Source organism: Magallana gigas, chromosome 9, assembly GCF_963853765.1.
Source record: "Magallana gigas chromosome 9, xbMagGiga1.1, whole genome shotgun sequence".
Lineage (NCBI taxonomy): Eukaryota > Metazoa > Mollusca > Bivalvia > Ostreida > Ostreidae > Magallana > Magallana gigas.
The window spans coordinates 27,792,366-27,907,456 of NC_088861.1; the positions used below are offsets into that span (position 1 = coordinate 27,792,366).

Sequence of the window (115,091 nt, forward strand, 5' to 3'; positions counted from 1 at the left end):
GAAATACGGGAGATCAATCTTAGTGCATTTAATATGAAAAATCCTGAGAGTCCCTAATGTCAACATGGTGTGTAAAGCGAGTAAAAAAAGTTGGTGAAAAAGTGTTGAATTCTTCATTAATTTAGATGAAAGGTATTTACAGCCTCAAAATGGTTTGTTATGAATAATTTGACTGTTATCATCAATGCACTTCATTAATTTTCTCCAAAATCATTTCGGAGCGATTCTGAAATTATTTGCTACATTACGGGTATATGGGAGGCATTTCAACTGTGGTGAAGGCCTGTCCTGAGCCACATTTAGATTATTCTAACTAAGCAGAGTGTAGTGAAATTAATAGCATTTTTTGTAGGCTTAAAGCTTGTATATGTAAATGTCAACAATACGGTGTGTCAATGTATCGATTTCGTATAAGTCCGATATCATATGCAACGTCGCATCAACCGGTGCACGCACGGGTCAAAGACTAGTTACAATAATAAAATTAAGATACATGCACGAAAATAACTGTTGTGCCATCGTCTTTACATTATATCGAAATATTTATATATCACATTATATTTGTTACAATGAAGAACCGTCGATACATGATTTCACATATGTATAGCTTATCAAACAAGAAATGCAGTCAGTTGTAGCGATAGGTGACATCATTCAAATTAATTTTATTTCATACAATGCAGTTATGAGTGTATTGTAAGATTCCTCAAAGTTTAGATACCTTGTGAAACAGCAATAACATATCATATGAATGTAAAATAGTTCTAAGGCAAGTAGGTTCTCAGGCAACATGTGAAACATTTGTTTCAAAAGTGAACATTCTAGCGCAAACAGCCTACCCAAATTATCAAAAACACTCATAAAAGTTAATATATCTAGAAATAAAAGATAAGTTTTTGGTATTGTATTGAAATCTTTTGGATATGTAACTCATTGGTTAATTGATAACTAACCTTACGGTTTCCTAATTTATACAAATAGCACATTGCATGAATATAGACACCTAGAGTTGAATTCAAAACAAAAGATTAAATTTCATATTTTTTTTTCACAAGCTTTCTAAATTACATTTGGTATTTAAATATATTTGACCACTTCCAATAGAAAGCAATGATGTACAAATGAATTGTGACAAAAATAGACTAAAGGCTTATTAACATTTTAATATTTTGTTCGAAAACATTGAATGTTAATGATTGAATAAATTAAATGAAAAATTATTTGACTGTAGGAGGGATTCGGAATGTTTATTAGATTCTATTGATATGCATAATAAAAGGATTTTTTTCAAAAACTGTTGAAAAAAAAACTCCAGCACATCCATACATTTTGACAAATGGAGGATCTCAAGTCAATGAATCTTTGGTCAAACAGTTTGTACAAAAAGTTCACATAGTTTCCAATTTTTTGATACATTGTTGCTGGCAATATACAAAAATGCTTCCAAACATTGGGGCCCTACACAGGGACACTGGAAAGAACAACGAGTGAGAGGCTCCAGAGGGGCCACCGATTTGTCAGAGAGAAAGCAGTACGTTACGTCTCCACCAAAATCTCCATATAAAATTGATGATGGATAAAATACCTGAAATGTACGTATAAAAATTCAGCAAAATTCAAAGTTATTGACAAATGCTAATATTAATCAGCGATTGAGCAAGTGCAATTCTTCACTTGCAACAGTAGCGAATATCAATGTTATATTACATTATTGAGTTATTAAGATAATAAACAAACATAAATGAGAATAAGCAATGGTCACAAGGACCACATTGCTCACCAAAACAACCCAAAAACAAATCCGAGCTGTTACCCACGTTTTGTAAATTGTACTATAATAACTTTAATACAAATCTTAAAGAGGATATTGTTTGCCCTAATATCTAGACCTATCGCTTATGTAAGCTAACTTTAAAAAATAACTCGTCTGGAAAAAATCCTTTCAAAATAATATTAGATATTGAAACACCTTATATGGCACCTTTCAGCTTTTTTCTTATTTTGAAAAAAAGGAATGTTAAGAAAAACGACAACAGCCGCCAGACAAAAGTTTAAATTGAAAATATCAATGATATGAAAGGATAAAAGTTACACCTTAAAATTCCGATAGTTGTAATTTAATATCTTTATTATTTATAGAATCACTTTAGTTTTTTTTTATAGATAATATTACCTTAAATACAGAACCATCATTTTGATTATCACAGTTTATATTCTTTCCAATAATGTGTAAACGGAAACTTGAAGAAAATAGTCCCCATATTCCTGATATATTCATACGCATCCAAAGAATAGGCGGAATCTGTCCGAGCACAGGAAGGTCTAAACACGTATCATTCGAACCGTCAACCACTAAGAGAATTTGAGACCGCAATGTATCATTGACGTCGTTGAAAATCATAAAGTTGTCTCCAACTAAAAAAAAAATGCAATATGAATGAGATAATCAAAAAAAAAACATGTCTTTTACATAATATATTTCTTTCTTTGTTCTTATAAATATTTCTCCATCTTGTAAAACGATATTAATTTTCACATTAAATATACATATGTTCACTCTTAAAATAATATGGACTTTATTTAAAATTATTAGGACGATACAGTAAAGCTTGTACCATTTGACGTTATAAACTGATGCATCACACAACAGGACGATGTGTTCCCGGGAATGGAATCCTCGAGAACAACAACTGAAGCCATGCATCTACTTTCAAATGCGTAAGCAACGTGGGTGTCGTTTTCTCGTTCATATTTTAGCTAAGTGTGCAGAATGAACCAATGGTAGATGAAACAGGCATCTAGTCATTTCAAAACAGCTTAAAGGGGTATGGTCACGATTTTGGTCGAATTCTATTTTCTGTTTTTATTATTTATAGTGCTTATGGAATGCATTTGTAATGATTAACCAACATTTTTAGAGTCAATCGTAAAGTCATAAGCAAGATTCAGGGCCCACAATTCTTTTTCACGTAAACAAGGCTCGTGCCCTGTTTTTGTTTTAATAAGTTCAATATACCAGAAAAAAATCTTTTTCATCCTGGTTTATATATCTTCTCATTCATTTTAAGCATAAATAAACAGTTCCTGACATTTAACACATTCAGTTTAGTTCTAAAACTGGAATGTTCACTTCAGCTTTCAAAATGTAAACAAAAGCTTTGTTTACATAACAATAAATTGTAAACTTTCTTATAACTCAAAAAATGACACTCAAATTTTGTTTGCTTTTTTAAAATGCCTTACGGAAGCATTATAAACAATAAAATCGAAAAAAAATTGTTTGACCAAAATCGTGACCCTGCAACTTTAATTTAAGATCAAAACAACATTTGAATGCAATGAATTGCAAAAAAATAAAAAATAAAAATAAAAACAAATTATCTTTCAAAAGTGTTATAATTAACATTCAAATGCACACGTTGTCATTTCAGTATAGAAATCTCTTATGTCAAAAGTGAATATAATCCATATCAAAATTGCTGGTATACATGTTTATTGTTTTAAGAAATGATTAGTTTGAAAATCAGGAAAAGGCATGGAAAGAACTTACACTTGTTGTAAAGAATGACTGCTCATTATCTGTACGACACTTGATGTGACAAACTAAAGGCAACAATGTTATATTCAGGCTATTCTTCGATATTTCCACTCCAGTAACAAAATCAATCTTTGGCAAAATTGTCTGAAAGAGCAAAGCGTTTTTAAATTATTTTGATGAAGACTCACCATAGCATAAAATTGCTCTAAAACGTACGGATTTTATCTGCAAAGTCAACTGATCAAAAATGCATTGTTGGTAAAAACAAATTTGTTCTAAGACTAACCATGCTTTTAACTATTAAACCAAGTGATGACGTCACGTCTGAAAAAAGTCCAATGGACCTGACGATAACGGTGAAACTGTTTAAGGAGGATCCCTCGGTACGTATGTCATTCCGGATACGGGCCACAACTCTGATCGTCATTTGGTCATCGCCAGCATCGGTGCTGAGTCCTTGGTTACAAAAGACAGGGAACTCAAGGGTGATGTTTCCTAAACTTCCATCGCTATATGCTCTACGTCAATACAGAAGGTATGTTCTATTAATTAATATCTCTCGTTTGTTTTAATTTAAAAAAAAACAAATAGTTATGAAATTTCAACAAAGAATATTTTAGAAATGTCTGCAAACATGCATACACACATGGATATTTGTTACGGTTATCTTGTTTTATAACCCAAAACTTTTTTCTTTCTTAGAAATCCATGTATGTGATATACACTTACAAATACTGATCAAGGGACCCGTCCAATTGCATCGATTGAAAACACGGTCGAAGATTTTCTCCAACATGAATTATTTTGTATTCGTTGACAGAAAACACGGTATCGCCGAACGGAAAGTGAACGTACAGTGGTCCCGGGGTTTTACTCCTTTCTGTAGTTATATTCACAAACAATTCGAATGTCTGGTTTTCAGACAAGCATGTTCCAGTGTTAAAATGGTATATGTCTGCCGTGTACACTAAGTTTTGCTAAAAAAAGGAGAAAAAAATCAGTTCATAGATATTGTATGAAACAAAGGGAAAAAAGATACACATGACCTCTAACGAAATCGTTGAAGTCGCTGAAAAGATATGTATTCATATTTGGTTGTACTGAAATCGATCTTTTTACAAATTAACAATTTTTAGTTGACAATGAGTCCATGACTAAGTCATAGACTCATTAACATATTGGTCTTAACAATTTCAACTTACATCAAACGTTGCAGTTCCTGTAACGTTAAAGACGTATGCAACACTCAGTGCGCCACTGGTAACCTCAATAGTGTGAACATCGCCAATATCAGTATACCCCGGAGCAGCCACCGCAGTAAACCGTAGAACAAGCCAACTAATGTTCTCTACTGATACATTGGTTGATCCATAGTTTGTTACGCTGAGGAAAACGTCTGCTTCATTTTGTAACTTTGAACTCTCTGTTCTATTGGAAGACACAGTCAGAGAGGAACACACAACACTACTTCCTGTTTCACCAATCGCAGCCGAAAGTAGAATAAGGCCGGCTCTTCCTTGTCCTTCTACGACCAGTGACGTCAGAGACAGGCTGAATTTGAACACGCCCATGTCAGGTAACGTCAAGTTGACGTCAGTAGAAAAAACGTGTCCTAATGTTAATTGACCGACGGATATTTGTTTACCAATACTCGTTGGAACCTTCATGTTTGAAGAAACAGTGACATATTGGAAGTTAGATATACAGATGAACAGTATCTGCATAAAAATCCGTTTTAACTTGATACAATCATGTACAGACTTTCATGTTGATTATCTAGATACGATGACATATTTGCTTAACCTATCTTAGAAAGCATTTTTATTACAAGACGAATAAAATAGAAATACTTGTAATCCTGTTGGTTCAGTCGACGTCAGACTGAACGAAGAATTCCACAAAATAGCCCCGTCAACGTAAATAACGAGATCTAGAGGGTACGTGGTTCCAACTTCAGAATCCAGTCCCATATACAGGAGAGTCTCAAACTGAATGAGGTCTTTGAGGGATGTGGGGCCAGGAACGAAGGCCTCTAACAAATCAATATCAATAAGAATTAGATGTACTTTATAAAAAAGCAAAGAATAAAACGATATTTTACGGTATAAGTTGGCACAATGAATAATTGTTTGGACATAAGAAGAAAACATATTTCAATATGATTGATATTTCTGGGAAGTGTACAAATTCAACATATTGAGAGTTGCCTCAGACATATTATTTCTCAAAATTACACACACTATTTTTCTTTGATTGTAAAGGAACAAACCTTTATTTGCAAAATGTGTTGGAAAGACCAAGGAAAGAGAAGCGTTTCCTATGACATCGTAACAACCTGCTCCGTCAATCTTAAGACGCTCCACTACTGCCTAGATTCTCAAATATAGAAAAAAATGTATAATTATGATAACTTTTATAACGTAAATACTATATACAATGTATACTATCAATGAACAAGATCAGACATATGAAAACAATATATAATAAATTACTGTTTTCTAGAAATAAATGTTAGTAATTATATTTGGGCAAAAATACATTTTCACGCAATTTTTAGAGAAGACTATTGATTAAACTGAAAAAAATCTTCTCACAGGCAGCCGGTAGTTTTCCCCAACTTGTGTTACAGAGAGACGAACAACTCGGAGAGCTGAACCAGAGTCATCTGCTGTATGGCTTCTGGCTTCTATCACGATATCAGGATTGGCCAATGGCATCCAAAGGTCAACGGACATCCGGGTCATAGAACCACGGTCAAGGTCAGAAGCGGCGAGAAATGAAGTGAAAATTTCAGGTGTTTTGATTGGGACCTGCCATGAATTAAACATAACAAAATTGGGGTAACATTGCGAAATGAAATGAAATTAAAATAAGATTGAGCAAAATCATAGCAATATTTGATGAATGTTTTCGAACCAAGATGGTCGTGTTGATAGTATACATAATGTCTTTGTTCCAAACAACAATTCCGCCTATTAGAACTTGGATCTTTACGGCGTGTAAACTTCCGTCCGTGACGTTATCAACAGACTGGACGTAAACCTCAGTCTCTATGGCAACCATATTGTCTACATACAAACTGGAGTGTCCAGTGTTGACTACATCTCCAAGGGACAACGAAGCAGATGTAACGACATGGAATCCAGTCTAAAAATGTTTTTAAAATATATAAATAGTGTTCATCAATGAAAGGAAACTAATGGTAAAAATCCCTATTGGTGAGTTAAACATGTTTTTTTCTTCAAAATATTGGGAAGTACATATTAAGCATTTTTGTCACATATGATTCACATATAGTATCCTTTTTTATGATATCATATGAACCAATTCATATCTGTGGATCATATGTAGCGAAGCTGCCTGTGTACTAGAGTCTTTCTTCTTTAAATGTGTCAAGTAAGTTGTCAAGTCCTTTTTCACAACTAGATTCCTTATCAAAAAAAACCGCAGAAGCAAAAGCAGATAATATGTTTAAGCTTAATGATAATCATCTTCCACGAATTTCAATGATTTACATTTTGTTATTTCTTGTATATAAAATCTTTACTTCATGGCAACATTTGATATTTATTATTTGCCTCTGAAATCACTCAAACATAACAATACATTTTCCCTGCTTATAAGTTTGCATTCAGGACACATTTTTTGTCTTTTCTAAACACTTACGAGATTTGTTGTCGTCGAAGCTTTGTAACTAAATGAACTTGTCAAAGGTTGGATGTTGTTTCCCGTATCTTTAAGCACCAGACTTCCAATCGCCATGACTTCTCTAGTGCCCGAAGCTTTCACAGATACGACAATGTCCGGACTGGTTCCCAAAGGAAACATGAGTTTTATGGTCAAGTTTCTTTTACTTCCGAGATGTACGCTAGGATCTTCATTGTCTTGGGCGCCTGCTTGGAGAGAACTAGTAGGAGGGCCATCAGCTTTAACCAATAATGATTATTTACATTTTCCAGCGTCTTTGTCTATGTAACACTACCAATCGATCTTGTAATGTATGGCCCAAAATAATCAATCAATGACTTTTTAAATATTAATTCATTAATGAATTAAATACAATCGCTGAAAATTATGAATTCCTTCTATACATTATTACATGTATATCCTAGTTTAACTAGTACAGTGATTGTGAGTTAAAAATACTCTTACTGTAAATTGTATTAACCATAGTTAAAATTACACACACAAGTACAGTGTTTGCAAATATGTTACAATAACAAAGTTTTCATATTGTATAATTGTCTTTCCACAGGAGTTTTAAAATAAATAAATATCAATTGACTTAAAATATCAAAGGTCCATATGCTGCATCTATGTGTGTAAAAAAAACTATGAATAAATTGTATTGCTAGATAGAATAAGAAGCAGTGTGTTTTGTTTGAGTTTTTGTTTGTTTACCTGTTGTACAGTATTGTCCAGTAAGACCTGTACCAAAACAGTCACACACGACGACAATCTGGCTCCAGTTACCAACGCATTTTCCTGGTCCACAACTCTCTTCTGTAATATTTAACATAGAATTTGATTATTTTTTAAGAGTAACACATGAAAAAAAAAATCCAAGCTTCATTGTATGAATCATATACTGCACCCACATGTTACTATCAGGAATACCTATTATTTAAGGACGTTGTTTACTCAGGGTTTGAGTTCTCAAATTCGGATTGTAAAAAAGATCAAAGTCATGAGTAAAATTTGTTCTAAACACAAAAAGTATTCAAAGAATGAATTATTATTGACATAAGATTCAGTATATTTACTATATTATAGAATTATGTTCAAACAAATTTGGGCTTTAAGCAAAACAGAGGAAATTCGGACTCAGATTTCAGATTTTGTTTTTCACTGAAATATTTTTGGTAGTACTGTATTCTTTAAAGTTAAGATTTTATTTGTTACTCAACGTGATTTTGCATATTTTCGGTTTGTTTTATCTCAATTTAACATTTAGATAATTGTATGGCACACACTACAAAAATATTGAAGAATGTTTAAAAACGAAAAAGGACACCATATCTCAAAATTTTGATCATTGACCTTTTATAAATTTTATGCCAGCAGAGTAAGGTAAAAATACATAGTTTAATAGTACAAATGTTTTAGTATTATCATTATTCAGTTTTTTGTTAAATTGAATCAAAAATGGGTAGGGGTTTTAAAACTGATAGAGGAAATTCGGACTGGAATATTTATAGAAATTGTGAATGATAACGTAATGCTTTGTATCTTTTTCGTGTTTCTGCCATTCATAAACTGTATTTTAATTTGAAAAGAGTTGAGCCATTTGTATTATTTTCACAATTAAGAAATCTCAATCAAAGTATAAATTTTTAAAGGATTTTTCTTATATTTTCAAAAAATATTCTGTGGCCATTAACTCAAAAAGTAGGTCATTGACCTACATGTACTTTTTTGAAAGTGAAAAAGACCTTGCTACCAAAAAAATTACGTCCCCATGAACCAGGAAAACTATGGCTACCCAGGAACATTGACACCACGAATAAAAATGACTCCACGGTATTGCTTATAACCAAATATATCACATGTAAAAGTTTTTAGCAGATCTTATGGTTAAATTTGTTGACCACAGAGCCTCTTAAATGTAAGGGTAACTTGTAATGGGACAAATTAGAACAAAGAGAATTACCTGTGGACGTGACGGTCCGTAGAATATCTACTGTCACTTCCGCTGTAGTAGATGTCTGAGGGTAGTCCCCACCACCAAGATCCCCGCCTCTGTACCAAATATAACCGTTAGTGTTTGAATCAGCTGGTCGCCATAACAGCACCTCTGATTCGTTGTAACCGAATATGACTCCGCCGTAATTTGTCAAAGAGCCGTCAGTTAAGGAAGTTCCTGCGCTATGAAATAAATATCCGTTATTGTTCCCCTCGGTGGCTTTTACCTGAAAGAAGTCCGTCCTTATGCTTAGATATTCATTTTTTAAAAGATCATTAAGGATACTGTTTTAAAGTTTAAAGGCATTTCGCTTTAAATTAATATGGTATAACAGTCTGTCGGTGTACTGTCTGAAAAAGATTTGTGACGACATTCATGTACCTGAAAAAAATGTATGAAAGATGTTTTGAATTTCTTATAATTTATTTTAAGCTTTTTTTACCTCGCAGAAATGTAATTATTATACAATATTTCTTGAAGCGAGACAAAATTCTGATGAAGACAGCTGAGATTGATTTTACATAAATTCATCAAACTGGTACTGAACAACTGAAGGACTTACTTTAACAATAAACAAATGACTATCAATGGAAACAGAAGGCGACAGGGGAACTGTGTCGGGATGAGCTGTATTTTTGGCAATGGTTGTACTAAAGCTGACCACTTTGTCTTCTGACGGTAGAATCCAGGCACTGATTATCAAAAGGGCCAAATCGGCCAAATACGGTGTCCCCCATCCCCTGTAGGCACATCCAACTAGGCCAGCTGTGTTAAAAATAGAAATTTGACCTTGTTATATTGAAAATCTTTTAAAAACTGGGAATAGAAATTTACAATGTAGACTAAGGTGTGTTCTTTAGTTTAACAGTAATTTGATTTTTTTTTCTTATCAATGATAAAAACTGAATTTGTACTTTTCTCTGCTTTGAACAACAGTTATTCATGACTTGCTTTTCATATAAAGAGAAATCAGCATAGCACGTGTACTTGAATAGAGCATGTATAGCATACTACCAGTAAACGCCTCGTCACTCTCATCAATTTTGAACATTGTTTAACCTGTCTCCAAGACACAGAACTTTAAACTAAGAGCACGATTATTGTCCCCTAATTTTTCATTTTTCATTTTTACACCGCATGCCCTTGCCGCATGTATTACTAATTCATTAACTTTTCAAAGCAAACTGCATGTGACAATGAATGCCAGTCTTTCCTCATGCAGTTTGTGACCTTGGATCCGGCTCAGTCAGGAAATACAGGCGGTTTCTTTGTTTCTTACAATGCAATATACATTTGCAATTTGATCGTACCGATCCCTTGTCTCTTGGCCATCCCCCATATCCGTATATACATGTCGTCATAGGCCACAACCGTACCACACGCCCGGTCTGATGACGACATTCGTCTGTCTTTGAATACAGCTCCTGCAAGTACAAAATATATAAAGTAAGATACGCGTTAAGTAGGTATACGGTGTTCATCCAGTGTGTTTGCTCAGAACTATATTTTGTTTCATTTTATTGAGTACCACAAGATGGAAGCTCGTAACATCGTTTGCAAAGTGGAAGCAAACATCCAAAATCCAAATGATGAAAAAAAGCTCCTTCAAAATTAAATTTTTTCTTATTTATGTAAAATTTAAAAAAAATGTTTGTTATGAGGGGGCTGAGATAATGAAGTACAGTTCTTTGATTTTTATTATGTTTGAACTCCAATACATGTACTGTTAAAACGCAAATTAGGAATGTTCAGCGCCGCCTGTGCAATGATATTTGTTCGTTAGCTTAATTACAGTATCCTACCCCAGCGTGACAAATGTTACCGATCAAATGCCCTTGCAATATTACGAAATGCAGCCAAAAAAATAGAATTTCGATCGATATACAGGAAGTCAGAATCATATTATATCATCAAATAATTATTGCTTGATCTCTTAGTCTTACCAGACTACTTCCAGAGACTCCTTTGCTTTTATTATGGGGTCCCGAATTTTAAAGGCAGAGGGTAAAACTAATATTAGAAGGTTGTTTCAGCATAGATACATGTATATTTGTTGTTCTCTGTCATGTTCTTCATTTAATTTCAAAAGTTCATGTTTTGCAATTATGGCATTAACTATTAATGTGACACATTGTATTCAAAGATGTTAGCTGTCACGCAATCTTATTGCTACTTCTTATTTAAATTGAAAAATCGCTTTCTCATCAAATATTTACATTTTCAATGTGCTACATGAAAAAAATACTGGTTTCAAAATGTTGTTTAAAAGTATAGAAAACGGAAACAATATCTTAAGCTATAAGGAATCCTTCTTTGAATATTATGAGGTGATAATTTCGGTCGGAGTGTGGTCAAATCTATCACATAGCCCTTCGACTAAAACTGTCACCTCATAATACTCAAAGAATGATTTCTTATTCCTAATTAATGAGAGGGGGTTCTTAGGGGATGCTATTTTGTGAATTTATACTTGTACCTTAAGTTTTTAGAATAAAGACTGCGTTTCATAATTTACTGGGGATATTACTTGTAATACCTTGGTGAGGGCTACCTTCGGAATCAACAAAAACTGAGCTTCCCTGAATTTAAATGATATCATAGTTTTTTACAAGTATATTTACATTTTCCAGTGTCTTTGCCTGTGATAACACTACGTATCGATTTTGTACTATAAAACCCATAATAGAAATGACGCCAAATTGAGGCGCCAGCGGGTTTGCTTATTTATATTTTTAAAATATTAAATCGTACGATGGCTTAAAATTATATAAATATAAGTAATAAGGAATCATTCTTTGAATATTATGAGGTGATAATTTCGGTCGGGGCGTGATCAAATCTATCATAAAGTCCTTCGGGCTTTATTGGATTTGATCACGCCCCGACCAAAATTATAACCTCATAATACTCAAAGAATGATTCCTTATTCCTTATATATACCGTCTGCTTCGTAAACAAATCCGTCCCACATTTTCAGTTGTACAATGACAAGATCGGGTGTTACTCCGAGGTTGTGAGGAATATTGCCTCCCGGGCTGTAGGCTGAAAGCAAAAACAAATACTTTTTTCAAGGGACTATTTAAGATACTTGGTGTAATGGATTCTAAAGAATATTAACTAATCATAAATTAATCCATATCTCCTCTTATTGATTTTCAAAATTCAAAAAAAAAGCCGTCATGATGATCAATATAATCATTGTAAGTAGATTTGATAGCTACGATTTTATGTCAATTCAAGAAGTGGCTGGTTTAGACTTACGCGGTCCGCCAACTCCGTATATATTTGTGCTATAATTAGCTGGTGGAAAATCACAGATCCGCCATGCTCTCACTCTGACGTCGGCAGTTGAGTAGTACGCATCAAATGGACCTACAAATCCAGCTGTAAATGCGAGAATACAATGTAAGGAAAAATTCTAAACTAAAATTATTTATATTTTCTAGATTTTGAAATGTTAGGATTATTTCGTGCAAGTAGACCTGTTGACTTCCATTTAGAGAACCTTTTGTAAGATAATGCTAGTATATACTATTTACAGAAGTAGCAACACTTACATTATATATAACGTTATCATACAATATCAGCAGGCCGTTACGCCGCGTTAGAAACCTGATTACAACTAATATATAATTGTGTATTACAGTATTGCCGCGATCGACAGAAAGTATTATTTTAGATACCGCGGTGGGATGCGCGATTTAAAAGTAAATATGTTTTGACTGTACTGTATTCGTTATATAATCATTTTTGTTCTGGGCACTGAAGTCAAGATAATACACAATAGATATTGCTGACAACACGATTAAGCACTTGTAATATACGTTCGGTCGCATATATATATATATATATATATATATATATATATATATATATATATATATATATATATATATATATATATATATATATATATAAAGCACAGGGAAATTCACTTTTGTTGGAGCTCCACCTCCGCCCCGACCAAGGCTTGAATTCACGACCTCTGAAACCCAATTTTCTTGCAGTGAGCGGCCACCGCGCTACCCACTCGGCCATCTAGGCAAAACAAAATATTGCTTTCGATGACGAACGGAACCTAGCGCGCTGGTCGCGCACTACACAGTCGCTTGAGATACAGGTGGAATATAGTTAAACGACAATTTGAGAGGATCGGAACGATACACATTGCATAGATACACACAAATATAATAAGCACAAACATTGCAATGTCACCTAGTATTGAAATGAAAGAGAAAAAAAAATCATATTGCTGGGATTAACGTTTACAATGATGCGCACTGAAGTGGTAAAAATGTTCGTTTGAATGGAATATTCTAAACTTTTATCGAACGTCAATTGTTACATGAGACACGCCCATTTCTTTTATAACGAGGAAAACAGTATTCGTAACAATGCTTTCGGAACCGCGCTCATCTTCTAAACAACACAAGCAGGGCTGCGGACCGAAATTTGTACACAAGCTGAATCCCGATATATTCTCCGTTTATGTTTTTCATGCCCCGCGCATATCCCAGTCCTCTCAACACGCTGCGAACACAGTAACAAATGCAAAAGATCGAAGAAGGCGAAGAACCTAGCTTACCCCTCTAAAACGAAAAACTTAAACATGTGCAACATATGTTGTCAAAAAAACCCTTTTCTTTATTTGTAAAAGGAAGTTCAAAACACAAATTTGTTACTAAATTTTTTTTTATTTTAAACAATATCACTGTTTCTGAACATAGTTGAAAGAAAGAAAGAAAGAAAAGAAAGAAAGTTTGTGTTTTTGTTTTTGTGTATAATGTACGTGTGTGAAATTCCTGCTTGCGTAGTTTAGAAGAGGGCGGTTCCGAAAGCATTGTGACGATTACTATTTTCCTCGTTTCAAAAGAAATGGGTGTGTCTTATGTAACAATTGACGTTCGATACACAGTTTAGAATATTCCATTCAAACGAACATTTTTACCACTTCAATGCGCTTCATTGTAAGTTCGTTTTGTTAGGTTATTTAACTGACTCCTTCGTACTTACCGGTATGTCTATTCAGCATACAAATGGGGACGAACTTTACAGGCTTTTACTTAGTCTGTTTTTAATCTTTTTTCATTAGCATTAGATGGTTTGATGGGACAATTATTGGCAGTTATTTAAAATACATACTTAATTTATCTCACAAAAATACCTGGTTTAATAAGAACAACTTTCGGCAGCTTCAATGAGTTTTTTATTTTTTCATCAGGTTAATATGTTTTACGGTGTTACCATTGTGGCGAGCACATCAGGAACCACAAATATTTAAGGAATTAGGAATCATTCTTTAAGCATTATGAGGTGATAATTTCGGTCGGGGCGTGGTTAAATCCAATAAAGCACGAAAAGCTTTATGATAGATTTGACCATGCTCACCTCATAATATTCAAAGAATAATTCCTTATTACTTATATTTATATTATTTTCAATTTGTACACTTTAAAACAACATTATTTTAAAACCACTATTTTTAATGTAGCACATGCTATGTATTGCTACACGGCGCAGCCAATATACCTATTTTCGGTTATGCTATAAGACACGCCCATTTTGTGTCACTCATGTTTTACAAAGTTATTGGGTTTTAGGTTAAAAATTGATTTGTAATGTTATCACAGAAAAGGACGGTTGAAAATGTAAATATATCGTATTACTGTCAAAAATAGACTCGCCCGACTCTAAAACAGCATCGTTTCCTCTCCCAGACCCAGAACCCGAAATTGGTAACTTTAATCTTCATTCCAAATTATATAATTACAAAATGATGTGGCTGTTATTCTAACAAAAATAATAATCTTTAAATAAACTCTAATCATGTTTTTAAATTTTACGGAGCTGTAAACTGATCAGCCATTTCGGTATTGCACCGCGGGGGCTCGAAGAAATGCTGGGATGCTGCATTCCGGCAGAGCTCGGAAAAACACCTCGAGGTGAAGTGTTGTTCCGAGCTTTTCTGCAAAGGCCTGAGATGTTGCGATTGTATTCTAAGCTCGTTCTTCTTTTTTTCCCAAACTGGTTTTTGAGCTCGCTTTGATCGCCCGAGATGCGCGCCGGCGAGCTTATTAATAATTATTGTATTCATAAGGATTTCTTTTTGTTTGCATGGAGGTAGAAAATTGATAGCATGATGAAACATTTACATGCACGACCAACCTTCCAATGCATCCTTGTTAAATGAATCCAACGCTTTCCAAAATAGAAAAACTCTACCCATGAACAATATTTCATACAGTGAGAAACAAACTTTGAAGAACAACGGAGTCATACCTGTGCTGACTAGGCCTCCTTTCGTCGTTATGGTGCTGACAGGAACATGGAGGCGCACGTGCGACTCGTTGTAGGAGCACAGTACGGCGCCATATTGGGAGTCGCCATCTTCGTCACTTCTCTGCCCCGCCCCGAAGCCCGGGAAGATGTGTTGACTGCCCTCCCTCACAACCCTGACTTGTACGTCCACTTTGATGGGCATCTCGCCCAGCGAGTGTCGGATGTAGATAGGACTTTGACCCTGGGCCACGATCGTCTGCCATTCACTTATGAAAGGGGGTTGAATTCCAAGGGAGGATCCCACTATTACTGACCAAACAAAAATAGAAGTTACGTTTGGGGATTTTTCTGGGAGTTTATTCATGTACATGTATTATCGAATGATAGAACATTGAACTTGTTATATCGATCTGAGATGTTGAGTCCAGGCTATTTCTATTTGAAATGAATGAGAGAGAGAGAGAGAGAGAGAGAGAGAGAGAGATGGAGAGAGAGAGAGAGCACACAAAATTTTAGAACCCTCTATTTACGAAACCAGGAGCTAAGCTAGTAATAAATCCAATAAATGCTTTAATCTTTGTATGAAATGTTGAATCTTTAATCAAATACATAACTATTTTTTTACCTTTCTCTTTTTAAACCTGCGAAAAAACTTCTCACATTATTACCGGAGTGAAATCGATTTTTAATTATCCAGTGTGAGACAGCAGTGTGAGATTTTTCTGTCTCAATGTGTGTTTTACAACGCCGCTGTAAAATCTAATCAGACACAGTATATATATGCTGTAAGGATAAAATAAGTAATGGAATAATCTAATTATAACCCCATGCACGTGGCATCGTTTTTTAAAAGTGTGTCCCGGAGGGGGGGGGGGGGGGGGGTATAATCATCCAAAAAATCTTGACAGGCAAAACAAAAAACCAAAAACAATTTTGCAAATCATGCAAATCGTAATCTGTTGTAAGGGGGGGGGGGTGCGTTGCGTATACCTTTAACTACTTCATTACCTTCAATTCTTTTTTTCACTTACATTTGTTACATTCAGTCCATAAAACACGGGAAGGGGTGGCAACTCCATGGTGATTCAATATACATAAATGTATGTAGATTTAAGAAAAGTGTTTGCTGCGAAAAAAGTGCCCGAACCCTCACCCACAATCCCCGCGATGCTACGTGCCTTAATCCAATATGGATTTTTTTTTTTTTTGTTATGCTTAATTTATTACAATTTATCACGCGGAGTACTATAACCCGGAAGTAAATTACTTTTAAACGTGTTAACAAAAAGTTTTTTTAATGTAAAATAACGTGACAAAAATAATACTCGTGTGGGACAGTAGTGAAATTTCACCTCGGGACCGTGAATCTTGTCCAGTCGGCGGAATTTCACTACCCCACACTCGTAATAATAAATAATTCTATTAAACCCAAAGCATTAACGAGTACAAAAGAATTCAATACAATAAAATAAGACTAATCTATAAATCCACGAGGAAAAAATGTGAATACAATTTGTTTAGGTTGGATTACTTTGATTTCGAATACCACCCCGGATTTTTGAATAACTAATTGTTCATTTTGTTGGGTTGGTTTTTTTTTGGTTTTTTTTTTGGGGGGGGGGGTGTTTGTGTGTATTTTTTGTTATTGTTTTGTTTTGTTTTTTGTCATGGTAATTTTATTTTTGATTTGAATGATCATCAATCTGTTCATATGTTTTTCTGATTATAAATGCAGATTTATCGGAAATCTATAATCCCTTTCCTGTAAACACAAGTTTCTAATCAGTGCATTTTTTGACGCCAGATGCTTCAAAAGTTTTAATAGTCATATCAAATATTATACCGACAAGAATTAATTCCGATAAATTGTTGATTGATTGTATTTTCATCTTTAACTTACAATAATAAAAGTTTATGTTTATTCTATTAACGTTAGGTTTTCATTCTCTCATTTCTGAATCAATGCAATGGCTCCTTTTACAGTTTATATATTTGTTTCGGTACCTGTCCATTGCCCAGGCATACTAGCGCGCGCGAGAATCACGCATTTCACTCGAAACAAAACGTTTAAGGACCACATTGCTTAATATAGATTTTAGGTATCTCACTCTTCATGGTGGTTGTATCAAGATTCAAATAACACATGATTTTAAACAATTTTCTCTAGAAAAATCTTCCGCAAGAAAATAAAGTGGCTGACAAAATTTTTCTAGTAATCAGTTAAGAACGGTCTTAAATTCCGGTCTGGAAAAAAATCGGGTGGACGCCCCACACAATCAATCCAAATTATTTTTCAAACCGGGGGCGATACAAACCTGTAACTATATATCGCACAATTGCAATTGTGCTTTTTGTGCTATTTCGTTTTAAAAATTTGTTTTTTAAAGTTAACGTCATGGATATTTTGTGCCATCATGCCTTTCATTTTTTTTTTCTATTTTAAGCATTGATATCAGTAGGCTCCTGAAAGATTTCTTTGCTGAAAATTTTATTAATATACACCCCTCTTGGGGATATCCGGTTGAAAGCACGTACTAGGGACGTATTTACATATTACATTATGTACATACAGAAACAATGTCTCACAGACTGATATAATTCACCAACTGCAAAACGCTGAATCTTCAATTATTGCTCTTAAGAGGCAGTAGTGTTTAGATAACCTTCACGTTTTGCATGCAGACATACACACAGGGGATTAACTTTTTTTTCAAAAAGAAAAGGCTTTTCAATAATTCATTTTCAAGCATTAACTACAGTTCGTACACACTTGTTCGTTTGTTGGAAACGTCTCTCTTCAGCTTGTCATGTCGTTTGATATTTGTCAAACACGTCAACCATTCCTTGAATTATCAATAGTATGTTTGATATTATATAAATAGTGCCTGTTTGGGAGGATAATGACACCCCGAGAAAACCATTGTCAACCGATGCGAAGCGGAGGTTGACAATGGTTTTCGAGCGGTGTTAATTTCAACTCTTACCCTCCCAAACAGGCACTATTCATTTTATTATACTGAATGTCTAATTTCAAAGAAAACTTTACTGTTTTTATATAGAAATAACGTGATTTTTATGGCGAACCGTACGCGTATAATTTACGCGCATGTAACAATTCGTTGTGTTACCCGTTGCCAAGGTTGTTGCTAACGCTGAGGGTAATAGAATGAATTATTAACTGCGTCTTAACCAATCAGATTTCAGTATTTAACATGAAAGTATAATAAAACAAATTGGTGGATTTACAAAGATTGACAGATAAAAAGTCAGATATGAGGATTTCAAATATGGTTTACATCATCTAATTGAATAATAAGTCATGAAGTGAAAACACGAACGGTTTCATTATGATTATTATCAATAGCTAATTGTTTTTATTCATATATTTTTTTTTACCCAACAGTGTGCATTCCTTATTCTACGCGAGTACTTATTTTTTGCAATTCCACAAAATTTGATTAGATTGCGAAACTATAAAATCGCGATCACTAAACATTGTTGTAATTCATATACTTTGCAAAACGTATTTTTCGCGATTTTACCGGATTTTGTCAGTTCCTCATGTTTAATTGTGAATCTATATACAGTAATATTATTTAAATTTTAAGTTCATTGAATATTAACCCTTAATTCAATGATCGTAAAATAAAATTATATTAGAATAATTGATAGTAAATTCCATCGGATATATGTAAGGTCTGAAATTCAATTTGAAAAGACTATTCACTTATTAATTTAACTTTTAAGAATTCAATGAATGTAATTCGATTTATATTTAGTATGTAATACTTGAGTTAAGCTGACTAGGACGTCATGGGAAATATTTCATAAAAGCATTTGATGAGATGAGTTATTTGTTATAATATTATCCTCAATGCATGTTCATGCAGATTACTTTATCATTATACATGTGCACAAAAGATTTCAAAAGAACTAATTAAATCCACAAAGTGCCAAAATCAGTCCTGTCACCAAAATAAGTCAAACCCCCTCAAATAATGCGTTAAGATGAATAGGTTATAAAACGTCTTATTCTTTTAAAATATATTTTCTAATCATTCAAACTTGGTATTGTTTCTACATGCTAACTATGATGTTATAACGTTGAAGTATTTACTATAACGTCATAAGGAAAATGTAATGTTTATGAAAGTAACATATATGTCAAGACCCTAAGGTCATACACTAATAAAATGATTTTTTATGGACTGCGAGAAAATTACACATTAGCGTAAAGAAATACAAGTAATAATGTGATAATTACTTGTAACTATAACCCTGTAAGCAGAGGTCACTTAGATTTTTGCCAATTTGAATTTGTAATAAAGCAAGCTCATTCGATTTCCAATGCAATCAGGATCTTGGTAATGTTTCAAAAAAATCTATGAATCGTACGGACTTCATGTAAGAAATTAGAGATATTTCGAACTGCCGTATAAAGAGGCTGGGTGGTGAACAAATAAATCTTCCTAAGATACATTTATTTAAAAATTGTAAAAATCAATATGATTTGTTTAGCTATAAATCTCTGTACTAAGGAAAAAAATCCTTATATTTTACTTTTTAAATTTTGGGTATTTTTCTATAATTTTTTTTAATATAGAGCTCTTCTTTTTATGGAAATCAATATAGTCTAAAATGGGCTACATCATCGAGCCCTCTTAAGGCAACATAATGGTACATTACTCCTGGTTTGATAGAACAAAACGCCTTTATGATCAGAGTTAAACATTTTTTTAGAAAAGAAAAAGAAATATGTCAACGAAAAAAAAGGTAAAACTTTCCAAAAAATGAAAGTAAATCTCAAATTCTTACCTAAAATATGAATAACAGTCACTGTAGCAGAAAACATGGCACCATGCACTTAACGATAAATGGTCCAAAGCTCGCGCCAACACGACATTTATCTGATCAAATATATGTGGGGGGAAAACTTCCAACAACGCTAAGATAGTATCGACAGTCGGAAAGCATGTCACATATCTCTGAGACGGCGCGCTGATTTGACTACTCTATCATTAATTATCGGACGTTTATTCCGGGATACAGCAGAGAGCTAGCTATGAGAGCTTTTAACGTTCCACATATAGATTTTAACCACAACAAAAAAGAATGATGACAAATTGAAAACCAAAAAAAAAAATTAAAAAAAATTAATAGGTCCAAGAATGTGTTCATCAAATATTTGTATACCACCCTTTCTATATGTAAATTAAATGTGTTTCTACTTTTTTAAAAGTCCGTGCTCTGTTTTTTTCGGTTTATTTTTTTGCGCGCTCTCTCTCTCTCTCTCTCTCTCTCTCTCTCTCTCTCTCTCATTCACTGTATAGAAAGTCTGAAACAGAATAATGCAATACATGTTTATTCAAATTTAAACCTTTTTGTCCGACCTTCAGAGTTTCCTATATGCAAAATTTACAATCTTACTTCTAAATAATGAGATTTTTTGGAATAATATTTGAAGGTTAAGCGTAAGCATTGATACACCTGCAGAAAACGATCTCATTTTATGCAAAAATACGGTTAGCAATAAGGATTAGCAAGGTCGTTCGGCTTCTTCCACGTAAAATGGTCATATTTTCCAATCAATCAATTAATCAATGGTGGTTGAAAAGTTTTAATTTCTATATGATCATAGGCATTGGGAATTATTTTCTTTTAATGTTAATGAGGCTGGATGGTCAAGAAATTGATAATCAAATATTCCCTAAATTTTCAAATACTAGTATAATTTGCTTAAATACAAACTACATCATTTAGTAAAAATAAAATACCAAATAGCCCTATTGTAGATGAAAATTTCGCTACATTTTTGAACAGAGCTCTTTAAATTCCGTCTAACATTCAAAGTATTTTCCATGTACGTCTTTGATACTCCTAAGTACGGTAACGTTATAACCGGAATACATCGAAGTTCATCCTGAGTCTAGACGGAAAACAGCCAACATTTACGTACGTTTTATTTACGAGATTGAAAATTAAATGTACTTGTGTAGTCTAGTCCGAAAATAGCAACGGCCGACAAATCCTCTTGATATCACTTGATATCGCTTGATATCACTAACGTGACGTCTATAGATATCATTAAAATCTTATACAATTTCTTCAATAACAAACAATTTTCGAATGGGTGGTAAAGATAAAGAACAGATAAAGCGTACAGGTACACAACAAAGTATCACGTGACTGAGGCCATAGGTGTCCCTCGTGATAACCTGATAAAACCATAAACATTGTATCCCCACTCATTACCTGTGTATTGTCTTCCAAAAAATGAAATCGATTTTCATATTCGTTTTATTTTGTGCGTCTGGCTGGCAGTGTGTGACGTCACACCTATGTCTGGTCACCCCTATGCAACGAGGAGAAATGGACATCACACATGTGAGTACGAAAAAAACAATGAAAACTAGGGAAAATCTTGAACATCGTTACATGGTTCTTTGTAAATGTAGATTTGAACGAAGAAGTGTTATTCCATTATTTTTGATAGACCCCCCAACATTTAGAAGAAAAAGACCCAAAATTATCATGATTCATATTCATAGTCAATTGTAAATTGTATAGGGCATTTCCGACGGAGCACAGAAAAACGCCTCGAATGTATTTCATAGGTGTCCATGACAATTTAAAAAAAACCCAGCAACTTGATTTAAATACAAGCTTTTATATTACTACTTATAGTTTATGTGTCGTAAAATTTATATAGAGTGGAAGTGCGACCTGTTTCCGGCACGGTGCCCCCTGTGGGGGTCAGAATGCAAGCAGTGGTCCATATGAAACATACACCGGGGGTCAGCAGGTTTTCATCAAGTGGCTACAAAATTTCAACCACTACGAAATCGGGTTTCCAGGTACATTAATTGTAACGTGTCTAATTACTTCACGATATGCCAAAATGCACGATATGCAAACTTGCACGATATGAAGAACCTTTAAAAATGTTCATAAGCACGCGGTTTGAAATAAAAATCAGTTCACCCTTTTCTTGTTTTAACATGTTTTATTACTAAAGAAATTTCTATAAAAGACAACTTTTTAAATACAGGGTACATGGACGTATCCTTGGCCCCTTACAACTCCGATGATTGGCAGGTGTTGGCCTTTGCTCCGGATGAGTATGTATATAATCAAGATCACCAGCAAAACTATACAGCATTTGTGGTGAGTTGACAAAAATACGCTTCAATATCTTTCAAAACAAATGCAGAATTTTTGTAAAAGATAAACATTTGGCTCATAACTCAATGAAGTTTTCTTAAACATCTTTCAAACTAGTCTTTGCAGTTGTATATCCCTTTCAAATTCGACCTCATGATCTGCAGGCATGTAGTCAGAGGCCTGTTCAACAGAGCGAGCGCGAGCCAAAATTCCCTATACCCGCAACACAAATTTTGGCGAGCGATCGCAAGCGCTCGCTCTGTTGAACTCGCCTCTGATGTCATATCCACTGCACTACGAAGAAAGACAAATGGATGATTTATTGTTAGAAACAGTTCATATGTAGTCATTAATGTTAATGACGATTTAACAATTTTTTGTTGACCAGGTCTTGCCTAACAAAGAATGCGAGCACTGCGTCCTACGGGCACGATACGAGTCTCACAAAGCAGGAGAGCAGACATTCTATCAGTGCGCCGACATCACCATAAAGAAATCGGAGGATGACGTCAGCAGATCACGTGACCCAGACACCGCTCTTTTACAGCACGCGGAGTATGAGAAGGCCTACAAAAAGTACAACGTCATCACTCAAGGCACCGGAAATGACGTTAATTATGACGTGTCACTGAGAGGGTTCGCTTACTCTCCGTTTGACCAGGACGTGATGTTCATTGTGAATGTAACTCTAGATGGACGAATCCACCCGTTTGGAAAGTTTAACTTCCGCGTCGACTCGGCCAAAAAATATAGGTCATGGCACGAAAAAGAGGCTACAAGAAAACCACCGGCGTCAGGCTTTGTTCTTGATTCTTTAGTGACTGTGAATTACTGGAATAACTTAGTTGTTATGTACAACTCTGAGGGGGACTATGATAAGCCTACCCCCATGCTTGCCGAATTTGACACCCACCAGGGAACAATGCAGACATCTGAGATTGCAGATTTTGACGGAAGTCCGATCAATGCTTTGCTGTCCAATCTTAACGACACTTACTATACCTTCAGCATTGAAAATGCGGGCTCAAAAGGTCATCCTCAAATTAACCCCCTCCCCCCTTAATTGAAAAAAAAATCACTGAAAAGTATATTTTTAAAAAAATTCGATGTTCTTACTTGGCATTTTAATGTTTGCGTTTTCATTCGTATTCAGGTTATAATTTCGTTGTTGGGCAGCTTTATTTGATCAAAAACACTCTACCGTATCGGTTCCGGAAGTTGATTTCCAGCGGACCGGAACCACTGTATGTCAACTACCAATGGGCGGAGCTGGATGTGGAGCGACAGCAATTATTTGTCCTGATGGGCAACGAAAACACCCCGAACAAATTGCTCGCAAAGCTCTACACCTACGACCTTAAAAAGATGTAAACTTATACAAAGATAATATCTTTATATTGATCTAAACGTTCATATTTTTAATGTTTTCTGTTAACTGTTGTTTTTTAATGACACCGTTTTGTTAGCGTGGTCATGCAAATAATTTTTTATTTCTTCTCTAACGGATATTTCGATTTTTTCGCTTTTTTCACCAGGGTTCTTTCCAGCGTCGTAGATCTCTCCGTTGAGATGAACGCATACATGAGTTTCCACTATTACAGAAAAACTGGTAAACTTCACGCAATTAGACACACAATTTATAGATGCGAAGACCTTCAGATAATTTTTTGAAAAGACATTTATAATAAAATGAAAAATTCTCCCTCCGAGTATTATATAAATTGTAATTCATATTTTTAGAAATTCTTGTAAAATAGAAATGATATCCTTTCTAGAACGACATCAATTTCATGCGCGGATCTAGAGGGGGGGTCGGGGGGGGGTCCCGACCCCCCTGGAAAATGAAAATTTATTAAATTTACATAGTAAAATTATCGCGAAAATATGCCTCGGACCCCCCCCCCCCCCCCCTGGCAAACACAATTATCCTTCGGACCCCCCCCCCCCCCCTGGAAAAATTTTCTGGATCCGCGCATGAATTTTGAAATGTAAAACCTTTTAAAACGTATTTTACCAAGCCAAACAAGGATACAAAAAAAACAAGTCACCAGGCATAGTACAAGTAACCTCCCTTGAATTTATGTTAAGGTAGCTCACGTAAACCTTTAAGACAGAACGTCACAAGATGGCAATTCAATTTGGTTGAAGATCTTCAAACATGTAGCTCAGTGGTTAAAGTAATGGGCTGGGCTTGTGAAACAAAGATCACTAGTTCGAATCATCCCTATAGCTAGCGCTTTTGTTCATATTTATACTGAATTACATTTTTGAAATTTTAGATCAATTTTTAAATTCAAAATTGCATACTTTTTGCCAATTTGACCTAAAATAATTATATACTTCTTAAACATCATGCTATCTTTCAAAATTAAGTAATTTTCTGCTGATTTGAGAAACTATTTCAAGGTGTAGTGAGCCATGCATCTTATTGTTTTATGTATAGTTTTTCGAGGCGGTATGTATGATTGTATACATGTACATTATGTTGATTTGTAAGAGTGACAATTATATTGTAGGTATGATATACGCGGTGTCCCCTGGGATTTTCTACACACTCCGGTACCCTCGCTACGATCTTATTGAGGTCAACCCAACAACAGGAAAAGTAACTCGATCAACTAAAATCTCCGATTGGGGTAAATGATGTCATACATTTAATAAATTTATATACATAACGCATGCGGAATGAATATTTTTTCTTAATTACGAAAAACATGCGTTTGCTTTTTACACCCTTCAACATCAATTTATGTTTGTCATTACTTTCCGAGCAGAAACAATTCCCTTTGAAATTAAAGCAAATCAATCGTGTGTAAATTGCCATCCATCATGCGAAGGACATCTTTCTACTTACTGAATGTCAATCACATTAAAAAAAAAATTGAAACACTTTTGTCATAGTTCCGAAACAGAAACGTAAATAATGTTTTAACTGAACTACATTTGTTCTTTATGTTTAGTTTGACACGACTGAGCAAATTTGTTATCATTATAAAAAAAAACCAGTTCAAACATTGTCTAACAAAAATCAGAGTATAACGAATTGCTGAAGCACGGCACATAATAGCCAGCCCATGGTATAAAAGCTTATAGTGTTTTAATTAAAAAATTCAATAATTAATACGCAGAAGTAGTTTATTTTTGGAAACAGTGATGGCGCACATTTTATTTAAGCTGTGGTCCAATATCCTATGTGTACAAAGGAAACTGACACACTTTTTAAAGTAACGCATACATTTATTATTAAAATATATATTAATATTGTAATTAATATACATACAAGATTTGAACGTTGACACCAAAATTACTAAATTTTCGGAAACAAAATCCCTGTGTATATTTTTCAAAAGTCTTATAATACTGTTGACAATTTATTTATTCAAGCATTGAATCATTATTATTTGAAAGATATAGTCTCATAACTGCAGCGATGTGTGCATACAAATTGAGTAACGCGCGCTAGCAGTTATGAGACTATATTTACATTCTGCTGTGTTTTTCCATTAAATTCTGTGATCTTCAAATGCCTCTAAATGCAACAAGTAGTCAAAGGTCAAATTGACGAGTTTTATTATGACGTCACAAACGTTGAACGCTGTAAACTGCAACGTCACAAGCGAAAATCAAAGTGCACGCTTGTGGCTGTTACTGTGGCTCTTCCATTAATATTAACTTACCCTTAGGATAAGACGGGAATTTTAAGGTATGAATCACCTTTGCAGACAAGGCAAGAAGTTAAAAAATGTAAATATAAGCATTAAATCATGATTTTTTGAAGTATACACTCTCATAACTGCAGCGGTGTGTGCATACAAATTTTCATAACGCGCTAACGCGCGTTACTCAATTTGTATGCACACACCGCTGCAGTTATGAGAGTGTATACTTCAAAAAATCATGATTCAATGCTATAATATCTTTCAAATAATAATGATTTAATGCTTATATTTACATTTTTTTAAGTTCTTTCCTTGTCTGCAAATGTTATTTATTGGTCAAATTTTCTGTTTTATCCTAAGGGTAAGTTCAAATTAATGGAAGAGCCACTGTAACAGCCGCAAGCGTGAACTTTGATTCTCGCTTGTGACGTTGCGTTTTACAGCGTTCAACGTTTGTGACGTCATAATGAAACTCGTCATTTTAACCTTTTAGTACCTTGTGTGTGTTACAGTCTTATAACTGCAGTATTTTTTCACACACTTAACATGCAAAAATATTTGGAATGTAAATATATGCCTCTAAATGCAACAAGTAGTCAAAGGTCAAATTGACGAGTTTTATTATGACGTCACAAACGTTGAACGCTGTAAACTGCAACGTCACAAGCAAAAATCAGAGTTCACGCTTGTGGCTGTTACTGTGGCTCTTCCATTAATATTAACTTACCCTTAGGATAAGATAGGAATTTTAAGGTATGAATCACATTTGCAGACAAGGCAAGAAGTTAAAAAATGTAAATATAAGCATTAAATCATGATTTTTTGAAGTATTATACACTCTCATAACTGCAGCGGTGTGTGCATACAAATTTTCATAACGCGCTAAAGCGCGTTACTCAATTTGTGTCACTATACACACACCGCTGCAGTTATGAGAGTGTATACTTCAAAAAATCATAATTCAATGCTATTATGACCATCGCATACAATGTACATGTATAATGTATTGTCCATAAAAATCATTTAAAAACATTTACTTTTTATTGAAAAAGGTTATTTTCGGGGGTACTTTGGAGGAGCCGTGTTTGATGGTCTGGACCAAGATACGGGCATTCTGTACCACGTGATGAGTATGCAGGACACTAATGCTGATGTCATCGCTAGTATTGACGTCACCAGCGGGAAAGTGACATTTTCACAGATGATGAATCTTAAGCACGTGCATAACCTTGCACTCACAAACAATAAATTCTTGAAGTCTCGAACTTGAATATGTTCAATAATTTAATTCCAAAAAGGGACGATTTACTCACAAATCCATTATATTAATTGCAAATCTACTGTATGAGTATTCTAAAAGTAAAGTGCTATCTATTTGCTTTGTTTGTTTTCTGGAAAATGTGTTTGCCGTATATGAAACAATTTGAACTCAGTGATCCACTTATTAATGAAAGTATTTTAATACAAGACCTACCATTTTTAAATTTACAATTTATCAAAAATGATTATCAAAGTTTAAACGAAACATCAATCCAATGTATGGATTTCCGTATTATTTCTACGAGAGTTTTTAATCTTTCTATAAATATCTATTTCAAAACAAATCGGAATACTCACACAAATATTAATAAAATCGTGGATATAACAATAGTTTCGGATGTTATTATCCCTCCCTGGAATATCAGAATTACTGAAAATAGCTTAAGACCCCCACCCCAACCCCGACAAACAAAATTATCCTTAGGACCCCCCCCCCCCCCCCTTTGAAAAATATATGGGAAAACTCGTTTATATATTGCAAAGTTCTACATGCGTCACTATAGTGATTTATTTTGATTTATGATAAAGAAATGGTACGTTTTGAATATAATATTTTCATAGAGAAAAACAATTTTTTTCAATATAAATGACGGAGATTTTTTTTTCATTGCAATTCTATGTTGTTGTTTTTTTGTTTTTTGTTTTGTTTTTTTTTTATTTTTTTTTTTTAAATTGAGGTTTCTACATCATTTGTGATTTATTTTAGTTCATGTTTACTATAGGTGGAAAATTTGGAAATTAATATTTTATTAATTGGGATTATTTTTATAAAAAAAAAATCCGAGAATTCTTTGATTGCAATTATTTGAATCATTAGTGAATAATTTTGATTAATGTACATGCCCGGAATGGCCATTTTGTAAATGAATTATTATATGAATCGATACAAATCATTATCATACATTTCTACTATACTGTTATTGCTGAGATCAAAGAGATGCCGCAGCCATTATTATCCAATATACGTGTAGCATGAACGACCCATAGATTATCAGTCAGAAATACATATTACCCTCGCACTGATCATGAAATTATAACTTTAAAACTTATTAAAGTTTTAAATCCATGTCAATTTCATGTCTTAGTTCCATTCAAAACGATGTGTATTGCCTTACATGTTTATTTTGATTAATAAGAGCTCTATGCGACTGTTCGAAGGTCCTCCAATACCACACTTTTTGTAATGCGTGTTTTTACATATTAAACTATTCAAATAAGGTGTAGTTTTAATTAATAACTGTATTAAATTACCCTTAAAATTAAGAAATATGGTCCAAAGATTTTTCATGATGTATTAAACATCCAACGAAAAACATTTTGTCGTCTGCATGTCAGCATGCGATCGATAAATATATAAACTTTCAACTAGTCTTAACAAAATCATTGAGGTTACATGGAACGCATCGGCCTCTTCATTGCAAAACAACATTTCTCGACCTTGGAAGTTATTCTGCAACATTCACGAAAGCTCGTACTTTATTTCTTTTAAAAAAATGATTAAATAGACATTTAAAGTATATGTAGATAAATAATCTAAAAATATATAATGGTTTCATAAGTTCAATTCAAGAAAAACAAATGCTGTGTATTTTAGCACAAAAGAGTTAAAGATTATCCCTCTCTGAGTTTCCAAAATTGGCCCCATTGACTTTGAGTCTAGCTATGAATACTCGGGAATAACCATCTCATAAAACTTCAACATTGATAATGTATTTACATTCATTAAGTGTTTGTTAATTTTTAAGATAATCGATCGTATTTGCATATACATGACAAGACAGATATAGATCTACATTGTATACAAGCCAGTGAAATAAACTACCTGTCAGCATAAAAATATACACATCCTAATCTGTTTTTAGATTCATTGTTTAGCTTTTTAAATTATAACTTTAATTCTGGTAGGTATGACAAATGAGTTTTTCAGCGTCCATTGATGTCCCCTTTGTACTTTTGATGTTGACTTTGCGTGGATTATTTCTTGATCGATAGACGCTAAAGCTGCAATGAGAGCACGAACTCCGCGGATTTGCAGGGACTGACCTTGGACGTCCAAGTAGTGGTAGTTACCATGGTAACCTTCACATATATGGACAATTGGCTGATCCTTATTTGTTGTGTTAACATTTTAATCGACGAAAATTGTAATTATTTACGTATACTTTAACTCACTTTTCATGGATTAAAAGTTTTGAAGATAGATGAAAATATGTACAGAAAAATGCTTTCTTTGAGGGACTATGAGGGTAGCTATAGCATTGCAGAAAAAAAATTCTGCAATGCAAGCTACCTTAATTCATTCCCGCACAAAGCACCAAAAAAAGTATTTGAATGTTCAAATAATTAAAGAAAAATCACATACAAAATTATTTAAATCACTTTACCTTCTTTTCACATCTTTATTAGGACACACTTGGAATATACGTCAACAGGTCAGTAGAATGGAACATGTAAAACCATCAAATATATAGTTTATCCGTGTTTGTATTTGTATTTTTGTATCTGTTTAGAGACATGTTAGAGTACATCAGCTTCAAAACGAAAAAGTGATAGACTTTAAACAATGTTTAAAGTTGAAAAATACCATGCCTTGAAGTTCTTGTGTCCAGAACACTTTTCCGTAACGTTATAAACGGTACAGTACCTATAACCACAGGTCACGGCCCGGCCTACCGACCCCCCCCCCCCCCTCCATTCCCCCACCCCCAAGTATCAAATGAGTAAAGTCCATGGGTCAAGATACTTGGGGTGGAAAGGGGGGAGGGGGGGTAGGTCCTGTCCTCAAGCACCTGTGTAACTTGCCAAGAGAGTTCACGCTCGCGCATTTCCGTGATCGATTACGGAAATGACCGAGTAGTTTGCCGTGAATAAACCGAAAGTCCTATATACTGTACTTTCACTTTGTCGATCATTGAACATCATGGCTTCGGGTTTGGGAAATTTAAGTGGCAAAGTTGCCCTTATAACAGGTAAGCATCGATTGATGTTCAATTGTTTTTAATATACTGTTTACAAAGTCCAATATGAACTTTTGAATGTCATTGTCAACCGAAGTTCACCTATACAAATTTCAGCTGACAGCTGGCTGAAAAGCTGCAACTTGTGCAATCTTTGATCACAGGGGCTTGTTGAGAAAAAAAGTGGGTACCTCGGAGGAAAATTAAATTTTTCCGCCGAGGTGCCCACTTTTTTAACGATTTTTTTTGCTACACAACATGCACAAGCCTCTGTGATTTGATAAGCCGTTGATTTTTAGTTGATACACTTTTAAATCAGTATATATAAACATCGAATTCTTTTTTTTCCAGGGAAAATTCTTCATTTTGATGCTTTATTGTGACACTAAGTGGGATTTATCAAGTTTGTTAACCACAGTTTGGTAGAACTTCATATGATGCATGTAACCTCATTGAGTGACTTTATTTTAATTATGTTAATTATCATTATCATTACTGGTACTACTATATAAATAGTGCCTGTTTGGGAGGGTAACAGTTGAAATTGACACCCCGAGAAAACCATTGTCAACCGACGCGAAGCGGAGGTTGACAATGGTTTTCGAGGGGTGTCAATTTCAACTGTTATCCTCCCAAACAGGCACTATTCATTTTGTTATACTGAATGTCTTTTTTAAAATTTTTAAGAAAATTTTACTGCTTTTATATAGGAATAACGTGAATTCTACAGCGAACCGTACGCGCATAATTTTCGCGCATGTAACATTTTTTAATGTTACCCGTTGCCAAGTGCGTTGCTAACGCTGAGGGTAATAGTAAATATTATTAACTGCGTCTTAACCAATCAGATTTCAGTATTTAACATGAAAGTATAACAAATATAAATATGTACTCTGTTTCATTTAAAATTTTAAAGAAATATTCTGAAAACATTATAAAATTTTCTTTAGAATTTTAAAGTGCAGTTGCGATTAAACTTTCAAGTTTGTTATAAGCATTATTTTAATGACGTCATGAATTATCGGCAATAGCTGTAGCTCTGTAACGTCAGAAAAAAACCCAGAGCTAGAGTTTTAAGATTATTGCATCCCGCTAGCCAAATTAGGGTTTTCAGTCCACTTCACTCTATTTATGGGGAGTGGAATGGACCAAAACCCTTGGCTAGCAAAGGTGCATTATTGCTGCAAGGCATGAACTACTAACAATAAAAAATGTTTCCAGAATATGGTAAATTTTACACACAGTAAACATGTGTTTCATGCAATCAACTACTAACTTAATATGAAGTTTGGATATTGAATTTTTTCACCTAATACTGTGGAATCATTAGATTTCGTGGTGGCTCAATTTTCGTGGAATTCGTGGGTACCTTTCATCCACGAATTAACATCCTCTATGAATTAATAAATTAGGGTAATAAAGTCATATTTCCTCTGTAGGTTTAAGAGAATGCACGAAATTACGTCCCCACGAACCTGTAAAACTTTAGCATTCCATGAAAATTTGCCCCCACGAAAATTAATGATTCCACAGTACATATTTTTAGTTAATACATGTACATGAAGTTAAACCTCACTCGGCCATCCATTTCCATAACATCAAAGAGGCAAGGCTGTTAAATTGACCTATTTAATCTCTTTGGAAAGGTGCCAGTTCCGGAATCGGAGCAGCTACTGCGGTGTTGATGTCCAAGCTAGGAGCGAGTTTGGCGCTGACTGGTAGGAAAGAGGAAAATCTGAAGAAAGTCGGAGAGCAGTGTGGCAATAAGGTAAATAATGTGACTTAGAAGCAGTAACTGCAGGCCTGGGGCCATAAAACTAAAATGTCAGAGCTCACTTTTGATCTCACAAACATTACAAAAGGAATATTTGGTAAAAAAGTGAAATTGAGATCAAAAGTGAGCTTTTCTAAGTTTTATGGCCCTGGGGCCAGATGTTGAAAGCAGAGAAACATACATGTAATATAGGGTCATGGTCCTCTGAAGTTTTCAGTCAGTTTTAAAGGGCAAAATCTACTGACAGGTTTAATTCTTCATTAAAAAAACCCATCTTATTGGTTTAAACAGTTAAAATAGAACATGGCCAGAGCAACTGTGCCTCTGAAAGTTGTAACCTTACTTTTATCAGATCTTCAATTATTTTAAAATCACTCTTTTTTATGTCAACATACATGTAATTATCTTGCATGCATGTAGACATAATTATCTTGCATACAAAATGAACATACTTTTCTTGCATGTTGACATAGTCTTGCATGATATATGGAGCAGAAATTCTCCATGTACCATACTATCTTCACATGCAAAAATTTAAAAAAAAAGCGAAGCGGATGAAAAAAAAATTGATTAAAGATAAAGCTGGAGATAAAAATATTTGATTGTTGTTATACATGTACAGTACCGATTAGACCCAACTTAACAATTGAGCAGACCCTAACTAAACCTCAGCTTTACTTTTGGGGTTTACTCGGGGTCTACTTTTTAAAATATTGCATCCACCTGATGTTTGATTTGGGTCCTCTCAAGGTTTTCTTTGGGTTTACTCAGGGTTTGCAATGGGTTTATTCGGGATGTGCTTTTTGCTTTAAACACTGAAGTGTGAAGCAGACCCATTTTTTATCTAACTATCTTACCGCCTGTAATTTCCACTCCTTTTATATTCCAAATACACATGTAGGGTTTGCTTTCAGGGATCTACACTTCTGATTGGGGTTTACTCTAGATCTCTGTATCCACTCTGGGTTGACTTTGGGTTTACTTCTAGTTTTACTTTGGGTTTACTTGGGGTAAACTCTGGGTCTAGATCTGCTCTAGTTAACCCTGAGTAAACCCCAAAAGTAAACCCAGGGTTTAGTTAGGGTCTGCTTTCTGTTAGGTTGGGTCTGATCCGTACTAATTTTGATACATTTTATGAAGAACTTATACTTTTGAGCATCTTCGCATCTCGGCACCGCTTCTCACAAACTATCTTCGTGCGGATCAGAAACCCTTGGCTAGCGAAGATGACTTTTGAGAGTTGTCTCTCTTTTGATGTGTTGAATCCATTGTTTGTAATTTTGCACTACAGCTTCAATACACTGTGATAGTAAAATCTACAGTATATAATTTGATAATTTTCAAAAGACCAAAGACTTTTAATTGGTAGAATTTGTCAAAAGGCAATTTGATGTAGGCCTGTCCATTTCATTGCCAGTAATTCAAGCAGTCATTAGCTTTAAGAAATCAAGAACATTTCTCTGACTCTAAGCTGCGTGCAGCTATGAAATCAGCTTGTGCAGAAATTATTAGTGGGGACAAGTTTTGACAACACACTATCGGTCTATTTTAGCCGTTATTGATTCCTGGGGACCTCGTCAAGGAAGATGACACCAAACGAATTTTGGAGACGGCCGTACAACATTTTGGAAAACTCAACATTTTGGTAATTTTTATAAATATTATGTAATATAGAGTAAACTTAGTAAGTTTTTGCAGAGTACAGTAGATTCCTAACAAAGTGAGGAATTAGTTTCGGATTAAAAATCACATGATCAATAAACTCTTGCAAATTTTAAAATCGAGGCTTTATTTTTCAGACAGTTGTGATATAATATAAACTGGTATTGTAACATTAGTTTTTGTGCCCATAATTTTATATTTCTTACAAAGCAGCGAAATTAAGTACATGTACTCGAGTAAAATAAGGAATCTACCATATTTACCATTTTAGTCGAAACTTAACTTCAAGGTAAAATAAAATCATAATTGAACATTCTATTTTTAGGTGAATTGTGCTGGCATCATAGAGTTGGGTAGTATAGAAAACACCTCCTTAGACCAGTACGATCGACTCTTCAACGTCAACGTCAGGTATGGTAAAGCTGTATTCTTACAGTACATATGCACTTTATTAACATTGAATTATAACAAAAGTTATGATATGAACAGACTTAGTCAGTTCACAAATGAGAACTTATTATAAAATTTTATGTACATTCTTCTTGCGTATCTTTATTTATGTAGTGTAATACCTGAATGTACTTCATTCGATCCTTATAAAAATCTTCATGTTTTCAGTAACATAACTTTTTGTTTGTTTAAAAGACATCACTGTGTATTTTACCTGGAGAAATTTGAACAAATCCAGATGGGCTAATCCAGATGGTACATGTAAACATGTATTTTACTTTTTAGGAGCATTTACTACCTGACTATGCTGGCAGTTCCTCACCTGATCCAGACCAAAGGCAGCATTGTAAATGTATCCAGTGTCAATGGCATCAGATCCGTAAGTCTATCCGGATCTACCTGGATCTCAATCAGAACAGCTTCATCCATAGACCCTAAATATTAAAAAGTCAAGAATATTTGATATAAATTATGATATACCTGTAAATGAATTTTTTTAGTTTAACTTGTTGTGTACTCATTTTTTTTCAGTTTCCCAATGTCTTAGCGTACAACATGTCCAAAAGTGCCCTTGATCAGTTTACTCGCTGCACAGCTCTTGGTTTGTGTGGATTATTTTACGATTTTTTGTAATAACTTTATTATTTTTAATTTTATTTTTTTTTGGAGGGGGGGGGGGGGGGGGGGGAGGGGAGGGGAGATTTACTGTTTACAATTAATTTGTTCTAAACAATCAATTTCATACTTATAAAACATACTTTACTGATCACAACTTACATTTTTGCAAGTAAAAAACTGTTTAAATACTTAATATTTGATTCCACATCATATTTAGTCTTAAAATCAATCAACGCTCTCATTTGTATGGAGGAAAAAAAGCTTTAAATTTTCAAATTGTTATGACCTATGAAGATTGATATACTAGAATATTGTTTTGTAACCACCATTTCTTGGTATAAAAGAAAAACTTTATTAATTTATAAAAAAATTTTTTTAGTTTGTTAACAAAACCATATGCTTTTCTTTTAATACAGAACTTGCACCAAAACAAGTCAGGGTCAACAGTGTAAAGTAAGTTTTTATAGATATATGTAAAAACATATACATGTACAAATTGTTTAAAATTGACTGTACCACAGTAAAAAAAATAAATTAGGAAACAACTTGAAGGAATTCTTTCTATGGAAGTTTAACAACAGGATTTTAGTATGGATTGTTTCTGAAAGTGGGGGGAGCCAGACTCTTCCAAAAATTCTTTACAATCAAAAGAAAAGGGAAAAAAGAAAAAGCGACTCTTGAATTTGTGAAAATCCTAATTCTTAGGGGAAAATCCTTATACTGTAACTTTGATTTTACTGTGAATTTCCTATTTTTCACTTTAATTTTTTTTTTCATGCTGCCCCCAAAAAGTCAGAAATAAAATCCAAGATAATTAAATTCAATTTTTTATATGTAAATTTAAGAAAAATGTTTTCTGCAAGAAAAAGGTAGGGGGCACAAGGCCCCCATGCCCCCCTTAATGCTACATGCCTGATCAAACTTGTTTTTTTGCGTTTCATTATATTAAGTACTTGATATTTGACTCTATACAAAGCACTGTTAAAATTTCAGTCCAGGTGTAACGGTCACTGAGCTACAGAAGAGGGGTGGTCTTGATGAGGAGGCATATGCTAAGGTATGTTACCATAAGTAGACATAGAAAATGATGAGGACTCCGAGGCATATACATGATATATGCTAAAGTACACAACATTGGAAACACATTGTGCTACATGTATCACATGTACATGTAATGACAACTGTCCTTGACAAGATATGGGTCACTTACATTTTATGATATCTTTTTTTTCTTACCTTAACAGTTTAACATTACCCTGCCCCCCCCCCCTTATTTATACATTGCATACATATAAGGTACTCCACTTTATGGGGGTGTAGAATGTATAACTAATTTCAGGCAACCTTACTTTTCTATAGACTTGACTATGAATTTTATTTCACATTTCCTATCAATTAAATGATCTAAAAGCCAGTGAATTACATTGCGCAATTGATAGCAGTGGAACTAAAAGTCTGATTTTGGTCTGTTACCTTCATGGAATGCATGTACATGTACCATGATATTGCAGAGTGGTGTACATAATGTGGTGATGAAAAAAATCTCAATGGAACGAAATAATGGAAAATTCCAACTCATTAATCCTTATATCGGAATTGTGATTGTTAAAATATTTGACCCAAGGAAGTTTTATTTCATTGGTCAAGTGAAAAAAGTTAACTGTCACTTGTGAAAATACATGTTTTCAAAATGATATATATTTTTAGCTAACCTGAACCATAAAGATAATTACCAAACCTATAATGGCATTTATCTGTCTGTCAATCTGTCTGCAAACTTTTCACGTTTTTAAATTCTTCTCTAGAACCATAGGACCAATTTCAACCAAACTTGGCATAAAGCATCCTATGATGACCAGGAATCTAAATTGTTAGATAAAAGACCACTCTTTACTCAAAGGGGAGATGATAAATCAAAAATTGAAAGATTTTTTGGAAGTCTTAAATTGCGCTTTTCAAGAACCACTGCTCCAGAATGGCAAACATTTACAACCAATCCTCTGTGTATAGTGTACATTCTAATTGGCTATTGTTCAAGCTGGGTCCCTTTAAAAACAACAGGATCCTAGCAGGCTGTGGTGCAATATTTAAGACAATATCTTGATAAAAAAGTAATAAATTATCCCCAAAACAAAAAGGAAATATTCCTCTTTAGGACAAATGCTATAATTTGTAATTATGTTACATGTATTATGCAACCATCCTGAAATATAGCTGTCTATCTACCTAAGGCAAAGCTTGTTTCAAAGGCAATGCGACTAAACATAATACTAGTTCTAAAACTCCCAGATAAGACTGTAAAACATACAGTACTATATTTGGCTGTGCATTCTATTTAGCGCTTTTGGCGGAATGTGGCTTCCGCTAAATCAAGTACATCGCTAAATGCCATACATATATGTATATGAATAGTCACATTCAGAAATACGCTAATTCAAATTCACGCTAACGTGTTCAAAGACTTATTTTCGCTAAAATATCGGACACGCCAAATATAATACGTTTACAGTATTTTAATGACTATTTCCAGTGGTGAAGGGCCACAGCTCTCCACTCTCCAATTTACAGTAGAGGCAATCCTTTTGCAGTTACCACCAATGTAGCACTCTGCAATACAGGTGTTGTCTTTGACTTCATGTTAGTCTATACTTTAACAAGAATAAAGAAATATACACACCTGCATGGATTAAGAAATAGGGCCCAAAGAAGGTTACAAAGTTCTTTTTGTATATTACATGTTTATGATGCCATTGCCAACATGTCAAGAAATTCAATGCTGAAATTTGTGATATCAGAGCATCCTAGTATAGAATACAGTCATGCTTGTACATATATGTACATGTACATGTATATGGCATATATAAATTTTGCACACCTCAAACCGTCTTGAGTTTAAACGAAGAATCTTATCCCACCGCCACGAATTATGAGGGTTTTATTAGAATGAAATGAAGCGTGCATACAGGAATTGATTCGAAACCTTCAATTAAAAAAAAAAAAATTCATGTGAGCGATGTAGCCCACGGGCCTTCAGAGGGTTGGGTGGTCGATTGCTATTTCTCACATTTAATCAGTTAGTCTGTTAATACATGTGAATAGCTCTGTATAAAAATAAAGAAAAACACTAAAAGTTTTAATTTAAAATATTTGAATAGCATCATTTCGAAAATTTTAAAGCAAATCTGTTTAATAATTAAACCCCCTTAATATGGAAATAGCTGTTAAAAATCTTCAACTAAAGACATGTTTACTTACTTGTAACTTACGCATATTTCTTTGTCAAAATAACTTGGTTATTATGATCACAATTTACTTACTTTCAATGGATATAGAACATTGGTTAATTTAAATAAGTAATTTTGGGCTCCCTAGACAGACAGGCAACACCACAACACGGAGATATCATAAGATAGACATATTGTGCCTCTGGTGATTATTTATCTGATAATTAATTAGGAATGTAGGGTAGTATTCGTCTGTTCCCTCAATTTAGTCAACACATGTATCTACTTCTTTTGCTTTTCTGCGTTTCTCGTTGCACTCCCGAATACGAAGAGAGCGTATAATACTAAGGAAATATTATAATAGAGAATATAGAGCAAACGTCCCTGCGGATGTTAACTTGCTGCAGTATTATTATTTTTTTTTGTGTTATATAGAAGAGGCTGTATGTAAATTAAGTGTAAGATATATATATATATACTGTAAGTTTTGATTTGCAATCATTTTTTTTTTGTTTTATTCTTCAGTTCTTGGAGCGGTCTAAAGAAACGCACGCACTTGGTCGGCCCGGGCAACCGGAAGAGGTAGCCAGGGCAATCGCCTTCCTTGCCTCCGACGATTCGTCGTACATAACTGGAGCGTCACTTCCGGTTGATGGTGGTCGCCATGCAATGTGTCCAAGATAATCTTTTGATCACCTCGAACAAAAAGAGAACTGTTACAGTAACAGATAAAGCATTTTGTTTTCTTAGTATTTCATATCGATTTATGAATGATGATACAGTATTAGTTATATATTGTGATTTGATATTTGATTAATGCATGTACATTAATATGCAAACTTTTTTGAAACAAATCATTTTGATGATATACATTGCTGTTTACTGTATATACATAAATGGCAAGTGCAGAAATTGGTATACAATTATACATGATATTGAAATGCAAATTAACCCATATTAGGGTAAATGATATAATACATGTTAAATGGGGATAAAATAAAATAGTATATTCATTATGAGTATGTAGTTTTGTAACGGGGACCAGAATTTTCAGAGAATAGCAGTTAAATCAACAGTAGAAAGTACTTTTTGGTCATTTTTTGAGTAATTTTAAAAAGACCATAGACTTTAAGTTACAGTGCTAATTCGGGTATTATTATATTTTTCTGCAAATGTTGATACCTTCATATCTGGCATGAATCTCTCTTAAGCCCGTTACAAATGATACGTTAAGGGTAATCCAAGCTTGAGGTGATTGCTTCATGTTCAGGTAGCTGTTAATTTTGCTTAATTCACGGAAGTACATGTACCCCTATGACGTAACGATGTCGATCTAAAGGCTTGGTATGCCAACTCAACCACGTCGGAGCGAGCGACCCCAATATGACGTCGTATCCAGTCCTGTCTTAACGAAGCGCTGGTCGCTTTGTGGGGAAAAGTTTTTAAATGTTCTTTAATTCATCCATATTTTTTTTCTAATTATTGGATGTAGAAAGCAGAGATTTTGTGACTTCTGAGAGAGCGACCGAAGAGGGTAAGATTTAGTGTATTTACACGCAAACTGTCTGTAGATTTCTGCGGTGAATGTGTTTATTTGTTAGCCGTAGGAGAGAAAGAAAAATATCCAATGTGTCGGGGTTTTTTTTTTGTCATAAGGAAAATATCTTCAAATATAGCCTATTGTAATAATTTAATTTATGTATGGAATTCTAAAAATTCCTGTCTCGAATTGCTTACATGATTGTATATAAAAAATATAAAATAATTAGATAAGGCCAACCACGTTTTTTTTAACATAGCGAGTAACTGAATCAAGTTCAATTTAAAGAAAAAAATCGGTTCTCAAACATAAAATTGTTTTTAGATTTGCAACATACAAGTTATTACCAAATAACGGATAGCCGCAGGGGTCACACTTAAAGACAACCTTATTCAGTGTATTGGTTAAGCTGACGTAAGCCCTCAGCACGGGCAGGGAATTTCATAATCGTACACAGTATATCATGACAAAAACCAATTGCAAGGGGTGAACAACATTTTAGTGTGTTACAAGAGTATCGCATCGGCACCTCAAAGTGTTAAAAAATGACCAGAAGTCATAACTTTCCGCCATTGCGCATCGGAGAGATTAGATTACCTATACAGTCGGATACATTAATGCGTGTTCGAAGGCTATAGATTTAGAAACACTCGATACGAATTGAGTTTTAAAAAAGAATTAAAAATATCAATTTATGGAACAGGTTGAATTGATTTATTTTTCGAAGATTGTTCAATATTAATTTTTGATGTATCATTTTATCTAAAAAGAAAAAAATCAAAAACAAAAACAAAACAAATCGCGTGTACATAAATGTATTTCAACTAATATTAAAACTTTTTGTACAATGTGTTTCATTATATATTTACATTTTCCAGTGTCTTTGCCTGTGAAAACACTACGTATCGATTTTGTACTATAAAACCCATAATACAAAAACGCCAAATTGAGGCATGAGCTTGGTTTGCTTATTTACATTTTTATATTTAATCGTACGAAGGCTTAAAATTATATAAATATAAGTAATAAGGAATCATTCTTTGAGTATTATGAGGTGATAATTTCGGCCGGGGTGTGATCAAATCCAATATGTCCCCATTACAAACTGGTATAAAAGTAAAAAAGATTAATTTATTCAAAAGGTTTTCTAACATTTTTCTCTTGGTATTATTTTTGGGTCACGCTTTTTTTTTTATTTAGCCACTCAAAAAAATGTATTTTGAGTCAACCTATATCATTGCAGCTTAAATAACGGAGAATTAAATTCTTTTCATATCTTGCTTAATTAATCTATTGTGTTTTGGAATCAGATTATAGCTCACACGATCCTTCAGATAAACTCTGTTTTAAAGACATAAAATCTTTAGGGCTCAAATTTGAAAATGTTTTTAGCAACAATATATATTTTGGCCCATCTTTTATACATTCATCCCGTGAACTGTAGCCAGATTGCAATGTCCAATTGTTTTAGATGCTTCGAAATACATATATAAGGCCAAAATAAAATTATTCTTTGTTTGGATTGCCTCCCTCCTTATTGAAATACCCCCTACTGTTAAAATCTTATTAGCAAAAAATAAAAAAAACTTTTTTGGGAGTTGATTTTAATCAACTCTCCTATGCAGTTACTCAGACAAACTGAAAGTGAAACAGTGTTTGGACCTCAGCACAAATCATTGCTGCTGACAAGACTTAGTTCTTGAAAATAATTGATGAATTCGATGTAATGTATGCTAAAGCATTGTTTTTCAAGGAAACATATCATTGATTTTAAAATAAATAAACATCGACAAAATCAAATCCCATCAGTTCTTCAGTACTTTGATTTTATATGGAGAATTTTATTTTTTTATCTATTTTTAATTAGTTTAACTTAGAGTTTGAAAAAAAACAATCCCTCACTCCCTCCTGTGTCTAAAACCCCCAAGCGGCAATTCTTTTAAGGCGACATTTTCCATTCAAAATTAATCACACTTTAAATAGTTGTTTTTGTAGAAAAAAAAAATATGTACCCAAAGTCATAGGTCATGTCCCGACTGACCCTTGTGGGGTTTTCATCAATCACCCACTTAACTTAAGAGGGATCGATGGTGGTGGCCATTTTTACACTGCACTGATCTCCTTTCGATAAAGAGCCCTATACATAAAACTTATCTTAACGCAATAGAAACAGATTAACAAATACCCCCCCCCCCCCCCCCCCCCGTTAAATGTAGTTTTCGTTTAATCTTTTCCGTTTTTCTGTTGGAGTTCACTCAATCTTTACGAAGTTTTCCTCATTTGAATACTTTCCAAAAAAAAAAAATCAAGAGGGGGGGGGGGGGGGGGGGGTGGTGGTCCGAGGAATAATTGTTTGCATGGGGGTCTGAGGCCTATTTTGGGTATAAGGTTACTATGTGAATTTGATTAATTTAAATTTTCCAGGGGGATGGGTCCGGACTCCTCCAACCCCCATTAGATCCGCGCATGCTTTCTCTGTAATTTTTTAAAATAATTATTATAGCAAATGATACTTATGATATAGCTTCAAGACTTCAATACTTAGTTCCCTGGACAGATCGAGATTTATTACAATTTCAGCATAATATGCCATCATACATGTAGCAGGAAAATAAGCTTATATTCTGATAAAATGAATAGCTTAATTTCTTTTCTAGACCGAGTACCGGTTTATTTTTCAGAATTTGATAAGAATTAAAGATTTTATATGCAGATGATTTGAAGTTTGATGAAACATCCGGTATATACTGCGAAGGAAAATCTGTAGTTGAAAGCGAATAGGCAAAGAGGAAAAGATATACATATCTTTAAAATTGATTTATTTTCAATTCAAATCTAAACAAACCCTTAATCATTATAATTGTAAATGTGTACATAAATATAGCAAAATATTGTATACTTGTATTAAACAAAAGTTGATTTCTTTTCAATAAAAGTAGACGAGGGTGTTGCAATATATAGTAATGTGCAGGCATCGACTATATATAGTCAAAAATGATTTGTACATGTCAACGTAAAAATCTATAGTATAAGTAGTATACTTATGCTGTAATCGTACTATTTAAGTTTTAGATTTTTTTTCTCTTTCTCTTTCTTGCAAACCGGTTTCTGCCAACCGCCCCTTTTTTGTCCATCTGAATATATATTTTTATGCATATATCTTTATGCTTCATCATACAATTCCTTATATGTATTACCTTGCACCTTATGGAGAAGGCTAATATAGGCATTGCCTGCTGCCTAATCCTTTTATGTAAATGTATATTTGCATAATAAAATATGTTCAAATCAAATCAACGTAAAAATCTATAATATATAATGTGTAAATTATATATTATATAATTTACACATTATATATTATAGATTTATCATGTGTAAATTAGCTAGGGTGTATACATCCTGCGGCAATTAGTGTTTATTAACGAGTGACTATTACACGCACATTAATTTAACACATTGTACTTAAAAGCTCATTAACACCTCTCTCTCTCTCTCTCTCTCTCTCTCTCTCTCTCTCTCTCTCTCTCTCTCTCTCTCTCTCTCTCTCAGACCTCAGGTTGTTTTGTTACAAGTACATGTATATCTAACATAAATGTAATTTACAAAAAATTAAAAAATTGAATTCGTACATGTCAATTCACAGATTTTTATTTTAACTTTTTTCAAATTCACATTTGACTATTATAATTACTATTTTCCAGTCTTAAATCTTTTACATACGTGTGACAATTAAATATTCAAAAACCATCAAAGGTACATGTACGAGCGATTGGTAAAAACAAAAAGGTCTTATAGAAGTTGTTAAGGTATTCCACTCTCTATCAATTTTTCTTTGTACAAGGATGCAAATCCAGTGCATTTAATACATGTAATAGTGAATCTAATAAAGTCTTAATCCCCCACCGGTCTAAATCTACTCCTATAGGTCTTTTGATGCCCCATAGTTTACATAAGAAGATTAAAGGATATGATGGTTTGATAACCGATTTTCTTATTTTCATTTTTTTAATATGGCAGGGATTTTTTGGCAGCTGTAGTAATAATGTTCTTTGCCAATCAGATATACCGTACGAAGCATGTTTATGAACTGAGAGATGAGTCGTATACCCCCCTCCCCTCCCCCTTAGATCCGCGCATGTGACTCACGTTGAAATCTGTGTGAAGACGTGACTACGTTCACTTAATCCGCTCCCACAGGCTTTTGTCACGTGTACCACAGTTACGTGAGTGTGGCGTCACACAGGTGGTTTCCGACAGCATGCAAGAGCAATGATGACATCGGGTACAAACAGAGGTCACTCGGTGTTCCTCAAAGGGTGCAGCTCTTTGATAATGTAGTCACACTCAGGTAGATGTAATACGAAGCGACTGTGTAAGTCAATGTAAGAACTCTGCCGACTAACTTCTTGTTCCAGATCAAGTATATATAGATATCATAATTTCACCGTTTTTTTTCCCTGTAGGTTTATATGAGGGAAAATAGAATTTATTTAAGGACACACGAGACGTTCCTCAATTTTATATAATTTTCCTAATTTTTAATATTCAAACCTCTTAATTCCTAAAAATTCAGGGTTCATTACCAGGCTCTCTTCGGAACTAGAATATTTAGAATTTTTCCGTAAGTTAGGGTGGAATAACACACTTGGAAAAAGTCACTCAAATTAACTGTAAATTATTTGATTATGAAAGATATAATGATAAATAAACTATACATATGTCAAATAAGCGAAAAATTTGCAAATTTGGGATAAAAAATGAATATCTAAAAAAATCAATTCACAAAGTAACAACAAAAAACCCCTGCGGGATTCGAACTCGGTATGTACGGTTCACAAGCCCAACACTTTATCCACTTGGCTATGAAGTATGTTATATGTTGCCGTCGATAAAATCTTTTTAATATAAGAAAATGTCGTTTCGATCCGAGGTCAGCCATTTTATGACGATGCGTTATTCCACCTTAATAAAGCATGCAACATGCATTTGAATGCTTATCAATAAAGTCATATTATATATCTTCAATTGAACACTTTCTATAAAAATAAAAATAGTATCATAAAACATGAAATATAATTATGGAATTACTTAGTGGAAGTTTTCACATTGTGGAGATTGGGAAAAATAGAAGAACAAAATGGAAGACAGGTTAATACGTACATGTATGTTGCCGACATGACAAAAAAATGCATAAGTTCTACAAAATTTGTATATTTTACTCAATTCTCTCTCTCTCTCTCTCTCTCTCTCTCTCTCTCCAACCCAAAATTTGTATATTTTATATTAAGGGGGCTGGATGGTCGTGGCCATTTTTACGCTATATACACTATATTAATCTCCTTTAAATAAAGAGCTCCTTATAAAGATATATATTTAAAATGATATTCAAATTGTTGGATCTTCTCTTTCCTAATGAGTACTAGTAGTTTATGGCCAAAATTTATCATGTGTGAAATTTTATGAGATGCAGATCTGATTGTTTAATATGTTGACCACCATAGCTATAGCCTACTTAAGGAAGAACTCATGATAATGTCGTTTGCTATCATGAAGACATGAACTGAATTAAAATAAAAAGTATTTATATAATCACAATATCAAGAGTACACAAACACATCAAACTTAGAATCATTTCAACAAGAGCTTGGACTTTGGGTGGTTGTGTCAAACAGCATTGTGACGTATGTCTGTCTATTTCATCGCTGGTCATTCAGTTAACATTCAGCCATGACTCTTTGAAATCAACAAAATGTTTCTGACTTTTGAGCTAAGACAACGCAATTTGTGCGTATTTCACTCAAATCAGCGTCGTTTTAAACTTGTTTTGATGCAAGAAATAGATGATTACGTCCTACCGAAAGCCCAAAGTCTTGCTCAAACGGTTCTATGTTTATCGCCAAAGCTCATGGTACAGTGTATATGAGCTATCATTACCATTAAACCCATCTTATTTCATCTGTATAAATGCTAAGAAGGCCGCGGATAGCAACTAAACTACCCAACAGATCTGAATAAAATTTTGTTGATATGATTTGCTTAGATATGAACTATTATTTAGCGAGGAAAGAAGTCCTTTATCTTAAATTTGGGTATTTAGCTTTATTTCTAAGCAGAGCTCTTCTTATAAAGAAGATCAATACAGTCTACAAATGGCCATCGAGACCTCTTAAAAAAAACGAAGTGAACGTTTGCAATTTTGAGGTAGATCGGTGTGCATAAGCAATATTATTTCGCAATTAGTTAAAAATTTAGCAATTTAGCAATATCAATATCAATATCAGTATATAAATAGTGCCTGTTTGGGAGGGTAACAGTTGAAATTGACACCCCGAGAAAACCATTGTCAACCGACGCGAAGCGGAGGTTGACAATGGTTTTCGAGGGGTGTCAATTTCAACTGTTATCCTCCCAAACAGGCACTATTTATTTTGTTATACTGAATGTCTTTTTTAAAATTTTTAAGAAAATTTTACTGCTTTTATATAGGAATAACGTGAATTCTACAGCGAACCGTACGCGCATAATTTTCGCGCATGTAATATTTTTTAATGGTACCCGTTGCCAAGTGCGTTGCTAACGCTGAGGGTAATAGTAAATATTATTAACTGCGTCTTAACCAATCAGATTTCAGTATTTAACATGAAAGTATAACAATATATAATATACAATCTTTTATTTGTACATCCGCCATCGCATGTCTGGAAGGTAATTGTTTTTCTCATTACTGTGATTATCATTAAGCGATTCGGTACGACTTGTTTTGACTGTTACAGAAATGAAAAACAATAATTATTTAATAGCTTCTTACTTGGATAATGGGACTCGAAAACAAGAAATTTGAACAACAACAGGAAACAGGAAATTAAAATTAAGAAATATGTAAGTTATTAACTTAATATTGGTACGGTAGGGGGTAACATCAAAATACAATTAATATGCTCGCCAGTTTAATTATTTCACGAGTTCACTGACGCTAAAAGAAATTTTCACAATTCAATTCAATTCAATTTATTTCACTCAAACCGTCAACATGACGGTACATGAGGTACATATATATATAAATATTTACAAATGTATGTATAGAGTCAGAGGTACATGTACAGTACAAATTAGAGAGAAAAAAATATGAGAAAAAAGTACAAATGTTCAAGGAGGACAGACTGATTCAAAAATTTCATTTATAAATAAACAGAGTTTTTTGAGTTTTTTAAGTTTTAATGTAGACAATAATTTACAAAATTTAAAAGTGTTTAGCAATATTCCATTCCCTACCTAAGTTCCTCTATCGAAAAGGCGAAACACAAACGCCAAGATAGATGGATGAAATTGCAATTGAACAGAATTGCACATAAAAAATTATTGTAATTAATAAATGAAATATTCATATACCAGTATTAATAAAAATATAAGCACACTTGATAAGATAAATTTAAAATAGCCATTATGAATCTATAATATATTATTTTCATATATTTAGATTGGCATTCTAAATATAAAAGTCAACGTAAACATATGAGGTATATATGCATTCGCAAATCAACTTTATTCTGTTTTTGATATCATTCAGTTTATTTTATTTAAGGAATATTTCTTTCTCTCTCTACTCTGGTGTACGTGCCGAATAGCAACGATCTAGCTCATTCTTAAACATCTACATTAATCGCTCATGTACCTCGATTTCATCAAAAAAATATCTACCTTTGGCAATTTGTACTTAATATTCCCTTTACGTGTATATATAGAACCGATGAATTCAGCTACAATATTGTAGTACCGGCGAGGTTTAGAAGGTATGTGCGACTTCCAACGTCTACATGAATTAATCAGTTAATTGATTAATCAATGAATCAATTATTCAATGAATCAATTATTCATTGTTTGTAATCCGTAAATATTACCACGTAAGCTTACTATTAACAATTAAAATGTAAGAACTCTTGTAATAACATTCTTTCTTTCACTCCCAACACTCTTCCCCTCCTTTATTGTCTTTCTTTCTTTCTTTTTTTTTTTTTTAAAGAAATAGCAGCAGTGGGTGTGGGGGTAGGAGGGGAGGGGATGTTAACGTTGTTCATATATGCCGGTATGTACAATATATTATCTGCGCGTCGAAAAATACTTGTGACACAGGAAAGTTACGGACGTACATGTACGTATATGTAAGTATAGAGTACAAATTAAGGTCACCGTGATATCCCGGTAATTACATGTGTAACCAGTTACAGAGTTCGCAACAGTTTCGTGTTCTTTACACGACTAACTGGAGCCACGCTCTGACAAACACGGAGTTCATACGATAATATTGTCCCATTCTACGTAAAGGTCACGTGACCAATGGGTACATACCGCGGTATATAAAAGTCCTTTGGCGAACAGAAATGTTGTACACAAAATGTTATGAATTGACTGTCACGGGTCCGCAAATAGAGCTAGGGTTTTTTTTTTCGATATTTCGGTTGGATTTTGTGATGACCTTAGATGTTCAATCATTTTGTTGCCATAGGTATTGACATATCTATTTAGCAATTTTGATGCATGTTCATGTACATTTGTAATTGTGGAAAAAAATTACCAATTTTAACTCAGATGATGTTTTGGAATTCTAAATTTGAAATCTTTTTGAACAAGTTGAATAAAAAAGGAAATTTGCATAATCATCAAAGTCCTTCATGAAAAAAGTCACCATTGTATATCTGTTGTCATAAATTGAATGCTTTGAAATACGCTGTTCATTGGATATGTACAATTGTGTATTGGAAGATGTACTTTACAAATTATTAAGTTTTTTTCTTTATTTGTTTTAGATGAAGAAGCACTTATGCATCGTCTTTACTTTCATAGTACTAGTGGGGGCCTACATAGAGGAGATTGATTTACCCGAGTCCTTTACGGAATGTCTCGAAAAGCAGCGAATCAAGAACCTGGGCGCTGCCAGTGGCGAGGCCATGAGCAAATGGTGTATGAATAGTCACCGCATGAAGCTCACTGGGGATAAATTCAAATACTCCAATGTGTCGGAGGACACCGTCAGTTGGATCAACGAATTGTTGAGGATGTCAAACGTGGACATGAAGCTGGATCTTTCGTCCACGAACAAACTCAGCCATTCCGTGAAGAAACGCCAAGCGTCATTGGACACCCCTTCCCTGTATCCCAATGTTCAATTTCCTCCCCAACCAATCATTGATAGCGATAGTTCAGACTCATCGAATATCCAAAACTCACAAGGACCGGAGTATATGTCGGAGACCCTGCAGTCGTTTTCTAATCAACATACGGGTTCTGGTCAGGCGCAGAGGTTTCAGCCCGGACAAGCACGACCTTTCCCGATCATTGGCGGAGAAAACCAGGCCCCAGCAGCACAACAACCAGGGGTTCAGACACAGCAGCTTGGCGCGGCCATTCCACAGACACAGCAGTTTGGAGCGGCCATTCCACAGACACAGCAATTTGGCGCGGCCGTTCCACAACAAACTTTTTCAAGCAGTTCTAACCAGCCAATTCCAGCTCAGGTTCCCCAGACCCAGATTAATCCGGTTCAGACTCAATTTTCTCAACAACAGCAGACGGTGTTCCAACAACCATCACAGCAAATCAACAACTTCGTTGCCGCTCAACAGCAGCCGACATTTGCCCAAGGACAACAGCAGAATTTTCAGTCTATGAATGCATTTCAACCTCAACTTCAACCGCAACCGACGGTAATGTCTCCCAACATGAACACTGCACAGCCTGTCTCTGGCATCCCCGTAGTGCAGCGTCCTCAGCTGAGGATCAGGAAGGAATACAGGACAATGACGGAGCAGGAAAGGGCCAATTTCCACAGGGCTATCCTTCTACTGAAACAAGATACAGTAAGTACCTTAAAGAGTTTCGACCCCCTCCCCTACGAAAAACAAAATCACTTTTTGAATGAAATAAATGTTTTGTAATAGATGGCTGATTTAGTTGATTTTCAAACCATTCCTTTTCATCGATTAGAAGTTTCGATCTCATTTATTGTAATTTAAAATGGTTTTTTCTTTCCAGACAATTCGACCTAATCGTTATGATGCTCTTGGGCTGGTTCACTTCCGGATGGTAGACAACATACATCATGGAGGGGCTTTCTTAGCTTGGCATAGACTATTCATTACCATGTAAGATTCGTTTACAAATTGATTCTTTAAAAAGAAATTTCCTTACCAGTTCATTTTTTTTTATCTTAATGCATTTCAAAATACACTGTAGTTGCTTTAGCAACAATGAAAGACGATGTCATATAAGTTTACTTTGAATTCAATAGATTTGAGAACGCCTTACGACAAAAGGTACCCGATGTCACATTGCCGTATTGGGACTCCACCATGGATGAGGCCATGATCGACCCCACCCAATCCGTGACCTGGTCCCCTCAATTCCTTGGTAACGGAGATGGTCTCGTGACAACAGGGCCTTTCGCTTTCTGGCAGACCCCTAACGGGCCTCTCATCAGAAATGTAGGTCAGGATGGTCAACTACTCTCCAGGCAGGCCATCATGAGGGTATTATCTAGAACCAGAATGGCGGAAATCACTGAGCCAGGTGCCCCGGATCAGTACAACATTGAAAATTACCATGGCGACGCGCACACGTGGATCGGTGGTCAAATGGAGCCCATGGAAACCTCGGCCTTTGATCCTGTTTTCTACCTACACCATGCCTTTGTTGATTACGTCTGGGAAATATTTCGTCAACAGCAGCGAGCCATGGGAATAGACCCCACCCAGGACTACCCTCAGAACTTCGGCCCCCAGTCTCACGCTCCCTTCACCCCTACAGGGTTTGGAAACCTGCCCAATGTGTTTGGAATAAGTGATATGTTTACGACGCAAGTTTACACATACCAACCCCACCCAACTTGTTCCTTTCAGAATTCCAACTGTGGCTCTCCTTTCTTGACCTGCGATATTTCCGCCGGGGTCCCGCAGTGTATTCCCATTGGCGCGGGCCCCCCGGCACCTCCACGTGCAGCAGCAATGAGAGGCGTCCCCGGGGTCATGGGCGCTGGCGGCCCCGGACCACTTTTAGGTGGAATGCCGCGACTTCCTTTCGGTCGTAAGAAGAGAGCTACGACTGCGAACAAAGCAAGCGACAAGTCTACGACAGCCGATTCCTACCACCAGGTTATGGTAAAGCAGCTTCAATGCTCCAACGCGTGGGTCTCTTTCTCCAGTCAAAACACGTTTGAAATCAACAATGAAGGGGACACTCGTAATTGGGTGTTTATTCCAGTTCGTGTCGTCAACAAAAGGTCGCCTGAGCATCGTAAGTTCAAAGCGTACGCAATCATCAATGGTAAGCCTTCCGTAAAAGCCGATATCTACGACCCAGAACAGTACGAAGAAATTAAACCATATTTCTCTGAAGAGTTGATGCCATCCTCAGCAAAATGTGACGCAGTTTCCGGAGATCGAACGATAGGACGTATCCACATCCGGTCCGACGGGCTTAATTACCAAGGCAACTACGACGAGTACGTCATCGTTGATTTGAGACAAGCGTTCACCGAGTCTACCACGTATATAGGACTGAGAAGACCCGGCAAAAACGATACGGAAGTCCTGCTGACAGCCTACGATTCCTGTGGAAGGAAGTGCAAAGCCTTCTGTAGGAGCAGGAATGCCAAATCCCACGACTACCATCCATGTTCGGGCGCGCTTCGGGTCAACAGCAATTCCCCGTGGGAGTATGGGAAAAATTACGGCGATGCAGTGCGAATGTCCTGGGATCTTAATGACTTGTATACAATTCCGAAACTACAAGACCAGTCTGTTTTTATCCAGTTTTTCTGTGACCATCGGTGATCATCGAGAATAAAATTGGTGTGGGAGATATTTTTTTCACTTCATTTTTTGGTGTATAAAAATACTAAACAAATAACGACCAATATCTATAGATATTTTTTTCAAATATGATTTCATACAAATTCATCGTTAAGGTATCGTTTTTTAGAAATTTATACTTGATTTTTAAAACACAAACAACTTTATTCTATGGTATATTTTGTATGCACAAATGTTTAATTTGTTCTTCTGTAATGGCAAATAATGCTGAAATTTTATATTCTTTGCACCGTTTCGTTTGACAGTTGAATGTATAAGCTGAAATTCTTAATCTTGAATAAATATCTGTCAAAAACTGTATGCTGTTTTTCGACTGAATTTATTACAGGTTGGCAAATTTTTCAAAATAACACTTTTACACAATAAAGCTTTTCATGCATTCAAAAGGCAGTAGGTTGTCTCTCCGATTTTTTGTATTGCCTGCTACACCTTTGCCCTTTTTTAGAAAGAGTATACTGTGGAATTATTAGATTTCGTGGTGGCTCAATTTTCGTGGAATTCGTGGGTACCTCTCATCCACGAAATAACATCCTCCACGAATTGATAAATTAGGGTAATAAAGTCATATTCCCTTTTGTAGATATATAAGAATACACGAAATGACGTCACCACGAACCTGTAAAATTTAAGTCAACCACGAAATTTCATGATTCCACAGTAATACACAAACGAGATTCGTGTTGCGTTATTCTCATTAAAGTGTAAAAGGAAAGGGTCTTACGGATTATTTATTTGTCTGCTACCCCCCCCCCCCCCCCCCTCTTTTAAACAGAAAAATATAAAATAAAAATGCGTGTGAAGGAACGCACGTGTTATAAATGAAGTCACGTTTCTTTTTCTCTTTTGTACATGCCTATTTTACACATTTCTCTTTAAGTCAACAACACGGTTTTTACATTGATTATAACATCCTGCACGGTGATCTCGGTAACTATGGCAATGTAAGAAAAACAGTTAATAATCTAACGCACATTGACAGATTTTTTTTTCCAGAAATGTTGACATTGTTTTGTTATTTTGTTTACATAAAATATATTTTCCATCATTCTATTTGTCTTTTATTTGCATTTATTTTTAGTCAACAATATATGACGTGAAAAGATGGCGTTAATTTTGCAATCACATCAAGAAAACTATTGCATTCCATCCCTGAGTCGACATTGATTGAGTCTTTGGACAAGCAAACCTTTTTTTTTTTTTGGCTTGTTGTTTCTTTGTTAGATTCATCTTTTTAATTGCTTAAATGGCAATAAAATGGTGTTTCTGTGATGAAAAACAAGGCATACTTCTTAATTTTATAATTATTCAACTTAATTTATCTGATTATTTTGTATATATTTTAAGAAATCATTCATATCCCTTGTGAAAAAAATTCTCAGAGGGATTAGCCGCAATTTCAGCTCAATTTTTTTTCTTCAAAACTTATGTTTTCATTTCAAATGTCTAGAATTGTCTCTATGGATATTTTTAATTAATGCCTTGTCAAACTTTGAAAGTCAAATATCGAGTAACAAGTTTTGTAAACAAAGTTCGAGTCCTGTTATTGTCTACCTATGTGTTGTATTGCAAATGGTTTAAGTTTCAAATACGCTACAATCTACCAGTTATGTTGCTTTTTTTTGCTCATAACAATTATTTATGAACACATTGAATCAGCATGATCAGTTTATCTTGTTTACAACAAGATACTTTGTCAAAAGGAAGGTATTTTCTTTACTTTACATTATATGTCAACAAATAAAAACTCGATATTTGTTTACATAACAACTTCTGGCTTGTAACTTGACCTTAAATATTCAAGGTGTGCTTAATCATTCACAATACACAAACAATTTTATACATATACATTGAAAATAAACTTTTTATCTCAAATCGTGTCCAAGTCCCGTTAACATCTTAAATAAGGATTTTTTTAAGGCCCAACGAGATTATCTAATATTAAAAATTCATTTTTGATTTCAATAAAGAAGTGCAAGCCAGAGTATACATTCCTACACGCTTCCAAAAATAATTTCCGGGGGAAAGGGGGTGGGGGTTGAATCTGAGGGATATTATGTCTGTGCTGGGACGGGGAGAGGGGTCCGAAGCCTTTTTCACTTTTATAATGAAATGAATTTCTTAGGTGTGAATTTCCCAGGGGGAGTTTGGACCCCCCTCCCTAGATCTGCACATGGCACGTATCAAAGTTTTTACAGAATATTGAATAGAAATAAAAAAAAAACTGCTCAAACATGTATCAAATTAGATTTTTTAATTCAACACCAAATATAACAAAAATACATATGTATACCAACTTCAAAAATAATCACTGAAGAACAATGTTTTCTGGTTTTTTTTAAATGTTCAATGCAGAAAACAACAATAATTGTTATTCAGTAGATGCAGCACTGTATGCTTGCTAAATATATACAGTATCATCCCAATAATGAGCCAAGAGCTTTCACCTTTGTTTGAAAAAAAAACTCGCTTATACAGTCTTCTATTTTAATTTTTTCTTCAAAAAACCATTTAAAAAATTGCACTACTTCCGAATTTTTAGGGTTCACAACTTTCAATTTAATCATATGAATGTTGTATTTAATAATTTGGGTTTTTTTTCCACTGGAGAGACTTTTGTGAATTTGTATGTCATTGACATAAAGGCTACTATTTGTAATTGTTCATATAATTAACTTAATTATAACCACCCATTATACTTTATCATAAAAAAGAATACTATGATCATAGTGAAGCAATATTACTTTCTTAGACAAAATTCAACAGCAAAATTTCATTACATCCTCTAAACTGCAAAATTTGAAACATATATGAAACTTACATATCTATCTTGTACAAGATTATCAAACTGCAGACCTGGGCAGTTAATGGTCTTTGTCTAACATGTAATCTATCCTGCTTAATGTAAAAACTTGTGCAAGCATATTAATCACTTTGTTACACAACACACCTTATTGAACTTCAAGGAGATACTTTTTCATTGAATTGGGAATAGGCAAAAGAGGCACTTTCAAAGCAAGTTGTCGGTCAATAGATTTGTAAATCGCAACGCGGGAAATGTCAGATAAACTCCTCGGACTCTCCGTCATGGAACTTAAAATCTGCAACAGTTTCTTTCCGACTGCTCCCATTGGATGAAATCTTGTCATGGAGCGCGTGGAATTTAGACAGTCGTACAGTTCCTTGTGACTCATGGTTCGATAAAACAACATCAGTAGTTCCTCCGCGTAACCGTCCCTATAGAGTGTCTCTTCGTCCTTCATTTCGTGAATGTAATGTCCCACGGGCTGAGTGCCCTGATGACGGAGAAATATGGAACTCTGGGAATGGCAAATGATGGGCTCCGATTGGTAAGGTTCGACATCGGGATCCCCGCCCCATTGTAGCATCACCGTTAACCAGCGACGTATCGTGACAAAGTCCGCCGGATTTTTGGCAAGCTTTGACAGATGAACAAATTCGATCATGGCATTTCCGGTTCCCCCTTTCAAATACTGACTCTTAGCACTAGTAAATACATTGGGATTAAGTCCATGCATAAAGTGGGCCTTTAGAACTTCACAAACGAGATCCGAGAACTGGTCTCGTAGAATTTGAGAGTCTTCGGATAATGGTATCGTAAAGTACCTGGCTGCAAATTTGGCCAGAATAGAGGAACATGTGGATCCATTATTCATCTGGAAATTGACTTTGGAACCATGTTTTAACAGGGTGAGTAATGAGGAGATGACCCCTTGGGCCTGGTTGCACAGCTCCACAATATTGTTTTCCAATAAACACTGGAGATACATGAGATATGAGGAATGACCCTCAGAGCAAAGACTGTTGGGGTCCGATCCATGCTTCAGGAGAACTTTAAGAGCACTATTCAGATGTCGGTAGTCATTTTTGTACAGATATTTGGAGTCGATAGAAAACTGAACACAGTCGGGCACCATGTCGCCAAGCGATCCACAGGATTTCAGAGTCACATGCATTAATTTGTTCATGGGCTGGAGACCAAATCGGTTTTCCCTCAGCGGGTCGGCGTTGAACTTCAGCAGGAGTTCCAGCGACTGAATAACCTGGTCTTGGTAGTCAGGCTGTAACTGTAATCGAGTGACGTGGTTCTGAGCTTGGTTAGGATGGAGAAGATTTCCTCCAATGAACGACACATGCGTCACCAGGTAATGCAGGGGTGTTTCCATTGAAGTGTTCACTTCGTTGACCAACTGTTCAATACCAGTTGTCAGCAAGTACTTGGTAGTGTCGTAGATGGTGAACAAGCCATCAATGTCGTTACAGTAGAGTCGGTGAAGGGCCGTTTCACCTGTCTTAGAGACGCTTTTCACGTCAGCACCATTATCAATGAGACATTTAGCACACTCTCTTCCCCACACCACAGCCTGAAGAAGAGGAGTCTCCTTCTTGGAATTCAGAGAGTTCACTTCGTTTGGGTACTTCTCGACGAAGTAGCGAAGACAGTCGATAGTTCCTTTACAGCACGCGAAGTGAAGAAGGCGAGAGGGAGAGGGCAAGTTGACTCCTTCAGTCTGCATGTGGGTCAGAAGAAGCTTCACACAGCTCACATTGTCCCGGGAGATTGCGTAGAAAACCGGCAAGTCCACATTAAGATGACACTTGTAATAGGAGTAATCCAGAAGGCCAAGAATCTTGTGCACTTCAACAGGGGAGTGGGGCCCTGGGTAACACATCCCTGCGATCTGACCACTCCCTCCCCCTCCCCCTCCCCTCTCCAGCAGCACTTCCAGAATACCGTAATGCCCCAGGTAAGCGGCCAGGTGTTCTGGGGTGTTGCACTTCAGATTAAGATGTCCGTAGCTGTGTTGCACTAACTTGTTCACCAACTCCTTGCTGTTGTTGATCACCGCCAACTGCAGGAGGTTGTATTTGGTGTGCTGGTCGAACACACTGTGGATGTCCTCGTCCTTGGGGAGAGAACTCGCTATCTCCAATACCGCCTCCAAATTGTCCTGGTGTCTCAGGAGATAGATGGCTCGCAGGATTCTGAGCTCCGTCTTGGTAGATGGAGGTCGCAAAGTCGGGCCAAACAAAATCTTGATTGGCCAAAATGCCCGGAAGTATTGGTTCAAGTAGAAGAAGCAACTGGAGGTGAACTCAATGATGTTAGCCATGGCGGATGGTCGACCTTTGTTTTACTGAGCAACTCTCACTGTTCCTTTATCTGAAACGAAACAATGAGATGCAAAAGATTATCATCAACCAGCTGTGCTTCAAGGTTTAAAATTCTTGTACATTGTTCATATAAAAAGATAAGATCATAACTGTATATAAAATTGATGTTTTAACATGCATGTATGATAAAAACAATTTTTTGGGGGGCTGGCTTTTACCATACAGTACTTCTAATGAATATGGTTTAATTCAGTTTTTACACATTTTACAAATTTATCTTTTCCCAGTAAAATGCATTTCATATTAAAAAAAAAAAAAAAAAATAGTCCAATAGCCTAAACTGACTCTTGGGTGTATTTGAACCTTGTAAAATATCAATAATTTTCAAAATATCAAATTTTTCAGATAAACATTTCTGCTCTTAGTGCAGTTGTGTGAATGTGCATACAGCTGCCCACCTGTATTTCAGTATAAACACATAACTCATCTTGCTGGTATACTTAGGTCATTTACACTATAAATTTAAAGTTACTGTAGTATATTTGAGACTCTCTCAAAACTTTCCAATACGAAATTTGTTTTAAAGTCAATCCACGCATCCACGCTCCATGCAAAGTCCTGAAGCGAGAGTCCGCATAGCTCAGTCGTTAGAGTGGTAGACTTGTGCCCAGGCGACCCGGGTTCAGTCCCCAAGTGCCGAATATTTTTTCGTCCTTAATTGCGTTAAGGTTTATGATTTTATATTTGAAATGATAGATTTTACTTATTTCCAATTTAATTTTATTAAAAAATCACAATTATAGTGACTTTTTAAAGTATAATTCATTAATAAGTATATATGTCTATTGAAATTTTTATAGAGGGTTAAATGGAATTTGATGACGTGTTTAGAAATGATAGAAAAGAACAACTATCCCTAAAGTCTGCTTTATGGTGCACTAAAACGGAAGACCTTTAGTTGCTCGCAACGAGCATCAATTTGTTTTGATTATTATTCATAGCGTGGTAACAGAAAACATGTTTTTCCTCAATTAACACATTTTAGATGTAAGTTAAAACAATTAACAACTCTAAATGTCGAACATAACGGAGGATGGGAGGGATATCTGGGGTGTGAATTTCTGAAAGTCAAAAGTTTAACTACCTACAAAATATAATCAGTGCTTATTCACAAATAAGTTTTATGTGTAAATATCAAAGCAACTTGATAATTTGGTGATCTCATGGTGACAGTTCTGAAGTAAATAATGATCAAAGTAAATAAGAAGCAACTCGATCAAGGTAAATTTAGATCGTATTGAACAGATGTGACAAATTGGTAGATTTATTTAAAATAATTTTTAGCACTGGCTCTTGCTGTTCCTAAACATTTGAATCAGAAATGAATTAAGCTACGACAAGATGCAAATAATTTCATCTACCGGTAGTTTTAAAAGGCTTTCCGATTCTCAGCCTCAAAGAATTTTTTTATCATAAAAATGTTATTTATCCATCATATTTTATAAATGAAATAAAATAAAAAGAAATTTATTGATGGTATCCATGCAATTTACGAAGATATTGCAATTTTGGCCACGATGAATACGATGGAATAAATAATGTGTACAAGTTGAGATCAATTTAGAAAAAAAACCAAAAAACGATTGTACTGGAGCATTGATGGCTCGAACCCCTTTACCTCTAGTTAGTATCAGTCTCTGTGGAGCCACTAAACCAAGCAGTTTGTTGCACGGCTTTGTGTAATATTGACTCTTCAAGACTAACTAAATTTGTCTATATAATAGGCAGATTTATGGTATGAATAAAAGAATTCCCGATAATTTAGATTTAACAAACATTGTTGGGTATCAGAGAACGTAAAGAATAGTAAAACAAGCTTATAACGAAGAACCAGGGACCGATGATTTTTACTTCGTTATAAGCGCAATTTGTTATATCTGTCAAGTTTACAACATAATTATGTAATAAAGTCATGGGGAACGAAAAATCACTTCGCTGTAAGCGTCAATTCATTATAAGCATGTTTGCTATAATCATGTTATACTGTATATGTGAAGCAGCAGCTATATTATCCAAACGTTTCCCTTACTAATCATAACAGCTACATGTAGTATTATGTGCAAATATAAAACAGGGTATAAATCCAATATATATAGGATCCCTCATGCATTGATTTCCGATGGTATATGATTTTTATCCAACAAGTTGTGTGTTTTCCATCCCCAAGCCTTGTAATTGGTAAATAATTCAGATATAGAAAGACACACAACAAGTTGGATAAAAAATCCTATACCATCGCAAATCATGAAAGATTCTTTTTATGATATGTTTTCACATGTCTCGGGTAAACCTCAATTTTTTCTGTGAAAATGATAATTTAATATGAGCCGCACAACGCATTTACTGCAAAACATCAACAACTCCACGAATGGAAAAAACAGTTCCTTGAACATGCTGAAGATTGCAATAATGTTCAATCTTTATTAAAGTCAAGCGTTTTAGTGACTTGTGTATCCAATATAACTATTTTAACAAGAGCTTGGACTTTGGGTAGTTGTGTCAAACAGCAATGTGATGTAGGCCTGTCTATTTCAATGCTAGCCACTCAGCCATGGCTCTTTGAAATTAACAAGATTTGTCTGGCTTTTGAGCTAAGACTACGCAATCGGTGCATATTTCACTTGAATTCCCTTCATTTTTAACTTGTTTTGACACAAGGAATAGATAGCTAAGACCTTCCGAAAGTCCAAGGTCTTCTTAAAATGATTCTATGTGGTCCTAAATCCAATGTTTTTCCAGAATTCGCAAGCGCTTCACAGAAATTTTATGTTATTCATTGTTAAGTAATGAAAATGGGCAATGTCCAAAGTTTAATCAGATGCGTCTGGGCCTGAGAACCAAGGAATTAATATTTGATGGCCTTATTTTGCTAAAATACATACAGCTAAAGTGACTGTTAGTTAATATACATAACTGCATGAGCTAGCTGGTCCCATCAATTCATTTTCTTCAAACTGCAGAAACACATAGGATACAATATGGGATTTATATATATCACATCTACTTGAACTTTCCAATGTAGACATCCTGATAGCATTTATCTATTAATATATAGTGTGGTGGGTAATAACTAGGTGTTTATACAGATTCATATGATGCAACAGTACCAGTAAATCAAGATGATAGAAAGTCCAAGATCGAGTTTTATATATAATTATATATATAGGTCACAGATTATTCTGCCTGAAGTTGCATATAACAAGGGAGCTATCATTAAAAATTATACTGTTAATTAAAGTGAATCCTTTGCATGTATATAAATATTATAATCATATTACTACAAGTATATATTAATTTATGATTTATATCATTAAAATTTAATTCTGGTTGTAACTTTTCCTGATATTGGCTAGAAAAATCATTTTTTATTCTACACAGAATGTTACTTATGTCACAGAAAGACTATATATAACATCAATAACGTATCATTATGTCATTACGACTGAGCTACTTAGAAAAACATTTTTGTCTTCTTTCTCTACACAATCATGTAATTAAAATCAGTTGGTTTTGGTTTATAGACATGTATGTAGCCGCACCCACCTCAATTCCAAAGACAGCATTCAGAAACCGCCACCAACTTACAATAATTATGTAATTCAAGACGAAATGGGGGACCAATAAAAAAGAGACCTGAAGGAAATCAGTGGAGAAAGAAATGAAGAATAACAAGTACCGTACTGCATGGATGTAGGGACAGATTCGAAATCAACAAAAGACAGTTAGACCAACTTGGATTTAAGGATCCTCAATGTCCCGTGACTTCTACTTTTTATGACAGTATGTCACAACATGGCAAATTGAACACATTGTGAAACAGCTTTTATAGCCAAATTTTGTTGTTTACCTCCGTGGCGTAATGGGTGTAGCTTAATTCAATCTACTGATCTGCAGGTCCCAAGTTCAAATACTCCAGGGACTTTTATTTTCATGAATAATAGTATACCATTTAAAAAATTGATTTTTTCCCCAAAAATTGAATTTTTTTTTCTGTCATTTTCAAGTCAAACACATGCTAGATTCCATATCTTTAAGTAATTGGGAAGTTTGGGTTTTATAAGCAGAACTTTTCCCAGGTGTGTGGAGGACCCTTAAGTCTTTAACTAGCAATACATGCATCATCAATCTCTTTTTATGACAACATTGTGTGACAGTGTTCTAATCACCTTCGTACTATTCAACTAACTCTGAGCATGCATGTCGAGTTATAAACAGAAAATCAAAAAATCATTCTAAAGCCATACAGGTTGTTGTGGTTCCCCATTAGCATAAATCAATTACTGAAACTCTTTAGGGAAAAGAATTTGCATGGGTTCATAATTTTTACATATATACATGTGTATGAGTGAGAGAGAGAGAGGAGAGAGAAAGTGTGTGTGTGCTATTTTCCAAAATTTAATATTGAGAAAAATAATAAAATGTACATACAATGTATGCCCATCACACATTTATACAGTCAGGTTCAGTACAATCACTAGATTTAGCTATGTAGCTTAGTTTAACTATATATGTAGTAGTTGGGGCTACATGTATATGGATCGTGGATATTGGCCTAGGTAGTTCAATGGTAGAGCTCCTGACTAGAGTTACAGGGGTCCCGGGGTTCTATTCCCGGTCCAAGCAGCCATATGTTTTCATAAAAATGATTGTATATATATACTCATTCCTCCTTTCTTACTACACATAGCTTTATTTACCTACTTCAAGTACAAAAAGCTGCACTTAGTTGCAACGATAATTTTCAACTTTGAACTGATCTGAAAAGTTTACAATACATGTAAAAAAATCACTCTTGAAAATGTTGCTCTTTCGGCACAATTGCAGCCAATTCTAAATGTTTTGAGGCTAATTAGTATATGTACTTCTTAAATGGAATAACAAAGAAGAACAGTTCTCGTTAACATGATGATTGATTGGTAATAATTCAGCACAATGTGAAGTAATCACACTTATTCATGCCTCATCATACACACAAGTGACTCAAACAATAGAAATGCACGTTTTGCTTAAAACTGCTCAAAAGCAATGATGTTTCGACTATATTTGCTCTGGGTTGCTTTTCTAAAACTACACAGTACAAATAAAGGTTGGCAGTTCCATCATGCCCATGGGACATTTTGTGTGTTTTACAAAAAAAGCAAATTTTCATAATGGTAGCCAAACAAACCTACTTCAGGTAGATAAATAATCTATGTAGGTTATCAAGCTATATAGCTAAATCTAGTGATTGTACTGCACCTGACCTGACAGTACCGCTAATTGGATCTACACACATGTATACGATTTAAATTTTCAGTGTGTTACGTAAAAAAAAAATAAAAACACTATTATGACTATGTTCTCGACAGCAACAGAGGAAATATGACAGACAAATCAATATAAATAATCCATCTGCGACGTATGATTAGACCTACTTACAAAAAATTTGCAGCTCACCTGTTCGATGCAAATGCCAATATTATTATAATGCCAACAGTCAATCCCTCTGTTTCGCCTAAACTTTGGTCACCAATTTACACATTCAAATCTTGAAAATTCATTTTGTAACATACCATAATCGATGTGCACTCATAGTTTGTCGTGCCAGTGACCCTGCGTGATATCTAACACGTCCTCGTATTTTGATCATCCCGTGCGTTTGTGTTTTGATGACCTTCACCTTCTGAACGCTTACACCGTTTCTTGTTTTCTTTACTGAAGAGTTTATTTGGAAAAGGGGGGGGGGGGTGTGCCGAGCTCAAGACATTTCATTATTCTCGGTTGTCAATTGTGTTTTTATTTAAAAAAAAAAATATTCTTCCATTTTAAACTGCATTTGATGAAAATGGCAGGAAAACTCTTCATTCATGCAGTTTTCAAAATAGGAAGTTGTTGTCTTGCAGATCAACTGACATGGCATGTACAGCTTTCATCTGCATAACCTTCAGAGTCATTATAACCTGTAAACTATACAACTGTCAACTGCATAACTGTCCAGTCTGCACAGCTGTCAACTGTACAACTGCCAGACTTTCTAACTATAGTACAATACTCAGCTGTCAGACTGTCAACTTTATAGCTGTCATGATGTCAACTGCACTGTCTACTGCAAGACTGTCATTTCATAGTGCTGTCAGACTGTAAACTGCATTGCTGTCATACTTTCAACAGCACAGGCTGCAAATCATTCAGGATCGAGATGAAATAACACACCCTTATACAAGAATTATGGATACATTTATTCATACATATTTTGATACAACTCTTGTCCCAGTCTGATGTAGTCCTCTTTCTCCTCGGGAGACATTTTGGATACCATCTCGTCCGTGACTTCGTTGAGTGGAACCATCTTTCCGGCAACTGATACCATGGTCTCCTCTTCCTCACTCTCCATTTCTTCAACTACAACATTGTTCATAGTTTTACATTTAAAATAATGCTACCAGTACCTAAATTTACTGTTCAATTAATCAAAAATTTCTATTCCACATTCACACTTGACCAATATATTAAGAAAAGATTTTGAAAAAAAAATCAAAGGCCAGAACGGCCACAAAGGCGTCGAACTGCCATTTAATTCTTTTATATAGAATGATATCAATAATTTGAATTTCTGTTAATTTAATAGTCGTATATCAAACAATTTTAGACATAGAATAGAGAAGTATATGAATTATGTTTTGTGCTGCTTTAAAAACAAAAATAAGTTTATTTTCTTATAAAATAGGTATTGGTGCTTTTACAATTCAATAACTCATTATGGTTACAAAATTCGAAGAAATTTCAAAGATCAAATAAATTATTTTCTTTAAACAATTTTCACAGGTTCATGATTTGAATACTTTAACAGTATGTCCCCAATTATAATAATAAAACATACTTTTATTTATTTCAATTCCCGTTTGAAACAAGATTCCCTATGGTACGGTTGTTTACAAACAAATCCACAACATGTGCTATCTAAAATGCTCGACCAGACCAACTATATTATCGTGTTTATTTTTAGCAACAAAATCACTAGATACGTTTATTGCTGACATTTATTTTGGAGACCGTGCCCGATAACAAATAAATTTACATCGCAAATTTTATTTCTACCGGGCACGCTCTCCAATTAAAATGTAAGCGATAAACTAAAATGATATTTAGTGAATTTTTACACCTGATTGTATTCATCCGCCATTTCTTGATTAAGCAAATTTATACTTATGCAATAAGTTGTCAATAACCAGGTAGGCAATGGTTTTTTTGTATAAATATGTTTAATACTTTAAGGAACTTGTTTCTTATGCGCATTTAAAAGGCGGTGCAGTGCATGAATTTGGACGATTGCCAATCCAGACGATCGCTAGAAGGCTGTCGAGCATTAGCTTGACGCCTTAAAAACTGGCATGGAGGGCTTTGCTCCTTAAAAAACACACTAACAAATTAAATCTAAATTTTCTGGTCTTAGACCATTGAGCCATGATTTATTTTAGGCCCTGGTTACCTCCTTCTTCACTCGCCAAGGGTGACTATCCACGATGTTATTGAGTAGAGAAACACTACGGATTGTCACCCTTCGCTTTTGAAGATTGTATTATGTAGAGGGTCTGATTTTTAAAAAAATATTTGTTTTAGGTAATTTTGGGCATTGAATGTATAAATTAGATTAGAAATATGTCATAAAAGGATAATTTAATAAAAAAGAGAAAAATAAAGTCCCTGGGGTCTATATACTGGGGGGTGGGTGCAGGGGAGGGGGGTCGATCCTGTCCTCAAGCACCTGTGAAAATACATTCTTTTGATACCTGTAATAATCTGGCTGTAAATTGAAGAATTTCTGTGAAAGTAAATTCATTCAAGCTATTATGTAAAATGGTAGCGCAAACTTTTTAAACTGTAAAGAAATTTGTTATAAAAACGTTAAGGTAAATTTCGTCATTATTCACCTCTACGGGACTGGAAATCAGTTCGCTATCTCCTTAAATTCGCTTTATCCGAATTCGTTGTCACCGTAAAATTTTGCAACAATTTGTTAAGAATCTCACTGGGGACTCCAAAAAGACTTAACTACATGTATAAGATTTCACTATATCAGTGTATATGAGTTTTACTGTACACTATTTCAACTTGCAAATGTTACTGCTGAAGCAAGATTCATCAGAGTACAAGTACAAGAATACATTGAAACTTTCTTGATATGTTAAATTTTATACCCAGTTAAACACCTCTACTTTGTTTGAGGATAACATTCTAAAACTATAATTAATAACAAAAAATATTTTGATCTCAGAATGATTTTGCCTGAAATTTGCAAAATCACCCAAGAACACAAGTTTAACAAAAAAACTGATATTTTGACAAATTAACAGAATTAGTATACTTGAATATATTTATTCTATTTCTAAAGTGATATCAACAAGATATTTCAGGCAATCATATATGATAAACAATCAAGTTTGTCATACATTTACATGTAATTATTTAGTTTTTTTCAACTATTGTAACCATGAGTTTAATGAGGCCGAGTACAGAGCGAGTACGCATGCTTTCGCGCACCGTTTCATTTGTATTGTGACGTCATCTATTTAATTGGTTGTCGCAATGGCGTGATAGTTTCAACTGCAGATATTCAGCGAAATTTGTTGAAAATAGCTCATTTGATGCGTAAAATTGGTATTATATTGTGGAATAAACATAAATGTCTCGAAGTATAAGCTATATTTGGGCTCGGGTTGAAAACGTGAAGAGGGTTCAGCACGCCTAGCCCTCTGTCACGTTTTCTTAACCCGCCAAAATATAGCTTAATTTATTTATTTCAAGACAGTAACCATGTATTTCATATTATGACCCTTTTAAAATATGTGATGTTATATATTTATTTATTACTTAAATATGTCTGAATGTTTTAATAATACTATAAAGATCACTATTTCCGTCTTTGTCAGATAAAAAAAATAGCCCTTATCTGACAAACTGGGAAATTGTGCATACAAAAAAATAACTTTGATAAGACCCCTGGAACAGACCAGGAGGTAAAGGGTTTATTTTATTTGACCATTTGATGCCTTTTAGCAATAACTTTAATATGTAGAACAGAAAAAGAAATCCCTAGGGCAGAAATTTAAAAAATGTGCAAAATTGATACATTTCAAGCAAAATCCCATAGGGTCCTATGTTAAAAATTAACAAACTTTGAGATGACCCCTAAAACAAACGGTGTGGTAAATGTCTTATTTTTTTATCTTAAAATAATAATTATATCAAATAATCATTAGAAAGTCCTGTAAAAAATTTCATTCAAAAATCTAGGGCAGAACAAATTAGACCCAGCCTCATTAATACATAAAATGAAACATGCATGCATGTATCTCAGCTTACCAGTATTTTGTGAAGGAGCGGAATATTTTGGCGTTTCGTCCTCTGAATCACTGCTGGAACTCTCATTCCTCTGTCCTGGGATTGGCCCAGTGGGCGCACCTCCTTTCTTCTCATGTATAATCAGGAGAGTTTCTATTTCATTACTGACTGCTGTACGATTAGCTGCTTCCATATGAGTGGGCCGTGAGTCTTCATTGACATAGGAGCTCTGTTCGAATAAAAGAAATATCTCTTAATCCACTCTCTAAAAAAAAAATAATTGAAAAATCTGGCTGGTTGTGTATCAACCTTCTGGACTTTATCACAATGAAATATCTTTTTTTTAAAATTGGCTGTCAGATATGATAAGGGAGATAACCTATGTTTGATACCATTTTATCCCCATTTCTTCAAATCAACCTATCTTACTGTTCCCCTTCTTTTACAACTCATTCAGCTGACTTATCTAACTCTTCCTCTCTTCTCTCTTCCTTTTTCTCATTATCTTTATCCCATTTCTTTCTCATTTTTTCTCTCTCTCTCTCTCTCTCTCTCTCTCTCTCTCTCTCTCTCTCTCTCTCTCTGAGAGACACCCACTGTTTATATTTTTTTAACCACCTTACATCAACACTTAATTATCTTCCTTCATCCTTTTTCTACCCTCAGGATGACTCTTGATATCTTTCTGCTATCCTGGCTCTTCTCTTCTTTTTTCAAGAGATTCAACATCCCCTATCTACTCAATTTATCTTTCTTTTCTCTTTTTCTCTAGCTCTCTCCCTATCTAACCTCCTGGTTCTCTCTCTCTCTCTCTCTCTCTCTCTCTCTCTCTCTCTCTCTCTCTCTCTCTCTCTCTCTCTCTCTCTCTCTCTCTCTCTCTCTCTCTCTCCAACCCAATCCCATCTATATCTACTAACCATATCATACACTAACCCTATCATCTTCCTTACCCCTTTTCTCCCTATCCTTACCCCCTCCCCCCGGTTTACTCTCTCTGCTGCCACCTTCTCCTCCCCTTCCCCCTTATGTCTACTTACCCTGCTATCCTCCTGACCCCCTTCTACCGTACTCTGTGACATCCAGACAGGCACTTCTTTGGCAGCCTCCTGTTTCTTTCCATCATTCTCCGCACCCATACTAATGGTGACCGTGGAGTCTGACCCTAAGTTGTAGTTGGTGGTTCTGTTCTTGTCACCACTCCAAACATCCCTCTCCATATTGGATGACTTAGAGGTATGTGATCTGTAAACCCCAACATATACATTATCATTACTATAGTTAAACATTGTGTAACAAGTTGCATAATTATCTATTTCCAGACCAATGGAAGAGTTCTTGAACTGCAAGATTTCTCAAAGTTGGATATCGACAAAATCAACAGGTACAAAATGAAAACATTATGAAGTTTTTTTCTGGAAATATTTCAAAATGTTTGAGGAAAGTTTCATTGTACGGTAGACTATGAACACAGCTGAAAAGATTTGTGCCAGTAGACCAGTGTAGTGTTTTTTGTTTCAACAAGTTTACAAGGAAGTTTGTTTATCAAAAATTAAACAAAAACAACAAAAAACTGATAGACACTATTCCAAAAGCATAATATACATGTAGTTCTAATGCCATAAATACATGTACAAACCTGTTGTGAATTTTGCTGAGGTCAGTTGGTTCTGGCTCTAAAAGTTCTGGTGCCAGTTTGATGTCATCACACTTCTGTAGCAAGTCGTAGACCGGTTGTATCTGCTCGTTGAATTTGGCTAGCAAAGTTCGCGAGTCCTGGACCGACGAAGCATCTGCATCTTCCTCCACTTCGTTATTACAAAACGTACATCGAAACGTCCCACTCATCATATCAAACAACTCATTAACCTCCAGGTCTGTGAAAGTTTTCTCGCATGTTGGACACCTGAAAGATGCTCTGCTAGTGTTGTGCATTTCCTCCATTTCAATCTTTCTGCGTATGTGGTCCAGCTTGTACTTGACAATGTTGACGAACACTTGATAATTGATGAAATAATAAGTCTGTCGGGTGGATTTGTTCTCTGCGTCAGTTTCCATTTTTAAACGAGTCTTCACAAATTTTTCTGTTTTGAGCGTGTTTATGAGAGCTCGAAGCTGCTTCCTTTCGAACCGAAGTATTTCAACGATGTCATCTTCTTTCATGCAAGGATTGCGTACCAGGAGATCGATAATCATTGCGTGTTCTAGACTGTAAAATCCACGAACCACCAATCGGATCAATCGTTTAAGATTCGATGGAACCTCTGTCAGAATTTCTGGCTCAATCATATTGTAAAATTATTCTACAAAAAATGGATAAATGAATATTATACAATTATAGCCTTTTGATGAGGTCAATACATGGTTTTATCAGTCTAGTCAGGACTTCGAAAAGGAGTTAACTCCCAAAACAGAGTCTTTGGCTCCATCATGCATTGCGGTAAAATGGCGTTTCTAATGTAATCAATGTGTGAGTTATGCCCCTTAGTTCTAAATAAATTTCTAAAATTGCCCCAAAACACACCAATAATTAATTAAAACTTTCAAAAAATTTCTGAACGTGTACGTTCATATCATACGTTCATGTCACATTTATGTCATATGTTCATAACCGTTTACTTTTATTGTGTAAAATTAATTTTTAAAATGAAAAGTTCACCCATAACAAAGCATTACTTCAATCGCGCACGACTATAACTGTTTTGAAATAAATTAAATGCTTGGATATGTTTATTTATCATTATTTGTAAAAGTTTAGTCTCATTTCAATCATTTTCAGGCAAAATTATTCAATTATCTTGATAAATTAACACGAGTTCCTAACATCGGAAACGCCCTAAGCAATTATAATTGTTTTGATAATAATTATCTGTTAAATTTAAAGAGTTTTTGTATCTAGAGTGACAATTTATTTAATTTTTTAGGCTTTGAAACAATCAGTCCTATTTTTCAATATAAATAAGACGTTTTTAATCAACGCTAGAGCAGCCAGTTTTTGTTAGTAATCATAGCTCTTTTCGTTTACCAAATTGTATATTTGGTGATTTTAAATTGTAACACAATACAAAAAAAGTAAAATTGAATGCAATTTTCCTTTTAATAACGATAAAATTCCATTAAAAACACAAAAATATCACTTTTTTACATCATCCAAACATCCAACTTCGAAGATAATAACTTTTTAAAATGCAAATAAAACTCTATTTCATGCTAATACGATTGATAGTAAATTATATCCTGCATCTTTTTAAACATGTTAGAAGTCTGCTAACCCATGCAGCACTTTGCAAGATGATTTCTTGTGAACCACACATTTTCATCGAAAAATCGCCACACTTTGTACAAGTGCGCATGCGTAGACTCCCAAAACGGAGTCCAAAATGCTTACAGAAATTCACTTCCGTTGACTCCGGTTCAGGAGTCCGTCTAGACTGTTTATAGACCTGATGAGAGTCTAATTATTTGAATACAAAAGTTTATCAAAAATCTCATTCGGTTTGATTAAAGCTATCCATTCTTCGTACGGTTGCATAAAAGATGAGTCATTAAGTGGGTTGATTTGTGCTTGACTTACAATTTTTGTAATTTGTGTATGTTTAAAAAAAAAAAAAAATTCAGTTGAGCCAAGACATACATGTACATGTACGGGTAATTCCATGTACGTCCCTACTCCCTAGGTTGAGCAGTGATCACAGTTGAACGCATCCATATTGTTTAAATATTAACATGCAGAACTTTGATTCCAGACGACGATTCTTGTGTGAAATAAATAAAAATGAATATATGTTTAATACACCTTTAGAAAATCATAAAAACATTCTTACCGAAAGAGACTTTGTGCAGAAACCAATAGTCGATACCGGATAGATGTACAAGCACTGTAAAATCAAAATTGAAACGCAACTTCCCGGACCTTAAATTTCCGGCAGAAGTCTACATGAAGGAAACATGTATGGTCTAATCGTCCTCGGATCAGCTCTCCCGATAATTCCAGATCAAATCAGTCACTAATTAAAATTAAGTGAAATTATATATTTTGTTAATAATTTTCCAGAGAAATAGGCCTATACATACCTTCTGGATTTTTTAAAAAGTATATTCGCAAAATTGTCACCCATAGGTTTCAGTGCACAAAAATACATGTACCATAACATCATCCTATACTATAAAAAAAATCTTGATGATTTTATATTATATGGATAACTTTTTTTTTCATTCGTCGCTTTAAATGGGGAGCGCCCATTGTTTCATTCACCAGGGGCCTATATAGAATAGTATCGATCTATTGTTGCAATGAGGCAACTGTCTCACTCGACTTTTCACCGTCACCCCCTTAAGCACTTAGGCTTCCCATAATTAATTATACATTGCAGAAAATATTCAATTTAATTAATTTTAGCGTACGAAAAAACATGTTAATTATACTTTTATCATTTTAATGTCAGTTGGTAAATAATAAATGGTATTGTTATAACGTGATGTTACATTGCATATATTAGATACATGTAGCATGGATGATCCACATCTTTACATTTATGTACATGTATGCCCCATACTCAGTATGATGAAAATTTTAAAAAATAAGAAATCATTCTTTGGGCTTAATGAGAATATCGACCCTGTAACTAGGTTTGTGATAAAATCTATCATAAATCCATTTTGAATTTGTTGGATTTAATCACGCCCCAATCTAATGATCGATCTTCTCTAAAATTTTATAACGGATGAGTTTTTGTTTCTTAATTATATCAATGAAAGACCAAAACAAATACTTGATGATGTAAAATGCATGCGTACTGTTTGTTTATGTATCCTCATATATTATCGAATTCAATATTAATCTGATTATATTCTATATTATATCTACACATTGTATCTAAATTAGCATTGAATGCAAAAATCTTTCATCTGGTTCCCATAAAATTGTTCATATTTCAGTTATACTTGGTTATATAAAAAAAAACCCATGTACAAATGAAATGTAAACCTAGTTACTCGTCCATTAATTTGTAGACACCAATATAATAAATGGTACATAAACGCAGTCTCTTAGAGGTAATATTGGATTTTCTTTACAGAACCTCTTATTAGCTCAGCCACACAGAGGTTGTCGCTGGTGTCCACGCATAAACCGTATGGTGCATGTAAATTACTGTTGTCAATGTAGCGGAGAAACTGCCCGTCCTGATCCAGGATGTGTATTACCTGGTTGTAACCGTCTGATGTTAGGATCCGACTCTGGCTGTTTGTAGGAATGCCGACTGGATAAAATGAATCCTTTGTAGAAGAGGAAGGACCGTTGTTGTCCTGCCTGATTGACCACCGCTACTGCATGGGCTGTACAATCAGAAACACATATATCTTTGTCCATGTTCTCGCTATTGAATTTAAGGTGACGGCCTGGTCTTTGTCATCGAATTGAAGAGTTTGTTTCTCTGAGGAACTAAAGTAACGCACAACTTTTGCTTGTTTCTCATCGTCACTGACCATCATGATCAGGTGGCCACCAGAGGAGGTGCTACAGACATAGCGAGGTCTCCACTTACGTAGTCTGACCAGTTTTTGAATCTGTGTATTCTTCACTATGTTTACAGCTCGGTCTATCATTTGGGCCAGTATAAACAAGATAACCACTCTGTGTCTTAACTGACTTGGTTTGAATCGACTTCACAAGTTTACCATGGAGGTTGTATAGTCTCATAATATTGTCCTGACCATAAGTCCAGACTTGTTCATTCAAACAGGATACACTGAATAACGTATATTGTACTTTCAATATCCTGTTTCCACAGTTGTGATTATCTTCGATTCATCAATGAACAGGCTACTGAAAGGTGCATGCAAAGCACCGGACGAGTCAATATATAGAATATATAACCATCATGTTGTCCTATTTTGATTGATTGATAGGGTTGACAGAGAACCAACCAGATGATAAATTTGTTCCTGGTCAATTTTCTGAGGGGTAAATGTTGGTAAGGAAACTGTGAGTTTAGGAGGCAGTCTTTTAAATCCAGCATTCTTCAAGGGTTTGTAGGCAGTGACGAGGCTGACATCATTGGAGTTCAGTAATTTCTTCAGATCAGCAACGCTCTGGTTAATATCAGATATTTTGCGTTTGATTTCATCTTCCTACTTATCTAAGAGTAATATTAATGTTTGGATTCAATTTCATGACATCATTTTTCATTTCCTTGATGATAGTGTCTATTTCCGTGTGCCACTCTTCCCCATGTTTGTCTAGGGCTGTTGTCGATTTCTAGGAGTTTGTAATCAGATCAGCTTTTAGCACAGGAATGCAAGATGCTATGTCTTGGTATTTGGGCTGAATAGTTTATGTTCCAATTCTTGTAAATCTATCGGTATGCAATCTTTCTTTATTTGCAGTGCTTTCACCAAGTCAGCAAATGCATGACCCATGTGCTCATTAGAAGTAACCGAGTGTAAACAAACAGGACTATTGCATTGTTCACAGCAAAGTTTACATTTTTAATTGAATGTTTTGGACATTTGGGACATTTAGGATCAATCTCCCGAGATGAAATTGGCACTACTTTGTGTTCTTTGGAGATATCAGAGAGATGTTCCTCCACACAGGCTTTACACAGATGTGTTTGACATAAATCACGGTGCATAGAGGGAACAGGAGTCTCACAGTGATGACACTTTAACACACCCTGGGCCCAACAGCGGTCCATGTTCAAACACTTTGATGGATTTTTAAATTGGTTTCTAAAATAAACCCAATATGCCTTTCAATTTATTACATGATACAAACTGTACGAGTTTACTAGTACTTTAAATGATATACTGACTTAAAATGTCTGGATCTGCAGACATAATTCGACATTTTTTTACTGAGTTCTCAAACGTAATTTTTATGTTACTCAGTGTTAAGGATGATGTGCGGCCATTTGAGAAGAAAAATGTAAACATTTAGTGATTTGGCTTGTTTCTGTCCAAAACTTACTAAAACTGTTGTCAGAAGACATAAAAGCAATAAATATGACGTTCAACATGTTGTTTTGTAGTATGCAAATTACGCATACAAGAGCAGAACAATGAATTTTTAAATCACTTAGAACTGCACAGCTACAGACTTAAATTTAAGATTTTAAAATCCGAAAACAAATGGGACAGGAGGTCATTAGTGTCAACTCTACAACCATTTGTTGATAAAAAGGTCTAAACTTGCTTATTTATGTTGTAACTTTGTCTCAAAAGAGGGTACCCTATTCTTAAAATGAGTCATTAAACCATCAACTTGCATGAGGTATTTTTGTCTGTGTCTATGTCTGATCAAAACAGGGTACCCTATTTTGAGGCAAAGATTTACATTAATGTGCAAAATTCAACATTTTTCTCAGCAAATTGTTGTAGAGTGGACACAATTAAACCCTCCTTTACATTTTCAGATTTTTAAATCTTCAAAATAAGTCTGCACCTGCGCAGTTCTACAGCGGTTCTAAGTGATTTAAAAAGCATTGTTCTGTTCTTAAGTGCATACTTTTCATACAAAACAACATGTAGAATCTCATATTTACTAGTATTGCCTTTTCATCTTTAGACAACAGTTTTGGACAGCTTTGTGCCGAAACAAGCCATTTCAAGAAATGTTTACATTTTTATTCTCAAAAGTACATGGGAAAGTTGTAAAGTTCATTTTAGGAATAAAATGTCAGTTGAGTTTTCTTGCTTTATTTCGCGGGGGTTAGGGTTCGGGGTGGGGGGGGGGGGAGGGGTAAGGTTGTTACATTTGTTCACTCGTATAGAAGTGCTACATTTGGCTTAAAAAATATTTTAATTTTATTGAGTGGCTTACCTGATTTTTTGAAAATATGTATTTTAGCTGCTTCAAAGTAGCATTTCATTCTATAAACTTTAAGTTTATGGGAGTTATGTCTATTTCCTCTTTATGAATTGTGTTGAGGAATGATCTCCTATTGGACAGTACTGTCTAGATATGCTGTTGAGCATTTTGTTTTAAATTCGCCCTGTTTATAGATAAAGGAATATGATAAATATATAGAGAAAACATTCTTTGAAAATTTTTGTCTCAAAAACTGAAACGACGAAATGGTTTGCCGTTTTACATATGAATATTTAAAACAAAAATTGAAATTGAAAATCTTTTTTCATAAGATCTTTTCTGCTAAATTTTCAACATGTTTGTATTTGATTCCATAAAGCTTTATTTGTTCAGAGTTATGGTTCTTGTTGATTAAAGGTCTATCGAGCTAATTTTTTTCTGTAGAACTACAGTTTTGGACTAGCAATGATATTTATTTTACTTTAAACCTTAAAAATTTACTTTCATCATTTATCTATTATTAATCAACAATGGATTTTCAAATTCAATGAATCTATTAAGTGTACTCTTTTTGAGGACGTGTCACGCATCGATTAATGACAAATCAACCTTTTGTCTGTTCAGAATTTAAAAAATAAAAATTAAAAAGGGCGTATACTTTTTATTTTAGTAACATTTCATGCAAAACTGTGTATCTTGTGTGTTTTCATTAATACATGAGCTATATCTTAACCACCAGATCTATCTCAATTAGATAAAACTTGAGCATACAGTTAACCAGAATTGTACATGATGTTATTAGATTACTATAGCTAGTGACTTTCTGAAACGACAAGACTCAGCATTTTGATATTTCAATAATAGAGTTTAAGGAGATATTCTTTGTAACAGTTGAATGAGATCTGTACAAAATATGGTTTAAAAGTTTCTTTTTGTCTGTTAAGGATAAATGAACTCATTTACCAATAATTTACTTTTGTTTATATTATATTTGTGGTATTTAATTATTTCCTAATTTCATTTTTTCATAAATGAATCAACAAATATACACAGTCAGACTCTGTCTGCTTAGTTATAGACAATTGCGTACATCTTTAAAGGGACTTGGACACGATTTGAATTTTCAAATTTTATTTTTCCATTTTCAATGTTTATACTGATAAATATAGAAGTTCATAATGCCATGTCAAAATTTGAAGTCAAATATCAAGTTATAAGCAAGATACATCGTTCATAATTCTTTGTTTTGTAAACAAACTCGAATATTGTCATTTTTTACATAATTTTTTATGTGTTGTATTGGTGTAAGTTTCAATCAAATGTATCTTTCTTTTGTTGATAATAGTATTTATGAAGATACTGCATTAGTTTAAATTGTTTTTACTTGACATTTTGTCAAAGAAATAGTAATTCTCTACATTACATTTTATGTAAACTGCTTTGTTTACATAACAACCAATTCTAAATACCTCAGAGTGAGTGTATTTCGCTTGTAATTTGACTTTAGCATTCAATATTTTGGTCAATCATTTAAAATGCACCAGTAAACCATTTTATACAAAAAATAAAAATAAAATTTTGGTCTTAAATCGTGTCCAAGTCCCTTTAAGTTTTGCCTTGCCATAGTACATTTTACTTGGAGCATCTTATCCATTTTAGACACATTGCAATTCGACGATTGATAATGAGATATCCGAAATGTGGTAATTTTATTTGTGTACAATTTTGTGCAATTGTTTTTAAGAAGTTCATTCACTTTATAAAACATGTAACGACGTTTACATGCACTATGTACAATAAAAACAGAACATGCAACTAAGTCATCATCATTTGTCAAAGATGAAAACGGGCTGTTTTATCCAGTAGATTTAATTGAAAGCTTTTAACGACAAATTTATCAAACGTTCTAATTAGACAGTTAGAAGAGCAAAATGTTGTCGAAGAGAACAGTTACTGTTTAAAGCCAACATAATATGTATGTTAGAAACAAATTATTTTGAGATCAATTAGTATGGGAAAAACCTACAACCGGGCATGCAAAAAATAAATCATATGAGAAAAGTAATTTGGGAAACCATTGCATGATTTGTATTGAACACAACCATGTGCTATAAAAGCCATTGCAGTTTTCTACTCAATATGATTTGCAAAATAGTTATTTCTCCCGTCTTGCTCTGTAAATAAAAGATGTAATGACTATTACTTTAAAATTTAATGATCTTTAGTTCATAACTTGTATGTTATGATCTCGAGGTATTATTTAATGATTTTTTTTCTTCAGTGAAATACGTAATTTTAAGTGATACACATTTTCCGCGTTCATGATGTATTTGTTTACATGAATCACATAAGTAAATAAGTAAATAAGAAATGAAAATTTGTTTGCATAGGACAAAGACTCTGTATTCATACTCACGTAACAGTGTTTTAGAGTTTTTCATTATATCGATGTAGAATTGTAACTTGATAGTTTTAATAGCATAACTATGTACATTTTGCACTACGAGACTATGTGCACTTTGTCGATATGTTATCTTATACCAGAAGTTTTAAAGAACGCATGGAACGATTATCTATACTACTAGAGATAAAGAGCGTTTGAGTATCTTTTGTCATTATGTCGACATGAAGAGCATCATTGATCAGGGAGCAAGAGAGAGAAAGAAAGAAAAAAACGATCCTTCAAATCGATGTTTAATCGGAAATGTAAATAGTAGGGATATTGATTTTTTTCCCTGGAAGATCAATTAATAACATGGCTTTCTATGTAAAACGGGGCGAAATGCAAAGTAGATCGAGGACTGGGTAAGTTGTTATATTGTAAAACTAATGACTACACTTCTATCTAATTAGAAGTGACAATTGCATTGGAGTGCATGTCGAAATTTCATGACAAATTGACCAGCAATTAATGACTGAGAGACCTCCATAAGGTGTTTCGTGTTCGATCATTAATTAACATCACTGCAAACTTTTCAAATGCGATCCATCATTTATATTAATTTACTCACGAGTTATGTATAATTTATTAACAGACCGATATCAAATTTTCTGGTTTAGAGGCTGCAGCTTTCTGTGGAGAAGTGTTTTCTGAATCTTCTGTCAATGCTGAAGGAGCACACCGCAAAGCGACCCTGGAACCTGAAAACAGTTACAAGATTTTGACATCATGGCATCCTGTGATATATTTATAATACTGATAAGTCTCAGTGGTAAGACGTTTTCGTCATAATTTTATCACTGTTTACTCTCTCGCTCTGTCTGTCTGTCTGTCTGTCTGTCTCTGTCTGTCTGTCTGTCTGTCTGTCTGTCTCTCTCTCTCTCTCTCTCTATTTCTCTCCTCCTCCCAAAAGTATTTGTACATAAATGTCAACATGTCGTTTAGCTTGTATTTCTTATAATAATCTTAAAATTTGCCATTGGATGCAATGCGTAGAATTATTTTGTTTGCTTTTCTTAGGAACCAATAATTCATTTCTTCGGATTACATCAAATTTACTCAACATCTGAACGTCCGCGTGGCTTCTCAATGTCTTATTTATTACCTTGTGTGTCTGGTTCTTAAACAAAATTGGTACAACTGTACATTTAAAATAATATTAATGATAAAGTTAATTCATGTACTTGTAACTTACAGGGAGTGGGGATCTACTGATCTTAAGGGGGTGGGGGGGGGGCTCCTTTTAATTGAAGTGGGATAATCAAGGGTTTACTTTTGGTAACTTTACAATTGAATCTAACAGAATCTGATATGAAATTCACGCGATACCCCCAGGCCCAATCTTATACCAAACTTTCGTAGATTCATAAAATCAACTTATTCTAATGATTAAAATAGTATAATTTATGCAACCAAGACTTCGATTATCTTATTTCTAGAGCAATATAAGTTTATCTGAGGGCCTCAAGAGGGATACACGTATCCGGCCATTTTGTTTTATGTAGATCAAAAATGTATGCATTTCATAAAAGGACTTGCGTATGCCAAAAACTATACAAAAGTGTTATGATAAGATTACAAATCAATAGATATGGTATTTTACATGCTGTTTTGTATAACGCAGCACGCGGGTGCATAGCAATGCTCTTTTTAATCAATTTTTAAAGTCAATAATCGTGCAGCTACATACTTAAACTGAATATCAAATGAACATCTTTTATTAAAAACGAAAAGAGGTCAATGATGTCCACTTTTGAACCAACTGTTGAGAACAAAGTTGAAATTCTTAAAAAGGATGTCAAAAAAAACTATCAGACGGCTAATACTTGTACATGTACATGTATGTACAAAGTGACCGGACATCCCCAAAATCTAGATACTAACTATATGTACCCTCACTACACCTTGAAATATTTTCTCAATCAGCAGAAAATCACTCGATTATGATAGATAACATCATGGATAAGAAGTATTTAAGTCAAATAGGCAATAAAATGTGCAATTTTGGATGAAAAATTACATTTTAGAAAAATTACGATCTCAGCGAACCTTTCTTAGAGCCTAAAGAACCCAGCTAATGATATATGCCTATGGAAATAAGAAGACATACTTGAAAGCTGTGGATTCATTCAGTAAACATGAACAAAAGCTCCAGACGGATTCGAACTAATGATCTACGGTTTAGAAGCCCAATACTTTAGCCAACTACGACGATATACAAGAGTAACGAACGGTATAAACAGTTGAACAAAATATTTTAATCGCCATCTTGTGACGTAGTGTCTTAAAAAGTACAAGTCTGGGTGTAGTGAGGTACCTTAAGGTATGTAACTGAAATGAAGGGTATAAGAAAACAGTTATTGACTGTAATTCGGGTAACATATGAATTGTTGGAACTTCAGGTTGTTGCCTTCATATTCAGCAGTCATTAACCGTATCTTATATCTATTAGCTTGAAAATAAGTTTAAAATCCGTGGGAATGAAAGCACACCCCTATAAGCGCCAATTCATGATAATCGTGAATGTCACTGCATAGAAAAGATGTGCTGATTTATTCAGCTATATCTTCACCTTTCTAAACGTCAAAACACAGAAAATGTTAATTTTAAGGATTTTGAGATAGGTTGGGGGGGGGGGGGGTTAAAATTTGGTCATTGGAGAGCATCTTTTTAATGATGACAACTTCCCACGTGAGCAGTGTAAATGCATTCTGTCATATTTTTATGGTCCTTAATTCTGAACGTCATATAACAGAAAAAGTTACTAACATTTCGAATCATCGAGGGATGGGTGGGTTATTCGTCATGGGAGATGGGAATGTTAGCAAAATTTCAATATATATACCCCAACTGAATACCTAATTTCATTAGTAAAAAAATATAATACTCAGCATGGCTTAAACATTTTAATACAAAACGGTCTTCCCCCCTGTTTTCTCTCTACCTTTTTCTCCCTTTTGTCTTTTTCTCCCCTCCCTTTCTTTTTCTTCACTATCTACATTCTTATCTCTCTCCTCCTCTCCGTTCACTCCCATCTTCACCTCTCTCTTTCTCTCTCTCTCTCTCTCTCTCTCTCTCTCTCTCTCTCTCTCTCTCTCTCTCTCTCTCTCTCTCTCTGTGTGAATTTCGAAACTGGAAAAAACAGTTCACAGCACATAACACAAAAATTGTAAATTGCTAATAAACTGCATTGCAAGAGATATATTTGTTTCAAAACTCTTTTAAAGATTCGTAGGCAATGACATTTTAACGTGTTAAAAAAGGCTATCACTGCATGTCTGACGCATATAAGAATTGATGATTGATTAAAATTGAGACATGTTAATTTGGATTTAATTGTTCGCGTTGGCTCTGCCGTTCAGTTTTCGTGGTATTTGTGGGTAGCCAAATCCCACGATGTTACATCCTCCACGAAAACAAATTTCAAAGAGTTAGTTTTCTTATTAAAACTGAAAACCCACGCATTCAAGAAATTACATCACCATCAAAAAGCAAAAAAAAAAAAAAAACCAACATACACTCCACGAAAATTGGCTCTCACGATCGAATTTAAATGATTCCACATTATGTTTGAAGTAGCTCTGGAGTTCATTCGGACAACAAAGAAACAACTAAGAAATAATTCTACTCTACGAAGATTTTACACGTTCGAGAGTAAATTGTTTGGAAATTATTAAGACAAATAATTTCCTTTCTAAGTGACCAATATTGGTAAAAATATACTAGTACAACAAACAAAACAAAATAATAATAAAAACTAGAGCAAAGCTCGTTGCAAAGCAACGAGTGGGTCTTCCGTTAATGTCGGAAGTAAAGCTGGAAGTTCCTGTAAGAAGCAGAGCTCTTAAACCATTAACAAGAGTAACTAAAATAAAAAGATGAAAAAATCAAATATTCCTGGTACGACTTAACAAAATACGAATGATTTTAGGTACGACTTAACAAAAACCTTTTCGATTTTAAGAACGACTTAACAAAAAAAATCCGAATGTGTTCAAGTACGACTTACCAGGTATTTTTGGTACGAGTTAACTTTACTTTGAACATTACGCTATTTCTTAAACCAAGGACGCGGAATCAAAGTTTCCGGAAAAATCAATTTTTAAACTCCGATATCTCTGTAATGCATCGTCCGATTTTCAAACGGATTTCAGTTTCGTATTCAGCATGACCAACTCTACAAACTTCGTAAACATTTGAAATTGAAACGAAAAATTCGAAAAATCGAAAATTTTAAAACACTTCCGGTTTGGACCGGAAGTGACGGAAACTAAAATCCAGCCTTATGTCCAAATAAAAACGATCAATGCTTCAACACAGAAAATTCCAAGTCTGTATCTTAAAGCGTTTTTGAAAAACGCCCTGGACAAAATCACTTTTTTAAAATTTACAAATTGACGTAACGTAAAAAGGAACGTGACGTTGTAGTTGTAAATTTAACATCTTTGGGGCACAATAATGCTACATCATCCCTGAAAGTTTCATGTAAATACGTTGAAAACTTTTTGAGATATTAAGCTTTGAAAAAGTCAGAAAAATAAAGAAAAAGAAAAAAAATAATAATAAAAAGAAACAATAGAATAACAAGAGGGTCTTCCGTTGAAAACGGAAGACCCTAAAAAAACAAGTCGACGGTCGCGGTACACGGCGCAGGCATAAACTTAATAATTAGACTAATAAACTTAAACAATTAGTAACTCAATAAGTGTCGGTGGAACAACAATTCATATCAAAGGAAATCAAATTATATGTTCATTTTGCCTTTTATTGTCACAAACGTGTGTGCAAGTTTCGCTAGTGTTTGAGTTGAAATACGGAGAAAGTTCAAATCAGAAACAAGAGTTATTCATTTATATTATATACTTACAGTTATACAAGCTCGAGCGCACGTACTTGATGACGTCATATCGTCGGTGTTCCGAGGGTACAAGAGTGAAGTGCGGCCATATTGTAACAAAGCAAACAACACGGTGGTGGTAACCATTGATATCGGCGTCAGGCAGGTTGTGGATCTGGTAATGAATTGGTTAAGAAGAGTTAGCAATACTTAAATTATGCAATAGGGAATGCATGTACAAGCTAGTCCACATGGGCCCGAAAGGTTCATTTTCAAACTGCAACGTTGTTAGAGATGTATGATATTTTGTCTTTATTTGCATTTTCCTTTCACCAAAATAAAGATACATGACAGGGGAAAATTACGATGATCCTGACAACAAATCGGCGTCGTTGTCATTAAAATCGATTTATTTGTTATTTAAAGAAAGATGTATTTTAACCAGAAAACACTTAAAAGCTCTGCATGACCACAGGAAAAGTAGTCGAGGGGAACAGCGTGGGGGAAGAGGAATGAAAGCGAATCTGTTTACAAAATCAAATAGTTAAGAATACTTTTTCGACGTTGAACAAAAAAATATTCCTTCAAATTATCGTTATGAAAGAATATCTATCATTTATAACCTATAGACCACCATTTTAACTAATACCTGATCAGAGAGTAAAAAAAGCCCCCAGAACTTCAGTTTAATCTCTTTTGCGAGCCCCTTGACTCAAAGCACGAGTACATCTATTTTTCTGTCTGTTGTACTTTCTACCAAATTGTTAGCCAGGTACCAGCATGCTCAGCACGTTTTCTAATTTTTGTTTACAAATACTGAATAGACTTGCGAAATCACGTGATCAGGTAATAATGAATATTGGAAGCTGGGGCATTTACGGATCGGGTCGGTCAGTAAGTTATTAGTAAGTCAGTAAATGAGTAAATAAGTAAGTAATTGTTTATATAAGTCAAACATGCCTGTATTTCAAGTAATTTAAAATTTTATATAGATAAAAGATATAAAAATATCTATCTTTCCTAATTTTTTTTTTCTTTTTCAGAATGAACCTAAACAAACTATCAACATCGGAGCCTGGATGAGAATGGTAAATAATAAAAACAGTCGATCGAGAGAGAGAGAGAGAGAGAGAGAGAGAGAGAGAGAGAGAGAGAAGAAAATATTTTTTTTAAGGATATTTCCTTAATATCATTTAGAAGGCCTAATTTCATTTTTTAAAAAGGATTTTACATGTCTATTGAACTATAACCAAATACATGTAACGATTTACATAATCATGCATTCCGTTGCCTAGGATAATGTAAAGTCCCAATTTTTATCATTCACAAAACCAAAAGAATAAAGAATTGGCAAAGGAAATATTTAGATGACAAAACTACTCCATTTGTCTAGGCACACTTCTTATCGTGATTTTGATTCTTGTTGACAACTACGTTCAAAGACTTGCAAGCTTGACGAGATAACAAAACCAAACCGTAAATTTCGTCATCAGTGACATCATTGGCGATCTCTTATAAAACAAATTCAGAACAATAAATTACATCATCAGTGACCTCATCGGCGATCTATTTTTAATTTTGTAGAACTGGCTAGACTGTAGACTGAGATGGAACAAAACTCTGTTTAACGACATTGAGACTTTTGCTGTACCGCAAAATAAAATTTGGATTCCTGACGTCACTCTGTATGATACGTAAGTGTATCTTGTAATTAGATACTTTGAAAGAAAAACCACATTTACTTATTCTGTCATGTCTTTTCAAATCAAAATAAAAGTGTTCTGAACTGCGAAAACCTGCGCTTTTTGCACATATGTTAATTTTATAAATTTAAACACAAAAAGAAACTTAACTTTCTGATGAATTAATTGTACCTACGTACTTAGTCCTTGTTGCACTCCAGGCACATAGAACAATGACTAGGTATTCCCATTCTTCTCTGTTCTTATGCTATCCTCTCCTCTTCTCTGGTAAGTTTCAAATCCTTAAGCCTTTTTTGACGGTTCCTTCTGGGGTTAGTCTTAGTGCCTCTCTTGTGATGTCGTTTGTTTGCTTTCTTAACACATTACCTATCCATCTCCATCTGTATTATTGTCCTCGTTTGTAATCGTTTTAATTATTTTTAATTAGACAACTTTGTTGTTGCGTCTTGTAGTGATGCAGTGGCTGGACTCCCCGGTATGAGAGACTACCGGGCTGTTGTTCATAGCAGTGGCGCAGTGAAATACCAGTTTCCTTCCAATATTAAAGCTTCCTGTAAAATCGACGTCTTTCACTTCCCCTTTGACACTCAGACCTGTCGTCTCGTGTTCGGTTCCTGGATCTACACGGGCTCCGAGGTGAACCTTGTCAACAAAAGCGACACAATGGATATGTCTAGCTTCATAGAAAACACAGAGTGGGAGGTCGTCAGAGCAGACGCTATGAATGTCGTCAACTATTACGGAGACCAGATCTACCCAACTTTCGAATGCGTGTTAAGGTTGAGGAGAAAACCTCTGTTCTACGTCATGAACCTGCTATTTCCTTGCTTTGTGGTGTCTTTCATGGCTGCCCTGGGTTTTGTGCTTCCACCAGAAGCTGGGGAGAAGGTGAATCTAGAGATAACAATCTTGTTGTCCCTGGCCGTTTTTCAGTTAGTTATTGTGAACATGATTCCAGCTTCCGGAGAAAAGGCACCATTGCTAGGTTTGTTATACTCTCTTTGAAATCAGTATCCTTAAAAAAAAATTAAAAAATGACCCAAACAAGAAACAAAAGCAAAGCAAGGATAGGTTTATTTTTTTAATAGTTGAAAACGAATGTATTTATTATCTTTTTCGCGGACAGTTTTAATTTGATTCAGGCAGAAGAAGATTTGCCACTTTTAATTATATCTTCAAAGTAAATGTTTATGAAAAAACAATCAGTTCTTACTATTTGGAAAAAAATTCATGGTTAAAAATAAAACCCTAATTTTCGACTAGTAAATGCAAAATCACTATTATTTGAAGTTGTTATGATAATAATGACATAATATCTTAAAATACTAAGCATATTGCAGCAATATATTTCTTGGCGTCCATGGTGTTGGTTGGATTTTCCTGTCTCATGACCGTTGTTGTCCTAAACATACATTACAAAAACAACGGGCGAGTCTCACCGCGAATCAGGAAATACGTCATTCGACCGCTCAAGAAGATCACATGTTTACACACAGAACAAAAGCATGACAAAAATGTAAGTAAACTAAGACATAGTTAATGTTATTCTTTGCATCAGGGTTGGGGTCAATTACTTGGAAATGTAATTTATTACTTTCAAATACATTAATAAAGAAGAAAGGGCAGTAAACTATAAACTAGTCAGTATGTGTTACTTGCAGTTACAATTACACTGATTTTTTAAAATGCAATTAATTACTTTCAATTACTTTGAAAAATGTAATTAAATACATTTCAATTACTTTTTTATATCTTAAGAATATATACATGTAGAAACAGCATTGAGACACAAAACTTTTTTATGGTAATATCTTTAAAGGTTTGCATTCATTTTAATCATTATTCATAGATTTTACTTTAAAATTTATATTTTAAAATAATATATGAATATCATAATGAGTACCAAAATCCAGTGTCATCGGGTTCATGTTTGGTTCTACACAAGATATTTTATACTAAACTTTTAGTCAATTACTACACTTGTTCTTGGGTATGAGAGGGCTTCAGGCCTGAACAAATTAAACCTTCTCTGGAGTGTCATGTTGTATAAACACATCAAACATAATGAGACAATTAATTAATGTATAAACACTAGGCTGAAGCCCATTTAATAAAGGTATGCAACTTAAACGTTATTATTGAATTTTCGTCTGTCATTCGCCTGTTAACCCTATATACCTGTACATGCATTAATTGTAACAGAGTATTTAATTTATTTGAATTTGGAATTATTTTGATTTTTGGAATTTAGGGTTTTTGAGAAAATTGCCCTTAATTACACTAACTTAGACAAGTAACATGAATTTTTATTGTTTTATGTGTTAGTTTTACCTAACTTAGTCAACTTACATGAATTTTTCTTAAAAATAGTCTAACTAAGGGCAATATCTTAAAAGCCCAAAATTCCAAGAATTAAAATAATTCCAAATGCAAATAATACTCTGATTTGTTTACATTTATTTGTACTTATAAAATATACTGCTTAAAGCTTAAAGTTAATGAAGAACTTAAAACTGAATATGACACCTTTTTAACTTTAACTTTTAAATTTAACTTTTAACTTGAAAAAAAGTAATTGAAATGTAATTGAAAAGTAATTGAAAATACATGACATTGTTGGGAATGTATTTAAATACATTCAATTAATATTTGTATTTGAAGGGAGACTCAATTACAAATTACTTCCAGTTACTTTGAAAAGTGTATTTAATAACATTCAATTACAAATACTTCTTTCAATTACCCGATCCCTGCTTTGCTTTATTTCAGCATATTATTGAATAAACACATTTACATACATGTACATTAACAAGTGTATACTGTAGTTATATTTACCAGTTAATTTCATGTTCATATTTTTCAAATCAGTGAAGATATTTTGTAAAAAATTTGATCAGTGCTTGTTTGTTTCATTAATATAAATAAATGTGCATTTACGTTGCATTTGTTAAAAATGAATTATTTAGGCTTGCTGGACTGAGTCTCGAAAAACTGTTTTTTTGCCAGTTTGTTAAAGAACAAGTTGTCGTTTGTTTTTATTTTTAGAACGCTCGCTCTTAATTAAGGTGCCTCACTACACCTTGAAATAGTTTTTCAAATCAGCAGAAAATTACTTGATTATGATAGAAAGCATGATTGATAAGAAGGATATATGACAAATAAGGGGAAAAATGTGCAATTTTAGATAAATAAAGGTATTTTCAAAAATTTCATTCAGTAAACATAAACAAAAGCCCCAGGTGGATTCGAACTCATGACCTGCTTTTCAGAAGCCTGATACTTTAACCACTGCGCTTTAACGATATACATCTGGAGCGATTGATATAAAGAGTTTAACAAAACATTTAAATCGCCATCTTGTGACGTAGTGTCTTAAAAAGTATAAGTCTCGGTGTAGTGAAGTACCTAACATTGATAATTCTAATTATATATTTCAAAGTTTTCTAAACAGTTATACAATTAAAGTATTTCGAAATTTAAAACGAATTGCAGACGTTGTCCTGACATTCTCATGTTTGCTCAGTAACTCTGACAAGTAACCCAACGTAATTTTTATACAAAACAATTGCACGAGAGGTCAATGAAGCCATTTTTTGTGAAATATGTTTTCTTTCCAGGGGGCTCTACAACAGTTTCCGATGTGATTGAATAGTTTTAAGGGCATAATGATAAAATCACTTCGTTTGTGAAGAAATGAGAAAACATATTAGAAATGTAATTTAAATTATAATAACTCATCATATATCTTTTAGGATAATTTGTACACCACGCAGTATGATAACGAAGAAACCGTATTCAAGAATTGTCAACGCAAACCTGTTGATATCAACTCAGATGAGAACAATGAGCACCCCAAAGGGACGAGATTTCAAAAACAATTACTAGATATTCTGATTGAGATCAGAGATTGCATTTCGTCAATTGTGGCCAATCAAAAGAGGGACTCGGAGCCTTCTGATTGGTCAATTTTAGCCATTGCCTTGGATCGAATTTTTCTGATTGGATACTTAGTGTTCACGTTTGTGGTGTCACTTTCCATAATGCTTACTGCTTCATCTGGAGACTGATTGCATAAAAAAGCTTGCATTTTTTCCGTTGAGATGAGTTAACGTGGAATTACACACCTGTCAAAAGTCTCTCAAATTAACAATAAATTATTTGATTATGAAAGATATAATGATAAATGAACAGTTCATATGTCAAATAAGCGAAAAATTTGTAGTTTGGGGACAAAAAATGAATATCTAAAAAATATCAAATCAGTAAGTAACAACAAAAGCCCTTGTGGGATTCGAACTCCAGATGTACAGATCACAAGCCCGACACTTTATCCACTCGACTATAGTGTAAGTCACTTGTTACCGTCATCATTTTAATAAATCGAAATGTCGTTTTGATCAGAGGTCAGCCATTTTGTGATGATGTGTTATTCCACTTTAAAGGTAAATGGCGACATCGTGTACTTTTTTGCTTATAAGAAAATCATTAACAAAATAGATTTATTCATTTACAAACATACAATGTCATCAGTGCAAATAATTATATTTTACACATGTATATGTTCCATCATAGACCATAAAAAGATATTCAAAACTATAGCTATATTTTATGATTTTGAACAATATATTCTAGCTGCTCTGTGAGTGAGAAATATTATCTTTGAGACAATGATGTCTTTGAAATCTTGAAATGCAAAATATATATACACGTGGCGAAAAATTTGCCTAAAGAGATAAGTAGATAAAAGAAATTCTACCAATATTTTGTTTTTTCATTTTACATAACCATATAATTCAAACCAATGTGTAGACAATAGGATTGATTTTATTTCTTTTAAGGTTGTCAAAGTCTTAACTGTTATTGTGTTTGCTCAAGTTTCGCGAGCGCCTAGTTGAATAAATATAGTATGTAGATTATAGTATGCTTTTCAATTGATAAAAAACACTGTGTATGCAAATGCAGTTTGTTTTATTTTGTTTTTTTCGTTAGATTGTGTTCTAGAATACAGGGTATTTGAAACACGTACAATACAAAATAGTTCTTGTTATGGTGTTATTTGTTATCGATTATATTGACTTTAAATCGCGCTCGTTAGATTTGATAGACAAGGCAATTTACTTTTAATTTCTTTAGAGATTTATTTTAATTTAAGTACAAACGTCAAATCCTGTGTTTAACCCTTTCTTCCATGTGTTTTCTTCTACTTTAAAAAAATCATATATTGAAGGTTAAAAGGGCTTAATGTTTGTGGCCCTTTTTAGGCTACAGAGTAATTGGAAACATTTTCCCTCGTTTTATATTTGCCCCTTTCGTCCTCCTTGTCAGCGTACGAATTTCAAACTGGGCGAATCCCAATGTCTAAAATTTTTCCGTGTCAGGGCGAATTTTAAGACGAGGCGAAACTGGTTGCAAGTGTAGTAGGGCAAAAATTACTCAAAATAATAGTTCAATGCCTGGAAAAGTTTAAAGTCGATCTGATGGTAAAAAATGTTAGTTACCTAGCCTCTTTAATGCCAAAGAAATGATAAAGGTAAAGTTTAAGACATAACGGTTGGTGATACATGTTATGAGATATTAATTTAAGTTTGGTTCATCAAAACTAAATTAGACATGTCTTTATCAGTTAGCTAATGTGATGCTAGCTTTAACCAAATTCAAGAGCCTGTATGTAGTACGTAAAATAAACGCTTTGCTCTTTAGTCTTTGTGAAGGGGTTAAACCTGCAATTTAAATTATAATAAAAATTGTCTCAAAATGTATACAGCTTATTTTTCATTTTTGGGGGCATTTTTTTTTTTTTGAAAAAAGGAATGTTTATGTAACTTTTCATAGAGACACTTCTGCTAAAAATATTCTTTAAAAAAATAATGTACATGTGCTTTTCCCATGGATTTTATTGTGAACCAGAGGTAATGATTTTCTTAATTCCAAAGGAATTGTTTTTGGCTTGATAGGCCCTTTAAAGTCTTACATGTACTTATATTCTATTGATCAAAATTTACAATGTATAAGATAAGAAACAATGACATATGGTGATAGCGAACAGTGTTCAAAATCAAAATTCCAAAAGGGAAAAATACAAAACAGGAGCAGAACAAACACGGACCTCTAAATAATTAGAGGTATATGATCATGTTCTATGGAGGAGTGATTATCCTTTGATGACTGGTCACACCCATCGTGTGCTCTTTGTCGTAATCAGGAAAATCTGAAAAGTTCGTAGTCAATAGCACATTTTCGGGTTGCTGCCGGAACACCGTTTTTCTTTTGTATGGCAATGTAATATATTATGTACAAGGAGAGGACATTTTAAGTTTTTGGAACTTGTGTCCAATCCTTTTGGCATTAGTCAATAAAATATGTCACTCAACACCGTTTTTCTTCGAATTTTAGACATTAGATTACGTATAGTCAAACAATTAGTATAAAAAAACACCAGTCAGCTTGTCACATAAGAAATGTAATAGTTATGAATAAACTGCCGATAACAAAGTATTAAGATTTTGCTATTCAAAGTGAAATCCATTTCTCAAGTATTTGTCAAATCAAAAAAAAAATCTACTTTAGAAAAAGAAAGCGTTTTGTAATTAATCAATTATGAAAAGATAACTGGATACAGATCTCACATTTTTTTTCATGCAGTCTCTCTTAAATTCTTTAAATATCACTACGTCAGGTATCCACCAGAATTATGCAATTGAGCGGTATAAATGATAACAAAGAAGAAGGTACAGTTTCTTTTAAAATTTGCCCTAAAATTCAAAAGTTGTTTAAATCTCCTGAAAATACTCATGTAATATCTTGAACATGTGTGTATATGAAATGCTAAGTTATACAATTTTATCTTGTTTCAAAACAAAATTATGACTTCAACATTTTGGCATATTTCTATGATTTAGTCAGAAATGGTGAAAAATGGTACATTTTCTTATAGTTTTTTGAAGAGGAAAACGTGTGCGCAGCCGTCGCCCACAACAAAATTTAAATATTTTATGTGTTTTAACATGATAAAGTTATTATGTGAGTTTCATCGTGGGCGATGGCTGCGGACGTAGTTTTCTATTTTAAAAACCACAGAGGAATTGGTGTCTTCTGCTTTTATGAAAATTACGGGAAAATGCACTGTTTGTGACGTCACCATTACCCCTGTGAAAGTCTAATCAGGTAACTATTTATAGATTCTTAGTTTATGGGTATTTTTGTGTAAATAAATCTTTCATTTCCATTTTTGGTGATACTTTTAAATATCACTCTGAAACAGGGCAAATATGACTGAAACTGTACTAATTAACGGTAAAAATAAAACAAATATTGGTGGAAACCAATATTTGTTGATTTATGAAATTAAAAATGTTTTTGACGATCAAAAGACTATGTGCGTTATTATGCATTTCTCACCCCCAAAATTAAACTTTAATACAAAATTAAAAAAAATAATGTTTATATCAATTGAAATCATATTACAAATCCTACTTGAGCAGACGTCCGTTCTATACTAATAAAGGCAATTTAAATTGCGGGAATTTGCCCATTTTGGGGACGTCAAAGATGAACAGCAATGATGAACAGCAATTGGACAATGATGACTCACATCAAGATTAATGTGAAAGACATCTTCTGTATAGTGTTTTATGGAGCATTGATTTTGATACGATACTTTAAATTTAAAGATATGTTAAAATTGGGGGCAGATATTTGACAATACCATTTTTCGTCCTTTATGGACAAAACTTTAAAAAGGTAAAGGTGCTCATATTTGATTTCTAAAAATGTTTTGTGGATCGACTAAACAAAATTCGGATATACAAAGATAGATTTAACTTCGATGAAAATGAAAATGAGTTGTTGTGGATCGACAAAACAACAACAACAACAACAACCAAAACAACAACGAAAACAAAACAACAAAAACAGCTTTAACCTCTGTCGAAAAAAATAATTTATGAAAAATCTAAAATTGGCATTTTTACCTGCTGGAGTTTAGCAAAGTTCTGCTATTCATTTAACAGAGAGTTGACGGAAAGATAACTAAATAATGAATGAATAGTATGACTCTTCCATTTACCACGGTGACCGTTTCCAGACCAATCAGTTAACGTTGAGTTGACTAAGTCTTGGGTTTGATACAGGATTTTTATCGAAGAATAAAATGATAGTCCCCGTTTAATGTTTATACCATACGTAATACTTTGTTTTTAAAGGCTGCTTATTTTCACCGTGATTTATTTTTATTAGTGTCTTACCTATTAACAGAAAAAAGTCATTGTTTGTAAGGAGGTAATTGAGTAGGTAGCAAGTTTGGGATAATTTTGATAGATATTAAACAAAAACTTAAGTAGAATTTCATGGGGAGTGGTGTAAATTCGTGGAGAAAGGGAAAAGCCACGAACAATGAAAATTCGATAAAAGTCGTTTTAGAAACCGTTGTGTGATTTTTTTATTTGACAGAATGCTTAATCCTGTGTATTTTTCAAATATATCTGCATTGATGTTATAATATTTTTCCAAAAGGATTATAAATCTGTCGTGTTACGTGTATTATCTAATAGTTTGATTAAACGATAAAGTCAGTTAATAATTTTCATATAAATTTATTTGTATGCTGTCTGTTGACTTAAGCACTTTGCCTAAAACCGGTATGCTTGCATCAAGATTTGACATTGATTTGCATTACTATGTTATTCAATACTCATTCGAGTCTTTTTTTGCAATGAGAAATTGAACACGTAATGATAAGAACATGTTTTCATAAGCACGCTGGCAACTAGCCAATTTAAAGAGCAATTACAATCTACGTATATATTTGCAAAATATTTTCCCTTATATGTAGATCGTTCATTCCTGTGTGGATATTTTTACTGATCAAAACGCCACATTAATGACGTCAACTATTTTACATATGTACGTAAGAACAAGGCAGATTTACTGATTTCAAAAAAATTCTTCTTTCTACTCGTAGATGTAAGAAATGCAATCACAAGCGCTATTAAGCATAGGCATGTGATCAAATCTCATAAAAACCTGTTTCCGTCTTCGAACGATGTGATCAGTCTAATATACATGGTACACATAACCAAGTAATTTTGCCATACAAAGAATGGAGAAGGATTATTTCATTCCGAAGTTAAGAAGGCTAAATGGTCGTGGTCATTTTTGGATAATATTGATTTCCTTTATGCGATGAGCTCTATATATCAATATAGGGAAATACCCAAATTTTGAAGGTTAACAATTTGGACTTTTTTTTTTAACCTATCAATAATTAATGGCTTAACAAACCATATCTTGTCTGATGGCTTATACGTTGACCACCAAGCCTCCATATGTGCCAACCTTTCTACAAAAGCCACGTATTATGGCGTGGACCCTGAGGTCCACGCAGAAAATATATAAGCGAGGTTAAACCGGATGCTATGGGGAAAATTTAGCCTGCGCATGAGCTAGCCTGGTTCCTGTGCGTAATGGGTAGCTCAGGGAACCAGGCTATTACACGTTTATCTGAATCGGGATCGGGATTCCGTGCCATATGCACACATAAGTTCAAAGGCGCTGTAATTGTAAAGTTGTCGATAAACAGTACAGAAACAAAGTTTTCCTTTTAAAGAAATGATTGGCATGTGATATAAAATATCAGTATTATGAAATAAGTTTTTGTTATGCCGAAATTACAACATGCATCAAATAGCATAATTTGCAATGTTTTGTTGTTTTCCGAATACACAAGTAACTTAACTTTACTTTTAAATAGTAGGCAAGGCTAGAGAACTTCCCGATTAAATTTTTTTAAGCATTTAAGTATGGTTGAATAATTATGTCACTGTATAAAAGTTTAAATCTCAAGCAAAATGCATCAAAATATGACATTTTTAATTTACACAAAGCTGTCACTGCATAACGTTAGTTAACAAAGTAGTGCGAATCGTACTGTGTGCGCAAATATTAGAATTCACTGAATGCCGTATGCTATACATGCAATCTTCATTCATAGATAGATCATAATTATTTTAGAAGTATGAACCCTTTAAATTCTGAGTCAAAAAGTCAGGGCTATACATACATGTATACGTAATACAACGTACAAATTTAGTGGATAAAAGCAGAGGGCTAGAGTCGGTGGAATCTCTGATAATCTTAAGGCTTTCACGTTTTCGTTGGAAACACATGCAAATGGTCCACGTATTGTAGTCCTTTTTTAAAGGACAGCAACTTGTTTTATTATATACACTTCTTTCTCCAGGACAATAATAACGAATTCTCCGATTGAGTATTCCTCACTTATTTCAATCAAATGTGTATATCTAATTAAAAAAGCATACAACAAAGTACATATTATTGCCTGATATGTAAATGTATTAGAATTTAACTGTATTACGTTTTTTGTTTACAATTGGTTAATTATACACTGGAACCCTCTTAAGCTGATACGTCTGCGGCTCCGTGTGTTACTTGTATCGTCTACAATTCTTAAGATAAAATTTAGTAAATGGTATTTGTCTGGTGATACATACATCTTCATGATATCAATTCTCTTCTATGTGACGACTTTTACAGCAACTTTTCTGATCTGTTTAGTACATCTGTTGAAATATCATCACTCAGTTACTGAGGTCAACCCCTTACCGGAAGTAGTAGAAGAACAGACAGGTCAGACCTTCCATTTCTATTTATTTTCCTGTAAATGCATTGATTTCTCATTAATGTAACAGTTGCTATGCTGCGTTTGTTACGAAATCCATAAAAAAGGATCTCATTAATACAATATTTGGTACATCCTTGAAAATAATGTTAATATTTTTTGCATCGTCATCATCATCGCTTAGTTGTTATTCATATATTTCTGGCACATATATCACTTGAAAAGATCAATGTATATTATCTGCATCTTCTTAGAGTTCAGGCAACTGTCTTCATACACCAATTATTCTATTTTTTCATTATCCCAACGAAATCTATTAACGATGTGATTTGCTATAACTCTACCGCACAAGTATTTAAATTGTTAAGTATGTTAAACTTTGTACATTAAAAAAATATCGACTAAAGTTTCTGCACACTTATCCTTTACATTCAGTCAACACATACATGTATGTGATTAAGCGTAAAAACTATAAACACTGCACCAAATAGAAATGTCGGTACAAAGATGGCGTTTTGCACTGTCTCAAGTTAGGTGAAGTTTCAAATAAAATCAGATATGCAATATGACAGTCCATTAATTGCTTATAGAATGTGCAACAAATAATACTTAAGCGATCTGGTTTATAATAAGGCGTATACTATCCCAAGTTATGATACACGACGTATTAAATAAATGAAAGAAAATTTACATCTCTACAACTAAAACTAGAAAATAAAGTTTTAATTGTACACAATCTAAATGTAACGTCCAACGAATTAAACAGTTTTGAATGCTTGCGTAGGCAAGCCATCTCGTAAATATTTTTTTTTTCGCCAATAAGATGTTTCAACTTGGAATTTATCATTTGATCATACCTGATATATCATGTACATGTACAGTATATTTAGCATCATTTGACTTCAAAACACCAATCAAGAACTTGTCTGATTTTCCGAGCAAAACAAAATTGGGATTATCTCCAATGATACATGTAAATCAACTTACAGTGCTTAATTTAAATTTTCTTTCCAGTTAAAAAGCGGCAGAGTGTTTTACTTATCTCTAAGAACCATTTTAGCAAGACCTTGGACTTTGAGGAGGACGTAGCTATCTATTTCTTGCGTCAAAACAATTTAAAAATGACGCGGTTTCAAGCGAAATATATACCGATTGCGTAATCTTATCTCAATGACAGACACATCTTGTTGATTTTATAGAGCCATAGCTAAGTGCCTTACAATGAAATACACAGGCCTACGTCGCATTGCTGTTTAACGCATCTTCCCAAAGTCCAAGCTCTTGTTAAAATGGTTCTAATTGAGGTCTAAGCAAACCGAGATTCATCATCGGCCATATTTTCTTGAAATAGTAGTCGTGCACCCAGAGATATTAGCAAGTAAGGGGCCAAGAAAAGCTTTTTAAACCTGTCATATCATAAATATAGGTGTCAAAAATTTATATAAATATAAATATTTTCATTTTTTAAATTATGATTACCTTTTCTCTTTAATCATGAAATAAAAAAGTATTTAGAGCATAAACATTTTCATTCCTAAACACTTATTACGTTGAGCCAAGAGGAACAATTGGTATATTTTGTGAAATCTATATCTTTATATGCTAATTAGCCATGTGCTTGCTCTCGATGTAGGGCTTGAGCACGGTAAGCATACATTTTAAAAAACTGTTAAGAGAGTTATTCTTACAAAATAAATCAATGGCAACTAAACAGATCTTTAAACGTGTGAGGGAGAATCTTCAACATTATAAGTATTTTGAACGATGTTTGAAAAGGAAGCTAAAATGAATTAACTTTTTAAGGATTCATAAATATTAACATACAACGACATTCAAATTCGCAGGAAATCTTGGTTTGACGATGTATCTGACATTAATTTGCGTTTAACTTAGTATTATGTTATTTATGAGGAACCTTCTAGATTCTTTTTGCAATGAGAAACTAAAGACATGGTGTCAAGATCACGGTTTTTTTGGGTACACCAGCAAACAACTCTGCATATATTTTCCCTGAAGAGCATTGTTGAAAAAACATCGTTCATTCCTACACGTTCGTTAAGTTTTTCACCGATCAAATAGTTATTTAAGTAATGACGCTACATATTTATTGCACGAGCGAAGCGTATGCTAAATGCTTTACCAGGTGAATGGATATTACATGTATTTAGGTTAACACCGGTATGAAATATGACAGTGTGATGAATTATTCTTATTCGAAGATGAGATTACGTATTCTAAATATTATACATTAAAGTGGTCTTTTAAATTCCGTAAAAAATAAAATAGAAAAAAATCGTTAGATAAGGTGAACAAGTGGATTGATACCGAAAGTTACGAATACAGATTAAGTTCCTTGCGATTATTATGAAAGTTATGTACAAAATGTCAAACCGAGCAATCGTTAACGTGAAAAATTTTGTTTCAATCTTTGTAAACTTTGTATTGTTTTTTATGTATAGTTTAAAGTTGAATGTGTTTGCAAATTGGGATTTTTTGATTGCAAAGATAAATTAAGAATTCTCTTAGGTATTCATCTGAGCTACATAAAGTTGCGACTTAATTGCGAATATATGACATATAACTGTTTTTGTTGAATCATTAGAATTCGTAGTGGCTCAATTTTGGTAGCATTCGTGGGTAGCCGCCCCCAAAAGAATCCACCTCCATATGCACTGAATTCGCAGATATTCCGTGAATATAATTTGCTTAAATTAAATATGTAATCTAAAACCAATGTTAATATGTCTTCTTTAACCAGATTCTATATCATATTGAACATTAATTGACATCTTTATGACTTTATTTTAAATATGCCAAAAAAGAAGAAAATGAAAGTAAAAGTATTAATCTAGTTGATTCCAGTGTTAAACGATCTGTTTACGATTTGTTTACAATTCGTTTTGACAACTGACCTATTCATGTGAGAATGTAGAACGTTTCAGGGGATGCCGCAATGAACAACATAACAAATATAATTTCAGATGCGATGCGCAATTGTAGCAAACAACTTATCACTATACATTGCGAAGAGTCTTTTTTCTGTTGTTTGTGAACCGTTAAAGTTGATTATAATATTATGCTATAGAAACATCTTTTTTTTCTAGTCAAATATCAGACATTTAAAAAAGAGTTCCATTTTTGTATTAAAAAATGGTGGCAAAATATATATAATTAAAATGAAATTCCGTCGATGCAATATGCTAACATAAAAATGTAACTATCTAGTATTGACTTTAACTATCACAATCAGTTTCTATGTTTTCCCAACGTAATTATACTTTGATAACCTAAAACTGTTATTGATTACAGATAATTGAAATCAAAAGAGACTGGACAGTTAATAAACTTACCATCAGATCTACATACAATTTTAAGATATGATTTGTTTAGTTATAAACTATTAGTTTGTAAAGAAAATAATCCATATCTTTCAGCTTTTAAACTTAGATATTTACTAATATTTTATACTTTTATACAGAGCACCTTCTTCGAATTCAAAGTGAGATCAATGCAGTCTAAAAATGGCCACGCCCATCGGTCCCTCTTTTCAAACAGTAAACAATCTTCCCATTTTACCCACAATGTACGTTAAGTGAGATGCAGGTATTCACATTGGCTGTGCTGCACTTCCATAGTTATAGAGCAATGAAAAAACGCCTGACATAAAAATGTGGGGCCAAAAATATTTTGGTGTTTTAAATGAACTATCCAAAAGTTCAAGCATTTCCTATGATTTGTTCTGTCAGAACCTTAACTCTTGCTTATTTACATTAATTCAAACACATTTCAGAAAAATCCCCAAAATTATCCATTTGGGGGAAAATCTTGCAAAATACATCCATGGTCTTGAAGTACAAAATATATCAAATATTACTACCATTTACATTTGAGAGCTTTGTGCAGGTGTAAAAGCATTATATCATGATAAGCAAAAATATATTTTCCTTATCAATGGCATTTTCGTTAAAAAATTATAACGTTACAATATAGGTCATCTGTCGTCTGAAATTTTTCTCCCTCGGTGAAAATGAGTTCGGTGAACATGCATCATATATCACTGACAGTCGACAATCCTAATCTTTAGACCAGCGGATGTGTTCAGCTTGGATTAATATTGCAATGACCCAATTAACGAATTTGGAAGGAAGGGGGATTTTTCAATTACGCAACCAGCCCTATTTCTTTGCTTAAGGCCGCCTTCTGAATGAACGACAAAACAAAAGGGCATTCTGGTGTATTACGCGCGGCATAACAATGATATTGGGGAACATATATGCAAATCATTTATGCAGGGAATGGACTGTATATAAAACGGAGATAAACAGATTTTTCAAATCATTGCATTTAGCAGAATGAAGTCAACACATCTGGTTTTAGTAGCCTGCATTCTTTTTTCACGTAAGGATTTTTCAAAATTTTATTTTACTTTTTTACATGCCTTCTCAAAATATCATATTTACAATGTGTAGAAATGAGAATCTGCTATAATTATAAAATGCTATATAAGTTTATCTATACTGTTCAAGTGTATGCAAATGTCCTTATATGGCTTATCATTTAACAAAAAACCCCCTCTACATTGCTTTTGTCATAATATGTAGATATGAACATAAATTTGATAAGCTTTATAAAATAAAATGTACTTTACAATAATTTGCATTTTAAACCATTTTTTTAATAAAGAAAAACGATAATTAAAATCTTTTTAATGACATCCAATAAACTTCATGCTGGGATATCAACTATTTTAAAGAATTAAACATTTTATGTACATTTAAATTGAGAAAGAATGACACCATTCTTTAGTGAAACAAAGACAAATGCTTTTTTTTTTATAGTTCTACAGCCGTGCTCATCGAGGTCTTTACTTCCCTCTAACTTTGATAATCGGGAGAAATTTACCTGTCCGAACATCGACAATCCCCACTGTACACCAGACAGGACAAAACGATACAGAAATGCATGTGAAGCCTGGAAAGCGTATGTAAAACTTTCATCAACAACAAAGTAATATTCTGACATTAGTATCTTAATCTTTTATGGAGTTAAATGGTCACCAAATTTTCTATTAGATTTTCCCTAAAATTTGAAATATGGTACTAAAATGTTTAGCCATTAACTGCCATTTAACAACGAAAAATTCCAAATCTTTTCGGTTTAAAATCTTAATGTTTTTCTCTCTCTTTCTTTACTAATCTTCTCATTAATTAAGGAGGTTGATATAGTTTAAGAACAGCCGCGACCTTCGAACGCTCTTAAGAATTATCGTTTTGTGCAGCCACATGCATATGTCTCAAATTTGCGAATTAAATTAAGATGTTTCTAGAATGGTTATTAACCTCGTTACGTTTAGCGCATTAAAAAATATTTCTGTCTACGTCAGAGGAAGTATTTTTTAAATTAAATAAATAACAGCAGTGTCATTAATCTTTAAAAACAGATGAACAATATTATTGTATTTATGTCTTGTTATTCTTTTTTTTTTTTCATTTTTCTAAGGTACGAAGAAAATGTCGTCACGTGCTAAAGACCGTAATGGTATGTAATTTTATTAATTTTATTCAACGCAAGACTTTGAACTTCTTGTTAAAGTACAGACGTTTGTAAGTGCATAAATATACAGTTATCGTCCTAAGTAATGACATTTAATAACTGTTCCCTTGTTGCCTGCGTATGTTTTTGACCTTGATGAAATTAATAATTTTCCATTTATTTTTTTTTTTCAGAATACCCACAGATATTATTTCAATCAATCAAAGAAAATCCATATTGAATATCAATGTACTGTTTTCAATGTTGTTGTACTTTGTTATTTTTTTATTTCACACTTGTTTTAATTTATTAAACTTTTTACATTAATGAAAATATTGTTTTGTCCTCTAAGTACAAATAATGACCTTTGAAGCATACGTTTATTTGCATACGTTTTACGTTTTATTAGGCATAAAAATTAATCCTTATCTTGTTAATAATTTTCAAGGCATGGCCACGTAAATTTCAGTTTAAACTTTAAAGGGACATGAGCACAATTTTGACCGAGTTTATTTCTCTAATTATATTGTTTATAATGTTTAAGTGATAAACCGATATTTGAGAGACAAGCTCAAGATACAAACCTAACAATTTTGTTATGTAAACAAAGCCGTGTCTTGATTTTGTTTACAGTGGTTCAATTAACAGTTAAAAATTCTTTTTTAATCTGATTTTCTAAACAAAAAGTTCCTAACTTTGTCACATTCATTTTAAATCTAAACCTGAAGTTTTCTTTTCAACATTCAAAATGTAAACAAAAACATTACCTTAGCTTTATATGTATTTACAAAATGACGACTTGTGAGCTCTGTATCTCGCCCATAAATCGACAGCTGAAATTTTGCTTATCTATTAGAAATGCCTTAATGAAGCATTGTAAACATTAAAACCGGGAAATAAATTTTGAAAATCCTGACCATGCCCTTTTAAGAACGTGAATTCTTTTTGTTTCCTCTTTTATTATTGTAACGTATCAAGCTTGTCCTTTTCATATCTTTCTCGGGCAAAATTTACGACAGTAATTAGTTTTAACGACAGGAAACATCCTTGTTGATTTCTATGCACTTTGGATCATCCATCGGTTCACAAATACCTAAAACAGAAGATGAGAGAAACACCTGATATATAAACCGCACCTCCCGACATTATATAAATAGAAGGCCAGTGGCCATGTGAAAGTAGCGCAATGAAATATTTGGAATGGAGGAAAGGGATAAATGGGAGGGACATAACTATAAATAAATAAATAAATAAATAAATAAATAAATAAACGAAGTAACTACATGTATATGTATAATAAATGTGAATCAAAACGAAGTTTGTATTAGATATACGGAAGGGAATATCATCATAATTTCAACAAAACATAAAAAAATAAAGTAACTTTATGAACAACTGAATGAAAATATCACCAAATCAGTTTTTCTTGAAAGGTACATTTTACGATGAGCGTTGTACATATACAAAGACAATGGGTGTCATTTGCAATAACAGCATATACATGTACAAACGTGCTTGAAAAAGCGATTATAAAATTTATCAAGTTCTACTTCACCCCTATCCCTTTCCAAAAAAAAAAGGAAAAAAAAAACCCCAAAATATCAAAGGAAACTTAATATGACTGTTGCATCAAATTAGGCTTAAACGTTTGACGCAATGTACATAAAGTAGTAAAACCAGTTTAAGCTATTTCACTACTCAGATCTAGTTAAACAGTATAGTTACATGTACCTGAATACTCCGTTTGACATTTTTTGAAAATCAATGTTGCTGACTTATTGTCTTTAAGTTAGTAAAATATACCAGGATGTCCTGTTGCGTCCCCCATTGGTGGTTGTCCTTCAAACCAAGTACAATTGAAATCTCCAAGTTCAAGTCCGTTGATTTTCCCGTCTGAATCCGAATCTGTCATGCAGAGCTCCTGTGTCCAAGTTCCGTTAGCATCCAAAAAATCCTAAATAACCAAAACAAGTAATGTTTTTTAATGAAACAAACATACCAGTTACAAATAATCAAATGAGCAAGATATTTGGTGAACGTTATTAAATCAATTTATGTTTCTTAATCAAGAAGCTACAACGTAGTTTTGCTGACCTTACCGAACGGATTTAAAGCACCTCCTCCAATCTCTATGTTATGTCCAACACCGTTCCATAGCCCCCCAACGTTAACACAAGGATTGGGAACGTTTAATCCATTTGGGATTTTTAACCGGTAGCCAGGATGACCGAATCCAGAGGGACATATCATTACAATCACAAAAAGAACACCTGAGAAAATTTTTCTTTGTTCCTCCATTTTGATTAGATAAAGTCTCTTTCGCCTCTGTATACATGTATGTTATCAGCTGAAATACAGTGTTCATTGGGTTCAATAAAATGACCACCTGTATGACCTTGGCGTATCATACAGGTAATAATAATTATATGGCATGCCTTGGGCATTTCCTTTCACGAAAAAAAAAATGAATTTTGTCGGCTAGAAAAAAATATTATTATACCTCAATATGATAATTCTATTTAACATGACAGCTGATTGGTTCTAGAAAATCACATGCCAGCTAGGGCAATTAAACTTCATATTTCCTTGCCATTGTCATATGTTTCATCATATTACACCCTCTCAAACTTTCATTTCATGCTTATGAAAACTTCTGAGGATGTGCATACGATGTAAATAAATGATTAATTTTGTAAAAAGAACATCGTTTTAAATCCACTTATTATCAGATAACTGTCATAGAAAAAAAAATCCATTAATCAATAATTAACTAATATAATGATGTACTATAATTGATAAACGATTAGAAATCGATGTATTCTATTAAATATTTGGGAAATATGAAGATTTATGCCCCCCCCCCCCCCCCACACACACACACACAATTATATATGATTTTTCATGTAGTGATAATATCTTCATTTTTCCCTCACACACATGCAATATATTAATAATATTACAAAAACATGAAAACTACCATCCCCACCCACCTACCCCCTCTCTGGCGCTAAACGATATATCATTCATAAGGAAACTTTAACTATTCTACACATTATTCAAAAAACATGTACACCATAAAAAAATATCATAAATATAATATATACCGGTCACTTTTATCGCACCATACTTATCTTTATGTATGCATTTCGATTTTTGTACGATTACTCCTGCCCGAAAGAGTTCAAACTTATCATTCAGCGTGAAAAAGTATAACACAGTGTATGACAATGTGACAATGAATATTATTTTATTTTTTCATGTTAAATACTAAAATCTTATTGGTTAAGACGCGGTTTTTAATCCGTTCTATTACCCTCAGCGTTTATAACACACCTAGCAACGGATAACACACAGAATTGTCACATGCGCGTGGATCATGCGCATACGGTTCGTTGTAGATCTCACGTCATTCTTACATAAAAGCAGCGCATCATGCAACATAGAATTTTAATGGTTATACTTTTTCCGTTGGAAAGTAATCCCTTAATTATCATAACGCTGGTAGGTTAAGGAGTTTAATGACCGTCAAAATTATGATCAATTTAAAAACTGTTTATTATTATGAAAACAGTGCTGAATATTAATACCAAGTGAATGTGTTCACCAAGATATTATTTTTCTACTTCGGAATCGACTCGATCTTTGAAGCTGTCGTGCCATGGTATCACGTGACAGCAAAAAATAGATCACTTTTTTACTTAACAAAAAATCACAAAGTGTAACACTACCCCGAAGTTCATATGTATGTTTGCTACGATAATTCGATCGGCAATTCGTTCAAGTTTATTAGTATTAGTGTAAGAATCCTATTGTTAATCGCATAAACTAGATATTATCAATATTTATCGAAAACCCTCTCAATCTCTTTATTTTCACTGAAAATACTACGTATCTCTCATTTACAACAACGAAGCACATGATTCTTGCAACACTTAAAGTAGTTAAGGGCATATGCTGTTGATATTTACCAAAGTCATCTTACAACAAATCCTGGGTAGTGTTACCATATTGCCTTTTTTGTACACACTGACAGAGGAAAGGCTGGTCAAGCCATATAAATGTCTGTCTGCCTATTATATTCTAACTGACACTCATCTAAATCTTAGATAAGTCTTACATCGGCATTGTTAAAACTGCATTCCGATGATTTGTCTCTCGACATGATCTTCTCTATTACGCAGTAATAATAATAAAAGTAAAAACACTGACCCCCCCCCCCCATTATCTTAGATTTTTTTACGTATGCTTTGTCTACAGATTTCAATGATATACATCTCAAGAAATAATTGATACAAAAACTTTGCAGAGTGGGATACCTTCATGTTTTTTATTGATCGATGTATCTAAGAAAAAAATTGACCGGAAAATTGCATCAATGCGCTACAATCAATAGAAAAAATATTTCATTCATTTCTTATCATTAAAACATTTTCAAATCATGTGTTTTTTTTCTTTTTTAAATCTCATTCTATAAATAGGGATTAGCGTTATTCAGAACAGTAGAGAAAAGTAGGTCAGGCAAAATTTTATTGATGCAGGTATTAAAGAAAATTTTCGACTTATTAGAGGTGCCAGTATCTCGTCAAACTGAGAAATATTTAATGATTGAAACGAGACACATTATCATTCACGATAACCCTACGTTTGCATGTTTAAAGCTGCTTGGTCCGATTTTTTTGTCATTACAGTCTCAATTCTTTTTCCCATACAAACCAATTATCTTATCCTATTTACACCTGCAGAATCAGTCTCCTTTCAAAGTTAGAAATATTCAAAGTAAATAGAAATAATTTTTTTTTGGGCAAACGAAAAAACAAACCAAAGAGCATCACGGGAATGTTTAGAAAAGGAAACCGTTTTCGTCTCCCGAATGATTGGGGTTATTCAACCCGCATGCTAGGCATCGATTGTAAAGAAAGCACACTTCAGAAATATTAGCGTACAAAACGAACACATGTTTATTTGTAATTTGTCTGATTATTTCGACCTTTATTTAATGCGATGTCAAAGTCGTAATACAACCATACCCGTCTCGTCGTCAGGAGTGAAATTTAACGTGAGCCGAAATAACGCGGTACCTTTTTTTGTCGTTTGTTTTGTACCAAATTTTGTACGTATTTTTCTTCTTTGAAATTTGGCTTAATTGAGTAGAAAAAACTACTGCAATGTCTATTATTATACATATACTAAGCATGACCATCTTTAAAAGTGTGCATAAAATTTGATATAAAATCGGACCAAGCAGCTTTAAATCGGATACCTTTCACTCGAAATAAACAGCTTTTCGGGGAGAACACATATACGATAGTGTTGCCTATGCTCACACGCTTGTGTTTTGCATCATTTGTTCGTACTTGTATTTGGGACAAATGTATGCTTTACTTAATAATGTAAGCTTTGACCCTCCAATCACTTTTGTACAATGGTCTGAAACTAATAAGAAAAAGAAATACAAGTGTATAATTTACTTTGAAATGAATTTATTTACATTTAAAGACAACATAAGACAACCACATCAGTATATTTTTTCTGAAGATCATTATACATGTACAATAACCAGTTTGTAATTATTCATATTTAAGTCATCTGAAAGTCTTGACCTGTTGGATAGTTGGTTTTTAAATTCTTTGAATAAAAAAAAAATCCGTCTCCTTCCATACTGGTCCAACAACGGAATATTCCGATAATATTCCTTAACCTTGATAGGCGTTCAAAAGTTTAAAAACATAAGCACATCAGAAAATTGACTGCAAAAATCGTCAAATTAAAAAAACATTTGTCTCAATCCATACAGGTAGACACATATCGATAATGTTACTCAACAATGATCTGCATCCAAATCCAATTTCATTTTAACGATTGACAGTAAGGTTTACATTTCTGCTCTGTCTTTTATTCTTCTTTAGTTGCAATGTCGAGAAGATTTCATGCAGCACCATATCTGGAGATGGACAAATTTCCAATTTCAGTCCAGTCAACGGCTGCAAGGACATTGAACAAATATCATCGAAACCTCTGGCGCTGTTCATTTCTGAAAACAGAGAGGATCCATTAGGTAATACAATTGCCATAGTTGCTTGAAGAATGTGTAAAGTCTTTGTGAAGTCTTTTTATATATAACTATTGTTCATTAACAAATTGTGCGATGCTGAGACGGGATTCGTTTACATCTGCAACTTTACCACCTTCTTGTTTACACGTACACGTTTTTGCATTTCCTAAGATCAGAATTGGAAATAATATTATTCTCTATAGAATTGATTTCTCACTTTAACCACGCTTACCGAATTACTTAAAAAAATGTCTTCAGCAGAGTTGAACATTTCCAAAATCCATGACTATGCGAATTTTGATTCTGACGTAGGATTGATCTTTAAACGTTTTCTGGTAAAATATTTTAGACATTTAGTGTTCATTTATTACAATAAATAAGTAAGAGTATAATGATTTTTTACAAAGAAAACTAAAAGCACATAGTATAATGTTTATGATTTACACATGTAAGTACAGGTAATAAAGTATTGAAAAGTAGGCAACTCTCAGTTTATTCAAATTTGATTACCTTGTTTTCGCATAAAGGTAAGATTAAAGTCACTAATTTTCTCTCAACTTTAAGGATGATAAAAATGTATTTATATGCACTTATGTAGACATCTATTTAAGATATAAGGTTTCTATACTTTAATGAAATGAAAGAATATCAGAATGTCTTTCAATTTATACAACTAAATTGGACAAAAAATGTTTAAACTTAAATTGATTCTGCTCAGCCCGCATCTCCTCTAATTTTCTTAAATTTTGATGATATTTTTATTATTCTTCCAATATTAAATATTCCTGATTTTCACAAATTATGACGACTTTAAATAAAGATATAAATTTTACAGAAAATTAATATATTGATCATTTAATATAAGAAAAGATCCGGTTATAGCGATTTTTGCACACACATTTATATATAGAATGAGAGCGTAAAGAAGCTATGAAAATACAAAGTATATTTTATAAACATATTCTTAAACCCAATAATCATATCATCAGTTCACATTAGTTGAGCAAATCCAACATTATTCTTATTGATTTAAAAATACCAAATAAACTCAAGAATCTACAGCAATTCTGAATTGCAGAAACATGTGATATTTTCCTACACAAATGTTCCACCAAAAAATAGTCCTTGTTAAACTTAAATTATCATTTCTATGAGATTGTAAAAAAGAAAGAAAATATTGTTAGTTTAATTCCCGTTCATCTTGATTTAATGAACTTTTAATCAGATTTACTTTTGGCATGTCGAAGACCAGAAAAGACTCAATCCTTATAAGGATAACACTTACACGACATAAAATGCCCTTTGGGAAAACATATGTCATTGTTCCAGTCGATTAGGTCAATTTTTAAAAAAAAAAAATTGCGGAAAACTACTTTAGCAAAACTCTATATTTTTTAACCATATGTAATGTTCACCAACTCCAGTTTATTTGTAAAGTTTCAAAAACATCGACGATTTTGTTCCTCTAAGGGATCATTTCAAAAAACAGGTTCATTTACTATAGGAATATATGGGACGTTGTCATTTTCTGCAATTCGAATAAGATTAACAAAATACTACAGTTGCTTTTTGTCTCGAATTGTAATGTGATTTGTAATACCCTTTTCTACTTTTCTATGTAAATTATACTAAATTCTACCGGTTTGTTTCAGTGGGGGTCATCTCAAAATATTAAAATGCATCAAATTTGCTACATGTTTAGAAGATTACAAATGTAGATTTTTAAAAATATATTCATTCAAATATATATTTTCGGCAGTGTACAATTTTCTTTTATGTTTTTTTTCTTTTAACGTACATTGTTCTCCTATAGACCTTCATTTTATCATAACGTCATAAAAAACACAATGGCAACGCTCAACTACCGTGCAACAAAAACTATCGTTTAAAATATAGATTTTCTGCATTTTGTTTATTGTGTTCAATTTTACAAATAATAGGAAAAAATCATAAACATTATAAATAAACTGTATTTTACTAGAATGCACAAAAACATGCGCAGTTTAAACCAAAGTCGGTCTTCTTAAACACACAAAAAAAGATAGACATATATTTATTCAACTTAGAAAGGTAATTAATATATATTTAAACGATACATTGGAAGTCAATGAAAGACAATCACACCGACATCATTTATTCTAAGCATCGTAATACAACAGCCTTTGTTTTCAAAAGTCATTAGAAAAGTCTAAGCCTGTTGAAGACTTGGTTTCCAAATTCGTTGAGTTACAAAACATTGTTCCAATCAAGGCATGGGATATGAATTCAATCGATGGATTAAATGTTACTGTGCCACTTTTCACAATTTTTCTTAACAAATAACAGTCTGGTTTAGTTCTCTGCTCACTGAGAGTCCTTTATTCTTCTCAAGTTGCCATGTCGAGAAAATTTCATGCAGTTTCATATCTGGAGATGTATCATAACGGAAATTCTATAGAAATTGGTTAAAGTACATGCGTTAGATAGATAGCGTATGTTTATTTATGTTCATGGAGAAATGTTTTATTAAGTCCAGTGATGAGCCTGTCGACGCCGGGTCAGAAATCTAAATAAAACGATCCTACTGACCACGGTGCGTCAGATCATTAGTAGGCACTTAATCGCATTTACTTATTAGGAGGAGAATATTGTAGCGCAGTGTCCGTCCGTATAAAATGGGGGTGCGGGAAACACAGCTCTCCAGTAGTCATCTGGAAGCTGTCTTTCTGCCTCCTCTTTTATACAGGTAAGATATATTATAACGCTTGCGCGCATTCTCAAAAGTAAAGTTAATAGATTCAGAGGGTTTAACTAATATTTTATTTCAGAGATTTTTGTAATGAATATTAATGTTAATAAATTTCATTGTAATTAATATTGATATTTATTGTTAACATGACATATTAAATAAATAAAAGAGTAGTCATCTAGAAGCTGTCTTTCTGCCTCCTCTTTTATACAGACTGGGTCACGGGCTACTCCCCAGGTATAAGAGGAGACATTCCGGAAACACCTTGGCTAGGGCACCCGTCAAGTGTGGGGATGTTGGAACAAAGATCTCGAGAATCTGAATAAATTAAATATCATAACACTCCATATTACCCCAAGTCGACTTTTATAAAATAGACTGGAGGAATAATGATATAGGGGTAGACATTATGATATAGTGGTGGAGAATCCGGGTGCCGTTCCGGAAACACCTTGGCTAGGGCACCCGCCAAGTGTGGAGATGTTGGAACAAAGATCTCGAGGATCTAAATAAATTAAATATCATAACACTCCATATAATCCCAAGTCGACTTTTATAAAATAGACTGGTGAAATTACGATATAGGGGTGGACATTATGATAGATGGACAAGATGCAAATCTCAGTCCAGCCGTCGGTTCCATTGACGACACTGAACAAATATCTTCGAAACTCCTGGCGCTGTTCATTCCTGAAAACTGAGAGGATCCTCTTGGTAGTACAATTGCCATAGTTGCCTCCTATGGAGGTGTTAAGATGTGTTAAGGCATTGAGGGGCCTTACATTTATCATATATAACTATGACTATTATTCATTAACAAGTTGTGTGATGCTGAGACGGAATTGGTTTAAAACGACAACGGTACCACCTTCTTGTTTACACGTATATATGATTGCAATTCACAATTTCAGAATTGGGAAGAGTAATATTCACCATTCCTTTCTAATTTAACGCCTACTTTGTTACTTAAAAGTTGTTATTCTCGATGACTCAATTCTTCAGCAAAGACAGTATACATTTCCCAAAACGGTTTGTAGCACGTTTGTTTAGTACCATTTTTACTTAAAAAAACATAACATTTATATATTAAATGAATTTAATATACTTAAATGGTCCAATAGAAATTAATAACATATATTTAGATGTTTACTTTTTTGATTGAGGTTAAAAAAGAGGTGGGGGCTGGTGTAAACTGCTCAGCTATTCGGTTTTTAGTGCTAACTTAGTCTTTGTTTATGTTACATGTAACGTGTGCTAAAGGCAGATTTACAAAATTGAGAATTTGTTCAATGTGCACTCTTAGGACCAAGATGCTAGAGTCTGAAATCCAAACTGAACCCTTCGAGCAGAAATTGGTGATGTTCATAGCCTTATAAATATTTTGGAGCAAGTGAATAATATGCGAACACGCACTTGGTGTAAACAACTTTCAAAATTAACTCTGGGGGATTTTTTCAGCTTTCATTGTAAATGCTTTGACATCTTAAAGGTTGCTATTAGGGGGTGTCAATTTTATTCAGTTGTTTTATCTATTAATCGGAGGGTTTAATTAGTCGATCGCGAGTTCTTGAATATTTATTTGACATTGTGAATCTTTTTCAAATCAATTGAGGCTACAGCCACATGCATATATCTCAAACTTAAAAAACATTTAAAAACTTATAATAATATATATCAATATTAATAATTATATCAAATGTATCTATAAAAAAAAATTGGAAAGGGTTTCATATCTAAATATCCGTTTAAAAATGTCCTGGCTTTCCCTTTTTTGTGCCGGTTCAAAATGCACCAGAGATAACATTGGGCTAATGGATCAAACATGTGGAGGAAACAAAATGTTATTTTCATTCGTAGCCCAAAACCTGCTGCGTTAAGAAAAATTAATATTTTTAAACTCTATTTACTTTATAACGAGTATTGGACCAAGTCAATTTTAGTATGTCAATTATAAGATGATTTTTTTTTCATGAAATATTGTAGTCATTATAGAAAAATCAATAAGAGTATTCAAGGCGTAACTTTTGGGACAAACATGATGATTAAGAAAAACAAAAACAGGAAATAGAAGTTATTTATCTGAAATTTGGTAAATGGTAAGAGAGATACAAATTCACATTAACAATGTGATGAATCAATGTGTGTTAAATTAGATACGTTGCACGAACAATATTAAATTTGAATCTCTGGAGATTACTGCCTAAGGACGTTGGATCCTGCGATCAAAAGTTTTAAAGTTTTTTTTCTAAAGTATTTAAAAAAAAATCTACACATATGGCTTAACCAAAATTCAAAACAAAATTTTGGGGTCAATATGCTCCATTTTGCGCTTCGGTGTATTTCATATGACCTTTGTGCACTGAAAGTCCAGATTGCACATAAATACCTTTTTTTTCTATAGTTAATTATCGGAATGAACCATGGCTTCAAATATAAATTTATACTATCTAAAATGAATAAAATTAAAATCAACATAAAGAAAAATGTTACAATTTCTTTGCCGAATTGATATTTTGACGTTTTTGCACTGATATAACGCTATTTTTACCCATTACCAAATCAAAAGGTAATGAAATTATCTAAAAGTCTTTAATTTTTTCTCAAATTATGTTAAACGTGTCAGAAAATAAAACAAAAAGTTTGGGTCTATTATGTAAAATTTGAGATAAGTATGAAATAAGCTGATTTTTAGGCAATGATTGAGATTTTTTTCCTTGACTTTTTTAAAATATAAGTTAAATTTGCAAATATGTGTCGATAGAAATATTTAAAAATTGTATAACTATGTTTTTCGTTACAAAATGAAGACATCCTAATGCAGAAACTATCTGGAAATTGTGTTTGCACTGAAAACAAGGAAGCTAAAGTAACGGTACTCTAAAACAACTGAGTTATGAAAAATGTTCATTTTCTTCTTAAAACCCTTCCGCCACAAAGTATAGTCCCACACTAAACTCTGTAAATATGTAATTTTTCTTTTACTATTTTATTTAAGATGGTTTAATTGGCATGATAAAATTTGAATTTATGAGAAGAATCAATATATGATGCATATTTTCTAGAATAGAGGTGACCCAAAATGGCTACCCAAAAACAGGGGAACGAACCTCTTTAAACACGCGGCCTAAGCGAGAGAAGGAGGATTGGGGGTACTCTGGATGGTAATCATTTACCTTGAATGTGTTACACATAAAATACAATTTGTTTCAAAATAGAAAAATATATTCAATGTTTCATAACTATCAGTGTATTGACCGTTGCATTCAAGATAAGAACTAGTTTATTTAAGACTTGTAAGGTCATATGTCTGTCCATACACCCCCCCCCCCCCTTACATTGTCAAGTTTTTGCAGCACCCCTCCGACTTTTCCATTTAAAAAAAGGCATGAAATAAAAATAATTTTTTTGATATTCTATACATGTAAAGAAAATATCTATCAGAATGTTTTTGTTTTCAGTCAATATACCCTAACAGTGTTCATAAAATGCATAACAAAAATAAGCATTTTTCCGCAGTTTTTCAACCATTGGAAAATACCTTTCTGTCTTTACATATGCCATCGGAAATATAGAGCACATATGCTAAAATACAGTGATTTCATGTTGTTTCTATTTTAATTCTATTTTAATTACATACATCACACTAAAATGTTTCTTCAGCAAGTATCTATTCGTTCGATATTTTGTTGATGAAAAACAGACAAAATATTTTTTTGCAAAAACATAATGTGCGTAATGATGTCATTTCAACACTATTTAGTTTTCAGCTTAATTACCTTTAACAGTCTTTTTTAACATGATTTTATCAACCATTACCTTTTTAAAGCTTTTTTCAACTTAAATATAGGATTTTAGTTGTATTTGAATAGATCAAGACCAGTATATATCTCTCATGTTAACATTACATGAAAATTTCCGGGAGAATTAAACAAAAAAAAAATCATGCATTGACAAGCAAAGAGTATTTCATTAGTTGCAGTACCAAACCATTACATGTAATACATGTAGGTGTTCTCTCTGCAAATTATAACCCTGCGACATGCAGCGAATGTTTTAAAGAAATGATGAAATTCCTATAGAAGCTTAACCCCAGGACAGTTAAATTTTCAGCCTTTAACTTATATATGATTTCCATATCTTATTTGAAATAACGTTATTCAATAGAATGCGTAATCACTGGCTGTATGCTTATCGACACTGCAAAGTTTCACTCTACGGACAGGATTACAGCAATTGCTTTCTGACCTAAAAGCAATCAAATATAATCAACAAGTGCTTGGAATTCTTCACAACTTGCAAGCATGTGTGAATGATTACATGTGAAGGAATTTATCAGTTTAAAAGTCCATTCCATTATCGATGGATCCATGAACAATAGCAATTATCGATGGATAAAGTTTGTCGTTTTAGCTTAAATTACGCAGTTTATTCTACGATTTATATGTTTAGAACGAACACCAATGTAAAATCGAATTCTTAACAAAAGCACCCAAAATTTAAAATGAATTATTTACATTTAATAAGTATTTCTAATTTTTATAAGAAAAAGTTCACCTGAACTCTAGCATGCTTTTCTGCTGTGAATTTTGTTTTTATATCTTTCCCAAGTTATTTATGTAGAACGTCTGGGCGATTTTTAATAAGGGGCCGTTCAAAGGAGAAATCTTCGAAATTTTTCATACTAATGTCTTTTGAATCTCTAGGTTTTTTTTGTTTTGTTTGTTTGTTTTTTTTTTAACAAATATCGCGTATTTAAGGAAACTGTGAATCGAGGATATCTTGGGACCGAATTTAGAATGTGGTGTCTGTGGAGTCGTTTTAATTCGTTGTGGACCAGTTTGTGGATTGTTTGAATTTTACAGGTTCATGGGAACGTAATTTTGTGATTAATCTTATACCTTAAAAGGAAATATGACTTAATAATCCTAATCTAGTATCCGTGGAGAATGTTCGTGAATGAAAATACCGACAAATTTCACAATTTTTTTCAAACAGTTGATGTCAAGTTATAGTTGACTGTGCAAGCATAACATTTTATTTCAGATTTTTAAAGAAAATGATAGGTGGATATTTGCAGTACATGTAATGTTAGGGTGTCCCAGAGCAAAAATGCGGCTGAAAAACGATATTCTTTAAGTTAACGAAAAAATTGTTTGATCGGGAGTATTTCTTACAATTTTTATATCATATTTTGACAACAATGTCAAACATAATACTTGATACATTTTTAGGACGTCATATGTACTTCGTTATCACGTGACGTGTTTTCCTATCATTGCATATTGTCGGATTAAATCGCATCGGCGCAGATGATTAATGACATTAAATCAGCAATATTTTTAAGAGTAATCCTTTGAAATGTCAAACACTAAAGATTTCTTATATGGGTATATCCCTTCAACTGTTTTAAGAATCGGTAGGACAACAAAGTAATGCCTATAAGCAAAATAGTCCCTATACTTGCAGAGTGTATATACATTTATTGGGACATTTTAAATCAGAATGCTTGACACATGTCAGAAAATAGGATTTGCAATTTTAAAAACAAGTGTCAAAATTGAATTATCATTTTAAGAAAAGAATTGAAATTGTTTGATGTACACCCTTTCCAAAACTGAGAAATTCCCTACTTTTACTTTTATTTTCAGAGTTTTTCAATACAGACGCATTTTGCCGGAAAACGAATCTGACTTCAAACCACGAAATTTTAACAGGAAAGAGACAATTTGATGAGCTTTCATTCAAGAAGTCCCTCGTTGCTGAACGAAAATTAGGGCAGGAGCTATGAACCATAACGTTAACATAATAGCCTATGGAAAATGCATTAGTGGACTATACCCATATGGGCCTCAAATATATATTTCGTTTATTAAAGATATTGCTAAAACAGTTTGCAAAATCATCAAATAAAGCGCTTTTTTCTAATTAAAAGCGATTCACTTAAAATTGATTAAGCTTGATTTACTTTGGTATCCGTATTCTCAACCGAGTAAACTTAAAATATTCAAAAACTATTTGATCTTTCACCTGCGCCAAGCTGTTTTGTACATGCATTAAAATGCCTTTATTCAGCTGTTTACACGTAACATTTCCAAACCACTAATTTATAAATAGTCTTTTACTTTAAATGAAGCTTTAAATATACAGAATATTTAATACTGATTATTGATAAAAATAATTTTGTACATCTAGCATTGGCGGCATCATCTTTTAAAGGAAACAAGAGGTTTCTATTACAGTTTCAATGTATTTCACTTTTAACGTTAAGATACATTCCCTGAGACCTATCGAAAGGAATGCAGATCGTGACGTCAAAGTTGATTATGATGTCATATTGTATGAAGTACAGACATGAGACAAGTGTTTTTCTAAACATCGCAGTAGGAAGCCTTAACACCCCTTATCCGCGTATTTGATAAATTTAAAATTAAAATTGTTGCTGTACTATCTTCACGTCACATGGCACGGACTTAGATAAAGTTGATAGAAGCGTAAAATACAAGAGGACAAACATATGAATTTGCAAGAAGACAAATGCATGTTTCCCAGAATTCCTACTTATGATTCTTAGCATGCTTATTCCAGAAAATAAACAAACTAAGAAGCTAGCATCCGGGAGTTTTAGGATGGAAAGTGTTTTTGTTAAAAATTTACTTGTATTAAGTTTCCGGCAGAAAAATTTGGATCATAATCTTTCATGCGTATGTTCCGGTTTTGAGATGTGTCTATCAGTGATGAGCATAAATACTGTTAAACAAAATAAGAACTTATAAACATAATGATATATAATAATGTAATTTACAAATTAAAGGAAAAATAAAAAGAATTATGGGTGTAGGAAGTGTTTGCATGTCCCTACATTCAAAGTTACAAATAGAGCTTAAAAAACTTGCTAAAAAAGTTTTAAGGTATCTAATATAAGTTAATTTCTTAAAAAGTAATCGTCTGATCCATCTCTTGATCGAAATATGATACATAAATATAAGCTAATGTCATAAAAGTACGCGTTTTAGCCAAAAATGTTATATCGGTTTAAAAAAAAAGAAATTATCCAAGGCATGCTTGCTTGAACTCCATTTAAATATCATTTTATGATGTCAATAATAATTTGAA

At 33.7% G+C, this 115,091-nt stretch overlaps 8 protein-coding genes and 1 long non-coding RNA gene across 12 annotated transcripts; 5 read left to right on the forward strand and 4 right to left on the reverse strand.

The window, feature by feature from the left end:
• Positions 1-679: 679 nt before the first annotated feature.
• On the reverse strand, positions 680-20,495 carry LOC105323113 (uncharacterized). Its single transcript, XM_011422077.4, has 20 exons — positions 20,316-20,495; positions 15,501-15,809; positions 12,483-12,605; positions 12,162-12,263; positions 10,532-10,645; positions 9,784-9,986; positions 9,189-9,447; positions 7,940-8,041; positions 7,205-7,464; positions 6,455-6,685; positions 6,133-6,348; positions 5,808-5,907; positions 5,389-5,570; positions 4,741-5,199; positions 4,268-4,515; positions 3,825-4,056; positions 3,551-3,682; positions 2,616-2,757; positions 2,174-2,415; positions 680-1,585 (listed from the first exon to the last, which is right to left on the reverse strand). Exons 1-20 carry the CDS (start codon positions 20,350-20,352, stop codon positions 1,367-1,369), a joined length of 3,912 nt encoding a protein of 1,303 aa, XP_011420379.3. The 5' UTR covers positions 20,353-20,495; the 3' UTR covers positions 680-1,366.
• Positions 20,496-21,691: 1,196 nt separating this feature from the next.
• LOC105323049 (uncharacterized) lies at positions 21,692-27,696 on the forward strand. The gene is made up of 8 exons (XM_066071928.1): positions 21,692-21,884; positions 22,210-22,354; positions 22,549-22,664; positions 23,050-23,692; positions 23,815-24,028; positions 24,197-24,270; positions 25,178-25,297; positions 27,373-27,696. Exons 1-8 carry the CDS (start codon positions 21,774-21,776, stop codon positions 27,588-27,590), a joined length of 1,641 nt encoding a protein of 546 aa, XP_065928000.1. The 5' UTR covers positions 21,692-21,773; the 3' UTR covers positions 27,591-27,696.
• Positions 27,697-30,453: 2,757 nt separating this feature from the next.
• Positions 30,454-39,339, forward strand: LOC105323050 (3-oxoacyl-[acyl-carrier-protein] reductase FabG). The gene is made up of 9 exons (XM_011422004.4): positions 30,454-30,609; positions 32,244-32,365; positions 33,924-34,016; positions 34,359-34,444; positions 34,769-34,862; positions 35,015-35,084; positions 35,518-35,554; positions 36,095-36,158; positions 38,851-39,339. Exons 1-9 carry the CDS (start codon positions 30,561-30,563, stop codon positions 39,007-39,009), a joined length of 774 nt encoding a protein of 257 aa, XP_011420306.2. The 5' UTR covers positions 30,454-30,560; the 3' UTR covers positions 39,010-39,339.
• A 379-nt stretch (positions 39,340-39,718) lies between these two features.
• On the forward strand, positions 39,719-52,027 carry LOC105323052 (uncharacterized). Of its 2 annotated transcripts, none has more exons than XM_034477872.2 (4): positions 39,719-39,859; positions 48,670-49,719; positions 49,895-50,004; positions 50,151-52,027. In XM_034477872.2, exons 2-4 carry the CDS (start codon positions 48,670-48,672, stop codon positions 51,688-51,690), a joined length of 2,700 nt encoding a protein of 899 aa, XP_034333763.2. In that variant the 5' UTR covers positions 39,719-39,859; the 3' UTR covers positions 51,691-52,027. The 2 variants fall into 2 exon arrangements, with proteins under 2 accessions (XP_034333763.2, XP_034333762.2); XM_034477871.2 differs by lacking the exon at positions 39,719-39,859 and adding an exon at positions 48,235-48,368.
• Positions 52,028-54,543: 2,516 nt separating this feature from the next.
• LOC105323053 (NAD-dependent deacetylase sir2B) lies at positions 54,544-62,611 on the reverse strand. Its single transcript, XM_034477874.2, has 2 exons — positions 62,475-62,611; positions 54,544-56,911 (listed from the first exon to the last, which is right to left on the reverse strand). The coding sequence occupies exon 2, from the start codon at positions 56,859-56,861 to the stop codon at positions 54,678-54,680; it is 2,184 nt and encodes a 727-aa protein (XP_034333765.2). The 5' UTR covers positions 56,862-56,911; positions 62,475-62,611; the 3' UTR covers positions 54,544-54,677.
• Positions 62,612-63,116: 505 nt separating this feature from the next.
• Positions 63,117-70,198, reverse strand: LOC105323115 (general transcription factor IIE subunit 1). The gene is made up of 5 exons (XM_034477877.2): positions 70,065-70,198; positions 67,880-68,543; positions 67,281-67,485; positions 66,265-66,472; positions 63,117-63,303 (listed from the first exon to the last, which is right to left on the reverse strand). Exons 2-5 carry the CDS (start codon positions 68,527-68,529, stop codon positions 63,140-63,142), a joined length of 1,227 nt encoding a protein of 408 aa, XP_034333768.1. The 5' UTR covers positions 68,530-68,543; positions 70,065-70,198; the 3' UTR covers positions 63,117-63,139.
• A 6,549-nt stretch (positions 70,199-76,747) lies between these two features.
• On the forward strand, positions 76,748-88,012 carry LOC105323054 (neuronal acetylcholine receptor subunit alpha-10). 3 transcript variants are annotated; one of them, XM_011422010.4, is made up of 8 exons: positions 76,748-76,855; positions 77,111-77,262; positions 81,360-81,505; positions 82,371-82,415; positions 82,912-83,021; positions 83,483-84,015; positions 84,371-84,546; positions 86,783-88,012. In XM_011422010.4, the coding sequence occupies exons 2-8, from the start codon at positions 77,220-77,222 to the stop codon at positions 87,095-87,097; spliced, it is 1,368 nt and encodes a 455-aa protein (XP_011420312.3). In that variant the 5' UTR covers positions 76,748-76,855; positions 77,111-77,219; the 3' UTR covers positions 87,098-88,012. The 3 variants fall into 3 exon arrangements, with proteins under 3 accessions (XP_011420312.3, XP_011420313.3, XP_065926681.1); XM_011422011.4 differs by having other exon boundaries at positions 76,750-76,855; positions 77,086-77,262; XM_066070609.1 differs by lacking the exon at positions 76,748-76,855 and adding an exon at positions 76,860-76,983.
• A 9,892-nt stretch (positions 88,013-97,904) lies between these two features.
• LOC105323055 (uncharacterized) lies at positions 97,905-99,521 on the forward strand. The gene is made up of 4 exons (XR_899232.4): positions 97,905-98,064; positions 98,505-98,646; positions 99,166-99,204; positions 99,393-99,521. It is a non-coding gene; the product is annotated as an uncharacterized lncRNA (long non-coding RNA).
• A 109-nt stretch (positions 99,522-99,630) lies between these two features.
• Positions 99,631-101,571, reverse strand: LOC105323056 (temptin). The gene is made up of 3 exons (XM_011422012.4): positions 101,293-101,571; positions 101,002-101,152; positions 99,631-100,291 (listed from the first exon to the last, which is right to left on the reverse strand). The coding sequence occupies exons 1-3, from the start codon at positions 101,494-101,496 to the stop codon at positions 100,227-100,229; spliced, it is 420 nt and encodes a 139-aa protein (XP_011420314.3). The 5' UTR covers positions 101,497-101,571; the 3' UTR covers positions 99,631-100,226.
• Between the last annotated feature and the right edge of the window lie 13,520 nt (positions 101,572-115,091).

Excerpts from the sequence above, each read along its gene's own strand:
- LOC105323053 (XM_034477874.2), bottom strand. The coding sequence starts at position 56,861 with ATGGCTAACATCATTGAGTTCACCTCCAGTTGCTTCTTCTACTTGAAC.
- LOC105323052 (XM_034477872.2), top strand. The coding sequence starts at position 48,670 with ATGAAGAAGCACTTATGCATCGTCTTTACTTTCATAGTACTAGTGGGG. Across the intron at positions 49,720-49,894 it reads TTCTACTGAAACAAGATACA|ACAATTCGACCTAATCGTTA; the intron begins GTAAGTACCTTA and ends TTTTCTTTCCAG. Across the intron at positions 50,005-50,150 it reads CATAGACTATTCATTACCAT|ATTTGAGAACGCCTTACGAC; the intron begins GTAAGATTCGTT and ends TGAATTCAATAG.
- LOC105323056 (XM_011422012.4), bottom strand. The coding sequence starts at position 101,496 with ATGGAGGAACAAAGAAAAATTTTCTCAGGTGTTCTTTTTGTGATTGTA. Across the intron at positions 101,153-101,292 it reads CTTTAAATCCGTTCGGTAAG|GATTTTTTGGATGCTAACGG; the intron begins GTCAGCAAAACT and ends TTGGTTATTTAG. Across the intron at positions 100,292-101,001 it reads GGACGCAACAGGACATCCTG|GTATTTGTGAACCGATGGAT; the intron begins GTATATTTTACT and ends CTTCTGTTTTAG.
- LOC105323054 (XM_011422010.4), top strand. The coding sequence starts at position 77,220 with ATGGCATCCTGTGATATATTTATAATACTGATAAGTCTCAGTG. Across the intron at positions 77,263-81,359 it reads AATACTGATAAGTCTCAGTG|TTATACAAGCTCGAGCGCAC; the intron begins GTAAGACGTTTT and ends ATATACTTACAG. Across the intron at positions 83,022-83,482 it reads GACGTCACTCTGTATGATAC|TGATGCAGTGGCTGGACTCC; the intron begins GTAAGTGTATCT and ends TGCGTCTTGTAG.
- LOC105323113 (XM_011422077.4), bottom strand. The coding sequence starts at position 20,352 with ATGTTTTCTGCTACAGTGACTGTTATTCATATTTTAG. Across the intron at positions 5,200-5,388 it reads CTGAACCAACAGGATTACAA|GTTCCAACGAGTATTGGTAA; the intron begins GTATTTCTATTT and ends TCAAACATGAAG. Across the intron at positions 4,516-4,740 it reads CAGGAACTGCAACGTTTGAT|CAAAACTTAGTGTACACGGC; the intron begins GTAAGTTGAAAT and ends TCCTTTTTTTAG.
- LOC105323050 (XM_011422004.4), top strand. The coding sequence starts at position 30,561 with ATGGCTTCGGGTTTGGGAAATTTAAGTGGCAAAGTTGCCCTTATAACA. Across the intron at positions 34,017-34,358 it reads TTGGAAAACTCAACATTTTG|GTGAATTGTGCTGGCATCAT; the intron begins GTAATTTTTATA and ends TTCTATTTTTAG. Across the intron at positions 36,159-38,850 it reads ATGAGGAGGCATATGCTAAG|TTCTTGGAGCGGTCTAAAGA; the intron begins GTATGTTACCAT and ends TTTATTCTTCAG.
- LOC105323049 (XM_066071928.1), top strand. The coding sequence starts at position 21,774 with ATGAAATCGATTTTCATATTCGTTTTATTTTGTGCGTCTGGCTGGCAG. Across the intron at positions 22,355-22,548 it reads CTACGAAATCGGGTTTCCAG|GGTACATGGACGTATCCTTG; the intron begins GTACATTAATTG and ends TTTTAAATACAG. Across the intron at positions 22,665-23,049 it reads AAAACTATACAGCATTTGTG|GTCTTGCCTAACAAAGAATG; the intron begins GTGAGTTGACAA and ends TTTGTTGACCAG.
- LOC105323115 (XM_034477877.2), bottom strand. The coding sequence starts at position 68,529 with ATGATTGAGCCAGAAATTCTGACAGAGGTTCCATCGAATCTTAAACGA. Across the intron at positions 67,486-67,879 it reads CTCAGCAAAATTCACAACAG|ATCACATACCTCTAAGTCAT; the intron begins GTTTGTACATGT and ends TGGGGTTTACAG. Across the intron at positions 63,304-66,264 it reads CGCTCCTTCACAAAATACTG|TTGAAGAAATGGAGAGTGAG; the intron begins GTAAGCTGAGAT and ends ACAATGTTGTAG.